The sequence below is a fragment of the Ciconia boyciana genome, chromosome 1, assembly GCF_034638445.1.
Source record: "Ciconia boyciana chromosome 1, ASM3463844v1, whole genome shotgun sequence".
Taxonomy (NCBI): domain Eukaryota; kingdom Metazoa; phylum Chordata; class Aves; order Ciconiiformes; family Ciconiidae; genus Ciconia; species Ciconia boyciana.
The window spans coordinates 63,244,299-63,366,194 of NC_132934.1; the positions used below are offsets into that span (position 1 = coordinate 63,244,299).

Genomic DNA, 121,896 nt, shown 5'->3' on the forward strand with positions numbered 1-121,896 from the left:
AGAGATAAGGCACTATGCAAACAGAGCAGATCAGAAATAAAAATTTAGAATATGAGAAAAAACAAAGGTGCAATATCTGGTGACCACTGGCTGAGCACACATGGGAGAGAAGAGCAGAGACAGTAAGAGTGTCCTAAGACAAAGTGGGTTTTAGGTATTTTGAGTCGATTGAGTTTCATCCTTACATGATTTGGAACTGTGATAGAGACCGCAATGGTAGTATTTCATCAGTAGCTCAAGCACAACCTAGAAAAATGAGGCTTTGCACTTTTGGAAAGGGTAGAGAAATGATTTAGCATAATCACTAAAAATAACTGTCATGTGATTTACTGTAGTTTAGGCAAAAGAAGTTTCTCAATCACTCACGATGGGCTGACAAATAGAAAACATCACACAAACAGAGTAGACGGTAAAAATATTTCTAGCATAGCTCCCAAGAAAAAATAGCTATTTCTTGTTGCTAAGAAATGTGAAAATACAGAAAAAAGGGTCTGTTGCAAAGGAACAGAAGTGTACTGAGACATTATCTGTAGTAACCTGTAGAGAACATTTGATTGTAAAAAGTTAAATAGCATTATCTAACAAGAGCCATCTACTGCTAAAATTATACAACTTGGTAGAAGAAAAGATTTTTCAATTGCTTGCAACATGTCAACTCACATTTCAACTGAAAAAATAACTAGGATCTTGACTGAAAAGCTGCCTGGAGCCAGAGAATAATCAAAGTGTTTTCAATAGTTTTTTCACTGCACAGATGAAAAGGTAATAACCCATTGTCTCCATCAGCATGTTGATGCACATTGATGTTTTTGGCCTAACAAATTAAATAAAAGGCAAACTGTTGGTGATGCATTCTTTTGGTCATGACTGTAACTCATATAAAAATGTATCATGATAAAGCTCAGAAAAATGGGAACGATTTCATTCAGTAGTTCCTCAGTACTTGAATTAACATGTTGATTTCAGCAAAGAAAATTATCATGATTCAGCCACTTTCTCTGAAAATTTTTTTTCATTTTTTTTTTCTTTCTCTTTAGGAGACTGTAAGCACTGTAAAGGTTGGCAGGCTGGATATGATTCTGTTGAGGAGGACAGAGTACTAAGAGATTAGGCAAGTGTGAACTTGTTTCAGGAGCCCTGTAGTGGGATGATGATTTAGTGTTTTCTTAGTGTTCTCTCATCTTGAAACTTGTGAAATTTATTGTGATTTCCTGCCTAAATCAGAACAATACAAATAATTCTTCCTGTTTAAGTGTACTCATGTTCACTATAAAAACACACTAATATAAGTTAAGGCTGAACTTCAAGTTAACGTAATTTCTTTTTTCCCTGTAAAGGGTTTAGTAAATTGATGAGCTGAAACCTGATATCATTGAAGTAACAACTTCAAGCTCCTTATACTTTAGTTTAAGAAAGCTAAGATAAAAAGCAATAAAAGAACAATACACAATGCACAAAGAAATATGGTCTTTTCTTAACATGGCCTTCAAAATAACAGGATGTCACTTTTTGTGGTTGGTATACATTTTCTTGTAAGTATTTCTGGTCTTCACTTGAAGGAATGTGTGCCCCTTGCAGGACACCTAATCAGCAAGACATAAGTCTTGCATTTAGTCAGTACTAGCTTTGATTTTTAACATGATTGTAACTATAAACCTCTGCAAGATAACCTGAATACTGTGGAAAGCAAATCTGCCAGTGAAAAACATTTTTACTATTTTTATTTGGAAGAACTTATAAAGAAAAAGTGGACTCTTTAAGTTGTGAAACAGCTGAATTTAATACAGTTTAAAATACACATCAAGGGAGATATCAACAGATGACTAGTCTTAAGACATCACTCTCCAAATCACACATTTGTTTTATCTCACGGAAAATTAGCAACTGAAAATCATCAATATTTCTGTGTAAACTGTGATAGACCATGACAAATGTAATTTTCAGAGAACGTGATTGATATCCAAGTGGTTAATGCACTAAATGGAGGTAGTGAATCAGTCCATGAAAGACCCTTTTGCCTCCAGATACTTGTAACATCTGACTTCTCAATTAGTTCCTTTCCAAGTCTTTCATTACAGAAGTAAGTTTATAGCAGCAAATATGCCATATCATCACTACAGAAGCTCTCCAGGACTTTTTTCCTTCAGTTTTATATATATATAATACTCATACACATATAACTGAACACCTGAGAACTACTGGTGCCTCTTCTTGTTTTCTATTCACTCCCAACGACTTTTTGGAGGCCCTCTTCATTCCATCATTGTAGGTTAAAACACAGGCTAGAAAACTTCTTCTTTGTATTAACCAAATTGCAGTAAGATTCCTCTTTAGTAGATCATGCATAAATGTAAATTGACTTTCTATTCCCACTTCAGTTTTAAGCTTCCTACGGCCAGCAGTGCATAAAGGGGAAAAAGGAGCAGACTTTTACAACATACATTGCAGTGATGATTAGAAAACATTTTTCAAGCAATATAGTTTAAACTTCTCCTCAGGTTTGTATTTGTATATAGTGCCCACTGTCAGAAACATGTAGCATAGTGTTGCCATCTACTAACTGCAAATTTCTAGTCTTGAAACAAAGATGCCCACTTCTGCTCACACATTCCTCCACAGTCCTTGCAACTTAACAGAGTAGGAATTCAGCCTTAGTGTTTTCCATTGTCTTTAGACTTTCCTAACTATTTGCAAAATGTACTTTGTCAAGTTTAAAACTAATGTTACTAATCGGACTATAACAAATGAAAAAGTATGGATATGTTCAAAGGGGAAGAGCTGAGGAGATCAAAAGTCTTTGAATGACTTTCAAGTGCTTCTACAGATTGCTTCTATTACAGTATTTTTAATCTATTAAACAGTATAAAAATTACAAAATATTGCAAAAAGGTAGCAGGAACATTGCTGCGAGTCTTTAAAATGTTTTAGTGGATGCTGTCATAGATGCTGGGGAGTTAATGGCATGGGTTCTTTATACAACTTTGAAAATCCCTGTCCCTCTGCAACATTTTCTGTAAGTAAAAAGAAACCTAGAATATTCATATATATATAAAATAATTTTCTCCGCTATCAGGAGTCTTCAAGTATTTCTGTTGATATCCTTAAAGAAAATCTCTAAAAGAAAAATAAAACAAGATCAGCTTACGATAAATTAATTTTACAGTTCTGCGATATAAAGTACAAGGAGATAAAACAAAAAAAAATGTATTTAAGTGAAATACATAGTGAGAAATTAAAAAAAAATACAGCTTATCTTTCTTAAGAGTCTGGCAGTTGTTTTTTCTGAATTAATAGTTTGGCTTTCTGTGAGCACTGGTTAGGACAAAAAGAGGATAGAATCTAAAAAATCTTTCTGTCATTGTCAAACACTAACATTGGATTTCATCCTATTTTATAGCCTGTAATTTAAAATGTCTGAATTTCTATTTAGTTTAATTCCATCACTTTCTCTTATTTATTGTGTTCACAATATTTATATATAGTTAAACTTTCAATGTTGAACACTTTGGGATCTGTGATCTGAAGCAGATTTATCAACTCATTTAGCTACTCTGAGGACTACAGCATTGTCTGTAAATATGTATCTCCAAAGGAAGAGTTTGACTTTTGATAAAACAGGTACCATCATATATGTAGACATCAGAGACTGATGGACTGGCAATAAATACCTTCCCCCCAAATGGTAAATTAATGAGCATGCATTTCTGAAGGGTACTTCAATATTTTTGTCAGTTTTAGATGGCAATCGTATGTCTTCACTGTGTAATTTTGAACAATTACTTTTTTTTAAAAAGGGTTTTGTTCTGCAGAACCTAGCCTTTTTTTTTTTTTTTTTTTAATACGGGAAAGCTCTACACCCATGGTCTATTCAGTACTATCAGTTAAAAGTAAACATGTAGAAATGTTTGCTATCGGTTAGCAAAATATATGTTAACTCTGAACCCTTAGTTGAAAATCGATTTCTGTATATGCTTATGAAAGTTATGTACAGATTATATATATTAACCACTTCCATGCTGAACAAGCACGTAAGTGAAGAAGCAAGTAAATTAATTACAAAGTTTTACATGATCAGATGTCAAATTTTGGTGAAGAAGCAAGTAAATTAATTACAAAGTTTTACATGATCAGATGTCAAATTTTGGTTTTATACCAGAGGACTCACTATTTTTCCTCCCTTCCCACCTCCACGAATACTGGATATGGTTTTCAGCAATTTATCACAGCACCAATTGGCTCATATATGTGATCTCGATTATTAGTTCTACAGTTATGCAAGTCCTTGGATCTAATTTTCGACTTTCTGGGACTTGTGTGAGGAAATGGTATACATGAAAGACATAGGTATGGGGTATGAAATCTACAGTGATTACAACTGAGTTAGTTCATCTTTGTAATTATGGTATAAAGCAGCAGTTCTGTCTTTTTTACCTTAAGCTCTCTACTCCAGTCTTGCAAAGATCCAACTACTTTATGGAGAAAACAAACATCCAGAAGTCTGAGAAGGATAAGGAGGCCATGATCCTCCTAACACCTACAGTAATATGCAGGAGGTTTTGTCCTCAAATCTCCACAAGGCACTTGCCATGAGTAATGATGTTTATTTTTTTACAAGTTCTTTTGCCAAAGTTAAGCCTCACACTTTGGTATTTTCATCATTTTGTATCCCTCTACCAAACAAAAACCCCATGAAACAGTGCGGCTAGAACATGCTGTGTAAACAACAAGAGCTGGCAAGGCAAAGCTTGGGAAAGTAAGTTCAAGGCATGCCTTTCACAAATCATATAAAAGTGTTTTCTTTTTAACCAATCTAATATTTTTTCTTCCTTAAAGTCAGGCTTGATGCATCACCAGATCCAGCTACCCAAACCAGAAGGTTTTCATGTCAATACTTTTCAAAAAGTATTTGATATTCTTCATATTTGTTATTATGTCACCTTTAGAGGCCCTCTTTCTACAAAAAGATTGGTAAATAAGTAGAAGCTATTAATTTACTGAATAATTTTCAAGACCAGACACCTATTAAACTATTAAACTGGTTTATAAAACTGATTTTTATGTTTTAAAACCAAGGGGAAAAATATTCCCATGTATTCCCACTCCAACGTATGAAACTTATTTTCTCCTCAGTCTCTGTTCTGTGTGGAGGGGCTTTGTGAAAATTGCCATATGCTTCCTCCAAAGGTCCTATGGTGTAAGTTCCCTAGGTATAGCTTCTTGCTAACAGACTTTTTCCTACAGTCTCTGATCCTGTTACAGCATAGAAAGCTTTGGCTCATGGAAAGCTTTGGGTAGACAGAAATCCGTTCTGTGACTGATAAAATTTTTTTCTGTATAGCTTTGGTGTATCTCGCTGAGATAAAGAATGGTAATTTTCTATTGCATTTGTTGTTATACAATTAATAGCATTTCTTAGTCACTGCTAAAATATGTAGATACCAACCTGAAAATCTCTAATGAATGTTAAAAAGAAGAAGATAAAACCAAAGGCCACTGTCCATTCACAGATCGCACTCACAAAATGATAAGTATAATCCTGATAGAATGAGACATAAAATAAATTTTCAGATAAAACAGCTAAACAAAATAACTGTGGAATGCTATAAAAGTAGACATTTCCTTCTGTAAATTCAACAAATATTCTAAGACTTATGACTCATCATCCCAATACCCTGTTGTATAAAAGTCAATTCAGATTTAGTTTTTACAGAATGGTAAGTATATTTATCAAGGTTGCATATGTTCCATTAAGCAACATGTCTTGTGCACTAACATAAAAAATAGTACAAGAAAACTACAATTAGCACAAGGTCAAAACATATCTTGAATATAATTTGCACCTAAAAAAATTTAGTTCTTATGTGAAGGATACCAAAGTGCCCATATTCAAAACTTTTACTCAGAGCCACTGAGTTCAGTAGTACTATCCTTTACAGTAAATTCTCACGATGTTTTAAAATGGAGGGCTACCCTTGTATCACAGTTCCTGACAAGACCTTTGTTTTTAAGAAGACCATCATAGAAAACCTCTGTAATATGACACAAAGAGAATGTAGAGTGTTTCTTAACATGCCATCAACAAATATGCCATGTTTCAGTAAAAACTTTTTCTCATCCTTGCATCTCAAGTAAAAAAAAACCTCAAGAGGTAGATATTACTGAGATTATCTAACTTGTGAAGATTTATCTCACAGCTGCCTTGCCACTGTTTGGTTGAAGTACATTTGCCAAGTTCACTTTTATTATGCTCTTCAAGCAGGATATGCTCTCTGCATTATTTAACCTGTTTTTAAATACCTCCATGTGGCAAAGTTTGTCCAAAAAGAAAACTTACCTATCATAGATATCATTCTGAGAACACTCAAATAAATTCAAATACCTGATACTGACTTTAGTATGCTTCAGGTCAGACCCCCAATGTTTATCACAGAAGTAAGGACTATTTAACAAAAAATGGTGACAAAGCTGAGAAAACCAATGTTATAAAAAACCTCAAAAACTTCAGAAGCAAATTGGCCCGCTTTTGTTTCATGTGTGAAGTTCATTTTCAAGAAATGTGCCTATAAAAGGAAGTAGAACAACTCACTTCCAGAATATCTTTTTTTTTTTTACAATTTGTTCTATGGGTAAGTTTCAAATGCTTGGTTAAAATGAAAGTCTAACTCTCTGAAGATTGACCCATTCGTGACAAGTTTTCTTACCCAAGCCACAGACAGTTTCCTAATGAAGAAATAACTGGAAACCAGCATTGCACAAATTGGTGAAATTTCACGAACCTGTTCATGATAAGGTACTATTTAAAGTCTCTGAAGTGTTTGTAATGCTATACACTTTTAGATAAACATAACAGCATACCCCAAATAATATGATACAGGGTAAACTGGCTACCTAATGAGATTTTACCTTTTCACCTGGAGTCCAATCAATTTTTGACATGGAAATTTGTGAAGCAAACACAATCACTGGGAAAAACACAGTGTAAAGGAAACTATAAAATCTTAGTAAGTAACAGTAAAAATGTCTGCTTACAAAAAAAGACCCCATCTCCCCCTTCTGTAACACAGGAGGTCCTGAACAACCAGAATATCAAATCAAAGCATTAAGAAGACAAGTAAATGAAACACATTATTGAAAGGTAACTGATAGCAGCAATCAAAAAAAAAATTCTGCAAAAAGAAAGGTGTCTGGGAGTTCTTCCAAAATACAGAGGACAAGAGGAGACACTCCAAAACTTAGACCACATTCATTATTTATAACTGTGGGAGTAGAGTCCTGCATTGTTGGAAGGGGAACCATGTTGGTTTCCATTGGTCCACAATAGGTGCCTTGATATATTTGTACAACTTTCTCTCAGGTCTGCGGCCCTCTTTAAAAGCCCTTTCACAGCTGCTGAGACCAAAAGCAGGCTGTAGCTGGCTGGCTGATGTGATGATCTGCTGCAACCACTTTTCAACACTGGCAGATCACCTAAAGACCAATAAAATCAATGGGATGACTCTAATTTCAGCAGGCTGTGGGAAAAGCCAGTAAGTGTGCTGAGTGTGTCTCTAAGGGAGGCATCTAATGAAGCCAAATACTCCAACCAACATGACCAAAAGCATCTGCTTAGGCTTGAAGGAAATCCTGTGTATGCCACCTGTATTTTATATGTCCATGTGTTAGGTTCATTTTAGAAGTTATGCCCCCTGTTTTGCAGGCCTTTCTCTGTACTCTCCTTCAGATGAAAGAGGTTGGAAAGTTGGTCTAGCTTTATTATCATATGATCCTATGAAGAACACTGGGGCATAAGATTTAAATATACCACTGAAAGAAGAGGTATAGCTTTTTAGAAGACCCTGAAACTCAGTGTTATGCTATTAATGGTGTCTTGACATGCTAGATGCATCATTATAGCAGAAATAACAGAGAGACCTAAGCAAAGATTGTAACCTCATTTTCATCCTTTATCAGCAATGGTTTAACTTAAAAGGAAAATCATGAACACATAAAGGGAAAACCGTGGGATACACCATAAAGGATACTGGGAATGAAAGCAATGCATGATATTACAGAAATGGCCATCCTTATGTGACACACAAAATAAGTGTTCCATTGTGGACAGGACTTGTAAGAGATTATAGACTGAAGTGTAATGTATACAACACCCGAGCCAAATGCCACCAAAGCTCCTATGTCATGGACACTGGTTACAGACAGCTCCTGGAAAGAGAATCAGCACAATGGTTAGCTGCTACTACTTGTACAGAGCTTTTCTAACATGGCTCTCATTATTGCTCCTATCAAACTGCCACAGCTTTCCTAAAAAGCCCATCACACTCAACCCCTACAGAACCTGGGAAATTTTGCTACATCTGCTATGGTAAGCCTCCTAAGCTTTCTAGTCAAAGACAGGAAGATCTCTCTTTAATCATGTGTAATGTCTTAACAGGCAAAACCAGACCTGCTAAGACCTGGGTTTTCGCTTTGCCTTATTCATTAAGGGCTATGGGATTTTTCCTTCCTTATCCAATTATCTTCTTAAAGCTAACCCTCCACTGTCTTTCATTTCTGTATTTCAAGCATTGTGTTATTTAAAACAGAGAACAAACACCTTATTCATGACCATTACTTATTTTCTCAGAAACTCTTGCTTTTAGAGGGCACACTCCTAGTGTTTTCTCCCACCTAATTCCTCACTTTTGCTAAGTGTTCAGAGACCACTACCATTAAAACTCCATGCTACCTACCATATCTTACCTTGAAGCAAAAAGGGTGAAAAAAATGTCCTTACAACTAACTATGCTACTTAAAAGACTCACTACAAGTGGCACAAGATTTGAGTAAATAAAAGCAAACCTTAAGTATTTCCAGTATAATTTCACACTGAAGCCTTTTTAACAAAATAGATATTTTGCTTTGGGGAAAGAGAAAATGAACTGATGCCCAATAGTGTCAATCAGCCCTACTACAATACCCAGGTATGGTGTTACCTCACCTGCTGGGGAAAAATAAGTGTTAAGAAAGTTTGTGCACATGACTGAATTTTCTGCATGACCCACTGATTAGAGGGACTAGACTGAATGCTAAAGAAATAACTTCTAAGTCCAGCTTTGCTTTGGTCTCCTGACCTGAAACAATCACCTGACCTTGAGCAAATCTCACAGCCTCTTCATGTCTCAGTTATTCTACTGGTAAATGAGCATAAGAGTGTACTGTTCACTAGTTGTACACTATACAGTTAAAAGACCGAAGACTTGCAAGCCACCATTTCCATCTTCCTGGGCAACTAAGCATGCTCAAAAATCTGCTAGATTAGATCCTTAGCTAGATTAGATCCTCACTGTGTTCTGAACCCTTCCTACAAACTGCACTTCCTACAAACAAACCCTTCCTACAAACTGACAGCGAAAGTCAGGTCAAAGCAGAGGAAAGAGAAATTAGGTGGGGAAGGAGTTTATAAACAGGCAATGAGAGGCAACAGAGATTAGCTAAGAACCAAAGTTATAACTGTCAAGGGGCCCCTTTGGAAACTTTAGGATCAAAGTTTCTGCTTCCCTGACTCTCCCAAGTTATTTTGCATTCCTGATTTATCTTTTCCTTATTGAAGCTGAGTTTGTTTTCTATTTCAGTCAAGCAACACTGTTCCCCATCATCTAACTTTTTTTGTGCCACATATAAATCTAATCAATAAGAGTACAGATATTTAAAAGTACAATAGCATGCTTAGAATAGACTGCAGTGCCTGTAGTGTTTGCAATCCACACACACTGCCTGGAGGTAAAACTAAAAAGAGCAAGATATCTGTCTAAGTCAGAGCTTTTTATCTGAAAATACCATGTCAATTACACGCAAAATTGTATTGGCTGCTGAAGCCCTGACAATCTTTACTTTCAGTTTATCTGTATGTTGTCAAGTCACTATAGGAGCACAACAGTATTTACCAAAATGTTCCCCAAGGTAGACCATCCTTTAAAAGAAATAATTCAGCTGTTTCCACAGATTTAAAGGCAGTATCTCAAACTACCTGCCAATTAAACTTGACTTGATTCTCAGCTGAAGTTTTCAGTGCAATTGTCCTAATACTTTTTCATGTCAGAATCTACCCTATTACATGCTTCCTCACTAGAAAAGGTGGAATAATCTGTTTCAGTATTGTTCCTCTCTACTGAATTTTCTTTCAGACACTGAGGGCTGGACTTCTTTGATTTATGATGAGATGTCTTATCCTTTCTGGCAAAGTAAATGGTAATTCTACACGTCTCTACATGTCTCTATCAAAAGACTTAACATGTTGTTATGCCATCTCCTACAGACTCAAAACAATGGGCTAATATTGTGCTCAATGTTCTAACCCGTCAGATAAGTCTAGTTTATTCTGTCGAAAATGCTGCTAGTGTGCGTGCCATCATTCAGGTAAAAATACAGGTGCTTTTGCTAGTCTGAATTATTCTGCCCCATCTGACTGTAAGCAAGCTAAACTGTGAATAGCAAAGCTTTTTTACAGTAAAATTTTCATAGTAAAAATTTTACAGCAAAAGCATCTATATTAAGTTGTTTTCTAGTACAGATAGGTTACAAGACAAGCATGCACAAAACCCCTTACTGACATAACTGTACAAGCAAAAAATATAGTATATAGGGAGAAAGCAAATCTATCTTTTTAAAGCTACTGAAAAAAGGCAGGAGCAAGAAAGACATTCTTACTACATTTGCCAAGTATCCACACTGGGATAATGTTAACCACTCTTATCTATTTAATTTTTTAACTGGTAAAACAACTTTAGTTTCATTTATGATATGAAATTTACAGTCATACCTGAAAATTTGCAACTATGCCCATTCCAATACAGCCCATCAATCCAATACATAATGAAAACACGTTGCATGAAGACCTAACAAAGTGCAATGACTCATTTTGCTTCTCTATTAATAAATATCTGATGTACATTGTAATTACACCTGAAAAACAAAAAATACATATTTTGTTCAATTATCATATATTGCTTACATTTTAACACCTTGCCCTGTAACACATTAGCATACAGAATAAAATTATAAGCATAATATAATAAATAATACTGCCTTTAACTCTACTGGGATGAAGAAGAAAAGTAGTGAATTTCAGATGTATTACATTCAGATAGAACTGTCTTATCATTAACTTAGTCTTTACATCGCACATGAATGTTATCTAGAAATAACTGCACATCACTTCAAGAAAAAAACTAATTTAAATCCCATTTTCCTGTGCGTTTTAGGCACAGAGGCATTGGCATTCTACATTAGGAATAGATGTTACAAGGAGATGAACCATAAGCTGGAAGTGGGAGAATTTATTCTGCTCCGATATGCAGTCTTGTACCAGAACTATATCTCCTTATAATGGATGCCCTGAAGAATTAATACGTTTTTGTAGAGTGTAAACAGAAAAAAATATAACTAGCTGTGTATCCAGAAAATATTTTCAAAGCTTTTGGGCCAATTCTGGCTGCTCTTTAGTACAACAGCGTCCCCAAACTACTACATGCAGATTTTATTCCAGCCTACGTGACCCCAATATGCAGTTCACTGCTGAAAAACACCTCTACTTAGAAGATCATGGTTCATCAGGATATAATAAGCTGTAGATTGGATTCCACAGTTCAATAATACAGAACATAGTTTCAGTCTATCTACAGTTGAAAAAATAAATCAGGTAACTTTGTCCAGGCACTATGAGGTTACATGAAACACACCAAGATAGCGTGACTGAATGAGGCTCTTAGAAAAGGTAAAACATGTCATTTTTACTTTGCATAAAGGCCATCATGGACTACATGTATACAGAGGTACACAGCTCTTGATCCTCCATCCCCTAGAAGTGAATAGAAAATGCCAAACTGCCTGATTCAATGCTAGTGGACATTTAGTAGAGGAGTAGGCATCTTGCAGAGGAAACCAGGTGTTGCTTCAACACTGTTCTTCCCTTTGCTGCAGCATCCTAGAACCTAATGTCTCCCTACATCAAAGATACAGTTTTTGCAAAGTAATTATGCCATCTTTCTTCCACTTTTTATTCCAGCTGCATTGACTACTTTGCACTGATGAGGTGCTGTTAAGAGACAGAAGTGCCTCTAAGCCTGCACTTACTGACCCAAAGGACCCGGCCCTCTAGATATTACTTCATCTATCTGATACTACCATTTGACTGTGGAGTACTTTTTCTGCAGAATATTGTATGGACTGCAATGTAAGCTGACAGCTTTTGCTAGTTTCCATTTATTTGCTGTGTTCAAACCAAGTACCTTATACATACCTAAAAGTGCTGAAATATTAATCATAAAACCAAAGATACCACTCTCTGGAGGTTTAGTTCCAGTGTCACTACAGCAGAAGAGAAAGAAATAAAAAGTTAATTGAAATCCGTGAAACATAAATGAGATGTACATATGAAACCCCAAGAGAAATGTAACCTGTGTGAACTGCTGCTATGTGCATAAGACATTTAAACATATAAATTGGAATGTTGTCTGCTGCACACTTAAGCTCCATTTGTAGTACTGAATCTTTCTTTTTAGAAAGAAATCGTATTTTTAGAGCATACTATTTGAACTGTATTTCTTCCTTTTCTGTATGCAACATGCAGAGATGTGACAGAGCGATACTTTTCTCATGAATGACATAAATGATTACATAAATGACATTCTAGAAATGACATTACTTTATCTGCTAAATTAACACCGTGACAGAGTAAAACATATAATTAGATATGGCATTCAGTATCCTAAAATGTGACAGAATTGGGCTTAATTTCCTTATTTGTTTGAAAGGACTTTACCCCATGAGAGCAATTGTGTTCCAATGCCCAGGAACGTTCCTAGGCACTGTTTAATTTACTAATGTAGATACAGATTAAGAGTACTCTAGGCCCAAGGTGTTATCTCTTCTGCTGAAGCAATTCACCCTTATAGGGGATAATTAGAAGTTCACTGGGACAGACAAATGGAGCATGAGTGTGAGAATATCTACAGAATTTATACACGTACATACATGCACACATATATGAAAAATGTCATATATACAAAATAAATGTTATGTAGAAAATGGAATACCTTCATCACAGAATGCTTTTCTCTCTTTTCCCTACATATGTGCAAACACCCACCCCAGAAAATGCCCTTTTCTCACAGGAAGGACATATTCCTAGGAGTATGTGGGTTCATGTTCCCTCGAGCAGGGATCTTTTATACAAGGTGAGTGCTCTGTTGAAAGAAGAATACTGCAATGCCGTCACCTCTTTACGCTATTTTTCCTTGTCTAACGTACAACCGGTTGATATCTATTTGATCAGTCTCTGTTGATCAAGCCAATGTAAAACATGTAGCTCACAAATCTTTACATAATTTGGATGCGAGCTGAGTTTTCAGTTACTCAGCAGTACCAAGAGGCACGATTGTGTGTGTAAACAGAGGCACCTAAGGAACTCTATTGTCAGAAACGTAAACACATACAGATTTTAGCTAATGTCCAAGTTCAGTGGAAACTGAGCAAAGATTCTGAGAACAAAACTTTCTCTTAGGTGTATGATGGGACAAGTAGGTACTAGCTAGAGATTTTTTTTTTATGTGATTCAAGAAGATGAATACTCTTCATTCCAACAGTGAGGCTGGATTAGTTTTCAGTGCTAAACTTCTGAACCTACCACTGAGTGCAGCCAAAATGACAGGTGCTCAGCATGAATGCCTGTGTTCTTAACACCCAAAAGAGAAAGCACTCTCTACATAAGCCATCATTCTTAAATATTTTGACAATTTTGTTAAGTTCAAGCCAGAAGAGTATGACCATATCAAAATACTTAATTTTTTTGAAATTAATATTTGCTCTCAAACCTCTTCTATGTTACAGAGGCATTTGTGTAATCAGTTGCTAAGATGATTTATCAAGAATGGGAGGAAGCTTAGGGTGAAGGGAGAATCCTTTTCTATGAAGAGCTGATGCAAAAAATAGAGAAAAATATTGTATTTCTTTTGACTAGATTGGTTCCAAATTCTTAGACAACGAAAGCTTGGACCAGGCTTTTAGACAAGTTTTTACAAATTCTTAGGCATTATGAATCCCTATTCATCTGTATTTTCTTGTTGTAATGCTTTCTGAAGACTTGTTCCAGCTTGTACTCTGTATTTGTCTTGTTTCTCTTTGATAGTGGAATTGATGAAAACAGTACAGTAACTCTCATTTTTTTGTTTGATGCTTCTGAAAAATCATCTTAATCCCTGCTTCATTTAGCCCATTTTTTAACCTTGAACTTCACATATTTTCCTCACGTTTCTGGAGTGTTTTCATTAATACGACAAAGGACTCCATTTAAAAAGTGGGCCACTTGTGACAATCTTGAAGGACTTTTGCAAATCAGAAACTGCTCTATGCTAAGTACAGGACTGTGATCACTTCAAAGCTTTTGAAGGACTTTAGGTGAGAAGAGAATGGAATCGGCACATGCAAAGAAAGCCATGTGAAGTTCTTGGAACACTTCACATCATAAGAGCAATCCAAATAACCTGAAATTGCACTGAACTCCATTCATTTTTTAATTAAAGCTTTTCTCAAGCTAAAGCTTTATGGGTGAGTTTTGCTATTGTTGATTTTTAAACTTAATAATGTTAGATGTATGCTTTCAAGAAATTTCATACCAAGAATACTACATCATATCTACAATGTATTTACAAAATACTGCACTGGACTTTCAAGGACACAATCTTTTTAATGCTGTATTTTCCACTAAAAAATCCCTGAAGCTAAATGAAGACTTAGGTACATTTTTGTTTTACTTCTGGTCTGCTGCTTTGGAAAAAAGAAAAAAAAAAAAGTATTTGTGACAGTTACTTTCTTTTCATGAAAAAGAAAAAAGCAAATGGCATATATGAAACAAAAACATGTGCTCACTTATTTGCAATGGTGCATAAGTGAGCACAACCACCATAGAAAAGACAAGGAACCCTGTATGAAAATGACAGCATTTGTGTCACCATCTCTTGTAGTAGAATTCTACAAACAGTGAAACAGTCTTCTGAAGAGTGGAAAGACAAGAAGGTAGAAGAGACAGGGAATAAATATTTTAGGGTCAAAAGACTCATCATCATCAAATTTTCTTCACAGCCATCATAAAGTATTTCTCTCCAAACTCAAGTCCCAGATTTTTAAAGTAAGACGATTATATTCTGCCTACAGGAATTCTGATTGATCCAGAGGTACTAACTGGCAGCAAATACCTTAAGGAAAATTCCCTTTACTCTTTCACTGAGAATTCCAACCACCAAACAGCCACCCCAGCACATCCAAATTAGTTTCGATTTTGAGTAGTATGAGCAAAAGAACTAATTTGGGCACAACCTAATAATCTTTTAGGCCTCAGTTGCTAGAAAACACAAAATCATATTAATTTTTATCTACCCAGAAATGTATTTATATGGTTTACTTGATGACACGTTAGCACAGTTTCAATGACAAATTTAGATGTGGTCTTTCTCTCACTGTGACAGCTGTTACATGGTAAACAAATAAAATTAACAAGTTACCTCAAGGCATACACAGGGTACTTGAGGAATGTAAATAAGAATTACAGAAATGTTGAATTAAAATTTGTCAACATTCTTCTCCTTTGTGTAACTGGAATTTCCCCATACAAGCTCTATTTAATTTTTATAGTTCATTTTCAGATATTGCACAACTGAAATGTTGCGACATTCTTCCTCTTTCTTTTTTATCACTCTAAGTTTCACTGAATCATGTTCTTAATCCCATGATTCAGCTTCTTAGGCTAAAGCAATGACCTGCAAAATAAGAATATGAACTATGGTATGACTATTGGCCTGCGTACTTAGAAGGAATCATCATATTACTCCCAAGTGCAAATCCTACAAAGATCATATGCTTAGACCATGCGCCTTTAGAATTATTACAGATTGTTCACCAACAGTCAATGTATATTCTTAGTTCAAATGTTGTGTTAAAAGGATGTAAAATAAATAAGACATCTGTCTTTTAAAAAACTTTACAAGCAAATGCAGAGGGCCTGAAATGTGAGTGGGTTTGGTTTTTTTTAATCACTGACACAGCATTATATGTCTTGGGGTTTTTTAGGGAATGTGGACATTGATTGTGATTCCTTAGTTAAAGGATAAGAATTATTTTTTTCAGTGAGATGTTCTGTTAGATTGATATAAGTATGGCAGCTGTGATACATTCATCAGAGTTATACAGCTGTGACTTGTAGGTTTGGTCTACCTCTTTATAAAAAGAATGACACAATTGAGATATCTGGGCTGTCAAAAACTTGACTGCAAACAGAGTTATACAGAAAAAAACCATCCTGTTCTCTCACATATTTTATTCAAGGACATGGCTTCAACATAAGAAACATAATTTGTCAAATTTCTTACTACAGGACCTCAAAATCCTTCTGAGCACAAACCAATGTGGACACAGTTATATTAAATGGTTAATTTTTCTTGGTTAAAAATTGATAAATTGCACTGGTTACAAGCACTTTTTTGTCAGTAAAACTGTGTATGTAATCAAGGAAGAGCATGAGTATAACCACAATTGTTAAGGCGGTAGGGTATTTGTGCGTGTACAAGAACAAGGCTTTCCAAGAGCTGAGTCCAGATTTGGGCAGATAATCTAAAAAGTTTTGCTAACATAAGCATGAAGCCCAACTTTCTTTGGCTCAATTTGAATGAAGCTCAACTTTATTGTGGGTTGCGGTGTCATTTACACCATCTCACTTGCTTATGATGACAGACCCTAATTTTCAATCAAATTTATGTGTATGTACAAATCATGTTGGCAGTCTTCTGAAATTATGCACGTCCAGAAAGTCCTTCAAGGAATTAGGTCTAGAGGTATCTTGAAAGACATATTTGAAAGTCTTTTTTAGATCTTCAATATATCAGAGACCACTTTTGGATTTCTGGCTTACCTTTAATCTATTAAGAGCTAAATACTAGTAATTTCACAGCTCAGATTTAAATGTTAACATAAGCAATGTATAAAAAATGATTTATACAGAATTGCATTTAAATGACTAAGGTTATAGAAAAGAGATGCCAGTCATTTCTCGGGGAGCCTTTTACACTCATTGTTCCTGTACTGAAATTGTAAAAACGCGTGTTTGTGAGTGCATGTGTTTCCTACAAAAGCTATTGCAGGGCTTCAAGTCCTGTCACTACCCAGTGCAGTTTGCCCAAGTTCTAGCATGGCACAAGCAAAACTACACTTCCACCACTGATTCCAGGGCAGTTACTTTAAGTTTTGCTAGGATCAGGCCTGCAGCACACTTTGGCTCTAGCAGAAAACTGTTTCAGGTCCTTTCTACCATGTCCATCAGCACTGGGGTCTTATGGCTCTCCGAGAGGACTGGGTGCTAGAGGTGTGATGGGTGACAGGAGCACACAGCTGGCCCCTGCTCTGCCTCCCCTCACGGGAAGGCCCTGCCAACGCTGCCTCTCCTCCTCCGGGGAACCCCACATCCGCGCCGGGGCCCCGGCCCCGGCCGCGGGGGGAAGGAGCCACGGAGCCGGCGGTGAAGGAGCCCCTCAGCACCTCCTGGCTAAGCCGCCGCCTCACAGCCCGGGCGTCACCCCCCGCGCCCCGCCGGCACCTCAGCCTCACCTGATGTAGGGGACGAGGGGCTCGACGTGGCCCGCCAGCACGGCGATCATATAGGAGATGATGAAGGCGGCCGAGGACCAGCTGACGAGCAAAGCGGGGACGAAAGCCACGCCAGGCATGCAGCACAGCATCGCCGGCGGCTGCCCTGCCCCGGGCATCAGCGGCTGGGGCGGGAGCCCCCGGCAGGGCTCCGTGGCGGCTCCCTGAAGTCACGGACCGTGACCGAGGACTTGCGGGACGCGCACACACACACTCCGGCCGGTTCGCACCCACCCGCCCGCCCCACACGTGTCTTCCCGCGCCAGGCAGAGCCGCTGCGCCCTCCAGCAGCCCCAGGGATCCCCCGCCGCCCGCAGCCTTCCCTTCACTCTCGTTTCTCCTCAGCGCTCCCCCTGGGGGGCAGCGCTCGCGCCCGCCCCGCCCGCCGCGGCTAACGGCTGCCAACGGCAAACGGCCCAGCCGGCCCGGCGGGGTGCTCCGGGCGGTGGGGAGCGAGGGGGCCGGCCGAGGTGGTCCCGTTCGCCTTACACCTGTGGAGTTTCCGATCGACGGCGGAAAGTCTCCCCACGGCCCCGGCCCCGGCCCCGGGCGGGCTCGGTCGCTGCCGGCTCTCCGGGTCGCACACGCCCTGGTCGGGGCCACGGAGGCGGGCTGTGCTGCCGGGGAGTGCTTGGCAGGGCCTGCGGAAGGTGCGGGCGGTATGTGCGTTCACAGGTGTCTTTAAAAGGAAAAGGGCTAAAAATGCAGTCCACTGTTTGCGTTTATCGCTATGGGTTTCGCGGCTTGCGCTCGCTGCGAGGCCGGCTGTGCTGGCGACAAGCCCGCAGAGATCCCGGGATGGGGCACGGGCACGGGAGGCGCAAACTGGTTCAGAAACCCTGGGGTTTGAAGGTCTCGTTGTGGAGTCCTACATGGTACAAAACTCATCCACCTTGGACTTTCATTTCAAGCACGTAACGTAGCCTTGATCTGCAAATCTTCTGGCGGATTCACTTTTTCACACGCTCTGAGGGAAACCACAGTTTAATTCAAAATCATGCTGTGTTCTGCATTTTTGCTTTGGTTTAACCTGAAGCCATGCACAATCTGTCAAGGTTGTTTCTATTTCCTTGACTTATATTTATCTGCTTCCCAAACTAACATCCAAATGCATGGTCACCATTCTGAAACACAGACAAATATGTGCACATTCCACCTCTCTCCTTTTTTCTCCTTGAAAATTTATTGTGAGTCTTGTCTTGCTGCCTTCAGTACACATTCCGTGTGGTGGAAGCATAGCAAGTTAGAAGGTGAGTACTCTGCATGCCTTTGAAGATATTAGGAAGCAAGACAGAAATTTAATAAAAGGACTTGGGATAGTGTACGTTAGTGTAAGTACAAAAAAGTAATCACACCAATTATTCTACTGCTAATACTGGAGGTACTCTACACCCTATGCCTTTTGGCAGTAGCATGTTGCTCACATTCTTAACGTATAGCTTGAGTCTAACAATTACTGATACTTCATTGTTACACTTGAGCACTTCTAAAAAAAAAAAAAAGCCCGTCCCTCTTCATATTGGCTAATGCTCGTGTACTACTCTGAAAGAGAGGTATTCTAGGTATAGGGAAAACAAGGGTTTGGAAAAACAAAAAAAACAACAAAAAACCCAAACTACAAATTCATACTTAATCTTTCTATAGGTAATCTGTCTTCTAGTAATTTTGAGTGGCAGAAATTTCTGGCTGAAAGAAAGGGTTTATTTCTTTTTAAGTTAGAGATGCAAAAATAATGGAATGAAACTAATATTTGAGCTGTCTTAATATATGCTGATTTAAAACTTTTTGTTTAATTACACCTCACTATCAGGTATCTTTTTTTTCCCTTGAAACAGAAAATTAAAAGAAATACTATACAGGCACTATAAATAGTCTCTTTGGTAAATAAATACACTGCAGAAATGTATCGATGTTCACTGTATTTATAGAAGTAGAATTTGACTTTTTTTTTTTGTCAGTAATGTAGTATTCCATTTTGGTTCCTTGTAGAAAGAGGATAGGATTCACTTTATTTACTGCATCAACATTTAAGTGACATTGTTGGAAAAATGTTTCATCCATCGTTCTGCAAAATCTCATTATACTAACTATAGTTTTGTAAGTAGTAAATAACTCACTCTTAAGTGAGAGTTGAGTATTTAAATTCTTCACATGACTTTTGGCAGTGCCTGGACATTATTTGGAGTGGAAGAAAAAGACACGTCTTTGGTTCAAGCAGGTGGTAACTTACTGTTTGGCGATCACTAGCAAAGGCACTTTGTTGCTATGTAAACATTTATTACAGCTCATGTGATGTTTCTTTATACTTTTATTGTAGGAGGTAGTCAGTAATGACATACAATTTGAGCGGTGATCTTTAATTTGTTTTTGTCGGCACCATTAGTACATTGTTCTTCAAAAGATAATTAGGAGCTGCAAGGAGTAACAAGGTTACTCACAAACTTGGGGGAAGTAATTTTATTTACTGGACTTGAGAACATTAGTGTGGTATTTCAAATAAGGTCTATGTATTTTGATTTATTGTGCTTTGGACAAATTATATTAAAACACTGTCAGTATACAAATATAAAATAACTATGGACTTTAATGTAGCTTCACTGGATTTTTGTAGATGAAAAATTAGAGAGGTGCCAGCAATTCTCACAGCCCAGAAAGCCAACTGTATCCTGGGCTGCATCAAAAGAAGCGTGGCCAGCAGGTCAAGGGAGGTGATTCTGCCCCTCTCCTCCACTCTGGTGAGATCCCACCTGGAGTACTGCCTCCAGCTCTGGAGTCTCCAGTACAAGAAAGACCTGTTAGAGTGGGTCCAGAGGAGGGCCACAAAAATCATCAGAGGGATGGAACACCTCTCCTGTGAAGAAAGGCTGAGAGAGTTGGGGTTGTTCAGCCTGGAGAAGAGAAGGCTCCAGGGAGACCTTATTGTGGCTTTGCAATACGTAAAGGGGGCTTATAAGAGAGATGGAGAGAGACTTTTTACCAAGGTCTGTAGTGACAGGACAAGGAGTAATGGTTTTAAACTGAAAGAGGGTAGATTTAGGTTAGATATAAGAAAGAAATTCTTTACAATGAGAGTAATGAGACACTGGAACAGGTTGCCCGGAGAAGTTGTGGATGCCCCATCCCTGGAAGTGTTCCCACGTCAGGCTGGAGGGGGCTTTGAGCAACCTGGTTTAGTGAAAGATGTCCCTGCCTGTTGCAGGGGGGTTGGACTAGATGATCTTTAAAGGTCCGTTCCAACCCAAACCATTCTATGATTCTGTGGTTTAACAAAGTGATCGGACTACTTCCTTTATGTTTAAAACATTGATTTAAATTTATACTTGTCAGTGCAATATCATATTACAATCATTAGAAAAATAGATGTGTCAAGATGTGCAAATAATAATATCCATGTCAGTGATTTGAAAACATATAAAGGTAAAGGAAATAGTCATGGAAGAGACCTAAAATAGGCTATGCTGGTGGTACTTGTATCCCCACTTTTCTTCTATTTTATTCACAATCTGGTCTCCATGGATTTTATATTTATTATATGTAACTATTTTCTTTATCACATCACCTTCTGAGGAAAGTCAGGTAATTTCAGTTAGCTAAGGTGCATAAAGAGATCTTCTGTGCAAAGTGTCATGTAAGAAGCTCATTGTTTTGTTATGTCACCTATATAGCACTCTTCAGTTTTTAAAATATTGTGTCCTAGAATAAATTTTGCCTTGGCACCTCCAATTTGAAAAGAATTATATACTGATTTTTAAATCTATCTATCTCCCATTCTGCTCTCCTTACTGTCCATAGCTGTATTTGATTAAAAAAAAATGCACTTATTATTCAAATGCACTCCTGCTGCCTTGTGGGTGCATACTCTGTGGGCTTTTTCAACTGCTGGTGAGAAGTTTATTTATTTGTCATTGGCAGGCATTCTCTTCCTAACAGAAAATACAGGTAGCTAAAAACAATTTGGGGGGAAGGGCTGGCTTGAAAGCTCAGGGATTGAAGCAATAGTGGGGCAATCACGTTTTCTAGATACATAAGCGTCTCACTTTGAGCATTGATAAAAAGAATATTGAGTAGTACCTTCTAAATCTAGACAGGTTACTTGCACACTTCACTTCTCTGGGATGTATCTGTCACATCTAGACCATTTTTTCTGATTAATCCGTTCTTGTATTTAAACAATGGAGGTTGGCGGTTTCTGGACTGGCTTGTAAGCAGGCCTGGTTTCCTCCGAGGGAAGCTGAGACAGGCACTGCAGTGGTCTCTCTTGTAACAGCATGGTCCTGATACTGATTTGCTTCAGTCTTTCCCATTACACTTCATGCACTTAAACTGCTTGCTGCCTGAGAATTGTGTTTACAAGAAAGCTGTTTAAAAATATAGGTATGGAGAAGCAGCATAGCTTAATTTAGGCAGATTTTGAAAGATATCAAAATAAGAAAGTGCCAGCTGCAATGTGTAATTCCAAACTCACTTGTTATAAAGTGATATGGAACATGAAAGACCTATTTAGAAAACTCCCCCTCCCCAAACATGTTGGTCTTTAATATCTCTGCATGGTGTTCAGACAGATCCTGTGCAGAATAGTTGTGGTAGCTCTTACTTCCCTGATTTGGTAAAGAACTTGCTGGAAGATGGAAGAACAAGCAAGATGAGAACATGACAGTAATGAAAGTCTGTAACAGGAGCAAAAGAGAGGTTAAGTATTTCAGTTACTGCTTAAAATCTTCTATTTTGCTACACACAAGCGCTAGGAAAAAAGCAGCCTTGATCCATTAATGGAATGCTTACTTTTTTTTTTACTAAAACCTGCCAATCCTTTAGCAAACTCTACACCGAAGCCAAGTGATTTTTGCCTTACATCATACGTATTTTTTAAAGATGAGTAAAGGATACCTCCCAAGCTTCCTTTGGCTGTCGTACACAGGCATTCAAAACACTAAATAAAATTGAAAATACAATTTTATTTTGGCCTGTTACTTCACTGTTCTAGCACTTTTATCTTTCTTTAAACTTGAAAGTTTTTCCAGCATAGAACAAACCCAAAAATCCTAAAAATCTGTGAGAAGATTACATTTAGAATTTAAAAACATAAGGTCTGCAGATTTTGCACTCAGAGATTACTTGTTGGATTTATTTATATGTAACCAGACCTGGACATCCAGGGAGCTCCATGATAACGACATAGCCTTTGGAATTCACAGACTTATGACTACTCATAAGCAGAACTAGATCCTCCCAGGGAATAAAGTGAGAGAGAAGAGGAAGAATTTGTTGCTTGTAAAGAGAAAAGCAGCGTATGGTGAAATAAGGACAGGAGGGTGTAACAGCTGTGCAGCAGCTGGGGACTGCTGTGGTAAAGATGGTATTGGCTGGAAAGAACGAAGCAGTTGCCAGCCCCAGCTTGTGCCAGAAGGACATTTACAGGAGGAATCAAACACAATACCTGTGACTTCTGCAGATTACTGTCTGAAGGGTTTGAGCTGGTTTGTAGTATTGCTTCGCTTCCTCTTTGGTCACATGCCAAATGCCTGTAACCTTCTCTCAGTAACAAAAGCATGTGTAAGCTATTCTCACTTCTGACATGAAGTTCAGAATGGCAATAATAACAACTTACAACACCTGTGAAGTCTTATACTGTGAGGCATTCATGGCATTACGTTAATATTTCTGGCAAGTAATGTGATTTAGTTGTAAAGTAGTTGTCAGGTGTCACTGTTCAAGAGAAAGATGGTTTATTTTGCTGTTTGTTTTGGTTCCCTCTGTAGTTAGCTAGGTTATAATAGCTAACCAAATGTCTAACCAAAATATAGATAAAGATGTCTCAGCTGTCAAAAAGAGCAGGCAAGTAAAAAATATTGACCACTCCCTTAAGAACCAAGAGAGGTAACTGCTGTGTTGAAATTGTGTAGTTTTCTCTCCAAAAAAGGATAGAAGCTTCCTGTGGTGAGGGAAAGGTTTGGATCAATATTTCCCAATAATACTGAGATCTGAAAAGTGTTATTCCAGAATTCCTAGGGAAGATTAGCTCTCAAAATGTATATTTTTAACATCTCTACTCTCTATTTTCACTTTCTTTTCAGGTGATATTTTTCAAAAGAAAGAGTTTAGTGGGATAAATCTTTGTTTCCAGAATGCATGAGCTGTAAACTGATGTGGGCTATAAAGGGCAAGAAAGAGACTAGCTGCAGATGAACCATTCTGCAGTGGCTTTGTTCTCCCTCACTCTAAATGAGCTACTCAACATGCTGAAGCAGGTAGTGGGAGAATTTGGCTCTAGCATTTTAATAATTTTGGCACTACATTTTTAGAGAAGCACATTTTTAGGGAAAGGGCAATCATTCAAAGCAAAATGGTAGCTTTTTATGTGGCCTTTCCATCTGAGAGAAGTACCTTTGCAGTTTTCTTAGTGGGACACAGTAACAGACATGAAGTTGCTTGCTGAAGAGGAAAAGGAAGTAACGAAATTCATGACCTTGAGTCCAATTAAGATGCAAAGGGATTAAAGGAATCAGAGTCTAAACTGAGAGGATTTGACCAATCCTAGGAAAAGCTATCAAAAATGTCTTTTTCTCAACATCAGAAGTGGCTAATGATGTGCTATGTCAAACATAAAACCTCCTGGAAATGAGGACTATCCACTGCTGAAGAATCAGTTCCTATTTTAATATGTTAAACTAGATTTGCCAGAACAATTTACAGATGTTGGGTTGTCTGCCTTTACTGCAGCATATTGCTAAAAATAGGGCATTCAACTATTTCTTCCTGTTTATACCACGCTTTGCACATTGCTGGCTGCATTACTGTTTGCTCCTTTCATAAACTTCCTTCTTTCGTGTCTGGTCACAGTTGAGACCAAGGTCTAACAAGGCTGCAGAGAGCAGCTGCATGTGCTTCAGGGTAATATTATGAAATCTATGTTGGAACTGTTTGTTTCAAGCTGATACAAATGTAACAAACAGACTTACTTAGTAAAATTTTACAAATTTTACAAAAACCTAAATATTTTGTCCAATTTTGTCTTTTCAGTTTTAACGAACTGTGTTTTCCATCCTTTCTTGGTCTTTGCCAACGTCCTTCACAGTTCTTCTATATCAAAGATTTGTGCTGCGTAGCAACTGATAAGGCCACAAATAATATGAAATAAAGGCAGAAGGATTTTTCCTGTTCAGTAGAAATGCAGTGAAATCAGTATCATGAGGCATAAGCAAATGCTCAGCTTTGTACCCTGGCCATGAGCACTGTGATAACCTGTGGGAGCAGAGCATCACTGCTTCTTATTTGGGTGAGGAACTTTGGATCGAGGAAAAGCTGGTGCAATTCTGGGAGTCCCAGAGAAAAGATCGTGACCTATACCTGGGTCTTGTCTGTACCAGCTTTTCCACACTCATGAACAACAGTGGCAGGTAGAGGCATCAGGTTTTCCAGTGGTCCGAGTTGTGCATTGTTGCAGCCCATCATCAGGGTTCAGTGGGAGGTGGGAAGTGGTGCCGTAGCCAGCAGCAGCCAGAAGCTGCCCATTAGGGCCCACCTGAGTGGGTTGCTCCATCTCATAGGGCCACCCGCCACCGCCCTGCTGGAGAAAATCACCTCGGTCCTTCTCCCTGGGTGGGCCCTAGGGGATTCAGGTTGTTCCTTGGAGGCTCGTAGAGCAAACATTCAAAGTCTAGTTTTTCTGGGGGTAACAGAGTAATTCACTGCAGTTGTAGGGTACCTGAAAATAAAGGACTCACGATGAATTCTTATCATGTTCTGAAAAAAAATAAACATGAAGAACAACAGTTAATAGGGCTTTCCAAAAAGATCTTGTAGTAATTATTTCCACTCTACTCTCTTTGTAGTCTCTTAGGCATTTTTAGACATAGAAAGTATATTTCCAAGCAACAAAGGAAATTGTTCATCCTAAACAGGTCCTTTATCTATTTCATCCTTCTGTCTGATACTGTGATCCATATCAGGTGACTGAGAGCTAACTAACCAAAATTAAATGCTCTTCTAATGTTCTGAGCCTCCATCTTACCACTGTCGTGTAAAAAGTATGTGCCATTTGATACAGCCACAAAATCTTGACCACTCCTCATCACTAAAGACACGTCCATTTTTTTCTAAGTGTGCTGCTGAATGGATTTAAAAGACTATCCTGCCCATTCTAACAATCAAATCCATACAGTCTGTTCTCTGTGCTACTACAACTGGGTAGGATTAACAAAAGAAATGTAAGTTCCAGCACTATTATGTAACAATGACATAAATGTACTAAAGGCCCTGTGTTTTTAGTGTTAATATACAAAATATTACCATTTTACTCTTTAGAATAATCAAACATTTCAGAGAACCAGACTTTACTCCAGGAAATTCTTTTCTTTTCTTTTCTTTTCTTTTCTTTTCTTTTCTTTTCTTTTCTTTTCTTTTCTTTTCTTTTCTTAAGTGATAGTTGAATATCAAGGATAATGAATTCTAACAGTATATTTTCCAAAAGCATGATGAAATGTAATACTTAAAAAAAATTAATATAATATTATAATTATATAATATATAATTTTTAATGTACATTGTATATTAAATCATGGCTTGGGGTGGCTTTCCAGGCTCTTTCACCCACTCCATTAGGGACTTTGGAAACAGACATACAGATATGTTTTGGTTTGAAGGCCACAATCTACTTAAATTGTTATTGCCTGTTGCTAGGAGCATATCCCTTTAAAAAGCAAAGACTTGCTATTAAAAAAAAAGAAAAGAAAACCAAACCAAAAAAACCCCAAGAACAAATGCCAGACTCTGTGCCTGGGGCAGAGTACAAGTATAAACTGGGAGAGGAGTGCCTGGGGAGCAGCCCTGCAGAAAGGGACCTGGGGGTGCTGGTCGACAGCAGGCTCAATATGAGTCAGCAGCGTGCCCTGGCAGCCAAGAGGGCAAACCACATCCTGGGGTGCATCAAACACAGTATAACCAGCCGGTCAAATGAGGTGATTATCCCGCTGTATTTTATGTTGGTGCAGCCGCACCTTGAGTACTGTGTGCAGTTCTGGGCCCCACAATGTAAGAAGAATGTTAAGGTACTTGAATACGTCCAGAGGAGGGCAACAAAGCTGGTGAAAGGGCTGGAAGGCAGTCCTATGAGGAGTGGCTGAGGGCTTTGGGTTTGTCTGTTTTGGAGAAAAGGAGGCTGAGGGGCAACCTCATTGCTCTCTACAGCTTCCTGAGGAGGGGAAGTGGAGAGGGAGGTGCTGATCTCTTCTCCCTGGTATCCAGCGACAGGACACATGGGAATGGTTCAAAGCTGCATCAGGGGAGGTTTAGACCAGACATGAGGAAGCATTTATTTACCGAGAGGGTGGTCAAACACTGGAACAGGCTTCCTAGAGAGGTGGTCGATGCCCCATGCCTGTCAGTGTTTAAGACGCATTTGAACCATGCCCTTAATAACATGCTTTAACTTTTGGTTGGCCCTGAAGTGGTCAGGCAGTTGGACTAGATGATCGTTGTAGGTCCTTTCCAACTGAAATAGTCCTATTCTATTCTATTCTATTCTATTCTATTCTATTCCATTCCATTCCATTCCATTCTAAATATGCTGCAGCCTAAGTCCCTGATTAATTTAACTCATTTCAGTATGTGATGGCTCTTCATCCCTTCTTCCACAGAAGACAGAGCAGTTGACATTCTGCAGAAGAACTGGACCAGGCCAGGTTGCCTGCTAATTTAACCATACTGATGTTGTACAGCTATCTCCAAAGTTTCAAAAGGCTTCTTCTGGCTTTCTGCAGGCATTTTTTATTTCAGTTTGAAGTGCTCAGAAAATAATGGGGTATTTCAGAAGAAAATGTTGGTGAGTATTACACTTTGAAAATTTTATTTATGTTCCAGCTGCACATGCTGCCTCAGCCTCATCTAGATGCTCACTTTCAGAGATTTTCAAAATGCCACTGTTCCAATCCTGCTTTTTTTTCTTAAGATATTATTGTTTTCCTTTATTCTTTAGTTAAATCTCATATTTACCAGCCATGCTCTTCAGTTTATTATAAATAACCTTTCTAGTGTCTGCACAAATAGAAAAAAGTGGAAAGGGTAGGATGACTGGTTGCTGTTTCAGAGATAATAAAATGTTTTTTCCTGTATAGAAATGGGCCGGTAGAGAAATGGGGTCTGAAGCAAAAAAAAGGATTCTATATTCTATCAACAAAATTTTCAAGAAGTCATAAATGTTCCTTGCATACCTATCCAGAGGGTTAGGAGCTGAACATCTGAGGATTTTCAAAACTAGTGACACACTGAAATACCAAGCACAATTTTCAAATTTCCATGTTTGCTGCAGTACTGAGTGAAAACTCTCACTAGCTGTATATAATCAGATTGCATTCGCTCATGAGGCTAAAATTACTGCAGACAGATTTAGAGATAATCTATTACAAGGCATAGCATCAGGGGACCAACATAATCTCTCAGAAACTGACATCCTGATCACTTATATTCAATCTCTATTTTAGAGGTAATGTCAGTGGGATTGAGTCTTATCAAAGGCTAAGATCTTTATAAATGGTGAGTCAAAATGAGATGATTTTTCTTAAGGACTGAATACTGCCTAGTGACTGTCTTTTACTCTGTTATGTTCTGAATGACTAATTTTGATCTAATTATTGTGTTTGATAGATAGTGGTACTACCAAATTCACTGCACTGTACTGAGCTACTCATTCCGATATGCCTAAGGTTACTGCTTTAAATAGGATTTCAGAAGCATGGATATTAATACTTTTTTGGGGGGGTGGGAGATGAGAGAAGTCCTAGAAGGCCCTGTTGTCTCCCATTTTCTTTCCACAGAAAGTGCTAATGCAGCTCTTCAAAATACTGACAAGCACACCAGCCTGTTTTGACTGCTGTTTAGGGCCTCGCCCTCTACAAAGTCCTCTGTTGGCTGCTAGGGGCACAGAAGATACCTAACTTCTTAGAGGAGCTGGTCCTTAAGAGTATGTTAATATAGTAGATGAACATGCAAGCGTAGCAGAGAAAACTTTGAAGGGCTTTGGCAGGGAAGAAATGGGCCAGAGCTGTCGAGAGGGGCTGTAGGTCCCTTGTTGGTAGGTCAGCAAGTGTGTCCAGCTTCCAAAATGTCATGCTGCAACTCAGATAGTTTTAACCCAGCTGCCACAGATCATGTTAGTTGTGAAGATCTGGCAACACGGCTTTCACCGTGGACTATCAATGCACGTGCTTCTCACCAGGAGCTCATGTAACCTGCCCTGAAGTCCACACTGGCAAGTCTTCACTATTACTCATCTTCTGCTAAACAGGACAAAGCTACCCTGGATACTTATACATGCCATTTTTGCATGATATAGAGATGTAATATCAATGGTAGCTATTGACAACTGAGGAAGAATTAGGAGGATTTCTGGATTATGTTTATGCTAATAAAATTTTATTACTTTTATTTTCTTAAATGTTACTGGAAAGAGACTGTTTAGACCAGATGCACAAAGGTAATTATGGAGCATGCACTTAGGCAGGTGTCTAGCTTGCCACTAAAATTGATAGGAATGTAGACACTTTTATAGGAGCTTTTGAGGACTTTAATCCTTCTGAGCACATGCATTAAAAGAGTAAGTGGTGAAATAATTGGCTGCTTTTTTCTCCTCTCCATCCTTCAGTGCATGAGGCAAACCTGTTCACAGTTGTGTAGAAGAACTTCTAGGTTTTTTACAAAAGTTCTTAGAAGATCTCTTGTGAATAGGGCAGGAATAGAAATTATGGCTGCATAATTACAATAAGCAAATATAAATTGGCCCCTGCCTCTGCTGCAAAACTCTTCTATGATGATAGCCAAGTCGCTTCAAACTTTCCATGGATAAGTCATTACCTCTATGTTCTTTACTTTTGCTTGCCTGCCTTGAGACACCTCTGAATGCTCAGAAGTTCTGAGCGTTCACAAATGCAACCAAAGTCCCTAAGAGTGAACTGCTGAGCCTTGAGTACTACCGGTTAGCTCCTGTACTGTGAAAAATTGGTCCTAAAGTGGCAGCAGGCATCAAACTTGCTGAGTTTTGTCTTTGCCTTTGTGCTTGGTAATATTTGCTTCATAGAGGTGCTGCAAGATCAATTCATGTTTGTGAAACAGACTGTACAGTGATGAACACTGGAAGCCTATGAAGATGTTAATTCTCTTTGCTTTAGTGCAAGATTCAAGGAGTGTGCAGTGAATATTATTCTTGGCTAACAGAGAAGCTTGAGATGCTAGGTTGATCGTTTCTGGTCTTCTGCCCCAACAAAAGATAATTACATTATTGCCTTGGATATTTAGCTCTTACTCTTCTCCCTTCCCAGTAAATTAGAATGCAAAAGATTTGGAAAGAGTATTCCACAATACTTCAGCTTTTCTAAGGAAGGAACAGTGTGAGTGATTGCTGTTTTCCCAGGGTAGACATGAAGAAGAGTAGCAGCAACTCCTGCCTTCCTCAAGCCTTTGAACATTACAGGATCTCCAGTCCCGTTTAAAAGAAGTAGTTACTACTTTTCTCTTGAAAGTAGCTTTTACCCCCTCTTAGAAAGAAGATCTAACTGTAGTAAGAAAAACATCTCAAATTCAGAGAGCTTTCTGAGATCTAAAAGATAGAAAATGTTGGTGAAGGCAACTTGCAGAAAATCAGGATCAAGATAAAGTATGTTTATAATTATTTGACTGCTTATTTAGATTACTTCATATTCCACAGAAGGCATGCCTTTGCTTTAAGTGCTGCTACGTGCGTCTTCAAGTTAATACAAATACAAGTACGGTTAAGTAGATTATTCCAAGAGCCCAATGGTTTACATGGATAGTGATTTGGCAAGGCCCTTAAATATATGTCTGATTATAATGGCAGCATCTAATTTTTAGATATCCTGACACCTAGTGGAATTTATTGCTCCAAGCAGAATATCTGGGTTCATCTGCCTCTGCAGTGACTGGGGAAATGAAGAAAGTTAAGTATCCCATTCTTCGATGCAATAGCAAGATACTCACCTGGACAGCTGCCTAAGCAATGCATTAGATAAAATGTGAAAAAAGAAGAATTTGGCCTGAGCCCAGCCCCTTTCAGAGACATGCTCACAAAGCTGGTTGCAAAGTGAGGCAAGGTCCCTGATCTGGTTTCTGGTTTTGAGCTTGGAAAGATTTTCTAGTGACAGATGTAGAAGGATCCAAGCGACTTGGATTCAGAGTGTCTCAAAAGGGATTTGAACCTGCATGTACTATGTGTACTCTGTAACTTGCAATTAATTAGCAACTTGAGGGTGCCCTTGTTTTCATCCATTTTCTGTCATGCCTTTCTGTGTTGCATGGAATAATTAAGCCTTTGATGGACTGAAGATGGCAACAGTGTATGAACCCATGGCAAAATGGGAATATAGGGGAACATCTGGAGTAGAGTCCTGCTTCCTGTCACAAGCTGGCTAAGCTGTCTCTCAAGGCTTGATAGATATTCCTGCTATTCCTATTTCAAATATATTCCAGAATCTGTTTTTATCTCTTTTTTGTTTGTTTGTTTGGTTTGGTTTTTTGTTTGTTTGTTTTAACCTGGTGACAACATTGCATTTAGTAAATAAACTTCTGATGTTCATTCCTGTGATGTGAACAAGCTAAAACCTTTTAGTGTCTTCTCAGAAGGCAGGATCTGGTTGTTACTTTTTGTGCATCTGTTTCAATTTAAATATATATTCCTTGAACATGAATATTCTACAAGCAAGGACAGATATAGTCTCATCATGATTTGTACAGTAGCTTTTTACATCTCTGTATCTACTGGAATACTTTGGCTGGTACCTTACAAAATCATATAAAGATTATGCGAATTTTAATGGCTTTATCACATTGGTATTATATGGAAGTATTTATTAGTCTATATAAATGTATCATCCCATACTTTGCACTAATTATTAATCCAGGCCTTGAAATCATTCAGATTTCCCTGACTGATTTTCTGCTTTACTTTGGTGTTATGTCTCTCAGCTTCGTATCCTCTGCACATTTTAGTCCGTTTCTGCATGTATGCTGTATTGTTGACCAGAACTAATGTTTTTGTTTTCATAATCTGCATACATGCTATACCTCAGTTCTCAATAAAAAACTCAGTCTGCTGACTCAGAATACCAGGCCATCACTAGTACTGCAGCCACAGTGCTGCAGGCGGTGGTAAAGAGACGCTGCCATTCAGTACTAATAGCTCAATAATAATAGCGCAGTGCTTGAACAGGAGGTGCAGGTGAGGGAAGTACCAGCAAATATCTAAAGATGATATTCCTCCAGGGTAGTACTTCGGCACATTGGTGAGAACATGTGGAGGAAGAAGACTGCATGTGTTAGGAGAAAGTGCTGGATGTGCACAACAGGCGACAAAAGCTTAGCTAGGGGCTTCTGTGTATCAAGACACACTCAGAAGGATGGGTTATCATGAAGGGCCAAATAAGTATAATCATGGTGATAACGCAGGATAAGGAGGTGGAACATAGCACTGTGTGGTGGGCTCTGAGGCTCTGAAGGTAGCCCCTAGTGAATTTGCCATCCTGTCCCATGGTCCATGAAGAACGGAAAAACACTGTGACACCAAAAAGGTAAATAGGAGTAGGGCTCAGTGGATTGGGAGAGCTGTGCCAAAGAGTCATGTATGTACTCTTGGACACTTCTTAAAGAAGTACAGCCAGGTGCAGCCCTCTCACACCACAACTGTGTAAATATGCTAGGACAAACTTCTGGTAATGGTCAGGCACTTTTACTTTATGCAGGGAAAAATAAGAACATGTGGGTGATCTTCGTTGCTCAGAAAAATCCCTGCAGTGAGTTGTAAGAAATACTTAGAAGACCTTTTGATGCAGGGATAAAGGACTACAGAGACAGGTGCTACTGTCCCTGGCCTCATGAGGGCCTATGACACCACTTTAGTTTTCTCTGGTAACCAGAAGTGCCTCTGCTCGATGAAGCTTTTGACAGTGGTGATACCAGCAGTGTCCCATGTAGATGGCTGAACTTCATGGCAGAAACCAAACTGGTCCAGATTAAGGACTTGCAGAGTCTGCTGTCAGCTAGTAACCTCTAACTAGTTTCTTGTTATCATGTTTTTGCCTCAAGAACTGTTCTTGAAGAACTCCATGAATAACCTTCTTCTAGCCTGGTGGTTCCCCTTTCATGAACCTACCCCCGCACTTCATTTCTGTGCCGAAACATGCATGGAAGTGCTTAAATGAAATCTCAGCATGTAGCTCTAGTGTATCTTTATTATATCCAAGAGTCCTCCCCATCCCTCTTGGCTAGGGAAAGCAAATTTGCTTTGCAGCATATCTGGAAGCATGACAGGATGGTGCGGCTCTGCTGGCCGCAGCTGGAGAGGTGTTTGCACATGCAGAGAAATTGTCTTGTGGGTCAGTAATTTCATGATCACCTAGGACATTACACATCACGACGTTTAAATTTTGTTCTACAGCCAGTAGGTAACAAGGGAAGAATCACAAGTACGAGCATGGCAATGAAATGAAACTGGTGTGGTTTTTCATTCCTGGGTGCATATTCTCACGTGCGTCAATTCACTTTTCAAATGTCCGGGGGAGCGCTGTCAAAAAGCACTACAGGTGCATAAGACGGGGCGTATTTTGTGGCCCACCTGCTGCAAACACAGTACTGGATCCGGACTTCTTTGTCCGGATGGTTTCTTAAAAAACTGCAAGGACAATCTGCCACCTCCGGCAGGTCCGTACCACTGACACGCCTCGAAGCCTTGCACCGTGAGCCCTCAAAGCCATGAGCGAGGAGCCAAAGAAGTAAAAAAATCCTATAGTCTGGCCCCTTATTGCCTTCTCGTGTTGGGCCCTTTGGGAAGGCAGAGGAAAACCCCGAAGGAGCGGGGGGCGGCAGAGGCCGGCACCTGCCGCCGCCGCCAGAGCCGTGAGGGCGGGGAAGCTGAGCGGAGCCAGCCCCACTGCGGCGCGGGGGCGGGGCATCCACCGCCGCCCCGCCCCCGCCGCCCGCGCCGAGGCCGCCGCCCGCTGCCGCCAGGTGGCGCCGCGGCGCTGCCGGAAGCGGGGCGGGCGCAGAGGGCGGCGGGACCCGCCCGCCCGCCCCGGCGCAGGGCAGCGCGGTGAGGCGGGCCGGGCCGGGCCGGGCCGCGCCGGGCGAGGCGGCGGTAGCGGCGGCCGCCGGCCGGCCATGCTGCTAAAGCTCCTGCAGCGCCAGACCTATACCTGCCTGTCGCACAGGTATGGGCCCTGCCTCTGCCTCGGGGGCCTCGTCCTCATGATCGTCTCCGCCCTGCAGTTCGGGGAGGTCAGTACGGCGCCCCGCCGGCGTGGCGTGGCTGCCCCCTTTCCCCTCCCTTCCTCCGAGCAGCCCCGGCCGTGCCGTGCGGAGCCGAGCCGAGCCGTGCCGTGCCGAGCGGTGCCGGCGGGGAGAGGCGCCCGCGCAGGCGGCGCCCGGCGCAGTCCCGCGGCTGCACGGCACGGAGGGCGCGGGTGCGTTTCGGTTCGGGGCTTTTTTCCCTGTCGGGAGCCGGGTAGTTGTCATGTCCTGTGAGCAGCGAGTTCCTTCAGCAAGCAGCTTGGACGTGCATGCTGATTTTATGTATATATATATATATATATATTCTTTTTTTAAGACATAAGGGAGAAGACGTGCTTTACGGTGGTGGAGCTCCCTTTCTGTTCTGGGGTCGCGGTGGAGAAACCACACGAAGCACCCCCGCGCGCCGTATTTTCGGCGTGATGAGTGGTCCTGGCTATAGGCCTGCGGTAGCTATAGGGGCTGTCTCTCTCGCATCCTGGAAAGCAGCTGTGCGGCAGCTCCCTCTGTCAGGCCGCCTTCTTCGCACTTGTCGGTGCGGCTGGCGCGTACGGTGCGCCTGTGGGCAGTAACGCCGCTCTCCTGCAAACGTCAGGTGTGACGCAAGGGTGAAGTGCCCCCCGGGGGGTGGTAGGTGGTTTCTAACAGTCTTGGCGGGCCCTGGCAGAGGAGAGCTGAGAAAAATCTGCATGCTCCAGGAGCTCGTGTTTTCTTGTCTTGTGCAATTCTTTCCACTTCCCTTATCAGGTGATTTATTACTGCTGTATTGTTTTTATTATTATTATTATTATTATTATTATTATTAGACTCTTCTGAAGCCTGTGCTGAGTGTAACCTTCAAATGGTAACCGGGAGTTACTGGGAATCTTTCTCCCTTCCAGAGTTTAAGGAGTTAAATGTCGCCTCTCCAACCTGCCTGCAGCTCAGCAGAGTCTGCATTACATTGCTCGCTGCTTATTACTCAGTTTTCCTGTTACTTTGTAAATGATGCAATATAACTCCTACTTTTTCTGGATACGATTTTATACGGGTGCATAGTATATTTTAAAGTTTCATTTCATATTACCCTATCTGTTTTGGAAGTCATCAGTGAAAGAATCTGGAGGGGAAGAAGACAATCCTGCTTCAGTATAGCATTTGAGAATATAGTAAGTATCCAGGGAATTAAAGAAAGTATTTTTGTCAGTGTAAAAGGATGGCAGTGTTAAATGCAAACAGGCTGGTATTTCCTGATTCCTAAATTTCTCAAGACAAGTTCTTGTTTTTCTTTTTCTTTTTTCCTTTTTTTTCCTTGCCTGTTGTATTTTGATGGGCACTTTGAGATACAGAAAAAATGAAGGGCCGTAAAGAGTATTACCTGAATCTCTTGAGTGTAGCACAATCAGAACTTTATTTTGTGTAGCTGTACATCTTCTTTGCATGAAGTACTTCATCCCTGCTGTCTTGCAGTGTTCACAAGTTCCTGAAACACTTGATAGCCATCAGTGAATTAATTCATTGTGTAGTACTTTTAGCCACCTGCTCGTACATGATTGTCAATTTGGATTGGTGTATACCTCTTGGTGCTGTGAAACTTTGAGTATGCTTTTGCCTTTCTCCGGGATGAGATCTTAAACACAACTTTAGGATTCCTTAGAACTTTGAAGGTTTTTTAAAACACTTCAGTAGTTGTCCAGGTTACGGCTGATTTCCCTGAGAATCAGTCAAAATCACTGCGCAGCATTATTTTCCTACCAAATCTTAGTTTGCTACTAAGTGTCCATGCCTTTTAGAGCTATTTGGAAAGCGTAGATACTATTTAGAGAGTGAGCAAAGAACTGGCAGATTCATGTAGGAGTAAACTTTCAAAATTATACGTTAAGAAAAAAGAAAAGTGACCAGAAATGTTTAAAAAACCCCAAACAAAACACCAACAAAAACGCCACCCTTTACAGAATGACCATACAGAAATACAGAAAAACCTTTTTTTTTACAGTGATGGTAAATGAGCATGGTAAGAGATGTTTGTATGCATTTTACTCTTTACTTTTTTGATTTGAAGTGGTGTGTTTTGGTAAATGGCGGTAGTTTAAGGATTTAGGAGAGACTAGGCTTGTGAGAACACTATTAGACCTTTTCTGACAACTATAGTGGGAATGGAAAACACTTCTCTTCCTCAGTACAGAGTCTGCAAGGTAGCAACTAATAAAGAAGACTGTTTTGAAAATGAAACCAGAAACCTTTCTATTAATTATCAGGTCAACCATTTTTAACAATCTGTGGGGAACTGTCAAGCAATAAAAAGCAGCATGAGGCAACACTTATCAGACCCTGGTGTCTGAGCAGCATTTGTAGTTCTGCTTTTCGCCAGCCCCAGAGGCAGCTTTTTTGTCCTAGTAGGCAAAATTAGATCTGCTTGCTTAGATTCATGCTAATATCAATATTAATGCTGGCATAAAAATGGATGGCTAGGGCAAATAATTTGAGATTGGTAATGATGTCCTCACAGCCTCAAGGTGAAAATGAGCTTGATTTCAAGAAAAAAACTTGAGCTCAATGAAATAACAGTGTGTGAAGCATGATTCAGGAGCATTTCTGCAAAAACATATAGGGTAGCCAGGTGTAAGGCAACGCTGTAACCTAGTCGCAAGATGAGCTTTGAGTTTTAGGACAGTTTGGTTGTAAGCTATTCTTGGCCCTCCTTCTGTAGGTGGCTCAGCTTTGTAAAATGTTTTATAACTGGAATATGCCAGAGCCACTGTTATCACCTTTCTGATACAGTATCTCCTAACAGAGGGTGTCTCTCCCCCTTTTTTTTTTTTAATGTTGTTTCCTTGGTGGTTTTATAGTATCAATATGTAAAGTTGAAGCAAAGCGGCCTCCAGGCATTTTTGCAACACAAATAATTCGACAGTAGGAAACAGTTAACTTTTTTCCTAAATGTGTTTCTAATGAGAGCTGTCCTGGGTCTTTTTGGTTATAGCTGCACCAAGGCAAACAGCAAACGCTTCAATGATTAATGTTTTTCTTCTGGAGAGACGTATTATTCATATAATAAATTACATTCTTACTCAAATACTTCTGTATTTCTTCTAGAAGCAGATCAGTGTGTGTCAATTCTTCATTATCAGTAGTAGCAGATGTTTCTGTGTGGATATCTTTCAGTGTGTGCTGTATTAAACTAGTGTATTTGGCAGAAGGACGTAATGACTTGTGCATGAAAAAGTATAATAGTGTGTTTTTAAGACACTTCCTGACTTTGGTATTTAAGGGAGGAGATTTTATGCTCACCTGGGAAATCGTGTCCTTTGTGTAAGGGGAATGAACTTGCACAGATGTGATCTTGGTTACAAAAAGACCGTTTGCAGCTTTTGCAGGAATTGTGTGTGCGCGCTTGTCACCCAGCCACATGATGGGGCCTTCCTGCTCTCTAGAAGGCTTTAATTTGCTTTACTGGGCATGAGGGTACAGAGATGTGATCTTCTTAAAGGGGAGGGAGGTAGCCTTTATGTTATGGTTTTGAGTGCTGTCTTAGAGAAATGATATATTTCATAGTTCCTGTAATACAAGAAATAAGCAATAGTAAAATTCAAATCTAAGAAGAGTGGTGTAGAATGTGTACTATCCTTTCCTGGTATTTTTTTTTTCCTCTCCCGTACATCTAAATACGTACTTATCCAGGTAAAACAAGCCCCTACCCCTTCATCTCTAAAGCAGCACGAGACGCCACTGTAGTTTTTAAGGTTGGACTTTCACTGTGAAAGATATCATAGCAAGTTTACCTCAGAGTAGAACCTAAATGTTTTGCATTATTTTTATCTCGAATTACTTATGGTTTTTGCTATATCAAAGCATATTAAGCCTTTTTAGCATTGAAAAGTCTGGGTTGTTTTTCTTTTTTCTGTTTAGAACCATGATATCAGATACTTTGTTAGTAATGGAAATGTAACTATGTGCCTTTGTTTAGTGTGTGTGTATATATTTACATTTAAGTATAGAAATGGAATGTAAACTTGCAGCTTTCCAAAGTAGGAATCAGCTTGCTATTGGTTTCCCATATAGCTAATATATAAATATGCTGGTGAATGGGGGCGGCTAGCAAAGAGCATTTAAGTTGGGTGCAGCTTGGCGTTTTAGCTAAGCGACCTTGATGGCTGGATGAAGGCGGGGAAGACAGCCCTGTCTTCAGCTGTGTGTTCCCACCATTTCTCGTCTGCGCCAACAACTGAGTAGAGGAAGATAAAGGGCTCTGATTTTTGAAGGTTCATCTTTCTGTTGGTTTAGCTCTGTGACTTGGCTCCCTGCATGTTGGGTGGACTCGTGTCAAGCTAAAGGAGGGTGGCAGAAATGCAGGGGGATGGAAGAGAGGCTGCAGCCCGCAGAAATACTTTGCTGTTGGGTTAGTCTGGCTGCAATGTTAAGACATCAGCTGTATTGTGAAAGAGCTATTGTGTTTTAAGTTCGTGGCCAGGTTAATTTGCATAACTTGATACGCCCTGGCCTGGCTGTGGGTTTCCAAAGCTCAGATTTCAGAGGTGTGAATGTCAATGTGTCCTGTATGAGAATAGAAAGGAAGACAAGGAAAATATTGGGGGGTGGGAGTGTCCTGCTTGCATTGAAGTATATTTGTTGAGAAAACATTGCAGAATTTTTAAAGGCTAAGAGACAAGGGGGAGAGGTAACCTAAATGAATAGTAGCTTAAAAAGTGTGTCTGTAAAACATGAAATCCTTTCTTGCAGAGAAAAAACAAAGTTTGTTTAAATCAAGTGTGCTCTAAGTTCTGGGTCTGATTGCTGGCTCAGAGTAATAACTTAGTTTGGATTAGTTCTGGTGAGTTGTGCGTTAATGCATAGATCAATTTGAATCAAATTGATTGTGGTTGAGCATTTCAAAAGGAGAAACGTGTCTAATTTTAGAAGATGGTGACATCAAGTTGTTTTTTTCTTTGCAGGTTGTCTTGGAGTGGAGTAGAGACCAGTATCATGTTATGTTTGATTCATACAGAGACAACGTTGCAGGCAAATCATTTCAGAATCGGTGAGCTTTACTTGAAGTTGACAGTATTGCACATTTTACTGTTCAATGAATTTTCAAATATTTAAATCAAATATTCTAGATGAAGTAACATACTATTGAGTAGGACCTTATTGAATGGGCTCTAAATCTACAGCAAATTTTTAACTTAGTGGCTTTAAAATGGTGAGTTAGTGCTTAATATCCCAGCTTGGAAGATGTTTGGCATTTGGAAGTTCTAGTCATATAACAGAGTTTACATTTTAAATGCATTTAATTAATCCAGTATTTAATGAAACATCAAAATGGTGATAATGTTAACAACAAAGGGATGACATATTTTCCATATTAAGATAAGAAAATATAAGTACTGTTCCTGTGCACTTAAAATTCCAACTTTCAGTGTTTTGAAAAGTTATTTGTCATTTACCTTACATTTTCTGTGACATCTCATGAGGAACATTATTTAGTAGAGGAGTCACAAAGCTCGTAAGAAGCAGCTTTTTAAAGCTGAGTACATGGGAGAAGTCACCCACAGCAAGCTGGAAACCAGTTCGTATGGGTCATTTGTTTCAGTTGTATTAACTGCTACATGACTTCTTGTGATTTCATCATTTGTGCCTGAATAGTCGTGGGGTCTGTTGCTCAGGAAGTCAGTGGACTGTGAATTGGTAGGTGGAAGAAGCTACTAAGGAGATATCATCTGACTCTTAAGTGTTGATACACTCGACTGGAAAAAAAAAAACCAAACCCTGAAAGCAGATGCTTAATCTGCCTTGAGGTTTGTTGAATCACGGGACAGTAGAAATGATCAGATCAGTTTGTCATGCTTTAGCTGGTGCGAGGTAACTCTAAAAGTACATTGCATGGTGTCAGTGAATCCTATGCACTTTTACAGTCTCATCTCTTACTCCCCTCATCCATTTTCCAAATGATGACAGATGAAAGCAGAGTGATACAGCTCATATGGATTATTAACTTAATGTTTACATGTTTCTGCAGTGCTGAAGTGAAAGCACGGTAGTTTGTTCCTGTCAGTACTCAAATGCCTGACTTTGTGATAATTAAGTACAGTGCTTTTATAAAATGGTTGAGTTTGTCCAAAACAAAATGGCAAATCTTACTGTTGTGATGTAGCTATAGTTAGTTCCCATTTCTGCATTGCTTTTTCTTCATTTTGGTTGTGTAAAGCACTCCTTAGCTAGTGTTGATTTCTCTGAATTGTGAGCAAAAAATCCAGTGCCTGGGGAGGAACTATTGGCTGCCTGAGCAAAAGCTTAAGGTTTTCATGATGGGTGCTTAAGTTATTCCAGTTCACCCATATGCCTTTAATACTCTTATGTCAGGCCTGACAGGGAGGTTTGTTGTGATATTTGTGTGCAGATACGAACTTCCCGTAAAAATTCATACCAACAAAAAGTCTTTGCGGAGACATACTTTCAGGCATCCGTTAACTTTTAGAAGTCCCTTGTCAGGGGTTCAATTTGTTTTTATTATCAAACTTCACGAATGCAGTAAAGGATTCGTTCTTGCACGATGCACTGTATCAGTGGTGGTTTGATGGAGTTTTTAAGGCTGATATCAATGCAACATGTAGGGTGTCACATGGTTTTTACATAAACTGAGGATTGTGAACTTCCTGTTTTGATCCTAGCTTATCCATTGATTTTAATCAGTTCTTATTTTAGTGTTAGAGAAAAATATTCAGAATTGGAGAACATGACCTTGTTGGTTTGGAAATTAAGCAGAACCACTGCTTAGTGGAAAGTAAAAGCTGCATGGCCTTTAAGAAATATTAATGGACCTTCAACTGAAAGTAGTGTTATCTTCTAGGAGCTTTGCAGGAAAACATCTCTGTCCTTGTCAAACAGTTGTGTTATAAACTTTTATAAAGAAAATTGCAGTGTAAATTGTAGACAAATTTGTGCATGTGGGCAAGCTCCTTATGATTATAAACTCAAAAAGCTTTTCTTCCTGAGTAACATAAAACCAGTGATGTTGCTAGCACCATTAGTTACACCTGTTGAACGCTGTTCCCCGCCAGACCAAGGAAGACTTCGTGTTTTGCCTTGAAGTTTAGCAATTGCTTTGGTGTGCTTTTCCCTCCTGTTGCATGTCCTTTGGCATCTCAGCTGTTGCACTTTCCAGGTAGTCACATCAGCTGCTAAACTTCCTACTTACATTGCCCAGGCTCTTATGCAGCTTGAGACAGTGGAGTAGAAATTCCAGGGCTTTTTACCAAGCCACCTCATCTAAACCCATTTTTGAAGACTTAGTTTTGGTATGAAAATAAAAGGGAGAGAAGGAAACTAAATAATGGAGTTGCATGCATGAGAGTCTTGGACAAGAACTCTATTTTATTTCTCTCCACCAGCAAATTCTGCATTTTGGCAAATGCTGAAGTGTAATTTTGCTATTCCAGGACATGGCCAAATCATACTTAAAACCTGAAAATATGTATGGAAACAAAATGTGAAGGAACAATCATCAGCTTTTAAAATGTACAAACTGATTTCAGTGTGGTACAGCAAGTGGGAGCCATTAATAGTTGAGCAGAGTGAGGCTGGAGAGAGGAAAAGATGCACAAATTAGGGAGCCAAGAGGTACTGGAGCGGGAATAGCAATGGAACAGTTGAGTTGCCATTGGTGGGCAATTACAGAGATGTAACAGGCAGGAGGGCTGGGAGGTTTACAGTGGGAAGCTTAAGGGTGTAATAGACTTACGCTTGTTCATAAAGAGTCTCAGCAAGGTTTGAGATCACTGTATGGTAGCTTGGGAGAGATCCAGAGGCTGCTGTACTCCAACTGTGGATGCTGAGACAATGAGGCTTTGTCTTCTAGCAGCAATCTTAGCAGAGCCATGCTCACAGCCATGCAAACAAACGTCACAGGTACGGAAATGCAGGTGCATAGAAGAGGCAGCACGTGCCAGGTGCTGTCTGTCCTATCTGGGAGAGCTGGTGGCTCTGGCTTTGTCTTCAAGCAGGATCCTATTGATGTTTTTAGGTTTGCAAGTAAAAAATGGGTATGTTTTTGAAAGAGGAAAAAGTAAAGGAGTATCCAAAACAAGCCTCATTAATTGTCTGGGAGTCTCCCAGGACGTTTCAAAAGTTTCCAAAGTCCATGTTTGCTGATATTAAAATCAGTAGCAAATAGGAAAGGTGATGATTTTCTGTAGAAAGGTGTTACATAATTCCCATTTAGGCAGCTTATCTTGGGCTTAATCTGTTTGCCAGACTGGTATTTGTGATGAAGACCAAATGCATAAATCCACATGAAGGAGAAACGCAGCTACAGAATTTGAAGGAGAAAGTTTTTGATCTTTTCTGACCTTGAACAATTTGCAAAAGACTCTGCATGTTAAAAACAGTGTTTGAAAAGAATAGTGTGGAAGTGGCTCTCCTGTTCCTTTTTAATTTTAAAGCAAAATGCTGCTACATGCTTTTCAAAATATAAACTCTCAGTACTTTTTAAGAAGCCATGAAACCAACCAGAAAGCTTTGGCAAAGACCAAAAAGGTGAAATCTTAACAGTGTTACTATTTCTAGTTGGGAGCAACAAATTAATTTGTGTATGATACCTGGTTTTTATTATTATGTTTGATAACCAGTACTTTCTCGAACAATGTATGCTGTAAAAATGCATTAAGAAAATTTATCTGAGTATTTGGATAAATTTTAAGCAATTAGACTAGTGGATCTGCAAACAGTTCACTTGCTTTAATAGCCTTTTTTACTAGTCTCTGTTGCCACTGGTAATGAAGAATGAGCTTGCCATGCCAGGCTTAATTCAGAGTTGACCTACCTGCATCTGACCACAAATGCCTTTCCTCTGTGGAGTTTATTAGCATTTGGCTGTATGTGACCTCATTTCAATGCTAAAAATTGTGTCGCAAATTACATAGTTATATGTGCTATTGCATAGAAACACGCTTTTAGCAAATTATAAACTGGGGAGAGGTTTCACAGAAGTCAAAATTGCCTCATACCCTAGAAAGAGTTGGAATTGAGGCTTTTCTCTTTTTTTTTTTTTTTTTTTTTTTTTTACATTTTATGGTCTTCAGTGAAGCCTGGGTAAATAGTCTCTGCACTTTGCCCAGAAGACTAAGGGTTGGGCATTTTTGAAATCACCTGTCTTGAGTCAGGTGCTTCCATCTAAAACACTCTTGTCCTAGCTGTAGCATTAAAGGGACTGTCAATCCAATAATTTAACTGATCACAACAAATGTAGAAAAGCTGGAAGAGCTCCTGCCATTGAATTTCTACTCCTGTGGAGGACTTTTTAGTTCAAAACATGCCTTGAGTTATATCTGTTAATGAACCAGAAGCTAGTGTCATCTCCTGAGAAAGAGATGAAATAACTGATTAGAAGGGTAGTTTTATTCAGTAAATTGACTTTTTTTGCCAGTTGAGAGGGTAGCCTCCTGCAGAGTGTTGTACGTCAGAGGTGAGAGAGACTTTCTGGGTGGTACTGCTGGGGAAGGCAGCGCTGCTGCTTAGATGTTCCAACTGACCCACTGTTATCCTCTAAGTGTTGTAGCTCAGTTAGGAGCAGTGATGAATTGAGTACAAAATGTTCCTGTCTATTGTGCTGTGACCAGCTACTGGCTGCCCTTTTACCAAATTTTGTGCTTCAGTTATTGAATCTCAGCCAGTAGAAAATTAAGCTGGGTGGAAGCTGTCTGCATGTCATACTGTGCAAGGGAAGGTGGAGGAGATACTTGCCTATAAGCTCTGTCTCTTTTTGAATGCTTTTTGAAGGATGCAGTGGGTGGGGAGGGAACACCTTTCCTTGGAAACCTCATTGTGTGACCCTATGGATCTTGGCATTAGAGAAGTGCTCAATGTTTGCTAAGCCATCTACAGTTGAGGAACGTATTGAATAGCTTGACACTGGAACTTTGGAAAATAATAGTTGGGGCATCCTCCTGCTGTCTGAGACTGAGAGGTTCACCTATGGCAGCAGCCTGGATTACCTGCTGAAACAAAGCTGTGGGCCTTGGGGAGGAGATTATCATAAACAAATAGAAAAAAGGTACCCAAACCCCTTTCTTTTCTTCTGCCTTAGGGATGCTAGGAAATCTGTAACTGTCCAGAAACAGCTCCAGGATATTAAATTGTCAAGAATGAATTTGACTGCTGTGTCCAGAGTCTGAATTCATGTACCCTACTTAGGTTGTTGGTTTATGAAATGCCCTGTTATTAATATCTAAGAGGCATTCCTAGGATAGAGACCTAGTCCTGCTGAGATCTTATTGGTTCTGTGCAATTAAATAACAGTAAGTATGATTTAAGTCTTTATACTTTTTTCTGTCCTGTCTAATGTAGCTGGTGAATTAAGGATGTGCCTGGATGCTGGTACTGATTTGTGAAATATTTTATGGATTCGAAGGAGTTGGGTTATAGGTTAATGTCTGAGAAATTTAAAGCATGAAGTTCAGATTTCATTTAGTTACTGAGCTGTTACAGCCACTGTACATCGTTTTTGGTTTTATGTCTGTGCTGTTTTGTCAAAGGCTTGTGTATAATTAAGAGATGATATATAGAGAGCTAAAGAGAAGCTTTTTGCTTTGTCTTGTTTGCAGCCCAGACACCAAGTATTTCTGTTGTTAGACAGAAATTGCTATTGTAGGATGCCACAAGCACTTGTAATATTAAACAGCTCATGTAGCTTTCATTTGAATTATGTAGGCTTTGTTTACCCATGCCGATTGATGTGGTATACACCTGGGTGAACGGCACAGATGTTGAACTGATCAAAGAATTGCAACAGGTCAGAGAACAGATGGAGGAAGAACAGAAAATAATGAGGTAATAATCTTATGTATTTTTTCCCTTTAACCAACAGCAACAATCTAATGCAGTACTAGCCCTCTTTGTTTTTCTCCCATGTTACTCAACATGAAAATTCAAAGCGCATTTTCTCACTTCTTCCTTTGATTATTCTCAAAACCTTGTTTCAGTTCTACATTTAGCTATGAAGTACTGTCTAATCAGAAGACTGCTTAAGATACAAAGCATAATAATTTAAAGTAATTAAGGCTGTTCTGTCTTGAATTTGTAAAATGCCATGCAGAAAACTGTGCTTTGTGTATGTCATTTTGTCTTGATTTCTAGAACTCAGTTTGTAAATAATAATAATAAAACTATATCTCAAATGTGTAACCTCTCTTCATCCCCTTTTTCCTCCTCACCCCTCCCCCCATATTTCTTCTTATAATAGGCTTAATAAAATCTTAAGCATATGTTTCTTAAAGGCTCCTTTTTAAAGTTAGATTTGTAGTCTCCCAAACACTGAAACTGAGAGAGAGGAAAATAATGTTAGAAAAAAAACCATGTTAGAAAGGTATGAGTCAGCCTTCTAATTTAGGAGGGAAAGACATGTATTGCTTCATTTGGTGTTATAGATTGTGCTATACTGTTCTGCAAAATTACTGATCTAAGCCTTCAAACACAGGCTGCTGGATTTGTGCCACACAAATAGCTTGGACTGTGTCTTGTAACCATTGATTTAGTTCTTAATAAGCAACTCTGTGGTCACGTGGTCTCTTTTGGCCAGAAAATACGCTAAATGGAAGAACAAGTCTGTATTTTAAGGGTCGTAATAGTTTAATTCAGAATAATATGAAATCCACAAGTGAGTGGATTGATCTCATTTTTGGCATGTTATGACTTGCAATTTAGGTACCACTGACAATGCGATCACAAGTGAAATTCTGAGTCTTTGTTTTGCTACCTAAACAATGAAAGTATTAGTAGAACTTTAAATCCATTAAGTTTAAACATCTTAAACATAGATGTGATCTCTGCTCTGAAAAGCTTTTCAAATTTATACTAATCTTTTTCTAGCAGTTCATATAGCAAATGTGAGTGGTTTTAGCTTTGCCATCACTCGTGCTGTGATTCCCATTTTACAAAGGGAAAAACATACAGTTTTTTTCCATAATGCTGATTTGGAAAGTTTATATCAAGCTTATGAGTAAGACTCATGTCCATTCCACGTTCATTATCTACAGGGGCACCTGGTTCTCTCCCTTGTAGATAACTTTTTTCATGTACTTTTGAAATCAGTTAGCACTGTTACAGGAAGAGCTGTTTCATGGGATCAAGATAACTGCATAAGACAAAGGCAAGGATGCTATAAACCTCTGCTAATGAGTGTATATTTTTGTATTGCATATCAAAACTTAGTAAGTTGTAACTTTCTTGTCGATACACCTGAATTGAGCTAGTCATGGTCCAGGTGCATTATTCTTCAGTGAGAGACAGTAGCTCGATGGATGGTGGTTCTCTTTCTGTTGGTGTGTGTAGAAGGGTGCCCTTCTGATATTATTATGATTATTATTTAGCATCAGCACTGCACTACCTTTACATTAATCCTCATTAGCTTCTATGTGCACATGGCAAATGCATGATAGACCTTATCAGAATATGTATGTAAGGCAAAACAATCAAGTCAGCCTAGTTTCAGGTCACTTCATCCTGGTTTCTTACCAGTGTTTTTCACATCAACATCAGTTTCGTTAAGTAATGTAATAATAACCCCTGAAAATCCTGGCAAGAAGAGTCCTGCTGCCACAGCTGTCAGCACAACCAAGAATTTTTGAGCTACGCTGCATGAGGGTGAGCAGTGAGGGGCATGTGTGTCAGCCTGTGCTCGCCTTGGCAAGGCCAATGGCAAGACCTTGGCAGTTTTATAACTGGGTTATCGGTGCTTTCACAACATGTCCCTGACTCAATTAACAATCTGAAATTAGACTAAATTCCTTACTGTCAACTCAGTGTTATTTAATGTAGTTTTAATTTTGTAATAGGGAAATCCTGGGAAAGAATGCAACAGAACCAACAAAGAAGAGGTGAGTTTCTGTGGTTTTGGGCATAAACTGTAATAAATGATATCCTACTCATTGTTAGCTGAAAGCAGATGCTGGCTGGGGAGGTTATTTGGTTTTCTGTAGCCTGTGCATGCTTTCCTTCTATGTCACTTCAAGAAAAGTTGAGAGCATGAGAATATATATGTTGAATAAAAGTAATGTTATTGTGACATATATGAATAAGCTTCTTAAAATGTGACAATTTCTGAAGTTCAGAAAGCATATCCTTGTCACTGGTTAGGTATAGTTCCTATTCAGAGTGTGGATTTTTAATGCATGTGTACCTGGAGTTTTATAATTCAAAAGCATGAAAATTTCAACGTTGCTTTCACCTGCCATTTGTTTACATGGCACTGCAAGGAGTTGTCTGTGGAGGGTCCAAGCCTCTTATGCCTCTGCTGCCAGGAAGCAGCAGGGCCTGGTCTGTCCCATTCTTCATTTGGCTTGGTTGTTCTGCTATTTAGAGATCTTTATAAGGTCTCCTCTGTGGGCAAACTTTGAAATCTTGGAAACTTTTAGAAAAACAGTTATTGGAATGAACTAAACTGTAACAGTCAGATATTTGCCTTCTGCAGCAAAGTAAGCATGCTCTTAGTAATTTCCCCCTGCCCCAGCAGATGTTAGAAATAATTGATCAGATCTCACAAAAACATCTCTTGTTGCATGTAACATTGATTTTTGTCTTAAGTTTTCCACTAGCATTAAATATACCTTTGGTATTTTGCTGTAGTGAGAAGCAATTGGAGTGTTTGCTGACACACTGCATCAAAGTGCCAATGCTTGTCCTGGATCCTGCACTGCCTACCAACGTCACACTGAAAGACCTGTTGTCCATTCATCCAGCTTTACAAGCTGCTACCAATATGTTCTTTGTAGCAAAACCAAAAAATCCTTCTACCAACGTGACAGTAATTGTTTTTGATAGCCCTAAGGATGGTAAGAACCGATTTGTCAGATTCCAGCCAGTTTTCTAGAGGAAGCTTTTTAGTAAGCTGCTGCAAATTAGGTTTTTTTTTTTCTCCAGTACTGACTCTGCCACTAATTTTCTGTTTGACTTTAGCAAGTCATTCAGCAACTCTTGCCCTCAGTCTGTTACTCTAAATGATGACATTAATGATACTGTTTGCTTATGTCCCAGACAACCGATTACAGATGATTAGAGTTCCGTGCTTTAAAAGACTATTGCAAAACAGGTTTGATATCTGAATATCTGTGTTGCACTGATAACCTCGGAAGACTGAGGTTTGGACTGAGGAAGATTAGTTTTAGAAATCCTCTTTTAATTGCTGTGAAGTCTAGTTTGAATATTGTGCAATAAGTTCTGCCCTTGCTCAGAGGATTGCATACCTTAAAACAAAATTATCCATGTGATCAACATATATATGTAGGATCTTAGAGCAGGTATGGGCTTATTTTGTTTAATATGTAGTGCCTGATCACTACCACCCACTAGCCCAACCACTGGTGTTTATTTTACCACCAAGAATTATTTACCAGTTATAAAGACAACCCTTCACACCATAAATATTCAAATCTTTTTAATTTGCAAAAGCGTATCTTAGTTACTAGTATATACAAAATAAGTGACTTCCAGTTTTTGATTTGCAATGCATTTTATTTATTCTAGTTGAAGCTGCCCATTCTGGAATGTTAAAAGACAACAGCAAACAGATAGTATGGAGGGGTTACTTGGTATGTACTTTTAAAATCTGTTGATAAGCTTTTGTGTATGGTAAACTTTTTGTACATTTTTAGAAAGTGTTTCTGTGCTATTCTCTTTCCATAACTCACATGTAGTAAGAAATGAAAGCTTTTAAAATAACCCTTATTTCAATTTTGAAGTTTGGGTTAAGTGACAAAATATACACTATTAAATCTGGCACCTGATGAAGGATTGACAGATAAATGTGAATTACTGTAAGTTTAAAAAAGTCTTTATTCCCTGTTTTCTTGGTTTTAGACTACAGACAAAGAAGTTCCAGGTCTAGTTCTAATGCAAGACTTGGCCTTCCTTAGTGGATTTCCAACTACATTCAAAGAAACAAATCAGCTACGAACAAAACTACCGGAGAGCCTGGCCTCTAAAGTAAAATTGGTAAGGGTCTGGAGGAAAGAGTAACTTAGTTGTATTGGTTTTTTGGAATGGTTCACATACGGGATCCCACTCACCTAGCAGACTTAGGATGTTTCTGATAGTAATCTGTTTTTCTGTCTGACTCTGTTTTCTTGAGTTGTGAAGAGTAGTAAATAGTGACTCAAATAGTTGCCTTCAAAAGACCAATTGTCCATTCTGTGACTGCGAGTTTTTAGGCATTAGATTTGCTAGCCTGGAACTGTTTAAAAAGTACCAGCCTTATCACTTTCTCTCATCCATTTGCTATAGGGTGTGGTCTTGCTGAACCATACTATAGCACTGGCTTGTTTAATGTGACAGAATTTTGTTTATGTAGCTTCTTAGCTTTTTTCTTCCTGCTTTGCTTTTAGAAGGATTATCTTAATAGTAACAACTTGGATTGTTTCACAGCTGAATGCTGTATTTCTCTCTGCCAAGTACTCCGTATGGTCTTGAGCAAGTTGCAATTCAACTTACCCACCTGCAAGGCAACAGTAGATCACAAATTGTGTGACTGTGCCATCCGTTAACATTTCGTGCCTTCTATTCTCCCCTGGCATTTGGACACCTTTTCGAGTTACAGCCAGGTTTAAAAGATAGATTAAAATTTCAAAAGTCTGTGAAAATCATTGGCTTATGTATTGGAGAGAGATGTGATTGGTGGTGTGAAAGGGGCTGAGGCCAGGGAGTTTGTGGAGGAGAAGGAGTTAGCAGGGGTAAAGGGATGTCAGTCTACAGGTCATCTGTCTTTGTCAGTCTCCCCACCTGTAGCATGTGCTAATTCACTTTATGGCTTGTTCTGGGTGCTTGAATGAGCATGACTTCCTTTCCTTGTCTTTTTTTGGTAGGCTGGACTAACAAATCATGTATTCTGCTATTGCAGAAGCGTTATTGCGTAAGCCCTTTCATAGGCTGGTCACACTCCAACTTAATGCAAGCTGAATTTCTTCTTCCTTGTCTCGGCTTGTGTTAGCAGGCTGTCTTAGAATCTCACTAATGGTAGAAACCTTCTGAAGTAAACACATTTGTACCTCTCTTCCTACATGCTCTTAAACAGCTTAATAGAGAGAGTTCTTAAATAGTTATTTAAGCTTAAATAGTTCTTTTATTTTGCCTTTGTTTACATCTGTAGTGTATTCATAGAGAGTGGCTATGGCTTTTCCTAACCTTTGTTTTACTAAGTTAATCAGGCAGTGCTCATCCCACAGCATTGGCTCTCCATTCCTCTCATCCTTCTGACAGCCCTTCACTGCCACTTCCATTGTGGATTTGTCTGCCTTCAATACGATTGACTGGAATTTTGTACAGTGTTTTAAATGAGGCATTACCAGAACTTTTTACACAGTGAAAAATACATAGTACGTGGCTAACCCAAGGCTGGCAGACTGTCAGAGACTTGCTGTGTGCTAGAGTATGCTCATTGCAAACACTGCTGCCACTGTTTCTGTGTAAACTCCCTTGCATCTTTCCACTGCTATGTATTGGTGCTGTTCATAAAAATTGTCTCTTGCTATTGTGAATCTGTTGCTAGTTTGGGTGAGTGGTGGCACGTGTGCTCTGGTGTGGCCGGGGCATCCTTCCTTTTCTTTTTAAGTGGCACATTGGTTAAATAGCAGTGGATATTCATATGGGCAATCTGCCGGTCTCTGCTTGTTTTATATGCTATGGGTATTTCTTTAATTGTTTTAAAGAAATGGTGTTTACTGTAGAGAAATGAGATTGTTAACCAACAGGAGATGGTACTTCAGTTTTGCTGTCTTGAGATGCTAGGTTCTTAATTTCAAGTTTGAATGAGGAACATTGTTGAATGTTTCCTGACTTTGAGCCATCTGAAGAACCTTCGAGTGCAGGTTCATCCATTTGCGTTTGGAGCCTTTTCTAGTTCCTCACCACAGTTTAAGTTACAGGTTCCTGGTGGTTTTAACACATTTGATTTAATGGAGCTGAAGAGCTCAGAATACCTTTGACTTCAGTTACCAGCTCTTTTCATTTGTTAAACTTGCCCTTTAGCGTTCAAGAAACCTAGTAACAAGATGTTCCTTAATTATTTTTTTCTGTTTCAACTTAAAATCAATTAGCTTATGTTTTCCTGACCTAGGGTTATTTTCTAGGAGCAGCTCTTCTGTAATGTTCTCATTAATTACCAAATTGGTATCTGAAATAATATTGCCTCTATCAGTTCAGAGATTATTTGGTGGAAAAGAAATCTGTCTGATTCCAACTCTGGGAATAAATTGGAGCACCATCCTAGGCAATGTGTGTTCTCTGGTTGAACATCATAGATGTAAGCTGTCATCGTATCATAGTTCTAAGGAATGTTCCCCCCTCAAACAATATTTGGAATTTCATTCTCTGTCCCTTAGCGGTTGTTGCTTTATGCTCTTTTTCCAAAATGATTTTGACTTGGATAAATCAGTTCTTTTATCCATAGTACCCTACTTTTTTTTTTTTTTTTAATTCTGGTGCCTTATATCATTAACACTTGGTGTTCTTTTGTCAGAGTAACTTTTATGTGTCTTTCTTGGACCCTTCAGTATCTTTCTGTCCTTGATGTTCTACCACCTTCTCTTCTTCCCTCTGATGTCTGGTGTCGTGGCTTGCACTAATATTTTTGCTGCTAAAACATACTTCTTTTAGTATAAGAATACCTGTTGTTGTGGTATTTTATGTGTTTGGTTTTTTTTTTCTTGTTCCCCAGCTCTCCCCAGGTACTTTCTAACTTCATTAGTTGTGGTTATTTCTCTAATTGCATTATCTAACTATTGTTCAACTCAGTGTTGATGCTTTTTCTCCTTAATACTCCTGTGTGGATTTTTGCTTCCAGCACTGAAAAGTTCGTAATTCTCTCCAGGATTTCTGCTGTAAATCTTTGTCAAGCACAGACCTTATTCGTAGACTAGCCTGTGTCTCTTGTGCTATGATAGTGACCTTCCATCTTTCATGGACACCTTGGAAGAATGAAATACCCAGATTTCTCCTAATTACTTTTGAGCCATGTGCTGGGTTTTTATTATCTTGTGGTTTTAAGACTTGTGGAGTGATTCTGCCTGGACCTTAATTTTTTGATTGCAGTCATTTTTTTTCCGTTTCATCAGATGATCCCTTTCATCATCTTTTTTTTCCATTCCAGTAGGATCTCCTAGCAGTATTAGTCCAACAAAAAACATGATGGATGGATTCTTTCTGTGTTTCAGTTCTGCTTCTCATGTCCAAGCAGCTGGCTAATCTGTTCTGTATCCAAGCTGATCACTATCTTACCTCTTTAGCAAATCTTAAAAATGCTATAGTTTCTCTGTGTTTTTGCATTGCTGTCCAGATGAACATAAAGGCTGCATCTCTGGGGTGTCTTAGATATGTCTTCCATCTCCTTGTCTGTTTTTATGTAAGTGACATACTGTGCCTATTATCTTTCTACATGATTCTTCCTCACCTTGTCTGGGTTGTGTTTTCTCCTTGTCATCAGTCATGTGTCATCCAGTTGATCACAAATCTTTCTGTTCGTGCTGGTTCTCTTTTCCTTGGTGTGTTCTTATCTTTGTGTAAACATTACCATCGTGATCAGCTCATTATCTGTTCCTAAGAGCTCCTCTTCTGCAATTTGGTTAGGCATATCTCTGTATAAAGACAATTTTTCTCAGGTATCCACAGCATTCTGCAGTTTCTCCATCCAGTCATCATTGCTGTCTGTATTTCTTTTCCTGGTGGTGGGTGCTTTAGAATAGTTAAATTGCGATTATTGTACCCTGTGTGGTCATAGCAGTGGATTCTTCCTCAACCTGTTCTCTACTCTTGATAGCAGCAATTTATTTATGTTACACCTACAATGGAATATAGGTATATAAATGTAAGAAATGTTTTATTTGCAAGGATAAAAATTTTTACATGTGAAGTGTGGATGAGGTTGTTTCTATAGAAGCCTTTACTAAGATCCTAGCTCAGAATCAGTTCTTCATTCAGTGGATGTTGTAGGCAGGCAGCTGTGGTAAACATAACCAAGTATGGTTTTCTCCTTACCAAAGAGAGAGATGCTAGGCTAATGCTACAGTTAAGTAGAAGAAAGGTTGGTTGTTTACAGTCCCCACTGAAATTTGTAGCAATTCCTCTGCTGTTACTATTTCTGGAATATAAGGTCTGTGAAGGGGTGCAAGATGCCTGGTGGAGAAGAAAGTTGCACCTAAGTTTAGGCTAGACTTGTGCCTCATAGCCACCTCCTGATGCTTAATGGGTTTCTGCATGCTCTCAGTGGCTGTTTTGGTGCAATGGTGGAAGTAAAGAAATAATAAAAAATTTTAACAGTGCTGCTATTAGAAGAGAAGAAAGGTAAGCAAGGGAGGAGTGTAGCTGTTTAATTGGATTGCTTTAGTTTGTTTGATTGAAATAACTCCTGAATCCAAAGAGGACCAAAAATTGCTCAGGCATCTGGGCCAGGTGTTTCTTGTTCTAAAAATCTAACAAATCTCTGAGAAAAGCAGCTGAGCGCAACTAGAGTGGGTTAAATTGTGAAGATTTAATATATAATGAATCAATTTCCAACTTGAATTATATATGTTAGTCTATTGAATTTTTATACTTATGGCCTGCACTGTAATGTAATGATATGGAAATTTATTTCCAGATGAAAGGTAAGCAGCAGTGTGTCTGCTGATCATATTTGTTGTTCTACCTTGTGTGTCTTAGGACAAGTGTGGCTGAAAACATATTTGCCTGCTTTTTATTTTCCATACTTTCTTAACCGTGCATTGGTATGCCACTAGATGGAGGTGTTACTCTGGTTGTGCAGCTGTCTGCTGCTAAGCCATATTTCTTTAAAGGCTGTAAAGATGTGACATTGTACCTATACATGAAGAACAACTGAAAAAAAGTTTTTTCACTTTTCCTTTCTCCCCTTACCTACATTTCTGGAGAAAACTATTATTGTTCAGCCTAAAAGAGATGCTGTGACTTAAAAACTAGGTAGTGATGTAAAGACTGACAAGGGAAGGATTGAAAGGGCAAGGGGATTTGATTTGCTTGATTTTGGTTTTTTGAGGCTATCATGCTAACACTTTTTCACTGAAATAGTATACAGTAGTGAAAATTTTTGGAGAAAGGTGACTTTCCTTCAAGATTTAATATCCCAATTGCTTCAGGGAAAACTGAGAACTTGTCGATCTCTTTCCTTTGCAAAATATTGGTTCCTCTTAATCTGTTAATCTGCATGCACACACATCTACAGACAAGTTATGTTGGAAACTAAGGGCCATAAAGTGTCTTAATGACCTTGTCTTACTAAAGGAAGAAAATCCACGTAGGAACCTGCAGGCACAGTGACACTGGGTGTTTGCTGTCCTCACTGCCTTGAGGGTGGGGGGTCTGGGATTCTTACTGCTGCTCTTGTCAGTGTTGATGGAGCAGACAGGTGGCTTCAGGAGTTGGTGTTGTGTGTTCACACAGATGTAATAAGTAAGCTCTGTAGGGGAAAAAAAAAACCTAAGGCATTGCATTGGTTTTGACTCTGAGTTGACCCTCCTACTACGTTACCTTATAAAGGGAACTTGATAAATTTGTAAAGACAACAGTATTACATATTTGTAAACCTTTTTGTAACTCTCTAACACAACACATGCCCACCCCTGCTTCCCTTGCTATGCGGGCATATGAGTTTTCCCAATATCCATACTGGAGTGTGAAAAAAGGAGCATCTCATTTCCTTAACAATCAGCTTTGGTCATTAAGAAGGTGAAGTGTGATAATTTAAAGACTGGTTAAGAGTCCAAGTCCCACCTCAGGAAAAAAATCTGCTCTTGAGGCCTCTTACCTTGAGAACATGGAAATGAAAGTGTTTACTTCTGCATGGGGTGCCTTAGCCCATCCAGCCTGCTGCGTAGACTAGTAAGTCGAAGTCGCCAAACATGCTGGCTCCAAAGGAGAACCTGCATTTAAAGTTACCTGGTGGGGAGAATGCAGTTTCCCTGTCTTGTTTTCAAGTGCGTGATATAAATGTGCACGGGTGGTGGTCTGGGCATGTGCCTGCATGGTGTCTTTTCAGCCTGCTTGTGTTAGAAGCAGAGGCTTGCCTGATCATGCTGACTCTATGCATCTACCTGCCTGTTTTTCTGTTCTATTTTCACAATACCTTTGGATCTGCTGACCTGTTTTGTCAGGATGAAGATGTTTTCTAGAAGATAATATTTTACAGGAATGGGGAATCGCATGCGTCCCCACTGAGAGGAGCTTAATACCTGTGAGACATTAGAAAATCTGCTAGGAGAGGGTTCCATTTTGAATATACCAGCAACAAAATGCTCAGAGCAGAGCTTGCAATTTATTAGAATCTAGTTAGTTATGTCAGCAGATAACTTCATTGAAATCTAACTTTATTGATAGCTCTGCTTATGAAAAGACTTTTTTCTTAAAGGCATTGGTGGAAAAAAACATTGATGTAATAAAAATAATCTATTCAATACAGGGGTTATCTTAACTCTGATGCTGAGCAGTGGAGCACATTTTTCTACTACTTCTTGTTTGTGCTTGGACTGTTACATGTTTAAAAACCTAACGTATATATGCTGTGTTAGTGGGGGGAAAGGGGAAGTGTTTGTCATAAATCTAGTTAGGAATCTGTAGTACAGGTACCTATTTTGTTGAGTTTGGTGGAAACAAGTTAAAGAGAAATTCAGTGTTCTTATATGCTTTCAAAACTCTAGAATGGTAATATTTTTGGTTTGTTATACGTATGTTTTAAATGACAGATTCTAAGGGACTGTGTGACACTGTTGTATTCCTAAATAAAGCACATACCCACTGATGGCAGCTTTGCAATCTGTAGCATTTCAATATCGATATTTTTGGAGGTTGCTAGCTGCAGTCCGTAACTATACCTCAGCCATTTAGCTACTGAAGCCATCGTTTCCACCCGTAGGTTCAGATGATTCCCTGGAAGGTCTGAGATTTATCAGATTTTTCTAATGGCAGGCCTCATAAGTCAGATTGAAAGATCTCAAATAGCATATGAGTCAAAGCATCAACAGCTTTAAAATGTCACAAGTGGGACAGCTGGTCTTGCTAAGGGAAGGGGTGCTAACTCTGGAACAAGTGTTGTTTTAAAATGAGCAGAAAGGGTCAGATTTAATAAAAAATAAAGAAAAAATGACTTAAGGGTATTCTGAAATAAACCGTGATGGTTTTGCTGTTTTCAAACATGACTATTCAAATTTGGTTAATTTATAAATTGTTTTTACAGACCTTATACAACTGAAAATCTGGTAGATGTGCTTATTTATGTTGTGTGCGTGAAGGAACAAAAATTAAGCATAGCATCTAATAAATATTGTTAATGATTAACTGCTTTTATTCTCAGTCTGACTATTGAATGTGTGCACTTGGAGAATCAAAGTGCAGTTCTGCTTTTAGCTTTTGTGTCTACTCATGCTACTTCATATGGTAAACACAGCATTTTATTGGGTTATGCTATATTTCTAGTGAAATGTTTTGGTGCCCTGTAATTTGTAAGCTATGCTGTCTGTTAGAGAGGGCATGTAGTGCAAGCCCCTTCTTACCCTGTGCATTATGAAATCTGATATACAGACTTACTAGTGGCAAGAGATAAAAACAGCAAACAGATCAAACAGTCCCCAACTAAGAAATGACCTTAACAGCATATTGGCAACCATCATTAAGGACTTGGAGACCCACATGGATTAGTCCTGGAGCCCTTTGTATCTCAGATTTCTGAGCTGAGGTTGATCTGTAAACCATTCTGAAAATTTCACGCTTCTGACAGCAACGATGAATTGGTGGCCTTAATTTTCTGAGAAGAGCATTGGTTGATTAAGACAGAAAAAAAGTATGATTATTTCAGTCATATAATAAAGTGGTAATAAAATATGAATTTTGTTATTGGGGGTGGGAGGGAATGGATGGGGACTTACTGTTCACTTGCTCCAGAAATATTTATAACATGGACAGCTTTACTGTTGCTGTAAAGGGAAATTGTGTAAAGAGAAATTTTCTTTGGAAAGTGAAAATTAAGCATCTAGAAATGTTCTGTATCTTTAAATATTTTTTTCATTTCTTGTTTTACTACCCCTTTTTGTGTTCTTACAAAATTGTAGTTCTTTAAAACAGTGTTTACCAATCATTCTTGTTAGTAGCTCTAGTAAGAAATATATAACAAAAAGATGGAATTGGCAAAGGAAGAGTGCTGCTGTGGGTGCATGCCAGAAATTATTTTCACTGTTTGTATAGTTGCAGCTCTATTCAGAAGCCAGCGTGGCTCTCTTGCAACTGAATAACCCTAAGGGTTTCCAAGAACTGAGCAAGCAAGCAAAGAAGAACATGACTATAGATGGAAAAGAACTGACGCTTAATCCTGCTTATTTACTATGGGACCTCAGCTCTGTCAGTCAGGTAGGTAAATTCTGTTACAGCATGTAAAGGTTGTAGTATTTTAAAAGTGCAAGTAGAGGCTAACTAGTCAGTGACAAGGAACATGGGATTTCTTCCAGAAGCTTGGAAGTGTTAAGAATCCAGTATTTACTATGTTGTAAGAAAACATCACAAGAACACTGTCAAATTCTGAAATCAAGGGGGAAGAGGATTAGTGACAGTTAATTGAAATTTTCATGTTTTAAGTGAAAAATTTTGCCCTCTGCACATGTTCTGATAAAGTTGTGTGCAGTCAAGTCCTGAAAGGCTTAACTGATTCTGACTGGCAGATAAGCAGGCTTCTTGTGTGGAGGAGACAGAGGGCCTTATTAACAAACATGATTATCTCCTTCCTGATATGTTTCTTAGGCATTTTTTTTGCTTTGCAGCATCACATATGCTGAGCAAATGCTAATTACTTCTCTTCCAAAAATTTTGAAGACCTGAAATAAGATGTCTGTAAGGAAAGGAGGTTTACTTTGAATGCTTTTGATACAAGCAAGGATGTTTCATTTGGCAAAAGGAAATAAAATAACAAGGTGTCTGTTTCAAGATAAGATCTTCTAAAATGTTGGGTTTTTTCTCCTGCTAGAATTTAATTTTACAGTAAATGTCAACTGACATGGATAAAGAAAATGTGCCCTCTCCAGTAAACCATTGACATCCAGGAAAACATTGAGGTGCTGGAGCGTGTCCAGAGAAGGGCAACGAAGCTGGTGAAGGTCTAGAGCACAAGTCTTATGAGGAGCGGCTGAGGGAACTGGGGTTGTTTAGCCTGGAGAAAAGGAGGCTGAGGGGAGACCTTATGGCTCTCTACAACTACCTGAAAGGAGGTTGTAGAGAGGTGGGTGTCAGTCTCTTCTCCCAAGTAACAAGTGATAGGACAAGAGGAGGTGGCCTCAAGTTGCGCCAGGGGAGGTTTAGATTGGATATTAGGAAAAGTTTCTTCACCAAAAGGGTTGTCAGGCACTGGAACAGGCTGCCCAGGGAAGTGGTTGAGTCACCATCCCTGGAGGTATTTAGAAGACGTGTAGATGTGGTGCTTAGGGACATGGTGTAGTGGTGGACTTGGCAGTGCCAGGTTAACGGTTGGACTTGATGATCTTTAAAGGTCTTTTCCAACCTAAACAATTCTGTGATTCTGTGATTCTATAAAACTTGCAGTCTATCTTTGTATCATGTGCACCTGGCTTTTGGAGAACTTTCCTTGTTAATACAAACCCTGAACTCAAACTTTATACTTCCCCATGTTGAAATTACGCATTATTTTGTAAATGGGTACCTAGCCAATGGATGCTGGTGTTGCTGAAATGTCTTCAGTTATGTTTTTGAGAATGTGTAAGCTGTGTTACTGTACATATTAGAAAAGAAGGAGACTTATTTACAGTGTGTAGAATCTGCAGTAATTGTTAAACATTCACATTTTTCTTGAGTTTCCTGTTTCAGTTGGGCATACTTCTTTTAGAAATGTTCCTTTTAGGCAGCCTTAATTGTTGTTTTTTAGAAGACGTCATTAAGTTCTCATAAATGGGAAAAGAAACATATGTCACAGTGTCATGTAACCTAATTTTGTTACTTACCTGAAGAGCTTCTAATTAAAACGTCTTTTTAACAAAAACATATGGAAACATTTAGCTATTTGATAGTGAATATTAGGCTCAGTTTCATTAATTTTCTCCTGCTTAAATTCTTTAAAATTAAAGAGCAGGGGATAATTGAAGAGCTGCTACATCATGACACTTCCAGTGTATCTATATTAGGTGACATTTATATACGGCTTATGATGCAATGTACTTGGAAGGGCCCAGCCTCTTAAGACTGGATTTCTGAAAGGTGATACTACTGATTTGAAATGCAACTTGGTTTTTGATCAAGATCAGGAAATAATTGAGACTAATAATCCAGGAAAACAGGACGGTGTGTTTTTTTTCTTTTTTTTTCTGGAGTTCTTTCTTCAAGAGCCAGGATGACACAAGGCACTGTCATCTAGCAGTTTGGTCAGCAGATATCCTAATGATACCAGGTGGTCAGCCATTGGTGTCAGAAGACTGTATTGTTCACCTTGGTAATTCACAAGAATATGATCCTTTAGAAGAATAATGGTACTTGATCAATGTACTTTTTATTTTTGAATGTCTAAGTCCTCAAATGCTTATGCACTCATATGCTAAAGCACACTGTTGTTACCTGGCTGGATCAGAACTTGAATGTTCTGTTTAAAATCTAAGAAAGGATTTTTTCTTTTTATAGTCTAAACAGGATGAAGATATTTCTGCCAGCCGTTTTGAAGATAACGAAGAGCTGAGATACTCATTACGATCAATAGAGAGACATGCCCCTTGGGTACGGCATATTTTCATCGTCACTAACGGGCAGATTCCTTCCTGGCTTAACCTGGATAATCCTCGGATAACCATAGTGACACATCAGGTAAACACCAAACAAACGAAAACCAAACAAAAAACCCACCAAAACCCTCAAACAAACAAAAATACCAGCATCAAAGTGTCACTAGTAAAGATTCTGTTTGTTTTGAAATGCAGTTATCCCCTTTCAGCTAAAGGCTGCATTTATTTGGAAGGTAGAAGTGACCACCTCTTCTCCATCTCATCCATGGTTTTATTAAACCCCAGTATGTCTCTGTATTTTGGCTAAGCAGATAACTGAATATATATCAAGCCTTCATTTAGTCCACTCTTCCAAATACTGAGGCTTCAGCTAACATATACCTGTGTCTAATTTCTTTACAAAGTCTATTTATAAAAAAGCTGGGGAGAGGAAAACGTAATCTGAATCCATAAACACTCTCTCAGGACCAGTAATAACCTAATGAGCTTGTGTTGAGACAGGGTGGATTACAATTACTGGAATTAAGATGATGGCTGCAAAAAAAGTAGCTATGCATTCTAAAAAACTTAGTTAAAAAGAGAAAGGGAATCCTTCAGGCTTCCTGAATAAGTGAAACAAAAATACTCTAGTAGCTGCTTCTTATGAATTAGAGAGTAATTTTTGTATCTGAACATGCCATAAAGCCCTGAGCAACCTAAGTGGTAACAAGACACTAATTTAACTTCTGTTGCTGTCTGCTTATGAAGTTACTTGAAAGAGATGGAAGAATCCTGACTTTTTGAATGCTGCAACAGGCTCAACTTGCTTGAAACATTGTGCAGCCTGTACTGCATGAGAAGTATAAATATGTGTACACTGGGCCTGATCCAGTACCCAGTGAAAGAGGAGTTGTGTCTTTGCATTCAACCAGGTGCAGTTTCTAAGTTGAGCAGCAGGCTTGAAAATGGTTTTGTGTGGGGAAAATGAGATAGCGAAGTCTTTCTTTTTTGCGAAAATATTTTCACCTTTTTTGTCTTTCATATCTCTCCTTGTTCTTGATAAAACTTTTTTATTTTAGTAGATAAGTATGAAATATATCTGATATACCTGACTGTTTATGGTTTGGGGGGTTTTTAATTTATTTTTGCCTTCTGAAACTGTTTTTGGTTGTTGGGGCTCTTTTGTTTTAGGAAATATTTCAGAATGTGAGTCACTTGCCAACCTTCAGTTCGCCAGCTATTGAAAGTCACATTCATCGTATCAGTGGACTCTCTCAGAAGTTTATCTATCTCAATGATGATGTTATGTTTGGGAAGGATGTTTGGCCTGATGATTTTTACAGTCACTCTAAAGGTCAAAAGGTAAGCCATTATGAAAGGATTTTTTTACCAGAAGTAGATGTAAAACTTTTCTGTGCTAATATAATAAAAATCAAAGAAATACTACTTTGAAAGGGAGAGCAAATATAAGAAGATTTATCTTTTCTCCCCCATTTACCTCCTAAAGGTTCATTATTCTTAACTAGACAATTGTTAGCAAAGGTGCAGGGTGGGGAGGGCTCCGTCTTTTTTTGTATGTGTGCTGTGTTGATGTTTGTGTTGCAGAATTGCTTTTTTTCATATTCACTCACAGGTTTCTGGCGGTATTATGGTTCCTCTGTCAGGCTTCATGCTTTAGTTTATCAGTGTCATTCTCTAATTCTACTACTTTCTTTTGGAGCACTGGTAAAACTGATGTGGTGTTTGGCAGCTGTCAGTCTTCCCTCCCTTGTAAATTCTTCTTGTTTTGTGGGAAATGTTCAAAACGAAACCGAATCAGTTCTTCCATGGGAACACTGAGGTCAGATGACATGGAAACTAGTCTAATATTTAAATTTACCACTAATTACCTCTGTTCCAGACACCCATAATATCTTTGCCCGATCTATATATAAACATATATATAATTATTTACTAAAAGATATATTGGTGCATGTTCATGAACATCAAGTAATTTAGTCTTTCAAGAGACCTATTATCAACAACTGGGGTAAAGCAAGGAAAGCAAGCTGAGGAAACATTAGCAATAGTCATGCATAAAGACTGGTTGCCAGCAGAGTTTTTGTCCATGGGCTTGATCTACAGGAGCGACATGGAGGAAAAAATTAAGATGCATATTATTTCTATTAAAGCAGTAAGTACACAAGACACTAGAGACCACTGAATTAAATGTGCACACTTGTGTACACATGCAGAAGCTTTGTACAAAATTAATTTAAGCTACCCTAAAATTACTGTTTCAGTACTTGAGGATGTTAGGAGGCTTTTAGTTGTTTTAAATCTTTAAGGATATAGACGTATAATTGCAAAACCATATTGTCAGTGTGATTCTATTGTTCTTTAGTTATTCTTCTCAGTTATGATGATAAAAGTCAGCTTAGGTGCAACGTTGTTTGTGATGACCTGATCAGTAAGTGTTTAAGTAGGAAATGTGCTGCTAAAATCTTGAAACAATAAGGCCTAAAAGAAAACATGTGTGTGTTTTAATGCCTCCCCAGTTGAAAATACACACACCCACACACTTCTTTTTATCTTGGCAATTCTTAGAATTATTTAAGTCGTAGAGGATCAGATGCTTCAGGGATTATGTTCAACATGTGCCACATCTCATGACTGGGTAGTAATGAAGAAACGTTTTGAGTCAGGAGAACAAGTGAACTGCAGAGCTATTTCAGAGTTAAAGTTCCTTCTTATCTGATAAAAGATAAAATATTAATTTTCATTGGAATATGGTTTGCGGAAGTGGATTTGGGATGTCCTCCTTTCTATTTCTGGCCATTGCTGCCTTGCTGTATGGCCTTGGGAATTCTTCAGTTCTTACTTCTTTTTGAAAGGAATAATATTTACTTCACAGATGATAGGGCTTGAATGCCGTTTGTAAAGCTTTGTGAATACTTAAGGCACTATGCACAGGGAGGCATTATTTTAAGTCTCTGTATTCCAAGAAACAAGCTCAGTTGACTTCTATTTGCCAGTCCTTGTCTCAGACTGTAATGTTGTTCCAGGTTTACTTGACTTGGCCTGTGCCAAACTGTGCTGAGGGATGTCCTGGCTCATGGATTAAAGATGGCTACTGTGATAAAGCCTGTAATAACTCAGCATGTGATTGGGATGGAGGTGATTGCATTGGTAAGACAGCAGTGTTAAATTTGGAAAAAGTGAACCGTTTGTTTTTTCTTACCAGAATAATTCTTTAATTTGTCGTTCTGTAACTGCAAAATTTGCCTCCTTTAATAATAAACAAAAAAGTTGGCTTACAGATGAAAACCTTATTTCTTGGAAACTACGAATTGCTATGGAAAATGACAGCAAATAGTACAGCATAGGAAAATCTTTGGGTACCAAATTTGACTAGCTGAAAATAAGGTTTTTGAAATTCAAATTATTATTATATATTATTGTATAATATTATATATTATTTGGACTCAGAATCCAAATAATAACAGGACTGTGAAGCTGCACCATTAGTTGCTAGATAGAATTTTCAGGACTGCAGGGTAGGAAAATGAAGTGGTACTTCTGGACTGAGGAAGTGATACCACTCTAGGGGGCTGTAAAGTCAAGACTGCAAGCATGAGAGGTAAATCAGTTTTCTGCCTGCCTTTTTGAAGTTAAGACAAAATATGTTGGAGTTTTTGTTGCAATTTTAAGTTGGTTCCTAAACTTCTACAGGGAGATTGCGCACACTGTAGATTTTACACTAACTCACAGAGGTCGAGTTAAGATTTGCTCCCATTTTAATTTCACCAGTGATAAATAAGATTGTTGACTCTTCAGTCTAGCTTTAACACTGTGGCTTAAAATGTGCCTTTCCTCAGAAATAAAGATTTCAAATAACTGGGGGTTTTTGTTTTTGTTTTCTCTCCCTGTAGGTAACAGCGGGGGTAGTCGCTATGTTGCTGGTGGAGGTGCAGTTGGAGGTATTGGGAATGGACCACCATGGCAATTTGGTGCAGGAATAAGTGGTGTTTCATACTGTAACCAAGGCTGTGCTAATTCCTGGCTAGCAGACAAATTCTGTGATCAGGCCTGCAATGTCCTCTCCTGTGGATTTGATGCTGGTGACTGTGGCCAAGGTATGTAAAATACATCACTGATAAACTTTCTGTAGGGATTCTCTTGAATTGCCTGACCTTTTTGGTTCATTGTTACTCTCAGATCAGGCTAAGATGCCCTGTACAGAGTCCTGGAAAAGAGCTGCTAGCAGCTGAAGAAAAAAGTCAGATGCTTCTTGTATGTACTAATCCAAACCTGAATCAATATTATATGCTGCTTTATTTAATAAAACTGTTATTGACCAAGCATGGGTGGGGTGCTTGATACTTTACAGAGCAGCAGGCATCAAACTCCTTGCCCCAAGAGGCTTACATTTTAAATGGAGAAATTACATTTTAAATGGAGAAATTACATTTTAAATGGAGAAATTACATTTCAGCTATGCAAACAGTCTTTACCTGAATAAGGACAGCTGACTTGATGGTGCTCATAGCAGTTAAGAAATTAAAGAACCAATCTGATGCTGACAGCTTGAGTTCAAGCCTGGCTCTGGGCTCTTGCCAAAGGCTACTTTCAGTCACCTGTGAAGTTGTCTGAAGTGTATTTTGATATGAAAGACTAGAAGAAGTGAATGAAGTGATCGAGAGTGCTGTCTGGTATAGGCAGGGGAACAGAAATGGAAGAATTCGGCCTGTTTGGAAGAATAGAGGCTTCCCTGCATCTCAGCTCAGACAAATGTGTTACTGTCAGTTCTGTTGCTGGCAGCGAGGTTTTGTTCATGTGAGAATTGACAGATAATCTGTCTTCTGCTGTGGGAGGGAGAAGTTCAATTCAGCCTATCTGATTTTGGAAGTCTCAAATCAAGATGCTGTGTAGTGAAATCCATTCATTCCATCCAATCTGTTGTAATATTAATCTACTAAAATGTGGCAAAAATGTAGTATGGGCATTTTACTTATGACTGATACATAATTTTAAGTGACATGTGATGATGAGCCACTTAGGCTCTTCAGGTAGAGACTGAAACAGTGATAAATTACACTGGCTTTTAGAATTACCACTGGAATGTCTGGCAGCTTTATATATCTGAGTATGTTCTAGTCATTCATTGTTAAAAATAGGTGAGCAAGAAACTGGAAGCTACAGTAAGTGTTCTTTCACAAAGCTGTCTCCCTGCTAATGTAGTGAATCTATCTGGGCATATTACAGTTAAAATGACTGAAAGATAAGTGTCACACTGCAAATTGACAGAAATTTGTTTTGTTTCTTGGGTTTTTTTCCAGATCACTTTGAAGAGATGTACAAGGTGACGCTTCAGCTTAATCAGACCTACTATGTTATTCCCAAAGGTGAATGTCTGCCCTACTTCAGCTTCAGCGAAATAGCCAAGAAAGGAATTGAGGGCTCATATAGTGATAATCCAATTATCCGACATGCTTCAGTTGCTAACAAATGGAAGACTATCCACCTCATAATGCATAGTGGCATGAATGCAACTGTGATCTATTTTAACCTTACGTTTCTAAATAAAAATGACGAAGAGTTTAAAATGCAGGTAGCTGTTGAAGCTGATACTAGAGAGGAACCAAAACTGAACACAACTTCCATGCAAAAATCCAACTCTGATTTTAAAACTATAACTTCAATACCAGAAGCTGAAATGATATTTGAGGATATTCCTGAAGAAAAACGCTTTCCAAGAGTCAGGAGACATCGAAATGGCACAAAAGAGAGTCTACATGAAGCGGTGATAATACCATCAGTAAATGTGTCTCTCCTTCCTGAAGATGTTCAGCTAGCACTGCAGAACCTGGACTTAAAACTACTAAATGGTGATATAACTCAGAAAGGATTTAACCTATCCAAGGCTGCTCTCCTGAGACCTTTCCAGTTCTTAACTACAGTGAAGAGTATTATAGGCCTGGAAAAGAAGGGCATGCGTAATCATTCAGAAGATCAGAAGAGCCATACCGGCTGGCAGAAGCCTTATAAAGATGTAAACGATGGCAAAATAAAAACAATAAGAGCAAATGAAGAAGTTCCTTCAAAGCTTACAGGAACAAAGGGGACTGTTGTGACAATGAACACAAATAAGCCTATTTATAAAGTAAAGCCTAAATCCATACTTCCAGCCCAGAGCATGGGAAATAAAAACGAAACTCGAGAAAAAGCACTGAATGCACTCATATTAAGGGAAACCCAGAAATCAAAACATACTGGGAATTTAGATACTGGAGAAGATGCACAGGGAATGGAAGGAGGAAAAGGGCATGTGCAGGTGGATATAAATGAAAGGGAGGGGCTAGTGGGAAGAAAATTACAGTCTTATGCTGGAAGTTACCAAGGATTTTTGCCATGGGAGAAAAAGAAGTATTTCCAGGACCTGCTTGATGTAAGTTTCTTAACATCATTGCTTATTGGAATAGTTGCATCTTTCGGCATTTAGTGGAATGTGTCTTGCCTTTGAGGCAAATACTGAGATTTTTTTGAAAGCTCCTTTTGACTTTTCACATAAAATCTAATTTGTTTATGATCTGGGCCTCTCTTAGCTAGGTGGCAAAAGCTGAATAGCCATTTCTGTTCCCTTTCTACTGCTTTTTTTTTAAGTCAGATTCACTTTTTATTCATTGTATGTTGGCACAGTGCTATTATTCAGACATAACACTAGAACAGTAAGCTTAAATTTTGTTTTGATTGCACTTATGCAAATATGGATCCCGTTTATTAAAAATATGTAAAAAATATGTGTCGTGGTTTAAGCCCAGCCAGCAACTAAGCACCACCCAGCCGCTCGCTCACTCCCCCCTGGTGGGATGGGGGAGAGAATCGGAAGGGTAAAAGTGAGAAAACTCTTGCGTTGAGATAAAGACAGTTTAATAGCTAAAGCAAAAGCTGCACACGCAAGCAAGGCAAAACAAGGAATTCATTCACTACCTCCCATCAGCAGGCAGGTGTTCAGCCATCTCCAAATAGCAAAGGGGCTATGTTTTTGAAAGACTCCCTCTTTCTGTTCATCTGAGTTTGGATTTTGCATGAGGAATCTTTATATTCATAGGATTTCAGTTTATCAAATATGGATGAATAATCAGAAAAAAAAAAAGGCAATATTACAAATAAATCTGATAGCAAACAGGGACTTTGTGTGTGTGTGAGGTGTCAGAGCACAAATATTAAGGAAATTTTTTATAAACTGCTTTTCTATAAATAATAAACCCCCCATAATCAAGGAGGAAGCAGTTAATGACCTGCTATGCCACCTGGACACTCACAAGTCTATGGGGCCGGATGGGATCCACCCGAGAATACTGAGGGAGCTGGTGGAGGAGCTTGCCAAGCCACTCTCCATCATTTTCAGCAGTCCTGGTTAACAGGGGAGGTCCCAGACGACTGGAGGCTTGCCAGCGTGACGCCCATCTACAAGAAGGGCCGGAAGGAGGATCTGGGGAACTACAGGCCTGTCAGCCTGACCTCAGTACCGAGGAAAATTATGGAGCAGTTCATCCTGAGTGTGCTCAACAGGCATGTGCAGGCCAACCTGGGGATTAGGCCCAGCCAGCATGGGTTCATGAAAGGCAGGTCCTGCTTGACCAACCTGATCTCCTTCTATGACTAGGTGACCTGCCTAATGGATGAGGGGAAGGCTGTGGATGTTATCTGCCTAGACTTCAGTAAAGCCTTTGACACTGTGTCCCACAGCATTCTCCTAGAGAAGCTGGCGGCTCATGGCTTAGGCGGGCATACTCTTCACTGGGTAAAAAACTGGCTGGATGGCTGAGCCCAGAGAGTGGTGGTGAACGGAGTTAAATCCACTTGGTGGTCGGTCATAGGCGGTGTTCCCTAGGGCTCTGTGTTGGGGCCAGTCTTGTTTAATATCTTTATCAATGATCTGGATGAGGGGATTGAGTGTGCCCTCAGTAAGTCTGCAGATGACACCAAACTGGGCAGGAGTGTCGATCTGCTTGAGGGTAGGAAGGCTCTGCAGAGGGACCTGGACAGGCTGGATCGATGGGCCGAGGTCAGTTGTATGAGGTTTAACAAGGCCAAGTGTTGGTTCCTGCACTTGGGTCACAACAACCCCATGCAAGGCTACAGGCTTGGGGAAGAGTGGCTGGAAAGCTGCCTGGCAGAGAAGGACCTGGGAGCGTTGGTTGACAGCTGGCTGAACATGAGCCCAGGTGGCCAAGAAAGCCAACAGCATCCTGGCTTGTATCAGGAATAGTGTGGCCAGCAGGAGTAGGGAAGTGATTGTGCCCCTGTACTGGGCACTGGTGAGGCTGCACCTCGAATACGGTGTTCAGTTTTGGGCCCCTCAGTACAAGAAGGACATTGAGGTGCTGGAGCGTGTCCAGAGAAGGGACAACGAAGCTGGTGAAGGGTCTAGAGCATGAGTCTTATGAGAAGCAGCTGAGGGAACTGGGGTTGTTTAGCCTGGAGAAGTGGAGGCAGAGGGGAGACCTTATGGCTCTCTACAACTACCTGAAAGGAGGTTGTAGTGAGGTGGGTGTCAGTCTCTTCTCCCAAGTAACGAGTGATAGGACAAGAGGAAGTGTCCTAAAGTTGCATCAGGAGAGGTTTAGATCAGATATTAGGAAAAATTTCTTTACTGAAAGGGTGGTCAAGCATTGGAACAGGCTGCCCAGAGAGGTGGTGCAGTCACCATCCCTGGAGGAGTTCAAAAAATGCGTAGATGTGGCGCTTCGGGACATGGTTTAGTAGGCATGGAGGTGTTGGATTGACGGTTGGACTAGATGATCCTAGAGGTCTTTTCCAACCTTAATGATTCTATGATTTTCCTCAAAGCATGGAAATTTTAAGGAAAAGGTTACGTTTTATCTTTTCTTTTTAAAGAGAGAACTAGGGAATATGAAGAAAAATATTCAAAACTTCTTGTCTTATTTTCAAATATTGGAAATAGTTGGCACCTGGCTGAAATGTCATTTTTCCTGTGTGTTTAATGTTTTCAGTCTTTTTCGGTAATGTAACCTTGATTTTGCCTGTCCTGATGTTTAGGAAGAAGAGTCATTACTCAAACAAATGTCCTACTTTACTGATGGTAAACGTTTTGGAAGGCAGCTGAAAGATACATTTGCTGATTCCCTTCGATATGTAAATAAGCTTTTAAACAGCAAATTTGGATTTACATCTCGGAAAGTCCCTGCTCATATGCCTCACATGATTGACCGCACTGTTATGCAAGAGCTACAGGATATGTGAGTATGTCTTTGTTTGGAATAATGTAAAACTGTAGGTAGTTCTACCTTTCTATTGATGCTTTGCTATAGCTATTTCCAATGTGTTGATTACTACTCATTAAAAATATAGTTTGAAAAGGGAAATTGAATTTTTACAACATGATAGTTGTGCTAAAATAAGGAGACTTTTGAGGACCTTTTAAAGTTCTAGATGATAATTTGTTTTTAGGTAAGGAATGTTCTACTTTAAGAAACTGGAGTACTAAATTAGTTTACATTTTTATATAGGTTTCCTGAGGAGTTTGACAAGACATCATTTCACAAAGTGCGGCACTCAGAAGATATGCAGTTTGCTTTTTCATATTTCTACTATCTTATGAGTGCAGTCCAGCCACTGAACATTTCTCAGATCTTCGATGAGGTTGATACGGACCAGTCAGGCATTTTGTCTGACCGAGAGATTCGCACGTTGGCCACAAGAATCCATGAACTACCATTAAGTTTGCAGGTACTCTTTCCTTACCAATAACTTATAGAGTAACTTCAGTTTTAAAGTCCAAAACTGTTAAAATGAGTTAAATCTTTATTTATCCTTGCTTATAGTATCTGTAACACTTGGCAGTTCTTAAATTTTACATGGAGAATATAACATTGTGTTCTACTTTGTCATTGTTCTATGGAGTCAACAATTAAATTGAGTTCTAGCAGCATCAGAAAAATGGATCACTGGTGTCTGAGTTCAAGAAAGCAGTTAGTGTGAGTTTGTCAGAAAAGATGTTCACTGGTAAAAGCCACTGTGAAGAGTGGGATCCTGCTGTGCTTACTCTTGTTCTTGCACATAGTGTAAGATAGTCCTTGCCCTGAGGAACTTCTGGCCTAAAGAAAGAAGTGAGAAAAAGGGTAGCAATGAAGTCGTACTGGTAAATACTATAACCATATGCAAAGATTCACATTTCTGTTTTTCTGGGAACCTGATGAACAGAGACGTGGTCTTTGTAGGAGTTACGCTCCTGGAGACAGTTAGTAGAGAACCAAGTGTACTATGTCTGCTTTACAGAGAAGAATCAGCACAAATCAATAAAATAATTTGTTCTTGAAATAGCACATAAAATCATTGGCATAGCTGGAACACAGCCCTGCTTTAGTGTGTTCCTGACCTGTACCTTAGTCAGAAAAACTTTTTCCTGTCCTTTCAGTTCACTTTTCTGTTTGCTTGATTTGGGGTTTAATATGCCACTGCTGGTTTGGAAATTCTGTCCTGACATCATCAGTAAAGATGTGATTTTCATTTTTAAATGAAAATGACATTAAGTCATGCTTTATCTTGTCTCAGTTCAACTATGCACTGAGCATTTGCTTTACTTTAGGTGTATGGGGAGTCCCACTGATTTCAGCAGTTACTGAATTGGGGTCTGCTGAATATTAAGTCTTTTTCCAACAGCAGCATGGAAATTTGTTATGTAGGTAACGTTAAATATGTCTGAGCACCCTGGATTTTTAGAACTATGTCAGTGAGAAAACAGGATTATGTTTTTTTCTTCTCTTTCTGTTAGGATTTGACGGGTCTAGAACAAATGCTAATAAATTGCTCTAAAGCTCTTCCTGCCAACATCACTCAGATCCATGTCATTCCACCAACTCAGGAAGCATATTATGATCCCAATCTGGTAAGAAACATGGCTCTTAAAAGATGCTTGGTTTCTTTCCCGAGCATGTATTTACTGTGCTTGAAAAGCTGGTGTGATTTCCAGAAGGAAAGTATTTACAAAAATTTCTACTTGTGTGTACATGAAGTAAGTGTTTTAAAATGAAAATTTTACAAGCTGCTACTTAACTTATAAAGCCATTAATTTCCTTCAAAAACAGCGAAAAGCTGAGCTTTAAAATGTTATTATATATGGGATTTTAAAAGTCATCCTTGCTAGGAAAATTCACTATTGTGAACCAAAAAGACAATAAGCCCAATATCTCTCTGACTGGAACTTTCTCGTAAGTCTTTATCTGAACTATAACCCATATATTTTAAACTAAAACAAAACCCAAAAAAACACCGAACCATCAGATGGACATCTTTAGGATAATTCTTCCTAATCTGAAGGCTTCAGACTAACTCCTTTTAACTTCCAAAGATGGGCTGACAGGAACCTCATGAAGTTCAGCAAGGAGAAGTGCAAAGCCCTGCACTTTGGGAGGAACAAACCCATGCACCAGTATTATGCTGGGGGCTACCCAGCTGGAAAGTAGCTTGGCAGAGAAGGACCTGGGGGTCCTGGTGGACACCAAGTTGAACATGAGCCAGCAGCGTGCCCTTGCCACAAAGAGGGCTAATGATATCCTGGGCTGCATTAAACACAGTGTTGCCAGCAGGTCAAAGGAGGTGACCCTTCCCTTCTACTCAGCACTGGTGTGGCCACACCTCAAGTGCTGTGTTCAGTTCCGGGCTCCTCAGTACAAGACAGATATGGACACTGGAGGGCGTCCAGTGAAGGGCCATGAAGGTGATTAAGGGACTGGAGCATTTCTCTTATGAGGAAAGGCTGAGAGAACTGGGACTGTTTAGGCTAAAGAAGAGTAGCCTCAAGGGGGAATCTCATCAATGAATACAAATATCTGAAGGGAGGGCACAAAGAAGGTGGAGTCAGGCTCTTCTCAGTGGTGCCCAGTGACAGGACAAGAGATAACGGACACAAACTGAAAACACAGGAGGCTCTCTCTCTGAACATCAGGAAACACTTTTTTTTACTGTGAGGGTGACCAAGCACTGGTGTGGGTTGCCCATTTGTGGGCAGTCTCCATCCTTGGAGACTGGATGGAGTCTCCATCTGGACATGGTCCTGGGCAACTGGCACTAGGTGGCCCTGTATGAGCAGGGGGGTTGGATCAGATGAGCTCCTGAGGTCCCTTCCAACCTAAACCATTCTGTGAAAACTGAGGTCTTAGGACTAGATGTTCCTTAAGGATTTAAGTCCTTAATTGCTGTTTTAGTGGTTAAATTCTCATTAAAATCTGCTGGAATTTAGGAATCTAGAATCTTTAGATCTGATACTAATACCTAAATTTCTTTTAGAATGAGAATTTAATTATTGCATCAACCTATGCATTTGAAAAAAATGTGTGCATGTACTTTGCTAAATTGATGATCTGGTGTTTTATAGCTTCAAACCAATACTGTATCAAAGCAAAAATAATTTTGATGAGTACAGATCATGAACTGTTGGGTAGTAGAAGAGCATTATTGATCCCCAACACATGTAAACCATAGTACAGAGATCTACAATGTGCGTGCAGATAAATGCATATGGATATTGACTATTTTTTTCTGGTTTTTTCCTTCTTTTTTTTTTTCTCCCCTCTGGACACCTATCCTGCCTTGTATTTTTATCAGGTTATGTTACAAGGTTTTAAAAATATTTTCCCCTAAGTCTGAATTCCAGCAAAGTTCTACATAAAGCCATTCTGTCAGTGTGATTTGAAGAAATTGAAGTGTGGATTTGAGAATCCTGCACAGTCTGAGGATATTGCATCCAGTATAGCCTTACTTCATTTTGCCTCATTATGACTCAATTCAGTTTGCAAAATTCTGTGAAGTAAAAACTTTGAAGAGTAGAAATAAAGGATGGCTGCCATGAATATGTTTTAAGATGGGGTTAAAAATAAGTCTCAGTGGTTGGGAACAATGTCAAATTACTTTAATATTTTTGGAGGATTAGTAAAATATTACTAATTTAAGCAGTAATGCCTAATGTACTAATGTTATCAGTCAGTTCAAGTAGTAACAAAATAGTGTTTGTGTTTAGCACAGAGGCCTAATTTATTTTTACTTCTGTTGTCTGCAACAGCTCAATTTCTTGGAATGAGTCTACTACCATAGAAATATCCCTTGAGAATGGGGATTTTATTTCCCAGAATTGTTTCAACATAGCCTGTGATAGAAATAAGGCCTAACGTGTATCAGCTGTTCTGTAAAGTTTGTCTGGCCAGTGTTATTGGTGGCCTCTACCAGAGGAATGTCAAAGACAGCTGTTAAATTAGCTACAATTTCTGAATATTTTATTGAGGGTGAATTCCAGAGGTTGCAATGTTTTTGCCAAAAAGAATCTGTATTTTTCATATAATATTTGTATGCATAGGAAATTGTGATGTTACGCACTCTTATGTCTTTTGTCGTTGTTCCCCTCAACAGTTGATCAAGAAACTATTGCTTTTCATTCCAGGAGAGTAAAGCATACACAGGCCTTTCTAGCTGTAATATAAGTTTTCTACAAAGTACATCTTTACAACAGACTCTGTAATTTTCAGTAACGTATAATCTAAAGGATGTTTTCTTCCAGCCTCCAGTAACAAAAAACCTAGTGACTAATTGCAAACCTGTGACTGACAGAATTCGTAAGGCATACAAGGACAAAACCAAATACAGGTATTGGTTGTTACAATCATGTGAAAAGCCATGCTAGGTTTTGTAAAGCAATAAAAAACGGTATAAAGACATATATGTCCAAAGATTGTATGTGTATGTTAACAAATCTTAGCTCAATTTATTTTAACAGTGAAACTGAAGAAACATACTGATATCTACTTATGTATGTTTCATGGTGCAGAATGATGTGATTTTTTTCATAGTTTCTTATTTAGTAGACTAAATATTTCCATGCTGCTTGTGTCATCTTGGGCCAGATCCTAATTTGTGTTGTACCACAGTAAGCCAGAGTGTCTCTAGATGGCTATATAAATTGATTATATGTAGTCAGTGAGGGCAGTTAAAGTAGCATAAGAAGGAGGAAAGAGCCTGTCCTCTACCTAGAAGTTGTAAATCTGCTTCATCCTTTCTTCTACTGAAGCAAAAGAAAAGAACAAACGTTTTAGCCCTAACTACCTTGTAGTTTTCCTGCAAGGAGGAGTGGTGACAGGCAGGGAGGGAGGGGGACAAGAAAAGGGTTTCCATCCCCTTTGGAAAGGGCAGGACAAACCATGATCATGACCGTGGGTTTATTTGAATAATTGTATTTGTGTAGATCTGCCTGGGATCAGGTTCTCTCAGACCTTTCTTCTCTGAAACCTGCAAACCAACTGCATGCCAATGAGGCTGTTTGCTGGCCTGGGGGGCTTATAGCCTTGTCGCCTGTCCGTTGCCTCACCAGCGGTGTTGGGCAGGGGAGAGTGATGGGGAGTTTCTGAAGCGTGCAGTTGCCCCAGGAGTGGCTCCAAAGACAAATAAAACTCTAGAATGGAAGAAGGTTACAGTTGCTGCTTAGGGCAGCTCTTGGACATTATTATACATTACTTCATAGTATCTCAAGTTGCGCTGTAAGCTTTATAAATAATTATCTTCCCAGGAGAGTTTATGTTAAAACTGAAAAGCTAACACAACAAATGAGATTGAAAAATGTTGGGGTGGAGGCAAGGATTTGCTGTGTTTAATCATATAAATACATTAGTATAAGTCAGTTTAAGATATAAGCTGCTCTTTTTTTCTGTTGAACTTCAGTATTGAATAACTGTATTATTACTTTTGGGAGCTTAATAAATGGAGTATGCTCTCAGGTGAGACTTCAACAAGCAGGCAGGGTCTTTTCTTTTATCAAGATAAGAAAGGTGAAAAATGTAAGTGTGGTACCTCTAGTAAGACTGTTGAAAGAGCATTTGACCCCCTTTTAAACTCAAGGTATCCTTCAGAAATTACATACTTCTGCATTTCATATACTTGTTTGTCTGCAAATTCTTGATTAGGTGGGGAAGGTTTTATTTGTATTTAAGGCTGTAGTTTTATATGCTCTTCTGTAATTTTATTTTAAGATTTTTCTGGGATTGGTGATTGGATAAGAAGAACATGTTTTCTCATGTCTGAAGTGTAATTATAAATTACAGTTGTAAATTTTGTGTGTTAAAAAAAAAAGGCATAGTAAGTGTTGTTATGTCTACTTTCATATTGTTACTCTTATGCCAAAACTTGTAGTTTATATAATTTGTATTAGAATTCAGTTCTTTGGTCTATGGGTGGCTACTAATAAATCTACAGGAAAGTGTTTCTGTACAAGAACATTAGCTGAAAAATGTAAATATACTGATAGAAATAAAATTATAAATTCTAATGAAGGTTGGGCACTCAAATTAGAAATAAGTTATTAAATAAAATATTAAATTAATATTTATTGAACCTGACTTTAGGTTGTTCTATTAAGGTATAAATATTTTTTTTAACAATAAGGTTTGAAATCATGGGAGAAGAGGAAATTGCCTTCAAAATGATTCGCACAAATGTTTCTCATGTCGTTGGTCAGCTGGATGACATACGAAAAAATCCCAGGTATCCTGTTTCTTGATTTGTATGAAGTTTTGAGGTGGTTTTAATTTTCTGTTTCAACTGTTTAAACTGTTTGTGTGTTGAAAAAAAATAATTTATTGCAATGTGTTTCTACACTGTGTGTTACAGGGCAAGACCAATTTTAACCAAAAGTACTTCTAATTTTTTCTATTTAACTGAAACTTAAGTGACTGCTCTCTCTGTTATGCTAGGGGTTATCTCATTAATTTCTGTTACATTTTTATATATCTAAAACCTTTGAAAACTTATAGATAGAAAACTTCAGCTATTTTTGAGGCTTTCATTTTTGCCATTCTAGAGGGCATATAGTTTATAATGCAGGTAGTTTTATTTTAAAGGAAGAGCATTTTGATCTGCTTTATGTGGCAATTTTAAAATAAAACTCAGGTGCGGATTATTTTGTTACAAAATCAGTTTTGCATATCCATTATGCTTTCATGCTCTGTTACAACATGGCAAAGAGGTATTGGGTTTTTTTTTATATTTGGTGATAAACCATCCAAAGCCGGAAGGTAGTCCTGTTTCTCCACTCTGTAGTGGTGAAAGGTTTAGATATCCAAATCTGAGAGTAGGCTCTGTAGTGTTGAATTAGGCTCCTGAAATGACTGTGAGATAAATGGGGAAAACAAATGTCCTGGGATACATTTCTCAGCAACCACCTTGCAAAGCAAAGGATGCTGTATTTGAGACTTGAGTCTGAATCTGCTTCACAGTAGCATTTAACTATACTCCTGAGCCCATTGCGTAAGACTGGGGTTCGACAAGACATGGTGAGATAATTTAATAGCCAGCTGTCTTCAAAGTGAGACAGTGCCTCCACCCATCTCCTCTCCTTCCTTCCTCTTGGTTGCACACTCTTATCTTGCATCTTGCTTCTGTCTTCAGAAAACTAGAGAGTTCTCTGACAGTTTAATTAGTGTGGCCTCAAGGAGGGGTCTGACAAGTGTCAAAAACAGAGCAGAGAGGAAAGCAGGACCAGGTAACTTGGGCCAGGGAAAGTGAAACCTCCTCTTGCAGGTCACAGCGAGCTACTGGGTAATCTCAGCTGCCTGTAAAGCTACACCATTATTTGCATTTGTAGATAAAGAGCAGATTTTCACTTGCCTCTTGCATTGTACTACTTGCTAGGTCATTCACTGAGAAAGGGGAATGCTAGTTTTGAGACATTTTGCAGCTGAAGGTGGTTTGTATCTATTGCTCTTGCTTACAAGAGTGCCTTCTGGCCGCATAACTCCTGCATTCCAGTTCCCACAATGACCCGGTTCAAAAGAAAAGTGAGCAGTGCTCTAACTCATCCTGCCACTTCCCTTTCCTCCTCCATTTCTTTTTATCTGCTCGCTAGGACTTTATCTTGAAACGTAGGTGTGACTTCAAACCTTCCGTTAGGCCCAAGGAGGGCACGTAACATGAGTTTCTCACCTTCAGTGTTCAAGTTCATGCTTGCAGTCACTGACCTCTTATTTTGAAGGATGGTTGCTGATGTCAGACTTGATCCTGATGCTGTGTTGGTTGTGGTATGAGTATGCCTAATGGATTGAGGCCTTCTAGCAACTTAAAATGGAGCCGCCTATTCTGTGGAGTGATTGAGGATGTGTTTGAGTAAGGGTGTCTATAGTCTGTTGTCACAGGAACCTCAGCAGGCAAGATGAGGCATGTGAGCTGATCTGTCTTGAATCTTCCCTGATTTTCATATGATGCACTGGCATGCTATTATGGACTCAGCTTGAGACTCCCTATATGCATACCCTTTTGGGTTTGTTTGTTTGTTTGTTTTTTCCCCTGAAGGAACAATAGTGTGTTGTAGTCCCAGATTGTTGGCTGGTTTGTGAAGTGAGGTTGAGTCAATTGCTTGGACTATATTCCTGCGAAGTATAGTGCAGTACTATAGTCATATCTTGTTAGCAAAGGAGAGCTGGCATGGCTATGTAGGCATGCCATTTCCTTCTTTGCCATGCTTTCCCTGTGTGTAAAACAGCATAATAATTATACACGGTCTCTAAAAACAGGTATTCAGTGCTTCTCTCGGGATGAACTGAAAGCATTGTTCACTTACTGATCTGCCTAAAATGTTTGGTTTGCATCCTTAAGGAAAAGTGAGCCTTAATCATCTAGGCATTAATTCTGGAATATCCAAAGGAATGTCAGATTTGCTTTCTTTTGGATGGATTAAAACATCCAAGTCTTGCCATTTGAAACAGGTTAATATCCTCATCACTCCCACTTACTGTGCTTTGGTTTGCACTGTGTAGCAGCCTCTTAGTCTGTAAACTGCATCTCTTTCAGATGAAGCTAAACAGGGATATACACTCCAGGGGTGCAGCTACTGCATTCCCAGGGCTAATGAGCTGCCAGTCCAAGGGACAAGGTCAGGGATAGTCCAGAGTGAACTCCCAAAATGCTTACAGTGTAGACATATGATTGCCATAACCAGCTGCTTTGCATAGTATTATTTGATAGTGTAGACATAGCTTGCTCATCTTTGAAGAGGAGAGGCGTATTTTGATCTTCTCAGATGCAGCAATTTGAATGACCGTTTGTCCCCTGTACATAATCGTCTAGAGCAAGGTTACCAATTATGCCAGATTCAGTACAGACTGAGGAAAACTGGTAATGCCCTGTGTAGGCCAATTCATGTGCTCTAGAGTTCTGCTTATTTCCAGCTTCATGTAGGAAGTCTGAACTTTGCTCTTTGAAAGAGCACACCATACTATAGAGAATACAGCTGACCAGAACTACTTATTTACAAAGGTTAGCAATTACAAGGCATATGTCACCAGATATGATTTCTCCCTTGGGGGAAAATGTAAGGGTCTTGTATCTCACAATATAAATAAAGCACATAACCTTGCCCATAAGTGGGAAAAGGAATTTTTGTTGTCAAGCACCAGGTCAGAGTGGCCCAAGGGTACGTAGCAGTCTAGCACTCTAGCTGCTGCTTTAGTTTCAATAATTTGCAGTAACTTAGATAGTTGTGTGTTTCTTATATGAGGAATAACTCTCTGCAAGAGGCATTATTGTGAGCATGCTTATTTGGTCACAGTGATTTCCATATGAATTCTGTCCAGGTTGTTGTTTGTATTTTGGTTGATTATGCAAGTCCATCTTTGGGTCTGTGATTCAAGTCATGTCCTGCCCAGTTTATATAGTGTTCTCAGTAACTCAAAGTCTGGGGACCAAGCTTTTGCCTTCTCTTGTACAATCTTCTATAGTTTTTATGTTGACTTCCTCTGAAGAGTGCAGCATACACAGTAAAATATTAATAATTTAGTATGTTTACCTCCTACAGTGGAGCTCATTTTGTTGTTTAAGATACTTTACTCATGATAATTTATTTAAAACTATGAAAACCCCTACCCAAATCATAATGCTGGCCTTCTAACCGGCTGTCTGTATCCAGTGGTGGGCTCTGGAATGATGCATACCAATGTCCATTAGATGGCAGCATTACATAAACAGAAGAGAGAAACGTGGCTTGTCATTTGATCCCTCAGAGGTTTTGACTCACTGTCAGCCTTGGTGCTTCTAGAATTAAAATCAAATTAATTTAAAATAATGCAACAATAAGGAAACTGATTACCAGTATCAAATATATCAATTTGGTTTTAAAAGGCTACTGTATCAATTTTGTTTAAAAGGATTCTGTTGGTTTGCCAATACCTTTGTCATATTATTAAAGGAAATATTCTAACAAAGACTTCTTGTTTTCTAGAAAATTTGTTTGCCTAAATGACAATATTGATCATAATCATAAGGATGCTCAGACAGTTAAAGCGGTGCTTAGGGATTTTTATGAATCAATGTTTCCCATACCTTCCCAATTTGAACTGCCAAGAGAATATCGGAATCGTTTCCTTCATATGCATGAACTCCAAGAATGGTATGTTACACAAGTTCTCTTCAAGTTATTGTAGTACAATAGCATATAATTATAGAACATATTGGTACAAGCCATTTTTTCCCCCAATATTGTCATGAAGGACTTAACAGTGAAGATAATGTGAAAAGATTTGAATGAACTAAAATTTGAGATTTGCAGGATTTGGGTTTTTCTGTTGCTCTTAAAGTCAGTAACATTTCATTGATTGGCCTTAACCTACTTCACAGACAAAGGTTTAAAAAAAAAAAAATCAGGACTTCTGACTTTCTTTAGATTTAAAAAACCCCCATTGTTTGGAATGCCTGTTGCAGAGGGGCAATATAAACTATGTTAACTTTCTCCCTAAGTGATTTAATTTTTTTAATCTGTCAGACAGCAATAATCAGCTGGATAATAATCAGAAAATATACATGTGTGTCTCATTTTCACATAATGTGTGACATTTTTATGTGTATTTACCTCTCGCCATTTTATAAACAATATTTTAACTTCAGAAATTGGGGAAGTTGATTTGAGAACACAAGCAAAAGTTTGGAAAGTGTAGTGATAAAAATGAGACAAGAAGAGTGGTATAGTAATTTTGTTGCTGATCAGCAAGTTATGAGAGATAGCTGTTAGTAAGGAAAGAGAAAATCTTAGAGGAACTGTAGAAAGAATCAGAAGGATCATATGTGAGAAGAACAGGTGTGGATTGTAGTGCTATAAGCCCTGCTGTAGCAGTGGCAGAGGGAGTGGGGGGCAAACCCATTTCAGCAGTTAACTGTAGAAATTTGGGCTGAAGGAGTAGACCTACTGTTGGCTCCCTTTTTGAGGACATCCACCAAGGGTTTGTTAGCTTCACAAGGACACTTTATTTTGACTTGTTTGTAGCCAAAGCAGATTTCTGCCAGGGTAGGTTAAAGCATGCTGAAGTGCTGGTGGAAATCCATGTTTATCAAAATGTTTTACAGAATCATAGGACAGCCCAGGTTGGAAGGGACCTTGAAAGATCATCTGGTCCAACATTTCATGGGAGAGGGAGCCTAGATGAGTTTATCTAGCACCCTGTCCAGTCACATCTTGAAAACCTCCAGTGGTGGGGACTCCACCATGTCCTTGGGGAGGTTGTTCCAGTGAATGGTTGTTCTCACTGTAAAAAAAAAAAAAAAAAAAATTCTTATACCTCTCACAGTCCAACTTGTACCTGTTGCCCCTTGTCCTCTCCATGTGGGTCTTTGTGAAGAGAGAGCCTCCATCTTCTTTCTAGCCATCCTTTGAGTACTGGAAAAAACTTTCTTTGCCTGTTTCATGGAAACACTTTAAAGTTTATATATTTGCATTTATAATATATGAAGCTGTTTTTCTGTTTCCTTCTTTGTGCAGGAGGGCATATAGAGACAAGCTCAAATTCTGGACCCATTGTGTTCTAGTAACACTTATTGTATTTACAGTCATCTCATTTTTTGCTGAACAGGTAAAATTAATATCTTATCAATTCTATAACGTTTAATAGATTGCTGTATCTTCAGGATAACATAAAATGGATTTCTTAAACAGGTTTTGGCAAGTAGCTAGGATTTTTCCTTCATAAAGGAAGTAAAGATGATACGTGACTGATGATTAAGTTGCTTCAGTTTTTAAGTTCTCATGTTGAGATTCCTTGTAAAGAGAGTCTTATGGGGGGAAGGAGAGTGGTGTTCCCTTTTCAGGCGCTTTGTGACTGTCAAGTCCATAAGTGTGCTAAATTTGGATGTTCAAAATCAGTGATGGTTTTTGAAAGTCTTGGTCTATTAATACATATATTGGTAGAAGTGCAAAGTTAGTTAACAGGAAGAAAACTTAAGTAATAGCAATGCTCTAGTCCTGAAGAGAGTCTCAAGGTATTTAGGGGCCCTATCTAAATCTCATCCCTAAGTAATTGCAAAGACTCCTATTGAATTCAAAAAGTTTTGAATTTGACTCGAATGAAAAAAACCTCCACTTCTGCAAGCATAAAATGGCTTTCTTGAACATGATTAATCCTGCTAAACTTAAGAGGGAGTCAATGGAACAAATCATATGGGTAATTCTTTGCAGGTTGGGGCCTTAAGTAACCCTTTCCGTGGTCTGATGAAGAGGGTGTAATTCTTGAAAGGTTGGCTTTTGATTATTATTTTTTTCCCACCTGTAACTTTTGCATGAATCTTTCCCTTGATTTTCAGCCTTTTGTATATATTAGAAAACTCGCCCTCCATGAGTAACTTGGTTTGGAAGGGAGTACTCAACTCGGTAGTACAGCTAGGTATATAAATACTGTTTTAACATGCCAGCTTTGTGTTGATCTTTTTGAAACAATATAGCCTGATGTTATATTAATTTAAATACACAAAATAACTTTAAATTAACCAGAATATAGGCATACTGTATTTTTCACTTTCTGCTTGTATTCTGGTTATTGAGAAGTCCAGTGGAAATGTGCACGCCTAATAGATGAATTTGAGTAAATAACTTTCTTCCTGTGCAGTGAAAAAAAACCCAAAAGGACAGTATTGACTTAATTACCATGGATGGTACCGATTTTATAGTTTCTAGGATGAAAGCCTGACCAGCTGTACACCTCTAGCCTACCAGAGAACTAAATATTGTATTTTTTTTCTCTCCTCAGCTAATTGCACTTAAACGAAAGATTTTTCCAAGGAGAAGGATCCAAAAGGAAGTTGGTCATGAGCGAATCAAAGTGTAGAAGAGCTTTATTTTGGAGATCAGTCTACCTCAAGATGGGATAAGCATTTAAAATCTCTTTCTCTCATAAGTGTCTTTTATGGTTTGATATTTAACTACGTTGATATGAAGAAAAAAAATCATGCATCTACAGTTAGAATTTCCGCAGTACTCTTCATGATATACAAGCTGCTGGAGCTGTGACAATGCAAAACCACAAAACAAATAATTGCAGGAAACCTGTACATAGGCAGTTTTCAACAGATCTTACTTTACAGCTGTTAGTTCATGGCCATGTTATCCTTTTTTATAAAAAGGGTTACCTAAAGAAATGTAGCTGCATTTATTGCAGTGGATGTTGCCAACTAGATAAAATGTTGGAAAGCAAAGTTGTTTGGGATCAGCTTAACAGGTCCTTGATCTTGCATTCCAAAAGATTTTACATATTTCTGTCGTCGCTGCTTTTTTTAGCTGTATGGGAAAATTGAGAATTATGTAACTTGTCATTTAGATTTAGTATACATTTATTGATGTTGACATTCTTTAAAGCACAGTGACAATTCATCCCCCTATTTGTAGTATTTAATTGGGATTTGTAAGAAATGTATGCTAATAAAAAAATACACAGTAAAAGACCAACTAATGGTTATGTGAAAGATATTTTATATCTGGTGTATTATATTCCAAAGAATACAATAGTGTTATTTCTTGACTTGATTACAAAGAGAGGGTTGTAATCAAATGAAAATGATCAAGGTATAGTATTTTACAAGCACTGTAAGTATAAAAGCAAAAGTGCCTCTATATGAATGGGTAACAAACTGTTTTAATGTAGCGATGTATGGAAGCAGTGTTTCACTTCAGAAAACAATATTTGTACTGACATATGAAGCTTTGGTGTTTTTAAATTTAACAGGGTTTGGCCCTGTGTTTTGTGGAGACGTCAGAATAGTGTGGTTTCATGTGGGAAAGGATACTGAATCTTTTCAAGCAGAAATTTTTGGTGGTGTATCTTCAGTTAATTGTATTAGCAGTATTCAAAAAAGCATTAATTTTTATAATCAGATGATGTACAAAATGTATGTGCATATGTATTGTAAGATACTTGGTTTGCTTTGAAATTAACTAAAATGATATAAAAGTTTTGTCTGTTTCTGTTTTAAAGTAAACCAAAACTCACCCATTTGATAAATTAGCCATTAATATGTATAAATCCTTATGTTAAAAGTTCATATTTTTCCCTTTAAAAACTTCCAACAGTAATAATTTAATATTAATTTGAAGCATGAATGGATTCTCAAAGTAGAATCAAACTTTTGAGCATTCTAAAAATGCAAGCACTTTTAATTATTAAGGTTATATTTCATGCTACAATATATATTATGCTGAAATGTAGAATATAAATAAGTAGTTTAAATCTACAGTACTTCAGACTAGCAGAAAATGAGACATTTCAAGAAATACAAGAAAGCTTTGATAGCTTCTTACACTTCAAACTATTATTAGATACATTCAAGTTTGACTAGGATCTTTTTTTTAAACTAACATTTGGCATTCTAATCAAAATAGTTGGAATAACTTGGTTGAAATTTTAAGGCAGTTTTTCTGCTGAAGTTATGTATAAATAGTTTGCATAGGTAGCTCAGCTGTCACTGCAATTCATTTTTGTTTAAGCAGTTCTGAGGGTAAGTTAATAGCATTTTGTTTAACTTCAGATGTAGCATAAATTTACTGAGAAGCATCCATTGAAAATCACTGCTAAAATTTGTGAGCATGGTACCTGGAAAAAAAGCAAGCAAGGGAAGCAAGATAATGTGAGAACAGTATTGTGGTGGCAACTAAGCACTCACCCAGCCACTGGCTCACTCCTGCCAGTGGGATGAGGGAGGGAACTGGAAAAGTGAAAGCGCTGCAATACAGGAGTTACCAGCGCTGTTTTGGTCACCAGTATAAAATGCAACACCATGCGGGGTGCTGTGAAGACAGTTAACTCCACCCCAGCCAGACCCAGTAAAAACTTAAAACTTAGTTAAGGAAATACTAAGTAAAATGTCTCAAATGGTTGAGGTTAATGGGAAGATTGAAAAGTGAAACAGTGCTTGGATTTTTTTTTAATTTAGCTTTTGTGTTTGGTCTTCATAAAGAAAGAGCGAAACACCTTGACTGGGTGAGGACAGAAACTCCTGTGAAAACAGTAAAAAAATCTGAAACATAAAACATAGTTTGTAAAATTAATCTGACTGGAGAAATATTGCCAGTTTGCATTGACTTACAGAACATCCTCCCTCGGCATCAAACCTTAGCCTACATACACCGTAACAACCTGTTTTGCAGACTTTTTGTTGTCTGAATGAGAAATTGAAGCCATTTCTATTAAAAACAAAATGGATTAAGGTAGCTGAGGTTTAAATGAATTTAATGCTAAATCAGCGCGGCGTGCCCGGCCTGGACCGCAGGTACCGCTCCTCAGGGCCCCTGGCGGCGGGCTGGTGTGGTGCTACTGCGCATGCGCCCTCTCCCCTTTGTGCGGTCCGCTCTGTTTCCCGCCTTTTCCTCGGTGGTGGGAGTTGCTGAGGCGGGAGCGCGTCCCGTCACCCCCGTCTGCCTCTCTCGCCTAGAAGAGGAGCGGGGGCGCTGGAGGGAGCGTGAGGGCTGCGAGAGGCTCTGGTGCCGCCGGGGGTGAGGGGTTTGGGGCGAAGCAGTGTTCCCTCCCTCCCGCCTGCGGGAGGGTGTGAGGCGCCCTCTCTCCCCGCCGCTGGTGGGTCCCCCCCGTGTGAGGCGGCGGCGGCCGTGGTGGGCGCTGCGTGGGGGTGAGGCGGAGAAGAGCCCATCGCAGGGCAGAGGCAGGGATAGAGGGATGGAAGGCGGTTGGGCGGAGAGTAAGAAACAGGGTTAGGACACCGCTGTGCCCCTCAGCCTTTGACACCCCAGTGGCTTCCCCTCGAAGCCTGTTGTAGCAGTGGTGTGGTGCGGGCCCAAGTCTCCCTTGCTGCTCTGAGGTAGAAACAGGTGGGCCCCCATAGTGAAAAGCCCCACATAGGAGATTCACACAAATACTGGTTTATTTCACATCTTTTTGGTCAGGATGAAAAAAGCAGGTGAGTTTCTCTGAAAAATCGTTGTTAAATACACAACTGTGGACTGAAGATACTTGAGTCGGCTAAAGCAGGTAGCTACACAGAATGGGTGAAGGCTGTATGGGGTCATGAGGTGGCAAGATTGTTTTGCAGTGTCTGGAGGGACTGGGGAGTTCTGTTTTGTATACTGATTTTCAGCACAAAGAAAGGTGCCTGTATGTGAGATAAAATATATGTAAATAAATACCTGTTCGTGCTTGCAGTTTAAAGTTGAAGTGCTTTGTTTGGCAGCACTGAGACATGCACAGCCAGATGCTGTACCAGTACTTTCCTCCTTAAGTCATGTTTTCAACGGCCGCAGTAGTTGAAAAGCAGAATGAGTCTTGAAAATTTTGTCTCATTTGAGGATGATTTTAATGCAAGAGCTTTTGATTTTCCAATTAATAATTTAAAGAGGTTTTGGGTTTTTTTTAGAAGAAACTTGTCTAAAAATCTTCACTTTGTACTATATAGAGAAGCATCAACTACAGAAAAAGCTGGGTATTAAAAAGCAGTGTTCCTTACTTAGTAGCTTAGTGTGATAATGTTGTATATATCCATGTAATATGTGGTTTAAAAAACATATTTTCATAGTTATGGACAAATAATTCAAAAAACAGAAATGGGAAACTCAGGTGTGTGAAGCAGCTGTTAATGCTGGGGGGACTTCACAGTCCTGGAAATTCAAAAGATCTTTACTGGAGTTCTCAATTTCTGTGTGTGACCATAATTTTCAGACCTATCTTTGCCCTGGCTTCTGGAAAACCTATTGATCTTTCTAGCTGTGTTGAATTGCATCTAGAATGAGAAGTTTGTCCACTGTTGAGTCACTTCTTGCTCAGTTTGGAAAACAGGATACTTAAAGCTGATTTTTTTTCTGTATTCTTTCTGTCTTCCAAGTAATCCTGTTATTTTTTAAAGATTTTTAAAAGTATATGTTATGTGACATTTAACTTGAAATGCTTCATACCTCTTGCTATCAGACAACGATAACAAGAGAAGAAATATTTCAGCAAGGATTCAGTAGCTTGTTATTTCCCATTGTATTTGTATATTATTTCTGTTGTTGATAAAGTGCTAAGGAAAAAGTGATTTTATTTTGTCATTCATGCATTTAATGTTTACAACTATGCTCTTTTCCCTCTAAATAGATATTTTACTCCTTGAATATTTATAAAAATACACAGAATATATAAAAATTAGTATTACTAAAGTAATGAATAGTGTTTTTTTAAGAGGGCAGTGTATTTGTAAAACATTTACAAATACAGAAACTGCATTTGTTACATTACAGAATGCAGAGGCATAATAGCTAAAAATAAAGATAATAAAGTGAAAGTTGCCCAGGATTTCTAAAAATGGCATATGTGTGTGTATATTTGTCTGTCTTGTGTGGGATGGCTTGTAGAATCAGATTGTTCTTTATGGTTTAGCACTTCTGTATTTTGTAAAATAGAATATTGCCATAGCTTTTTTGGAATGCAGTACCGGATATGACAAAATACATAATAAACATTATGGAAGCCGAGCAGGCAGGCACCTTAAGAAAGTGCATAATTTACTTCCTTGTTTTTCAGCAGAATCAAGTATGTAGCTACTAGCCCTGTTGTTTTTTTTTTTTTTTATCCTGTTCTTAAAAAACACTGATGAGTAATCCTGGCTCAAAACTAAAATGGTTTGACTGCTTGAATATCCTTACCGGTGGAGACTGTTACAGGGGTGTCCATAACAGGTCAATGTATGCATGAAAACATATTTATCTTCAAAGTATTGTGGGGAAAGTGATGAAAAAAATACAACATACCGTTTCAGTAGGAAGAAGATCCCATTATGGCACCATCGGGAAGAAAGCATGGAGGAAAAGCTGGTAAAGCAGCACAGGAAGATCAAGCCATACCTGCCTATGACTTTCAGGAGGAAAGAAAAGAGCTGAGTGGATCAGAGGAAGATATTAGAGAAGGTGCTTATATGATTTTTTTTTTTTTTTTAAATGTGAAGTTTGTAATATTTCTGACTATGAATAGAAGTGAAGACACACTTGTGTGTTAGCAAGTGTCTGAGCAAGCATGGTTCATGTTTGTGACAGCTAGTCTCTTGTATCATTTTGATTGGTAAGAGAAGAGAATAGAATAGCTCTGTATAGTGCACTATTATGTCTTAAAATTATAGGTGGAGTCTTTAATAGAGTAGGATTTTCTTACATGATTTTGTTACCTTATTTTAATGCCATATCCTTCCATCACCTGGCTGCATGTAACATTGTGAGATCAGGATACAACAGAGGAAGAACTCTGCTTGCTTGTATGGAGTGCTGAGTCGGGTAGGGTAGTTGGGGTCTTAATGCTGGAAGGGTTGAGACTACTTCAGGAAGAATCTGAACCGAAGAAAAGAAAGAGGAAGAAGCAGAGAAAGCTGAGGAAAAAAGAAAATAAGTCAACCAAGGGATTCTTGTTTAATTTTGAGGGAGCGTCATAAAAAAGTGGACTTTGCTTAAAAATGCAGTTCTCATTCATCACTTGATAGTTTTTTGTAAAGTTTGATGTAACTCCATTTCTGGATTTTTGTCTTTCAGCAGTTATCTCTGGGTTTGTTTCTCTTTAATTTCTCCCCTTCTTCATTTGTTCAGTCTATATTTCTTCCCTGCCCCTTTCCCTCCCAACAGAAATCTGACAGCCAAGGATTTTTATGTTTTGGAAATAATATAAATATCTGTCCGTGATTTTTCTTTTTTAAAGATCAGAGTACACAGTATCAGTACTTATTTTACAGTAAAATGAAATTCTTACAGATTGGGCTTTTTCAATTTTTAGATTATTTTTACCTTTCTGATGATTGTTATATTGTGAGTTGGGTGTGATTGTGTAGTAGCAGACAGAGAAACTAAAATGGGTTGAGACAAGTCTAGAGGAACTCAAGGCAGTGTGAGCTCAAATCTAGCCTTGCAGAATAATTCACCACCATCTGTCAACTCCAGATTCAGAGTTTTAGGAGCTGCATGTGCTATGGATGGGAAATGAGACCCATGAGACATGTTCAGAGAAGTGGCATTACAGGAAAGTCATTACACTTCTAATAACTCAAATGACCCCCACAAAACAAGATACTTTTATGAATCGTTTTGAAATTTGTATTAAGGCGAAACACCAGTAATGGACAAGCACGGAAAGAAAAGACCTTTGGTGACTACTCATGTGGTTCCAGATGATATGGGGTAAGGTTAGGATTTCTTCTTTTTTTTTTTCCCCTCAAAATAAGCAAGTCTTAAATAGATTCCAATTTCAGTTATTCGCTATGCTTGTTTTGCTTGTGTTTTTTTTTTTTTTTAGCATCTGATTCAAAAATCAGGTGACATGATATGGTAGTTGTAGGTAAAAAGAGAAAATGTAACATTTAAAAATGAGCAATTCTGCAGTTTCTTTGTAGATACTTTTGAACATCTATTAAAAATTCATATATTTGTGTGAGTTCTTAAAATTCTTGTTTCTTTCAAAAGATGGTTTAAGTTTTATCTTAAGTTGTTGATAATTTCATTATTTTTTTCCCTCTGATCTTAGTTGCTTGAAGATATTAACAGTACTTTAAGTGATCCAACTATTGCATGAAAAAGAAATTCTCTTTACAAATAAATCTTATGAAATTCAATATTTATGGGCAGTGTAAATGTAATAAAGTGTATGTTGACATAGTTTTTAGCAAGATGATAGCTGTTGAGTTGAAGATACTTTTTTCCTTTTTTTTTTTCCCCCTCTTCAAAAAAGAAAGTGATATCCTGTAGAGAACGTGATCTAAAAACAAGATAAACATTTTCTTTGCCCACCATGTCCCTTTTTGGACTTAGTTATTGTACCACTGCCTTACACACTGGTGTTATCATCTTAAAGGTGTTGTAAAAACAACCCTGATGTTATTTGTCTGGGATTTTTCTTACTGTGGTGGTCATGCTAACTGTGGAGGACTTGTTTTTATTTGATGTTCCAAATACCTTTTGTGTTTTCTTTTTGTATAGGGAATGATCAATTTTATTTACTGTCCTCTCTTACTCAGGACCCTTTAAATGCCTAATACTGCCTTTTTACCAGGGAGTAAGTTAATAGATTCTAGTAAATTTTTAAAAACCCCAGCAAATTAGTCTAAAAAAGAGACCTCTTGAAGGAGGAGAAAAGGAGTTCATTTGTTATCTTGTAGCAATTTTTTTATCTGGCAGTAGCAGCTCTCTCACTACTTACAAGTAATAGGCACATGAATAAAATTAGTTTTAAGCATATACAACAAGTCGTATTCTAAAGTCAGAAAACGAGCAAATAAAAATTTTCAACACTATTTTGTAGGGGTGAAGTACAGAATATGCTGGAAAGATTTGGAGGTAAGTATGTTTACATTCTAATAAATTAAAAAACAATTCATATTTAAGTTGCAGAATTAGCAGTGATTCCTTACCATAAAATAACTTTCAAGATTTACATAAAATGACCAGTCTCTGTAGCATTTTTCAGCATTTCTGAAAAAAGCCAGTTTTCAGAAAAAAGTTATATGTAAGTAGAGCAAAGAGAAAGAAGAGAATAACTGCATATCAAGTGAGATGTAAGTATTAGTGTAGGTAATTACAAAGGAAAAAGGGAAAGATGTACGAATGCTTTATAAATTTCAATTTTAAGATCAGGTGTAAGAGGTAGCCATTATATTGTAGAGAAAAGGGACGATGTGAGTTAGCTGTTGCTCTTACTCAATTTGTTGTTACAATGAGGTAGAAGAGACTGGGGATTGCAAGACTTAATGAGAAATGAGCATGTAAATAGTAATATAAGCAGCTAAATAGAACAAATAGTTCTAGAGAACGAATTTTGGAAGTAGATTGTAGTTGCGATACAGAATGAGCTAGAGAGTAGTCTGTACTCTGTACCTTCAGAAATCTAGAGAACAGGGAATCAGTAGAAAAGAGAAGTTCAGCAGTTGGGAAGAAGAGTACAAGTTTCTAGAAGAGCTACAGAATGAGGGTAAGTAATGCCAGTCATCTAGTGATGAGAGATTTATGCATGTCACCTAGTTGGATTTAGTTTAGTCATAATCAGATCTCAGATGGCTTTACTTATAGTTAAATTTCCAGATGAGTTTTAGATTCTAAGCTGACAGGTTAGAGAAAAAACAAATTTCACTTGTGAAGAATTTATAATACACATCACAGTGTAACAAAGCATCAGAAAGCCGTGGAAGGAAGGGAAACCATCTTAATGCCTGTATTACATACTCAATAGCCGGTTAATACTTTCATTGTATGTGCAAGAAAATGCTGTACACAGTCATTACTTGCATGTAAATCTTGAGGTGAAAGAGGAGTTCAAGGAATTCCTTAATGTATGAATTAAAGACTTTTTGCTGTTAAGGTACATATCAGAATGCTATTGTAGATCTAGCAGTCTAGATAGGAGGAGGATTTCAGTGTTAAAAAGCTAGGATTGCTTGTTATTGAAGACTCAAAAATAGGATGGAAGGAAAATGAATGGATCAGAGAGGATGCTGTCTGCTCAAAAATAATAGGTTTGGCATTAGCAGGGGCAGATGCCTCAGCGAATTAGAGAGAGGTTTGACAGATGTTTCCTGAAACCTCCAGTGCAAAGGAAAAGAAATTGCTGTATTAACCTTAAGCTGTGACTTGTTTGTTAAATCTCCAAATGTAAATTAAAGTGAAACAAACATATTGAGTTGAATACTTTTTAAAAATTACGAAGTCTATCTGAACTATGAAAAATAGTGTCATTCGTTCATTCAGTGTTCACAGTGATAACAATCACATACTACCTTTATTTTTGAAATCTGAGTAATTTGAATATTACTCTGAAATGTGTGGTTTTTCTATTAAAAAAAATTAAAAGTGTCAAGCGTAACTAAATTCCTTGAAGGTCTGGAAACTCTGAGTTGGCACTGCAGTCATGCAGCTAAACTAATGAGGATTTTGATGGTGTGACTAAATCATCATTAGATACTAGAGAAAAGAGCAAAATGTCTGTACTCAAGTCAGGTTTGTGCAAGGTATCTCTAGCTTTGAGTGGAGAATTTATAGACTGTGAGATGTCCAGGTACAAGGTTTGAAGATAGGCAGTGTGAACTGATTGGATAGTGCTTCTAGTGTTTCAAGCATGTATGTGTGCTTTTTGTATAGATGATGTGTTAGAAGTGCATGTTGGACCATAATAATCAGTAGGGGAACACACGATGACAGTGTGTAAGGAACTGATTTAAATCCACATAATGGAAGCACTGCAGCTACTCTGAGTTCAAACCACAGGAGTTTCTGTTCACTGTGTGTGTCTGCTCAGAGCCAGTCTGACACCATACCCAGAATGAAAGAAGCTAAAGCTGAGTCACATCATGGTAGGTCCCATTTGGTCTGGCCCCTGAGAGAGGTGGGACTCGAAGAAGATGCTAGAGTAGTTGGTGGGGCTGGGCAATGAGCAGTTGCAATTCCACAGGCCAGATGTCAGTTAGGGTGTATAGGGAGCTTAGGGAAGCAGCACTCACACCAGTGCCAATAGCAGGTGGAGGGACACTAAACACAGCAGCCCGGAACACAGATCACATTAGTTTCCTTCCATTAGAACACACCTTGTTCACTTCTCCAAAGCGTAACTCATCAGCATTTTTTAATAAAAGGCACGATGTATCTTGGTACGCTTAATTTCTAAATATTCTTTGATTTTTAGCTGACATTAACAAGGCTCTGTTAGCTAAGAGGAAAAGATTAGAAATGTATACGAAAGCCTCACTCAAAACCAGTAACCAGAAGATTGAACATGTTTGGAAAACACAACAGGAGCAAAGGTAACATTTACGCTTGTTTTTCAAACCTGTGAAATCAAATTCCCTTTTGTGTCACAGCATGAATAGTTGGTCCATCTTCTTGCAGTTAAATAGCAAGTGGTTGTATCTACTAGTTAAATACCTGCTCAGGTCCTCCATTTTTGGTGCCTGCAGTTGTGTCCACGTGGTTAAATTGACAGCAATAGTTTAGCGTAGTGCTTTCTCTTTTGAATGGAGAAACTTAAGATTTGGCATTTTGAGAGCAAGGTAGCTTAAAGAGCTGGTTTTACTTTTATCTTTATGGAAAATTACCTTTGATGTTATTTTTGTCTTTTAAACCAATGTTTTTATTTTTTCCACTTCAGTTGGAATTTTCTGTTCCTGCTTGAAAACTGAAAAATGTTCAGTAAAGTTTTTATACCATTCTGGTTAAGAAAGAAAATAATTTTCATTTTCACGTTGTAAATAATTTTCACCCTACACAACATTCCTCTCACCTCTTAAGGCATATTTAATTACTACATCTGATACTACAGGTAGAGCAAATTGAAAAAATGAGACAGCTAAAAACTGAAAGTCAGAAATACCTGTATCTGTCTTGGTGCATTGACAAAATTCAAGTTTACATAGAGAAACTAGAGCATAATGAGCTAATCAATTTTTCATTATAAACCTCTTGTGTTAAAGGCAAGATCTGTAGTTGGGTTAGAAAAACATAGTAAATCTCAGAAAACCTGACATTGTTAGGAAGAAAAGTTGTTTTAATTTTTTTTTTAACCTGAGTTTTGTGTACGAGTGCTGTCTCCTTGTATGTATATAATTCACATTCACTCCAGGTGGGGTGGGGGAGAAAGAGCAGGGGGGAGAGGGGAGGAGGGTGTTCACTTTTTCAAAACATACAGTATTCAGTTAGGGCCAGATGTCAAAATACCTGTTTCTTTATCTATGCCAGATCCTTTTATTCTGCTCCACGTGTGTGCTGAACCTCAGCTTCCCTTGTAATTCTTCATAGCATTTGTCATACTTATAGCTACTGTCTCTTTATAGGCAGAAGCTCAATCATGAGTTCTCCCAGCAGTTCCTCACTTTATTTCAGCAATGGGATGTAGATGTGCAGAAAGCAGAGGAGCAGGAAGAAAAACTAGCGGTGGGTTTCCAGTGTGGCATGTGTTTCACGGTATTTTCACAAGGAGGGAATACTGTTGTTTAGACACTCAAGAATGCAGAAATGTAAAAACACTCTGTAGTTTAAATAAACATAGGATTGTTTGCCTCAATTAAAAAAATTCATTCAAGTTTGGTGGCTCTCAAACTGTAAATGTTTACATTTTGGGATCTATTTCAAAGTGAAGAGGGATGCATTTATAAACTTTATTGCAAGTGTCTAAATGGCAGCAAGTGATGCCCTAGGCCAGCATGTGGCTTGAGAAAAGCCAAGACCATTTATGGAGAAGATAGATGTGTGCTGATTTTGTGCATCTATAGTCTTTGGGCTAAGGGAACAAATGAGTAAAGGAAAGTAGTTGTCTTTCAGCATGCATTACTTAAAAATATGCATGCATATAATAAATGTATGAGAATTTGATGATTGAAAGGGGATACGAGCTATGCAATGGAATGTAGTCACATGATAGTGCTGTACTCCAAGCACATTTGCAAGTTTTGCTTTTCCCTAGGCAGCACATTTCCCTGGGATACACTTGAGAACTGCATTGGATAGCAATCCTCATAGGATCTTGTAGGGATAATTCAGGCTGAAAGGGACCTCAGGAGGTGACTCAGGACTTAATCTAGACTTCAGTCTTCTGTTCATTAGTAAGAACAAGGATAACTCTCCAGGCAGAGATCTACATTGTATGACCCAGTTTCCACTGAAGGCAGAATTTCTGATTTTGACAAATTACCTTAGTGTTGCTGTCCATGTGCTTTTGGTTAACTAATGTGATTCTTTGTTTTCTTCTGTTTCAGAATATGTTTCGTCAGCAACAAAAAGTTTTTCAACAGGCAAGAATAGTTCAAAGTCAGAGACTGAAAACCATTAAGCAACTCTATGAGCAATTCTTAAAGGTACAGTAAATTTTCTTCTTAGAAGGCAGCTGATCCCCATCACATCACTTAAGAAAGCTGTATTAGTTCAACCTTTATGAAATACAGAGATTTGAGGTTCATTTAAGGAAAATAACAGCCTTGCATGAATATTCATGTTAGTATCTTTCCCTTATTTGTTGAGAACATGGCTTGTTCTCTCTATACATGCATACAGATGGCATCTGTTTAATAAATGATTTAGTTAAATGTGTTCTCACAGGGATCTGACTGGCTCACCTGTTTCAAATATTAACCATAACCCTGAGAGCATACTTTGTAAACAGAACACAGTTTTGTACCAGTTTAAAAGTTATATAGGTCAGTTAAATCATCAGGATTTTGTCTTAATTATTCCCCTAGATTTTTGGTATGTATTTAAAAAAGTGAAACTTGACAATCTATTGAAAATACATCTTAGGCTGCCATTTACTGCTTTCATTACTGCTGGCAGGTGCATCCCCCTAATGAGAATTAGATACCAATTTTTTTCTGTCATTAACCTTTCTAGCTATTGCTGCTTCATGCAAGGAAAGTGACCCTTAAAGAAACCCAATTGTAATTCCCTTAAAGTTGCCCAGTTAGAACTCCCTTCATCTCTTCCTAAGCAACATTCCTTAGAAAGGGTTTTCCTTTCTGTAACCTGGTATTCAAGGCAAGCATTCACTAAAATGTCAACAGGAAGAATCTGACAAATAATGATTTATGGTGAAAACAGGCCCAGCTGGATGGTTATGTAATCAGTCCCATTGAACTTTCCTGTTGCTTTATGCATAGTTTTTGCATTTGCTCGGAGTCCCTACAAACACCATTTTTTTTGACAGTGCTTACAGAGATAATGTATTTTAAAGACGATTCAAACTGATCAACTGTGGTGTGTTTTGCTTTGTTTTGTTTTTTAACAAAGTAGCTAACGTACTAGACAGCAAACAAAAAATGATTATGAGTACAACTACTCAAAAATTTGACTTTTTGGTAAAAAAAAATAAGAGTAGTTTTTCCCGGTCATTTTATACTAAGAACAAAACACTTTATTCCCAGAATTTCCTTCCCCCACTATTTTTCCAAGTAAGGTATTAGAAATCTAAACTGTGAGAAAAATGAAAGTACCCTAAATGATTGGTTTTGTAATGAATGCAGAGACACAGTACCATAGAATCACTGAAGGGGTGAGGTTGGAAGGGACCTCTGGAGGTCATCTGGTCCCGACAGCAGGTGGTACAGCAGGGCTACCTAGAGTCAGTTACCCAGGACTTACGTCCAGATGGCTTTTCAGTATCTCTAAGGATGGAGACTCCACAGCCTCTCTAGGCAACCTGTGCCAGCGCTCAATCACCCTCACAGTAAAAAAGTGTTTCCTGATGTTCAGAGGGAACCTCCTGTGTTTTCAGTTTGTGCCCATTGCCCCTTGTCCTGTGATGGGGCACCTCAAAAGCCTGGCTTGCTCTTCTTTGCACCCCCCCTTCAGGTTTTTATGTATATAGATAAGATCCCCCCTGAGCCTTCTCCAGGCTGAACAGTCCCAGCTCTCTCAGCCTTTCCTCGTAAGAGAAATGCTCCTGTCCCTTAATCATCTTTGTGGCCCTTCTTTGGGCTCTATCCAGGATGTCCATGTCTCTCTTGTACTGAGGAGTCTGGAACTGGGCCCAGCACTCCAGGTGTGGCCTCACCAGTGCTGAGTAGAGGGGAAAGATCACCTTCCTCGACCTGCTGGCTACACTCTTCCTAACGCAGCCCAGGATACCATTAGCTGCCTTTGCTGCAATGGCACGCTGTTGGCTCATGTTCAACTTGGTGCCCACCAGGACCCCCAGGTCATTTTCTGCCAAGCTGCTTTCCAGCTGTGTGGCCCCCCGTACGTACTAGTACAGGGGGAGGATTCAAGTCTGTCAGTTTCTGACAAACCTTAATTTCTGTTCAAGTCATTACCTAACTGGTCCCTTTTTGAAATTTCAGTTAGTTATGATATGTTTGGTTTTTTTCAAGTCTGGTAGCATCGAAAAATAAATCTGAAATAGAGCAACTCTTAGTTTAAGATAGTTGAAATTGACAGAGGATATTACAGAAGCATTACTAAATAATAACCATTCCAAAATGTCAAAAACATCTTCATCAAAGATGAAAAACTGAACAGAAGGTCAAGTATTACTTCGGTTTTTCTCCTCAAAGAAGATCAAAAGGTAGAAATCAAGCCTCAAGTAAGCAAAACTAAATACAAGTAAAGGAAAATAGCAACTACAGACATAGAGTTAGGCATAACTGTATATACAAAAGGGAGGATAACCAGCAAGCTTTACTTGGCTTATCTGGGGAGAAGTGTGCAAAGAGAAGGAAATTTAACGGGTTTTCTAGTCCTTACTTCAAGTCTCCAGAGTTGTCATAATATTAAACCCCTATCATTCCTTAAAGATGGCTGTTTAATCTTTTCTTGTAGAACTCTCATCTCTATTGAAATGCAGGATAACTAGCTGAGACCTCACAGATGCTGAGTGGAGGGGACCATTTCCTTCACAGGGTCTATATTGTTTGAACAGGAATGTAGACTGGAGTATGAAGTCCTGTATGATTTGTCTGTCAAGTTCATGACAAAACTAATCAATTGTCAGTGACCACTGCTGCTGTAAAAATTAAACTGTAGTCTGAATAATGGTTGGTTGGTTTGTTTGTTTTAAATTAACCCTTCGACATTGAACAGTTCTGAATTAAGATTATCCTTAACTTCAGAGCATGGAAGAGCTGGAGAAGAGCAATGAAAATCTTCTAGCTGGTGCACAAAGTGAACTTCGCAAAGAAATGGCTATGTTGCAGAAGAAGATCATGATGGACACCGTAAGTATCAGATCTATGAAGAAGTTAGTTAAATGCAAAAATAGAACATTCCATAAAAAAGTCATTTGACATTCATTTAATTAGCTCAAAGGAATCATATTGATATGGCATTTTTTCAGTATTATCTCCTTTTCTTGTTACAGCAACAGCAGGAGATGGCAACTGTTCGCAAGTCTCTTCAGTCCATGTTATTCTGATGGCTCAATGGAGAAACAACTTGTACCTAAGTAACATGATACAAGTATAGGCATTAGCCATAGAGAAGTATGTTAAGATTTAAATGTTTTAAAGTTCCTATTAAACGCTTTCATGGATTGTTCTAATCTTGTGTCTGATAATGTTGTAAGAATGTATATTATTAAATTTAGTACATGGGGGGGCAGTATGGACCCCAAACCATTTACTGTCTGTCCAATTAATCTTTAACGACTCAATACTCACTTTAAATAGCATTGGACTGTTTAAATGGTTTCACTTTTTATAATGCCAAATTGTAACAATGGGCAGAATTGATGAAAAATGAATTACCCAGATTTTACATAATAACTTCAGGCACGTTGTGCAAATAGAAGCATTTTTCACAAGCTGCAGACTTTAAGATTTTCATAGTTTCAACATTTAGTCTGCTGACATATCAACAGTTATAAAAATTCACAGAGTATGACATAGCTCATGTAAGATTGTTTAATGATGTGTATTATGGTAAATTAAAGTAAATTTTGTTAACTCCTTTGTTAGGCTAGGCATTGTAATATCTTTGTACTAGTACAAGAGATTTATGACCTGCTGTAATTTGTCCAAAAAGCAGGTTTCTTTAGTTGAATGATCAGCTGAGTATCACAGCTTTATATGACACCTGCTCAAGTACGCATAATTAAACATTATGCATTTTCGGGTATATAGTTCTTGTAGAACCACTGCTAGAAGTAATCTAGCTCATTTATTTAGTACAAGTTATTACAAGCCTTTGAGATGGAATATTACTTTTTGCAATTCCAAATGACTAGCAATTTAGGGAGGCCTAAGTTTTAAGGATAAAGCATTTATCTTTCATGTATCTCATTACAGTAAATCAGCATAAATTAAACAGTCGGCTCAGCTTGCCTGCAGTCTGTTTTTACAGAAAAACATTATGTCTGAATATCCACTTTTACAAATTAGGTAGCTCCTAACATATTTAATGCTTAGATTTAATACAATAGTAGATAGAACAAAAACCATCCACACACCCACACGCACAAATGTGATGTTTTCATAACAAAGTATTTCAAAACCAGTCCATAAAGATTCTTCTCCTCAGCTTACTAGCATATTTAGTTCAGAATCAAGTCATTTCATGATGGTTCTTCAGTTCTGGGAGCCAGATTAGTGATGGCTAACTTACAGAAACTTCAGCTATTAGGTTGCAACTGGTATGGAGCTCTTTTTGTTCTGCGTCTGCAGGGAGTCAGGGAAGGAGCAAACACAGAAGTTACATTGCTAGAATGATGTATGAGGCAATATGGACCTCTGGTGGGTAACAGGCAACTATGCTAATTTGCAACTATGCTGCTGAGTCTCAGCCCTCTAAGGATAATTAGATGATGCTATGAAATACAGTTAACAGCTTTTGCTTCCTATCTGCAATACTAGGTTATTTGTTAGTATTGCCTCATGTTTCTGGTTTTCTGATTTCTGCATTAGTTTCTGCTTATCCACATACATCAATCATATCCTTAAAACTACTTATACCTACTACTACATGACACATTTTTGAGCATTCTGGGGAACCAATCCTTCTCACTCTAAAAAAAGTTGCCTGTCTTTTCATCAGGTGGTTAATTTGTTGATAGTATTCACAAGACTGAAATGGTCTTTACCATCTTTTCTTATATTTGCCCATGGCCTGGGTTCAGGCTAAGTTGGCGTGTAGATGCTGTGTCTTTCCCAGCATCAAACAGGAGTAGTAGGATTCATTTGGAATTGATATTAGTCACTTACAGTGCTAGTCCTAGTTATAGTTATCCCTCAAGTGTATCAGTATATCCTTCTTAGGTAGGAGTGTGGTAGATGATAGCATTTTCTTCCCCCCAAATTTAGCAGAAAACACACCACTTTTTAAAGTTCCTTGAACACCTCAGGAAATCTTTTTCAATTAATGTGCAGCTAGGAAGCTGCAGTGGTAATATTTTTAAAACAAACCATAGCATTCTTTTTGTGCAGTTCAGGAAGGACTTTATGAACTCACAGCTCAGCTACGTATCAGCAACTGAAAGTGGTAATGGACAGTTACATTCAACAGCTTTTTACAAAAATCATATTAAAATAGAACCTGTTTAAAGGAGCTTGAGCTTATAGAGTTTGTGTGCCAGTCATGATTTGCTCATACAGATAATAAGCTACTTTCATTCAGCTTTTCTCTAATGACAACAGCAGCCCTTCAGTTAGGCACATTATGTTAGCCAGTGGGTCTGTTCTTAAAGAAAGAGAAAGGCTGATAGTGGGCCTGACTTTCTGTTTTGGAGAGTTTTACTACACATTAGGGTTTAGTTTCATGCAGTTTTGTTTGGATAAAGTACGGTGATAGCTACAAGACAAGTCAGATAGATAGATTATAAGGTAGATGAACACAGTGATAGCAAACATAGTTCAGAGGGAATTACATATGGGTGGGTTGCATTGTCACGGTCAGTCACAGTCATTTAAGTTTATCAAAGAGCTTTGTCATTCACTTGTGCAGTTTACAGATAAAAGTTAGGATAGGTAAAGTTAGTGTCCTCTAAGTACACAACTACCTATAGTCTAGATAATGATGGAGTACAATGAGGCAAACCTTGTTATGACCACAAAACCAGAAATGGCCTTGAAAGAAAATGCAAACTACAATTGTATTTAGTAACAGTAGTTTATGTACTTAGATACTAGAGAATGCATGAATCCTAAAGGCACTCATAACAGTATTCTGAAATAGAAGAAAATTTTCCTGAGCTATACTACCTTCATCCTACTGAGCCAGTAGCTTGTTCTTTAGAAATACCAGAACAGAGATTAAGCAGTAGTTTTCCCTCATGGATGCCTCATTTTACCAGTCTTAATAATGCAGTACTGTATTCATTGATACCTCTGACTACCAATTCACAGCAGTTTCAAGAAGACTTTAGAAACTAATGCTAGATTAGTCACTTGGTTTAGGGAAAAATGAAATTCCTCTTCACATTCTGGTTGGTAGCACCTTGATTTGCAGTCTACATTCACCAGACCAGAAGTACAGAATTAAGGTAACCTAACAGGAAATGGCAGAAGTTTCAAGTGTGGTATTCATGGTATGAAATAACAGCTGCAATGTCTAGAACACAGGGGGGAATACATCCTGATTCAAAATTATTGATAATCCTGGTTCAAAAGTATTGATTTGTATTTAGTAATTCTAACATCTGGTAATATCTGGGATAGAATTAACTTTCTCATAAAACTGTTTTCTTGAAAAGCTTAATCTGTCTTCCCAAAAAAGAGAGGCTGCTTCATTCAGCATTCCCCTAACTGCTTCTCCTATTGTCCTTGACCTATTTAATCAGTCATTATGATTTTGAACCTGTTCAGGAGCTTGATGAGATGAAATTCTGAAGACATGTATATGAAGATGAGCAGCAATCTGTAGGCATACACCAGTGGCATATCTCAGCATATCAAACAAGGATACGAACTTCAAAAGAACAAAACAGAACAGGTTAAAAAAAAAAACACCACAAGTATTTTTAAAATTGTCCCTACTATAAATTCAGCTATACTTTAATCAGAATCTATCCAAGTGACAAGTTTAACAAGCATTTTAACATATAGATATGTTAAAACAGATAGAGTGGTCCTGTTCAGAAGAAAAAGAAACCACAAACCCCAAAACCCAAAAAACAAACGGCACTAAACACGAAGTCTGATAAACAAAGGTTAGTCTGCAGTTCGCAGAATAACTTTAAACAAGCCACCTGAACTAAAGCATAATTACAAGAGAGATCTGTAAATTTACTTTCACATCTCTGTTCCAAGGAAAGAAAGGCAGTCAGCTCCCAAAATACATGTTTACATGGTATCCTGGCACTCCCTCCAGCAGCGATAGCTGAAATCTGAGCAAGTCAGAAATGGCAGAGCAGAATGACAGGGACAGTTCTCCACCCATTCCTTTAAGTATGCGCCAAATGAAAAGTATAAAACAAAATGCTTACCAATGCTATCCATAGAACAATATATTCATCAACGAAACTGTTGAAGTACTGGTCCAAAAACAGAAGTCCTGGCCCAATAAACGCAGTGTCCTGAAGACAGATTTCACTTTTTGTCATGTGAGCCACCTATGTTAAAAAAAAAAAAAAAAAGAGAGAGACACACAAAAATGCATGACTGCAAGATCAGTGTAACTACCAGAAAACCAGCATGATATCCTTGCCCAGCAACAGCCTGCTGTCCGCAGTTTTTAGGAAGCAATCAGCAGGCAGGCCAAGGGCTTTGCAAATGCTTCAGGGCCTGCTGCTCCCTGACAGTTTCTTTCCCAAGGATCAAGTAACCTCTTTCCAGGTTATTCAATCAATATATAGCACTTCAATCAGTGACAGCAGCTATTTCAATTATCAGTGGGTATTCGTTGACTTTATTATATAGGAAATGCATACACGTCCTTCAATGTTCTTTTGTAAGTTACATACATATCAGTGCATTTTAGCTATTTGCAGGGGTTCCCTACTCTTTATTTTTTCAGTGCTGTATTTGAAGGGTAAGACTATGCAAGTGTATTACTGAAAATGAATACTATTCACTTGAAATGTTGTTTTCAAGTCTAACTTGAAAATTTTGGCTTTACTTAGCCAAAAGCTAACTAGAAACTAGGCTTTTGCTTAGGTGACAAGACTTGTTTTCATTGTTTAGTAGAGACAGTGATGTATGCACAGAGACGCTTTACAGAATGACCAAGAGATTACTGGGGGCAGAGGGAGGGAGTCTATTCCCCCCCACACACCTTCATCCTTCCATACTGGCATTCTTAGAGACAACTTGAGCTCACCTTTAATTGCGAGGCAGAAGCATTTTTTTGTAAGAAGTTGGAGACCTAATAAAGGATGTATGAAGAGTCCATACCAGGAAGCTCAAAAATGGCAGAAGGAAAGTAGACTAGGTGCCAAGTTTGCCATAAGAAATCACCCTGTCATTCCTTGCTTCCTTGCTTGTGGATACTTGGCAATTATGATTAAAGTACTGAGAGGTTCCTGTGAACAAAGTGGTCTCTTAGCATAACATAAATACTGTTCAACTCTATGCTGAGCAGCAAAATTCACAGAAAAGCCTGTGAGTGTCCCAGTCTAAAGACAGGACAAACCACAAAGGCTTACATCCAGAAGAGAGCTGACAAAGGCTTCCACTCTAAGCCAGCTAAGGATGCATCTCTCCTGCAAAAGGGATCTGCTGCAGGGAGCAGTTCCTGGCTCACATCTGCATGATGTGCAACAGCTATGCAGGGTTAGTGCCCACAGAGCAGCTCTGGCACATCCACACAAACTGCACAGACCTTGGTGCATGTCCACTGGGCCTCATACATGGTCACGCCTTGTGTAGGTTTTTTTTTTTAACCTGTTTTGTTCTTTTGAAGTTCGTATCCTTGTTTGATATGCTGAGATATGCCACTGGTGTATGCCTACAGTTTTTACTGCAGTTTCCTTGCTCCAGAGTGCCTGAAGGACAAGGCCTCCTGAAATAGTATCAGAAAACTGTGAGAGAGAAACCCACGAAATCCTTTCCCCACTACCTTTACAGATTTGCCTCTGGAGCAGGCTATCTTCAAAGCTACACATAAAGCGTCAAGGCAGACATGGTTTAAAGCGTCAAGGCAGACATGGTTTGCTCAGAAGTGCCAATGAGTGAGTTGACATACATACAGTGATGACTGCTGGTTACGAGGACCCAGGGGTCCTCTGAACAAGGAAGGGAGCCAAGGTGTTTGACAGAATAGATGAACTGCCTCAAGTTCAATCTTAAGGCTCTGTCTTCTTATCAGCATTCTCTCTCTTGAACCAAGTTAGTAGCTCACTAGGTGAACTCCTGTTTAGCAAGGAAGTCTGTAGAATACCTGTTTTCTAGTGTTTGAAAAATGTCATGCCGGGGGGTGGGATGGAATCAGCTGGCTGGACTACTGTTGTTAGCAAATATGTAGTAAGGCAGATTTTATTTTTTTTAATCCAGTGATGAGGTTTTTAATTACAAAAGAGAAAGAAAAGTTTATCTCTTCATTTTAATGATTAAAGTAAATTCCTATTTCAGATCATCAAATCAGAAGTCACAGCACTGTTAGTAAGGCTTGAGGGTCCACCATTATGATGTTAAAGACAGACAGTATATTTCTAGGAGTAAGTTAAACAAAACTGAAAGTTCTAACCAATACATTCAACAATAAGTATGTGTTTGCATCAGTGTTATATATAATCTCTCTGTAGGAGCTCGAGTCTAGTTCAGTGTCTTGGTCATAATAAAACTGGTAATACGGTGGCAGAGCAGAATGGGAAAACTTGCAGTGCCCACTGATCCAGCAAGCGTTAAGCCAAGAACCAGTTTAGTTTTAGGAGGTTTAGGACTGAAACAAGATTCCTTACCACCAACTTCTGAGAGATTTTAGCATTCACAAATCCAAATGTCAAGACATACAGGCAAGAATGTTTTTCAAACAGCTGAGTTGTAGACTTTTTATAGATCATAATGGCCAGTGTGATAAGTAGTCCAATGTGCAGGCCTGGTGAAAGAACACTTGTTCCCTGAAATACAAATGGACAGAAAATCTGTCTTGGGCTTCAGTCACACAGTAAGGTCCAGATTTTGTATGTATTGCAAATCCCACTAAACAAAACCAGAGTTGTAAAGACTCAGGGAAGTCCATTAGCATTATGCCAATGCTATTAGTATCTTTTGCGGTGACCACTAATCAATTTTGTAAGAAAATTCATTGCTAGTTCCTGTGACAGAAGAGAGTAACAGGTAGAGAGAAGGTTGACAAGTCTTTGCTTTAGCCATCCAACACTCATATGCCTTTCTGCTTAAACAGATTAAATCCTTATGATCATCTGAAATGCAATCAATTATGGGCATAAGTTATTCAAACCTCGTTCAGATTTTTAAAGCAACTTACTGCTATTGTAGATCCATTCTTTCCAACCCCTCCACCAAAGATGACACGGAAGTAATTGAAAGAAGAAAGTGCTGTTCCACACAGTATGCCAAAAACTGCAAAGAACTTCAGTTCTAAGCCCACCAAAGGGACCTTAGCAGGAAAAACAAAAGAAAGATATTAAAAGTTAAGGATAACACCTTTTTTAAAAGGTGATTAGAAAAGCCACTGATACCTACTAAACAATTGTTTTATTTGAACTCTCGCTTTTCTGGGAACAAGCTCAGGAGGACAGTGTTTGGAATTTGTTTCCTTACTAAGGAGATGATGAATTTCTTTCGTAATGTTTAAACTTGACTTTTGAGTACTTAAGTTCTTGTCTTGAAATTCAGCTAAATCCTACTGTGTTTGTCCTTATGATGTTCTTCAAATATTTTTACTACATAAGCAAAAACTTGACACAGATTACTGCATTACCAAGGCATGGGAGGGGGGAGAAGGATAGTTCCTATTGTGAAGAAACAGTACCCTATTTCACCAGGTAACACAATACTGAACCACAGGAAACACAAACACCATCTGCCTGCTTTGTGTTTTGGTACATGTTGTTTGTATGCTGTATCTTTGCATTTAGAATAGTCTCCAGATACAAATTCTAATTAAACAGTTACCTTTCAGAATCAATTGCAGTTTCAAGGAAACTTCCAAAGGGCAGCAGAGGATTTAAAAAAAAGAAGTAGTAATAAATTGAAACCATTGACTATATTTTTGAATATAGATTGTTTTGAGATACAGCATAACTACCACAGATTTTGATACTGAAGAAAAATCAATCATAATTAAAGTCTAATGCACCTACTTTATTTTCCAACATGAAAATAAGCTGTTTGAAAATAGAACAAAGCCATCTTGCAGGATGGGGAAAGGAAACAAAGTTTAGCTAAACATTTCTTCATTGCTGAGTAAACTCGTAGATTAATTTGAATTACTTGATGGTTTATATTTAGATTAATTTGCATTGGTTATCAATAGCATGGAAGGGTCTCAGCTCTTCCATGTGCTGTAACCAAGCAGTACTATATATTTCTGAGTAAAGACCCTAGAAAGGATGAAGATGTTAGTCTAATATACTTTTGATCCCGTCCACTCAAGTGCATCTTTAAAGATCAGAATAAAAGCCAGAGACAGGGAAATGCTTTTGTACAGAAAACAATTCTTTAAATATAGATATTTACATTTATGTTGGCTCTGACATAACTGTTAAAAATCAGTACATGTCCATTGGCACATAAATACGGATTACTTAACCAAAAACCCCCTAACTTCATCCCATGGTTTTGTTAGTTGAAAGCACTTAATCTTTAAATTTTAAAATAAAGTATCCTGTAAATCATTTAACTGAGCAGAAATGTATGTCTTACAATAAAACATACAAAAGAAATAAAACTAGAACAAAACTATTTGTTAAAGCTTAAGTATCTGCAGAGTATTAGTTCCAGATCAGAAGTCTGTATGTGGCAGATGGGGTCTTTTTTCCTCTATGTAGCTCTAAATTTGTGCATAGGAAGTCACACCATTATATCTAAGTTAGCCACAACATAAAAATAACCTACATTTGTGCAATAAGCTGAAACAGAACATTAGACAACTAGTAGGTGTTGATGGTACTTGCACAAGATAGCTTCAAATACCATAGGAACTGTGAACACTTAACAGGAACTGAATACTCAACAGGAACTCTGAATACTTAATACACTTACCTTATAGTCCCATACTGCTGTTCCACCATATGCAGATATCAAGAGCAGCATTGTTATGGCTATCTGAACTTCAGTTACATCAACTCTATGAAGGAAAAAAAAAAGGAAATTTAGTTACCTTTAGGACCTTTAGAAAGGTGTTTTTGCTGTAGGTGTAAGGCAGGCATGGGGGAAAAAAATCAAAAGACAGTGACTTTAAATTATTGCCTTAAAAGTACTTCAGATTACATCAACGTATACAGAATATTATTTTCCTTGACTGAGAAAGATACTCTACATGGAGGCACACATCTTTGGTTAAGATTTAAAATTAAACCAATACTCACTTATCTAGAGCAAGCTACATATAATTGTAATAGGGGGAATATCTTTAATGAATACATTGTTAACTATTAGGGAATTTTGTATAAATTTACAGAGTTGTTGCTGTGTAAGCATCAAATCAAAGTTTAAAGCAAGCTCACAGTAAGTGAAATCAAACATTTCCATTAAAAGCATATCTTATAAAAGTATGGACCCTGCAGGCTGGGACAACAGAAAGGATTTCTTTAAACAATTGTATCATGAAAACTTGACAGATACAGCCTGCAACACATAAGGGCAGTATTTTGAGGACTGAGACAGCGGATAGCTAAGCATCTGCCCTGTTTCAGAGGATATATAATTGATATCTTGCTTTTTTCCATAAAAGCATTTTTAAAATAGGTGGCCTTGTATGCCCCCTCAAGTCCAGGCTCTGTATTCCACCTTTTTTTGTTCTCAGACAAGATAGCCAAACTCTTTTCTTTCTGTATTTGATTGATGAAATGTTTTGAGAAGACCTGAATATATAAAAAAAGTTAAGAAGAAGCTCAAGAGACAGAATCGGTATTTTCAATAAAGCTTTAAAATAAATTAAAAAAATAAGTGCACATCTAAGGTACTGTTTATGCTACCAAAGGTTTTGAGACAAGTACCTGATCTTTGTACTGAAGTTACCAGCAAACAGTGACAATGGATGTTTTAAATACAACATTTCCTTAAGCAGTTCGAATAAATTTGCTGTTTTAAGGTACTATGACCAAAGTCAACATGTATCATTACTTGCTCAGCATGTGAACTGTTTGCACAGGAAACTGTATTTTTAAAGGGAGATAGGACTCAACTCTTGGCTAATGGAAAATATTTATCTGATCTTGATGATCACAGTAACATTAAACTCTCTTCTTTCATCAGAAAGATAGTGATAAGAGATGCTAAATTTCATCACAAGCTTCAGACCCTTAGTCTTAGAAGAGCCAAAGTTTAAGCTGCAACTAGACAATATGCTGAGGTGCTCGTCACTGTCCAAAGCCGTTGGAATGGGTTAGTCCTCTCCTTCCTACGCCACTGCACTCCCTCGCTTGCACTAGCTGTTGTGCTCATCGGGCTGTAAGGTGAACCAGTTCAGCTTGCTAGCCTTGTGTAGGTTTTTAATCTTCTGCCCATTTCATGAATTGGCTTGAAGTCAAGTGACAGAGTCTGTGCAGGGGGGAAACAGGACAGCGCTGCTGGGAGTGGGCTTTTCCCTCTCTACCAGGGGTGAAATGTTGCATCTGCCCAGTCATTGCTGTAGCTGCACACTGACCTTGTTGGTTATGTCATGCAAAAGCATCCATATGCAAGTGCAAGTGTTCAGAGTTTGTGCTTTGTACTATTAAAACCTAGATTCCTAAGCTGTACTGCACTTGCTGTTGTTGGCGGCAGGAGGAGGCTTGAACTTGAAGTTGAGTAATTACATGTGTTTAGTACTTAATTTTACAGAGGCTCAGACAGTTGGTTGCAACACCGCCCAAATCAGAGTCCAAAGATTTTAATAAGACACTGTGTGGTATTCTACATAACCTGACAGTAGCACAGTACCCAGCTGCTCTGATCCTTCCTGGCCATCAGTGCTAGGACTCTCTCATCTGTCATTTGACTTCTAAAATCAAGTGCCTCTAATTTAGGAACAGCATCAGTGAAATCTTCCATCCATGTTGTTATCATATTTAGAGCAATATACTCTTGCCTTCATTTAGTCTCTCACCTCTAAGCTTAAAAGAAATAAAATTGCAAGCCTTGAAACAACTCTGACCTGTTCTCACTAAACAGAAATAAGTTATCTTGGAGAAAAGTTGTGTCTGTCTAACTTCAAACAGTAAGCATGGCCAAACACCAGGCCATTCCGAACTGCTTGTACTATGGATTATCACTATATTTACATAGAAGCCATTAAGTTTTTAATGAAGAAGTTTTATGCGGCATGGGAGCCTCGGTGCCTTCCTGATATAGGGGAAATTCTCACATTTTATGCAAGAACAAAAGGCACAGAAAAGCAATCATTTATGCAAAATCCCAGAGCTCGTGGCACAGTCCATCTCCCTTCATTGTAGTCCACTGTCAGGTATGGAAATTATCCTATTTCAGCCATCACTCTAAAGCATCTATTTTTGTTTACAGCACAAGATGTCCTTTAAAAAAGTAGGATGGGTAGGGAGGTAGAAGAGTTATAGTTTGTGTGGTAAAATGCATTAGCAGCGAATAAAAAGAGCTCTTAGCATTACCACAGAGACAGCTTGCTTTTGATACAGACATCGAACAGTATGCAAGGATAGCTGATCACTAGCCTGTGTGCTCAGTGATGCTCAGATTTGCTAAGGTCAGAGCTAAGTAGGACTATAAACAAGTGACTTAACAATTGACTAGGATTATCAGAAGGACAGCCTTCATCTATCACATATTTCCAGTTTTGCTGCTACAGAAGTCTCTGATCTTTTCCTCTTTTCAGAAATCATTACTAAAGTGCAGCTCATTGTTTAAAACCAGCAAAAGGCCATGGCTAGCTGCGGGAGGGTGCCGCAATCCCCACACTGTTACGAGTTAAATTGAAATGGTTATCTTCTACATGAATGTCATGACTCTGCTCCCACACTGTAGTGAGAACAGATGAAGTTTCTACCAAGTCATGAACAGCATCACAGCAATCGCTAGAATTGTGACCAAACACAAAACCTAAAGGACATCAAAACCAGTATGAGCCAGATTAAAAGCAAAACCCCCAAATAAACCTGGGGTAATTCTTCAAGCACTGCCATAGCTCTGTGGAACTCCTTGACAAAGGATGCAAGGGATGCACAGAGTTTGTTCAAAGGAAGACTGAAGATGTCTATGGAAGAGAAACCCATTAGCATGGGAATTTCTCTCTAAATGCATGTGGTTCAGAGTCCCCTGGGCTGAAACTGTTCTGCGTCTGGGAGGTTACAAAGGGAGGTACTGTAGATGCTTGCTCTGTCCCTACTCCTACACAGAACTCGTTTACACTGCAGGCAAGACCTCTGGCCTGAGTCTGCATGGTGCTTGTATAAGTTCCGTGAACAAATCTGCAGACAAAAGAGCAAAACGCATGCAAACAAAGCATATATAGCTAAAATCAGCTGCTAAAAGAACAAGCCCTCTGCTCAATATTATGCAGACTTTTAAAGTTCTTGCCAGGTAAAACACAAGTCTGCTAGGGTAGAAGGGAGATAAGGAGGAAGGCGAGAGGAAGAGAGAGCAGAGAAAAACACAAGAAGAAATGGAAATCAAGTAGCTAGCAGTCTCAGACATTAAGCCACATGCACTTCTAAAGGTACCTACTTACTTTCCAAACCTTAGTATGCCTGATACATATGTCTGCCAGTGAGCAGAATAGAACATGAACAGTCCCACAAAACAACAGAAAAACAACCAGTCAGGATTTGTTCCTAGTCGGATTGCTATGCAGGATCCAAGGACAACAAAAACTGAAAAGCAGAAATGAACATGTTAGTCATATACCCTCTTTGCTTGCAGTTAAGAGAAATAAAAAAATCACAAGGCATTTTACATCACTATAACAAAGTAATGATACGACTGATACTTTACTGAGTAGCTAACCTCAGGGACAGTCCTGGCAGGAGAGACCAAAACACAGGACTCCTTTTCTTCCAAGCGAGGGCCCTGCCTTCTAGCCTACAGTGGTTGTTCTCCCTTCTTCTGGCCTTGTCATCTGGTGTTCTTTGCGACACTGACAGCTTCACCTGAAGGGCCCCGCTCAGAGAGACTGGTAGTGGCACTTCTCTGGGAAGTGAGGCATAAAGAACACACCGACTCCCAGGGCAAATGTTTCAGCCATTAAGCTTTTATAGAAGTACAGGCATTGCCACCAACAGCAACTAAGTTACGGAAAGTAAAGCTGAGCAAGGCTTACTTTTTAAGGACTCCAAATAAACTTTTTTTAAACTCATTCTTCTAAGGAATATAAATTATCCTTCTCCTAAGTGCCAGGCTAGATGCCCTATTACCAAACTGATATTTTGGCACCTCACTCCTAAAGCAGAATCCTTATTTACACATGCCAGCATCAGTCTTTTAGGTCCTTAAAATCCTTTATTAGACATCACCTGTACCCTGCTGGAAAACACAGGCTAGGTATAGTAAAAAAATCTCTAAGCATGCTCTTACAGAATTCTTTGTTCACTACCTAGCTCGCTCAAAGAACACTATACATGAAGATTCACAGTAAGAGCAGAATGCATGTTACCCAACATCTGCCAAAGGTACTTCTGAAATATCCTCCCTGATACTGGTAGGGGACACAAAGGTCAGGGGCAGCCTTGGCTGCAGTGACCAGGAGATGGTGAAGTTATCCTAAAAGAAGGGAACATGCTGACCCTGCTCTGAGTAGGGGGTTGGACTAGATGATTTCCAGAGGTCCTTTCCAACTTGAACAAGTCTGTGATTAATCAGCTCCTCTTGAAAACAAGTAACGTTTTTAAAACTAGGATGGGTAACAGTAGGTTAAGGCTACCTGTGGAAATAGAGTCGCAGCCATGATCAAAGAGTTCTCCTAGAGGAGAACTACTGTTTGTTCTTCTGGCTTGCTTCCCATCAATGGCATCCAGAGACTGGTAGATAAAAAGTCCTAATGCACCCAGGATGTATGCCCAAAAAGGTGCCTGAAAGAGATTCACATAGATGGTCACTAGGCAGTTCCCAATTTCTTAGCTGATAATCTATTAAAGGTAAAATATTGTTCAGCACAAAACCATACCACATTGTGCTATTTGTTACTTAGTTAACGGACAAACCAAATTCTGTGCGCTAGTCCTACATGAGCTGTAGTAACTACTATAATGAACTACTCTGGATATACCTGTGAAACACAGGTCCTTCTAATTATTTAAAAAAAAAAAAAAACCAAACAAAACCCAAAAAACTTTAACCTCTCTTGTGCATCAATTGACTTATTTTTCCACTGTAAAACCACAGTATTTCTATAATTATTATTTGTGCTGAAAAATGTTATGAAAATAAAATTAATCTTTAAAAAAGAAAATAGTAGTAAGGCACTTACTAAAGTTCTCAGCAGTTTATGTGATAAACGCTTAGATTATTTGCTCAGATTTACAACATATAGATACAAAAACCCATTACATTTTACTAAATAAAGACTTCAGCTTTTAGGGAAAGAGCTTTTTACCAACATACAAAAATTGCCTACAAAGGCACTTTGGACAAGGGTTTGAAGAAATTAAGTCATTCACTAAATATGAAGGAGCAACTATCTACTCAATACAGACCATCAGAGTTTCAAAACAAGCTGTGAATCGGTTACATTAACACCAGTCTTGGGTTCAAAGGAACCGTCCTACAGGAGTACCTTTCAAAAGCATTATTTTCATACACACAGTCAGTATGTCTTTGTCTAGGAATTAGTTTTTAGTAAAAAATTACTTATTACACCTTTTGAACAAAGTACAGGTAACATTTTTGCCTATTTTCCAGTGGTACCCTTAACACTTAGAAGCACTGTTCACAAAAAGAGAGCCAAAGTTAGGTATAAATGCTGGAAATGCAACTTGCAGGTTAAACAAGCAAACAGCCACAGGCAGCCACACTCCCAGGTAAGTGAATCCTTACACTCCCAGGTAAGGGACAGCTGCTGCGGCTCTACACCTCTGCAATTCCTCTCCTGCAGCGCAAATAGGCCAACGTGATTACGTGTATTACCTAAGTCCTCTAAAGCCTATTAAGCAGATTTAGACAACAGATCGAAACTCAGTGAGCTGAGATTTGTCCACACTCACATAAACCCAGTGTCATTGCTGGGGAAAAAGGAAAAATGACAGTTGCCAATCAGCACATAGGCGGGGAGAGGAGAAAGCAGCAATAAGAATGCAGATGAGGTGAGCTGCTCCTCCAGCCATTCTGTTTTCTCATCATCGTTACAGTCACTGACTTGTGCTAGGAAAAAAGTTACGCTTCCAGTCAGACTGATCACAAAACACATCTTTCCCAAGAACCAGCATGCTTCAAGGAAGTTCAGTTCTGAACAGCTTTTTTGCTGTTATTTAAGACTTCCTCATGTATTCAAGGCTGGCTGATACACTATGTTATCGCTTAGTTTTGTGCTTTTAATATGGAAACAATATTGTCAGCAAATTTATTCAAATACTGGGTAGCAGGAAAATCATAATTTCATTAATAAAACATTCCACCATTTAAAGTCAAATGGTTGGCTGCTTCGCCCAACTTTGAAGCAAAAGACAGTCACAGAATTAGGGACTCCACCTATAGGTGAGAAGTCTGCATTTGTATGTACATAGAAATCTAGAAAACTTAGAAAATTCTTCAAAACTGGCAAAGCCGTCTTTCTCCTTAATCCAAGGAAAATTGGATTAAGAAAATCCAATTAAAGGATTAAAACTAAGAAAAATTGTAATCACAGATGATGTGGAAGATGATGTAATTGTAATCACAGATGATGGAAGCCTTGAGCAGGTGAAAGAGGATGAGTAGATATTCTCATTCCAATGGCCATTTAACATGCTGGTATCTGGCAACCCCCCCAAAGAGCACGCTACAGAAATCCAGGTCAAGTGATTGCAGCAATACGTTTGATGTTTACCAATGGAATTAGTCGAGTTATTTAGGTTTTTCCTCCCTTGTTAGTCCAGTTCAACATTTTGTGGGGGATGGGGTTAAATCAGGGAGTGAGTTCTTAGCCATCTTTTGAAAAAGTTTCTCTCCTCTGATGAAGGGGGAAGGACAGAGCCTGTGGACACAGGAGGAGCCTACTGTCACCCAGGGTTCGCAGATCACCGAGAGCCAGCTGGAGGAACAGAGAGCTCAAGCGCTTCTCCTGGCACCAGCTCACTTGCTCAGACATTCTGCAGGGAGGCAGCGGCTACCTGTCGGCCCCCGTTCTTGCTCTCCACCTTTCCAAAATAGAGGGCTGTCAGTCATTGCTCAGGTATTTCAGGACATAAAAGCACAGTTAGGACCCTGCTGAAGCTAAGATCGTTTTACTTGTGACATAATCCACATATTAAAGCTACCACAGTAGCTATACTGACTTTTTCAGAATAACTTTGTTGTATGGGGAATAACAGATATTCTCAAACAAGGCAGCTCCTGACACAGACCTATGAATGAAGCATCATGAGCAGAAAGGCCAGGAGAAACCACCAGTTTCACTGCAGTCCTTTAAAAAAGTAGTATTTTAAAGACAGCTCAAATTTTTTTCACTGATATTACTGTGAAATGCCACAAAGTTAATTTGCAGTGTTTTACGAGGTGTCCTTACTGTGACATACTTCTACCAATTATGAAAAGATAGCTTGAGATCTATTGAAACTTGTCATGCTAATCCCTGGGTTTTGGCAAGTAGACCAGGCCACACCTGGCAATTCTGTCCAGGACACCACTGGTTTTTTGGTTGCATTATGTTCCCCTTCTTTTGCAACCATCTACCTATAACTGAAATAGGTTTTAGTTTGCTTTAAAGTCATCAGGTTCTCCGTATCACAGACAAAAGTAGACTGTATCCAGTGCTAAATATGCAAGCTAAATTCCTTACCCACTCTGCATTCACTCCCCCCAGTGTGGGGCACATCACCAATTAAGTCAAATGCCAGAGCGTGGGAAGTTTCTTATTTAACTGGATCATTTCCATAATTGAAACACCAGTCAGGAACAGAAACCTGTTATGGCACTTTTTTTTTTATCATTAGCTGTAGTGCTCTATGCCATATGCTTGGTATTATCACAGTCTTTTGAAAAGCAAGCTCCATGAAATACAAACTCAATTCTAACCAAAACAAAAGGTTTGCATGCTGGTTACTGCAGTCAGTTTATGAAAGTTTCCATAACCCACAGAACTTGAGGCAAGAATTCTTGTTCAAGGTAACATCATCTACATTTACCTTACCTCAAAACAAGTTTAACACATTAAATGTAAAAATAAATAAATAAATAAGCTTCAACTCAAACCTCTCTTATCAGGTCTTTTTGACAAAGCAATGGCTTTTGTTGAGTTTCAAGTTATTGTACAGGTATAATCATTAAGACTGCTGATCCAAGTCTGTTTGCATTAGCTCCTGCTGGGACAAATCAAAGCAATGATCCCCTCAGACTCCAAAACTAGAACGCTCTGCTCATTGACAACCTGTAAAGAGGGGGAGAAGTCTTCATTCTCTTCCCAGTTAGGATATCTGTATCCGTTAACACCTGTAGCGGATGCATCTGTATCCCCGCAGTTGTGGAGAAGGGAAGAATATCCAGTAAGAACAAGGGAACAGGTGTCCGAAAGGGCTTAGAAACACAGTCTGGAGCATTTCTTCCCTAGGCTGTCAGTTCAAATCAAACCCAAAGTGGTAATAGCCAAAGATCACTCATGATCAACTACGCATTTAGCGGATTAAATGAATGCTCTAATGTTTTAATTGGTAAAATACAGTTTTCCAAATCACTGAAGGTGCACAGAGGTTTCTGAAGTTCCTAACAACCACAGATTCTCTCTGCTATCCACCCTCTCAATACAGCTACAGCTGCCATCTCCTCTGCCTTCTCACATGCCTGGCTCTTCACCCAGGGATGTCCCCTGCCGGATTCCCACACCGGAACCAAGTAGTTTGCAAATTAGAGAAGTGGGAGCATTTGAGAATGCTGACATGGCTGACAGACTCAGCAGAAAGGTCAGGAGGCTCCCAATAATCATCAGCTTTTCACTGATGAGGTGTTTATTATCTCTGCCCAAAGTTATATCCTGTCCAAGCAAATGTATTATTTGGCCAGAGCTAGATGCTATTCTCATGGAACTACAAGAGAACACAAAGCCGGGGAGAGGGGCGGGGAGAAGGCGGCTTCTCTGCTTCAATTAGAAAGGATGTCTGAAAGATGATACAGCCCCAGAATCTTGTCACACACAGATTTGGTACAGCAGGTCTGGTCATCTACTGAACCAGAGGGTGTCAAAACAAAACAATGTGCATATAGCATCTGACAAGTATGTGTGGCATGCCTCTCCTTCAGGAAAAAGTGTAGGTTGAACAGCAGTCCTCATTCTTCTGCTCCTGTGGTTCCACACCACAGAAGAGCATGGACAGCTGCAGTAGACTAGATGTGCCAAGAAGATCCCTTACCACTTATTTCAAGCAAAGCTCTCAAGCCCAGAGAGTTCAACAGCCCAAGCTTATGCAACATTTAAAGATTCAGCCCCCCTTAATTACTCACCACATTTAGTCATAATCTCACTTCCTCAATCCAACAACACAGCAACTAATTCCACCCTACTTTACACAGCCCCTCTCTGGAACACATCCAGAATAGAGAGACACATTTTTACTGGACTTCCTCCCTCTTCCCCCCAAATATGGATCGTTTTCCTCACTTCTGTTTTGCACAAAGCATTATGTACAATTGTACTAATAGCAGGAGAAGGGAAGGGGCTGTTTAAACCTGCATTACACCAGGGGGAGAGGGCAGGGAAGGGAAAAAAAAAAAATAAAAATCACACTATAGCCCAAGTGCATGTCATGCACACCAGGGACTCCCTGCATTCCTTCAGCATCCTCCTCTCCCCAACAAGCTCCCTCTGAAAGACCTCCCGTCCTTCTGTGTTGGGGTTCCTGAACCTTCACTGTCTTCCTTTATGCCCAATACCTCTTTCTCCCATTCACTGCTGAGTGCTCCATTCTTCACTCATGGGTATGGGCAGGATTCCCTGCCCCACTCAGTGCTTTGCACCTCTCCTCTACCAGGTCAGGGGCTTAATGCTTCTTCCTTCATGCCTCCAGTTCATACCAGCTGTTCCAGTTCCCCCTCTTTTCTACTTCTTTATTCTCTCTCCCACAAAGCTCAGTTGTGCCCTTGCTATTTACATAATTCCACGCCTGTCAATATCTTCCCTTCATTTCTCCCTCTATCAGGAAAAAACTCAAGACGATGCCTCCTTTCAGTTTGAAAAATTGGGTTTGGTGGGTTTGTTAGGGTTTTTTTGTGGGTTTTTGTTGTTGTTGTTTTTTAAAGGGATTTTTAAAAAGAGAGATTGAGAGAAGCAGAGACAGCACCTCACCAATATTCCTCTCCCTCCAAGCAGTTAATAGTAGAGCTAGCTGGAGCCACCTAGACCCTCCCCTGCTTTTTGGTCTCCCTAGTTGCATGGCTTTCTAAATAGCATGTTTCAGCAAGGTATAGCACCCTTTTATAAATGCACTACACCATTTTTTAAGCAATTCTACACAGCTAGCCATCACAAGCCTCCCTTCTCTCCATAGCTCTGCTGTCTGCACGAGAACCCTTGAGCCCCTGCCCCCTTTCGCCATCGCTGCCCAAACTGCAAATCCATAATCCATGCTTTTCTGTTCCTGTATTACTCTATTCCCAGTAACCTGCAGGAAATTATAGACAACAGAAACAAAGGCCTTAAAAAACCCAAATAAATGAGACATGATGGAACCTAAGAAGCTGACAGCATGCAGGACAAGTCTTTATCCCTGGGTGAAATCTACTCCAATCATTTTAGGGGGCTCTTTGCTTAGATCCTGCTATAACTGCTACGAGATTTATTTTTTTTTAAATAGATATAAATTCAATACAAAGTAATAATTACTGTTAGCATGAACTTCTGTCCTAAAATTCTAGCTTCCCATGGTATTTGAGAGACCTGCGGCTGAGCTCGAAGGATGACTGAAGTTAGGCCCCTCCATGAGGGGCCATGAAAGCAGCAGGATCACAGTTTCCTTTCTCCTTTTCAATAAGGTAGAGAACTATGTCTAGCCAGTTTTCTTCCTAGTGTTGATGCAAGGAAAAAATTAACATGTTGGTTTTCTCCAGAATGGGAAGGGGTAATGAGAGATTCATGTGCAAAACCTAATGAAGTAACTGTAGCTACTTCAGAGAAGTCCGCTTGCAGTAAAGCAAAACAGTTCACTGTCAAGTGGTGGGGATAAAATGGAAATCCTCACCTAAGAAGTGCTCCTTTTACACTCTAATGCAGCAAATACACACTGTTCATACTTAAAGTCAGCAAACCTTTTCATTCCTAAATATTTTATAACTGGTGTCAAAAAACCAGCCTGCAGTCACAGTGAAGAAGATACTTCAGCCCTCCACAGAACATGAAGCATGCAGGTAGTATCCTCCCCACCACTACACCTGGTGTAGCGGTCCCGTATATTATTTCTATAGATTACTGTCCTAAGTTACACAGAGTAAGAAACTGGACAAACACTCTAAAAAAATCTACACACATGGATTTTAGTTACTTGAGCACTTGAGAGGTGCAGTCTGCTAATGGCTTAGCTACAAATAAGAAAGCTTATGTTGAAATGTGCATTTACAGGAGACAGTGATACAACCCATATTCCTACCAGACAAGGAGGAGACATTATTTTAAAAAGCCAAAACATATTGTGCTAGTCAGGAACAAACTGGCTTTTAGTGGTTACTGATTCTGATTAAGATAAAAAGAATAGTGTATAGGGAAATAACGGCTACACAGTAAGAGAACAAGGGAACATTGTATGGTTTTAGACATTAATTGCATTGTGTGGGGGCAGGGAAAAGTATTACTAAATTGTGGAATTCACTGCAATAGGACATAATGGAAGCTGAAAGTACAAACAGGTTCAAAACAAATAATTCGAAAGGCAAAATCATGAGTTGGAAGGTGTCTGTGGGGAAATAGATCCATCAGTTGCTGTTCTAGCAAGTAACCTGAGTAGAATCCCTCACCGAGAAACCCCTAAACCACAGTCTTTTGGCAGCTGGAAGGGTATACTGGGGAAAGATCTCTTTTCTAAGCATCTGCTAGCAGCTACTCTCTGAGGGATTTCAGCTACCAGTCTTACTTGTTTTGAACGGTGTGTACAAACATCAAGACTTCAGTGTTTTCAATAAAGGACTAACAGAAATGGCCCACTTCAGACTGGTTAGGGAAAAAAACCAAACCAACCACACAAACCAACTCATAAAAACCCCTCCACCTAAAACCGAAATCTGCTTGTTATTTTATCTGAGTCTTCTATCCAGTGCTCCTACACTTCCACCAAGAGAATGTAATAACTTCTTGTTAGTCTGTCAGGTAACCAAGACTTGTTCATGAATAGAAGAGGTGGCTTGGCAGTATAGAGAGGTGATGTTGAAGTGCACTATGCTATTAGCTCAGTCTGTGATTCCATCACCTTTAACATAATTTTCAGTTCCACCTCCCCCCTAGCCCTTCCAGCCTACACATCCAAGTCAAAAGTACAAAGTAGGTATTACAACAGTACACGTAGCACCTATCAGTGTTGCAACAGTTTTAGCTTTCTAAAAAAGCCATCCAGACACATGACATCTTAGGTAGAAGACAAGCTGAGTCATTAAACAAGCAGATGCGAGATAACTATGCCCTAAGTGATGCAGCAAGAGAAAGTGAGGGGAATTCTCACAGCGCAGAGGCAACAAAAAAACCAACAGGATAAAGAGGCTGGCTTTACACTACATATTTACAAAGGACATACTGATATCTGAACAAGGAAGTTTAGTCCAAACTATAGGTTCTTACAAAATTCAGCTTCCACAATTAAAAAAGCCAGTAAAATTCCTAAAACAACCTAAGCTTTCTTGGAAGGAATAATTCTCTGGGTGTCTGCAACACAACCTTTTTCTTTTTGTACGAGAGTCCTCAAGCGAAAAATAACTTAAAATTTACTTTCTGCCCTTTTTTTTTTCTGAATAGCAAAGAGGAAAAGCTAAAATGAACATCCAGACACATAGCTGGCACACAATTGATGCCTACGTCACAAAACTAAGCTAAAGGTAGCAGTTCCACAAGCATTTTGATTCTGAAAGTGCCACTAGAAGACAATCTGTGGTTTCCAACCATTCACTCTCATTTCTATCCTCCCTTCTCCTACTGCCTGCAACACCACAGAGTGCCTCTACCTGGTGATGCAAATCAGCGAAGTGATTAGGGTTAGACCAAAGCAAAGTTAATTTTGATTTGGATCAGCTTCCTGATATGTCTGCCACAAACACCTCTGCTAACACAAAGGGCAAAGCAACTACAGAAAAAGATGGGTGCTTCCGTCGACAAGAACACTCACCAAAGTATATCTAAGTTATTAAAAAACCCCAACCAACCACCACCTCTGCCATTAGGGTTTAAACCCATCAGAACGCAAGAAAAACAACAGCCACCCTTCAAGGTATTTTACCTACACAAAGCAATCTTCCCCTGATATTTCCCACCCTAACTACCATGAAGACTCTGCACTGGGAAACTCGTAAAAGGCTGGGAAGCTCCAACAGAGCTACTTAAATTGTCAGTGAAACTATAGGCAACACAGTTTAAGCAACAGCAGCATCAGCCCATCCTAACAAGCCTGTTTTCCCTCCAGAAGCTAAAGCAATTACACGTTTCCCACACGAGGATCTTCGGTAAGCATTTGAGCTACTGTCAGCTAACACATCTGCAACACAAACCAACCTCGATTCTGAACGAGGCAATGCTGAAGTGGCGTCAAGCCATGCCTCGTGGCCAGCTCTGCCCTGCTCCTGGGTGCATCCCGCACCGTCTCCTGGCCCGGAGCTGTTTCTACCTCCACTGCCCCTATGTTACAGCCTTCCTCTTGAGAAGGGAGTTGACACAGCTGACATCTCCTTCCCAGCAAGCTGCCGGAGCAGAGGCACACGTGTGGGATGTAAGATGGCCCCTGGAAGAGGCTGGGGTCTGGGCTGGGCCAAGCACCCAGTCAGAGCCCCATCCCCACAGGGACCTCTGGTCAGCAAAGGACCAGGGAGGAGAGAGGAGCCCACTGAAACTCACCCTTTCACATGATACCCCAGCATTCTGGCATTCAAACCTTAACACCCATCTCCAGCTTGACCCCTGCTACCCCAAAGCATGACCCCCGCATGACCGCTCCCTGATTTCTCAGGGCAAACCTGCAGTGCTACCTAAGCCCTCCCTACCGTGGGAAGGGCAACGCGTATTACCGCCATGGAGCCGCAAGTGGCAGGGCACCGCGCCCTGCGGCAGGCACGGGCCCGAGAGCTTCGGGTACTCTCAGGAGGTACCGGCGTGGCCCCCCCCACACCGGGCCGCCCGGGGCCGAGCTGCGGCACCGCAGGGCGAGAGGGCACGGGGGCCCCGCGGGGCGGCGGCCGGGGCAGGGCCGCCGGGCTGAGGCGAGGCCGTGCCGGGAGGAGACGGTAGCAGGCAGGGGAAGGGGTCAGGCTCTAACGGAGAGGCGGCGGCGGGCCGTGGCGGGCGGTACCTGCTCGGTGGCGCTGGGGCAGCAGGCGATGAGCGGCAGCGCCGTCAGGCAGTTCAGCAGGAGGCCGCCCAGGGTGATGGCGTTGGGGGCCAGCCCCAGCGGGACCTGCTCCACCAGCCAGGCCCAGTAGGGCTGCAGCCACGGCTCCAGCAGCGAGCGCCCGGCCGCGCTGTAGCGGTGCTGCTCCAGGCGCTTCAGCTGCGCCGGGCTGAGGGGCGCGGGCAGAGCCCAGGGCACGGTCATACCGCCGCCGCCCCGCCGCGGGGGCCGCCGCTCGCTGCGCACTGGACGGGACCGCCGTCAGGCCGCCGCCGCCCGGGGCGGGGCTGTACCGGGGACGGCGGCGGGAGGCGGAAAAGGCCGACGCCTAGGGGCGGCCCTGCTGGAGGGGAGCAGCCACCCCCGCGACAGCTAGAGCGGGGCGGGCGCCCTCGCCCCCGGCCCGCCGTTGGTTCCTTTGTCCAGGGGCACGGCTCCCTCACTCCCCCCCGGCAGGGACGCGGTGCCGGTGCCCCCCCCCCCCCGTCCCGGTCGCAGTGGCCCTGTTTCTGGGGAGGTTGCCCTGGCCGTGGCGGCTCCGCCAGCCCCGCCTCGCCGTGAGGGGATGGGGATCACCCCGGCGGCGGGGGGAGCCCTTGGTCGTCGAGGGATGCGCCCCGGGAAGGCCCGTCCCGCCCGCCGCCATTTCCCCAGGCCCGTGGGCAGTCACGGCCGGCGTGGGCGCCTGGAGCGGTGGGCCTGAGCTCCCACGTCTCATCGCTGCTGGGTGCGGGCAGAGTGGGTCGAATCCCCCTCTCCTCTCTGGCTTTCCTCACTCATCTTACTTTCCTTTTGCGTGTTTTATAACGCAGCTGACAGCCGCAGCGGGGGTGCACGCAGCCGGTGGCCGGCAAGCCTTGATGCCGGAGCAAGGCATAATAAAGGCAGGGCTTGGGCGGTGGGTGGGCTCCCTGCAGCCAGCAGGATGCCACAGCCATGTCTGCAGGGCGGTGGTCCCTGTTGTGTCAGCCAAGGGGTCCTGCACCACTGGGAGGAGGCCCGCTGCCTGGGCGGTGGTGGTCTTACGCGTTACGGGGCACCTGAACGCTGTCTTACGCAGAACTGCCTTCACCTCCTTGACCCCCTTAGAGAAGGCGCTTAGAAAAAAATGCGCCTTTTCAGAAATTGTGGCACTTCAAATTATTTGAATTGGTCATGTGAAGGATTTAGGTGTATCCCTGACTCTCTGGGAAGGTATGTGGTTTGTGAATGTGGCCAAGGAAAGGTGAGCACTGTGTAGCTGTATGAAAGATGAAGTAGTAAGTATAAAATACAACCTCTAACGAGTATTATATACCCAACTGGCATCTTCTTAGAATCAGGAATCCTTTTTTAAGTTATTCCACCGTGGGCCAGAGGCTGCAGCTTTCTGGCCCGGCACAACAATTTCCTGGACAGAGCAGTTTCCTGTTACTCAAATTGAGCTGATTCCCTTTGTCTGATAAAGTTAGTATGTTTTTGAGTAGCTTTCTCTACTGCTAGGGTCAGAAACGAGTGACATACGCAAAAGGGTGGTTTCAAAATCCCTTGACATGGTATGTGCATCCTATGTCGCTCATCTGCTGATTTCATTTACAGATCAGTAAATACAGTTATAATATGGCAAGTGGGATTAGGGATGAAAACAGAGAAGAGAGGAACTGCCAGCAAAGGAGGGGGTAATACATAACATAATAAAGAAAGATTCAATAACAGCCAGCTAGGGAATGGCAGAAGGGAAATGTGACAATTAGATTCACAAGCAGCCAAATCCCCAGTCCACTGGAATCACTGGATTTGGAAAAAGGTAAAAACACTGTTTCTTTTAATACCCTGTG

The 121,896-nt window shown here is 39.4% G+C and overlaps 4 protein-coding genes across 17 annotated transcripts; 2 read left to right on the forward strand and 2 right to left on the reverse strand.

The window, feature by feature from the left end:
- Positions 1-1,810: 1,810 nt before the first annotated feature.
- On the reverse strand, positions 1,811-17,882 carry DRAM1 (DNA damage regulated autophagy modulator 1). Of its 2 annotated transcripts, none has more exons than XM_072849513.1 (7): positions 17,629-17,882; positions 12,275-12,342; positions 10,796-10,938; positions 8,022-8,199; positions 6,904-6,962; positions 5,444-5,536; positions 1,811-2,389 (listed from the first exon to the last, which is right to left on the reverse strand). In XM_072849513.1, exons 1-7 carry the CDS (start codon positions 17,784-17,786, stop codon positions 2,381-2,383), a joined length of 708 nt encoding a protein of 235 aa, XP_072705614.1. In that variant the 5' UTR covers positions 17,787-17,882; the 3' UTR covers positions 1,811-2,380. The 2 variants fall into 2 exon arrangements, with proteins under 2 accessions (XP_072705614.1, XP_072705605.1); XM_072849504.1 differs by having other exon boundaries at positions 1,811-3,114.
- A 15,849-nt stretch (positions 17,883-33,731) lies between these two features.
- Positions 33,732-82,431, forward strand: GNPTAB (N-acetylglucosamine-1-phosphate transferase subunits alpha and beta). 4 transcript variants are annotated; one of them, XM_072871612.1, is made up of 22 exons: positions 33,732-33,942; positions 38,886-38,971; positions 44,638-44,757; positions 46,761-46,802; positions 47,551-47,756; positions 48,448-48,512; positions 48,781-48,915; positions 57,160-57,321; positions 59,590-59,769; positions 60,858-61,028; positions 62,711-62,834; positions 63,578-63,781; positions 64,985-66,093; positions 68,712-68,911; positions 69,182-69,401; positions 70,447-70,560; positions 73,225-73,310; positions 75,099-75,197; positions 78,925-79,092; positions 80,455-80,545; positions 81,148-81,205; positions 81,716-82,431. In XM_072871612.1, exons 1-21 carry the CDS (start codon positions 33,826-33,828, stop codon positions 81,193-81,195), a joined length of 3,747 nt encoding a protein of 1,248 aa, XP_072727713.1. In that variant the 5' UTR covers positions 33,732-33,825; the 3' UTR covers positions 81,196-81,205; positions 81,716-82,431. The 4 variants fall into 4 exon arrangements, with proteins under 4 accessions (XP_072727713.1, XP_072727704.1, XP_072727722.1 ...); XM_072871603.1 differs by lacking the exon at positions 81,148-81,205; XM_072871627.1 differs by lacking the exon at positions 81,148-81,205 and having other exon boundaries at positions 33,740-33,875.
- Positions 82,432-82,575: 144 nt separating this feature from the next.
- SYCP3 (synaptonemal complex protein 3) lies at positions 82,576-96,948 on the forward strand. Of its 4 annotated transcripts, XM_072871727.1 has the most exons (10): positions 82,576-84,529; positions 84,856-84,940; positions 86,703-86,847; positions 88,023-88,098; positions 89,216-89,250; positions 91,586-91,703; positions 92,730-92,829; positions 93,651-93,749; positions 96,492-96,596; positions 96,740-96,948. In XM_072871727.1, exons 3-10 carry the CDS (start codon positions 86,718-86,720, stop codon positions 96,791-96,793), a joined length of 717 nt encoding a protein of 238 aa, XP_072727828.1. In that variant the 5' UTR covers positions 82,576-84,529; positions 84,856-84,940; positions 86,703-86,717; the 3' UTR covers positions 96,794-96,948. The 4 variants fall into 4 exon arrangements, with proteins under 4 accessions (XP_072727828.1, XP_072727817.1, XP_072727808.1 ...); XM_072871716.1 differs by having other exon boundaries at positions 82,576-84,869; positions 86,700-86,847; XM_072871707.1 differs by having other exon boundaries at positions 82,576-84,869; positions 96,740-96,947.
- CHPT1 (choline phosphotransferase 1) lies at positions 96,657-120,392 on the reverse strand. 7 transcript variants are annotated; one of them, XM_072871646.1, is made up of 9 exons: positions 120,041-120,390; positions 110,305-110,452; positions 109,117-109,258; positions 105,477-105,561; positions 103,738-103,869; positions 103,208-103,366; positions 100,796-100,921; positions 100,168-100,278; positions 96,657-96,819 (listed from the first exon to the last, which is right to left on the reverse strand). In XM_072871646.1, the coding sequence occupies exons 1-9, from the start codon at positions 120,281-120,283 to the stop codon at positions 96,775-96,777; spliced, it is 1,191 nt and encodes a 396-aa protein (XP_072727747.1). In that variant the 5' UTR covers positions 120,284-120,390; the 3' UTR covers positions 96,657-96,774. The 7 variants fall into 7 exon arrangements, with proteins under 7 accessions (XP_072727747.1, XP_072727775.1, XP_072727795.1 ...); XM_072871656.1 differs by lacking the exon at positions 96,657-96,819 and adding an exon at positions 97,090-98,033; XM_072871674.1 differs by lacking the exon at positions 103,208-103,366.
- Between the last annotated feature and the right edge of the window lie 1,504 nt (positions 120,393-121,896).

What these genes read in the sequence shown, in the direction of transcription:
- GNPTAB (XM_072871603.1), top strand. Translation starts at nt 33,826, where the DNA reads ATGCTGCTAAAGCTCCTGCAGCGCCAGACCTATACCTGCCTGTCGCAC. An exon ending in GAAGAACAGAAAATAATGAG is followed by an intron (nt 44,758 to 46,760) that starts GTAATAATCTTA and finishes ATTTTGTAATAG; the next exon opens with GGAAATCCTGGGAAAGAATG. An exon ending in GGATGGAGGTGATTGCATTG is followed by an intron (nt 62,835 to 63,577) that starts GTAAGACAGCAG and finishes CTCTCCCTGTAG; the next exon opens with GTAACAGCGGGGGTAGTCGC.
- DRAM1 (XM_072849504.1), bottom strand. Translation starts at nt 17,786, where the DNA reads ATGCCCGGGGCAGGGCAGCCGCCGGCGATGCTGTGCTGCATGCCTGGC. An exon ending in ATTGGACTCCAGGTGAAAAG is followed by an intron (nt 5,537 to 6,903) that starts GTAAAATCTCAT and finishes TCATTCTATCAG; the next exon opens with GATTATACTTATCATTTTGT. An exon ending in CATTCATTAGAGATTTTCAG is followed by an intron (nt 3,115 to 5,443) that starts GTTGGTATCTAC and finishes TTTTTCTTTTAG; the next exon opens with AGATTTTCTTTAAGGATATC.
- SYCP3 (XM_072871716.1), top strand. Translation starts at nt 86,718, where the DNA reads ATGGCACCATCGGGAAGAAAGCATGGAGGAAAAGCTGGTAAAGCAGCA. An exon ending in GTGGTTCCAGATGATATGGG is followed by an intron (nt 88,099 to 89,215) that starts GTAAGGTTAGGA and finishes ACTATTTTGTAG; the next exon opens with GGGTGAAGTACAGAATATGC. An exon ending in AGCAGGAAGAAAAACTAGCG is followed by an intron (nt 92,830 to 93,650) that starts GTGGGTTTCCAG and finishes CTTCTGTTTCAG; the next exon opens with AATATGTTTCGTCAGCAACA.
- CHPT1 (XM_072871639.1), bottom strand. Translation starts at nt 120,283, where the DNA reads ATGACCGTGCCCTGGGCTCTGCCCGCGCCCCTCAGCCCGGCGCAGCTG. An exon ending in GCCCCAGCGCCACCGAGCAG is followed by an intron (nt 110,453 to 120,040) that starts GTACCGCCCGCC and finishes AATCTCTTTCAG; the next exon opens with GCACCTTTTTGGGCATACAT. An exon ending in TTGTTCTATGGATAGCATTG is followed by an intron (nt 100,697 to 100,795) that starts GTAAGCATTTTG and finishes TGACTTGCTCAG; the next exon opens with ATTTCAGCTATCGCTGCTGG.